This window comes from Schistocerca cancellata, chromosome 2 (assembly GCF_023864275.1).
Source record: "Schistocerca cancellata isolate TAMUIC-IGC-003103 chromosome 2, iqSchCanc2.1, whole genome shotgun sequence".
NCBI lineage: Eukaryota > Metazoa > Arthropoda > Insecta > Orthoptera > Acrididae > Schistocerca > Schistocerca cancellata.
In genome coordinates this window covers 144,175,358-144,305,961 of record NC_064627.1, presented here as the reverse complement: position 1 = coordinate 144,305,961, position 130,604 = coordinate 144,175,358, and the positions used below count along the sequence as shown (strand labels likewise).

The 130,604-nt window shown below is 43.0% G+C and overlaps 1 protein-coding gene and 1 non-coding gene across 2 annotated transcripts; both read right to left on the bottom strand.

Moving 5' to 3' along the window:
* Positions 1-10,794: 10,794 nt before the first annotated feature.
* On the bottom strand, positions 10,795-89,094 carry LOC126151976 (dehydrogenase/reductase SDR family member 11-like). The gene is made up of 6 exons (XM_049915976.1): positions 88,948-89,094; positions 45,983-46,145; positions 39,160-39,289; positions 26,770-26,899; positions 22,295-22,336; positions 10,795-10,836 (listed from the first exon to the last, which is right to left on the bottom strand). Exons 1-6 carry the CDS (start codon positions 89,083-89,085, stop codon positions 10,795-10,797), a joined length of 645 nt encoding a protein of 214 aa, XP_049771933.1. The 5' UTR covers positions 89,086-89,094.
* Trnat-ugu (transfer RNA threonine (anticodon UGU)) lies at positions 37,171-37,245 on the bottom strand. The gene has a single exon. It is a non-coding gene; the product is annotated as a tRNA-Thr (tRNA).
* Positions 89,095-130,604: the final 41,510 nt, after the last annotated feature.

The window sequence follows — 130,604 nt, the reverse complement described above, 5'->3', positions numbered from 1 at the left end:
ACGTTCCTGACACTCTTGGTTGTTCTCTGGTATCTAGAATAGGAATTGGTTCTTCAGGAGTTACTGTAGTTTTCTGCAAGAAACCGTACACCAGGATTTCAGTGTTTTCTGCCTCTTCCTTGGTGTAGCCTCCCGTAATCCAAAAAGCCGTACCACATTAATAACCGTATCGGCAATTACTCTTTCAAATTATTTGCAGAAATGTTCATGACTGGAACTGTCCATGAGAAGTTTGATTACGGAGTACTGACACTTACGAAGGTGATGTATTTCCAGAGCCTCATTAATTCCTTTCGGAGATAGAGAATTCTCAGTATTGTAGAACACTCAGTATAATGTAGTCTATTGAAACTGAACTACACTTCTCGAACAATCACTATATACACACAAAACAAATAACTTGTAGACGACCATTCATCAAGAGCGTCGGTGAGGTCTGTCGGAGCTGGTCCTACCTCGGCGAGAAACTGGCTGTACTGCTGCTGCGCTGGCCTTTTAAGCCGGCGGAGGCCGGCGGAGTACTCCAACTTTCCCTATATCTGTGAGGCGACATCTGCAGAAAAAGGTTCACATTAGTCTCTAGAAAGTTCTGTTTGTTTTGAAGAATTGTTTTCCTCTTGGTTGCGCCTGCAAGTGCTTTAATATGTTATATGGTACACAAGGGTGTCTTGAGTGTAGTCTGACTGGCAGGGACCGTCTGTGGCAGACGTAACAGGAGATGTATGTACCAATGATTCATCTTTCTCAAGTAATAAATCTATTGTTGATTTTTGAATCTTTCGGTATTGTAATGCACTGTTAACCCACATGTAATCAGCACCCCTCTACCTCACACTGTATTCTATCACCCTGATACATGCAATACCCAGAAAATTTGAGAGGTCAAAATAATTAAAAACGGGCTAGTATATTCCCCACTCACATTTCGTTTACGTGTCGTCTTTCTGATTCCAGACATGCCGGTTGAGAAGTCAATCTTTATCATCCGAGGTACCTGCTGCTCATAATAAATGTTGAAATTACGTTGATGTATGGGCTGTTTTTGGTATATGAAACGATATTAATGGCTGATAGCCATGCAGGTCGTTGCTGTTGACGGATACAGCCATGTAAGTCTGGATATTATCTCCTAATAACCGCATCCGAAGTGGGGTTATTATTATCGAAGTATTGGTAACTTCGATTGCACCAGTCTTTCAGCATTTGATGTGATGGTGATTTTGTTTTGGTCACACACCAGCTGTTAACCGATAGAGGAGGAGGAGGAGATTAGTGTTTAACGTCCCGTCGACAACGAGGTCATTAGAGACGGAGCGCAAGCTCGGGTGAGGGAAGGATGGGGAAGGAAATCGGCCGTGCCCTTTCAAAGGAACCATCCCGGCATTTGCCTCAAGCGATTTAGGGAAATCACGGAAAATCTAAATCAGGATGGCCGGAGACGGGATTGAACTGTCGTCCTCCCGAATGCGAGTCCAGTGTGCTAACCACTGCGCCACCCCGCTCGGTTTAACCGATAGTAATCAACTAATTGTGAAGATGGAAATCTGAATTAAGTGGTTTCATGTAGGTAGCATAAGATGTTAGGTACCTTCGTTCATTCATAAGTTAATTTGGTTTGTGTCGTTTAATTAATTGGGAGATGATTAGTATTCAGTGCAGTGTTGTCTAATTTTTTGGTTCATAGCATTAAGCCTGTATGAAATCAAGTAAGTTCTTGTAGCAATCAATTTTTTTATTTCAAAACAGTGAGAATTAGCTTGCATTGCTGACACTTGTCCACGACACCATTCATGTTATCTTTTTTATATTTCTGAGCATTATTTGAGTAGCTTCTTGATTTCATTTTGATTGGAAAAACTATTTCTCAGTGTAGTACAGCTACAATGGCAGGGCCTTTCCGTCCTTGAATGTCAGAAGTGTTGCTGACGAGTAAATTCTGTGCTCAGCATGCATTTCTTGCAAATATTACTAGCCGTTTGCCTGTGTGGGGCCATTCGAAGTTCTACTCTTTGATTGTATTAAATCTGGACTGTGGAGAAGGTAGGTGTTGATCCGATTATCCTAGGTATTCAGACACATGTAAATAATAGGTGATTGAGTGAATTTTTGTTTCCTGCTACAGTCATGTCAACGGCTGACGGGAGTGTTTAAAGATAGCGCCAACAGTCTGAGCTGCATCATTATAACAAACCTGAGTGATACCTAATAAGAAAGCAAATGTGTTGAGACAATTGTATTCCCACGTGGGGAAGAGTAGATGTATTGATAATGGTTTCAACGTTCACTGCCAACACGTAGCATAGTGGCATAGCTAGCAGAGCGCCAGCTGTGTCTACCCTTTAATAGGGAACGCTCACAGCCAGGTGGCTTGGTGTGATGCAGACGTGTGAAGCAAACAGGGAACCAAGTCACAGAGATACACTGGTGCTTCCTACAGATAACTAAACAAGTTCTAGAGGGGTCAGATTGTGGTCTTCCGGGTGGCGGGATGGTCCTTCCGGAGAATTGCCACACAAGCTTGACGTGTTGTGCCAATTGTGCAGTCACGCTGTTATTAGTGGTCACGTGAACATTCTGACTTCTGTAGGCAGTGTCGAGGACAGTCACACAGCACAGACGCCCACCATGATCATCGTATTGAAAGCACAGCAGTGGCAGATCGTACAGTCACCACAGTAAGAACTCTTGCGTACCAGTTATTAGCACTGGGATTACGGGCACGCACATCTCCGGCCCGTCTTCCACTCATGCCACAGCACTGAAGTGCACGACTCGACTGGTACTTTCAGAGGATCACATGGAAGATGGAATGGCGCGCCGTGGTTTTCGCTGCTGAAAGCAGATTCTGCCTGCATGTGAGTGATGTTCGTTTGAGCATACAACACAGACCGTGTGAACGCTGTCTCACTGACTGGATTCGGCCAACACACTGGCCGCACCCCAAAGTTTATGGTCTAGTCTGTGATAAGCTGTAACTTTGGTCTTTCTAGGTGGGACACTCACCTACCACTCAGCACGTGCAGAATTTTGCTAGATCCGTTCTTTTGCCGTTCTTGCGAAAAGAGAGTGGTGTGTTGTTCCAACAGGATAATGCTCACCCATATACGGCCCATGAACCTCTATGCGCTCTGCGAGACGTGCGTGAACTCCCCTGGCCAGGATGAACCCTGGACATGTCTCCAACCAAGCATGTATGGGGCACGATGGGACGAGCAGTGAGTAGTGCACTCGTCAGCCCACAACTATTGTAGAACTACGTGAACAGGTCGAGCAGGCATGAAATAATGTATCCCTGGACAGTGTTCGCCATCTGTACGATCGAATGGATGTCAGAGACAGCGCCTGCATTGTCGCCCATGGGGGCTACACTACGTACTAATAAGGGTATTTCAACAAGGGTCAATACCTGCTACATCAGAACCACTTGTGGTATTCATCTGTAAATATAATAATTTCATGTAATACCCATGCGCTGTTGCAACAGTAAATCTTGAGTGAATTGGAAACATCTGTAAGGATGTAACATTTTTTTCCGGCACTGTAGTACCAAAAATTGAATATCTTTCAGAGGATTGAACGCATCCACAAAGTAGCCCTTTCCAATATGTGGCATGTTGCACAAGCCCTACGCATTGATAGAAAACATGTAGCACAAATAAAAAATACGTAGGACAGTTCATTTGAACAGGCATGTTGTTTCATGGATCAGATGACGAAATCACCTGCAGAAGGTGGGCTAAATTTAATAGATTGTGAGACAAAATGTGTAGCCTTTGCCGTGAAGAATATAACAAATACGCTGAAACTGTCTGTAAGTCGGTCGGATTTACTAAAGACTGCACGGGGTATCACAGTAGAAAATACACTATATACACATGCTAGCAACTATATCTCAGACTCTACAAACCGCAGCGTATGTATTATTCCCAATGAAAGATAATTTATGAAAAAGCCAGTTACTTTAAACATTCAGAAAAAAACTCCTTGCCAGATTAAATATAAAGGTTGAAACTGGAAGACCTTATGGATAGAACTCGTCGACAAATACATTGGCTCACACACACCCTTAGTGGCGTAAATGTTTATAAATGATCTAACCTGAGATCATTACGTCGCCACAAAATGAAACTGGCAAGTCACCCTAGCGCCAGCACTGCAGTATGGTTAACACACCCATACACAAAGCAGTAAATTGCCACAAAGTTACGTACCTGTGTGAGTGAGTAAAGATTAAATCAGCGAGATTACTGTCAGAAATTAACACAAAACATGTAATGTGTAAGGACCTCAAAGCATTTCCAGAATTCAAGACAAGAACGTGGTTTATACTGTAATATTAAGTCTCAAAAGAAGAAATTAACGTTTTTAAGCTGGTGATATTAAACTCGTTGTTAGTGAACTAGTGTGTGTAGTGTCTCTGTTTGTATGTCTGTGAAGGACAACATTAATTTCCAAAACGGCGTCAGCTACCCCCACAGCGTACGTAATTTCGTACACGTACAAAAGTAAATTTCGTCGTGTAGAAGCTGCTGCCGACTCCAACGGTTGCCCTTAAAATTCTTGAAGTGGAAGAGAAAGAAAACTTCTGTAGGATCTTCTCGAACTGGGGGAATGCCATTCGCATTTGGTCATTCGATGATTGTCTGCGAGTGAAATGAGTTCGTTTTAGCAGAGAAAACTTTCTCTACGCTTTCGACCGTGTTATTGAAGCAGGTTCTACAGCAAACATCGACCACCAAATGTTCGAAGTCCTATACAAGCTTGTCGTACATTATAGCTCATCAAAGAATCTTTTGATCAAAAATAAATACTTGAAATTACCTTTGAAATGCTTCAGACTGTATTATGGCTGTTACTAAACTCCACATTAACGTTACTTATCGCTCGCGAATCTCAAACACAAATTATACAATATGACGGATAAAATGAATGTTTCATTGCACACACTTCATACACGTCCTCTAGTTATCCTGTCTCGCTACAAAGTCCGGTCACATACCGATTTTCTTAGTTTTTTTTCTCTCGCCATGGAGCAACGCTAAGTCAAGGAATAAATATTTCGCTCGCGCAGGCGAAGCGCGCCACCACGCGGTATACATTAACTTGGAAGCTCCAGCAATAGAGAAGTCATTAAAGCAATCAGCTAATCGATTTATTATAGCAAATCGCTCGTAGGGTACAAGGAATATCCTAATGAGTGGCTCACCACTGCCACGCGGAAATCAAACCAGTGATTTCACACGTGTACAATGAGTTTTAGAAAAGAACTAAAGACTGTTACCCTGATGGAAGAGTGCCTACTTGTGATGGAATGATTACAATAATCATTGAATTCAGGAAATGTTGTTGGGAATTAGATCTGTAATAAAAGTTATTATAGCAGTTAATGCACATCATCCTCTTTTGTTGATGGTATCTCTGACAGGATCAGTCTGTTGGCCTTACGGCAGCTAGAGGTGAGCCTAGTGATACGGCAGTTAGCCGCTTCAGTTGTAACAAAGAGAGGAAGTATTCTCCATCTCACTCCACTCGATCTATCAGCAGTGTAGGTGGTGTTCCACCATTTTTGGTGAGCAAGGTGCATGATTGCCCTGATTTTCCTGAATGCCATCTGTGGATTACCTGGTCTCTCTCTCTCTCTCTCTCTCTCTTCCCCCAATCTCTCTCTTTCTCTATCTGTGTATCTGTCCACAGTAAACTGTGATTCCCCAACCATAAGCAGTTACCATATACACTCCTGGAAATGGAAAAAAGAACACATTGACACCGGTGTGTCAGACCCACCATACTTGCTCCGGACACTCCGAGAGGGCTGTACAAGCAATGATCACACGCACGGCACAGCGGACACACCAGGAACCGCGGTGTTGGCCGTCGAATGGCGCTAGCTGCGCAGCATTTGTGCACCGCCGCCGTCAGTGTCAGCCAGTTTGCCGTGGCATACGGAGCTCCATCGCAGTCTTTATCACTGGTAGCATGCCGCGACAGCGTGGACGTGAACCGTATGTGCAGTTGACGGACTTTGAGCGAGGGCGTATAGTGGGCATGCGGGAGGCCGGGTGGCCGTACCGCCGAATTGCTCAACACGTGGGGCGTGAGGTCTCCACAGTACATCGATGTTGTCGCCAGTGGTCGGCGGAAGGTGCACGTCCCCGTCGACCTGGGACCGGACCGCAGCGACGCACGGATGCACGCCAAGACCGTAGGATCCTACGCAGTGCCGTAGGGGACCGCACCGCCACTTCCCAGCAAATTAGGGACACTGTTGCTCCTGGGGTATCGGCGAGGACCATTCGCAACCGTCTCCATGAAGCTGGGCTACGGTCCCGCACACCGTTAGGCCGTCTTCCGCTCACGCCCCAACATCGTGCAGCCCGCCTCCAGTGGTGTCGCGACAGGCGTGAATGGAGGGACGAATGGAGACGTGTCGTCTTCAGCGATGAGAGTCGCTTCTGCCTTGGTGCCAATGATGGTCGTATGCGTGTTTGGCGCCGTGCAGGTGAGCGCCACAATCAGGACTGCATACGACCGAGGCACACAGGGCCAACACCCGGCATCATGGTGTGGGGAGCGATCTCCTACACTGGCCGTACACCACTGGTGATCGTCGAGGGGACACTGAATAGTGCACGGTACATCCAAACCGTCATCGAACCCATCGTTCTACCATTCCTAGACCGGCAAGGGAACTTGCTGTTCCAACAGGACAATGCACGTCCGCATTTATCCCGTGCCACCCAACGTGCTCTAGAAGGTGTAAGTCAACTACCCTGGCCAGCAAGATCTCCGGATCTGTCCCCCATTGAGCATGTTTGGGACTGGATGAAGCGTCGTCTCACGCGGTCTGCACGTCCAGCACGAACGCTGATCCAATTGAGGCGCCAGCTGGAAATGGCATGGCAAGCCGCTCCACAGGACTACATCCAGCATCTCTACGATCGTCTCCATGGGAGAATAGCAGCCTGCATTGCTGCGAAAGGTGGATATACACTGTACTAGTGCCGACATTGTGCATGCTCTGTTGCCTGTGTCTATGTGCCTGTGGTTCTGTCAGTGTGATCATGTGATGTATCTGACCCCAGGAATGTGTCAATAAAGTTTCCCCTTCCTGGGACAATGAATTCACGGTGTTCTTATTTCAATTTCCAGGAGTGTATACAGGGTGAGTCACCTAACGTTACCGCTGGATATATTTCGTAAACCACATCAAATACTGACGAACCGATTCCACAGACCGAACGTGTGGAGAGGGGCTAGTGTAATTGTTTAATACAAACCATACAAAAATGCACGGAAGTATGTTTTTTAAAACAAACCTACTTTTTTTTAAATGGAACCCCGTTAGCTTTTTGTTAGCACATCTGAACATATAAACAAATACGTAATCAGTGCCGTTTGTTGCATTATAAAATGCTAATTACATCCGGAGATATTGTAAGCTAAAGTTGACGCTTGAAACCTCCGACGTTCAGTTGCGTGTTGTAACAAACGGGCCATAGTCGGTGAGCAGCATCTGCAGGGACATGTTTACGATGGCGACCGTGTTTACGAGTGTGGCTGTAGTGCACTGTTGTGGTTTAGTCTATCTGTCGCAGTGTCCGCATGTAGCGCTTGCTGCTATTGTTATTCTGCATTCGTCTCCGCACGCAGACCAACTGTAGTACACCGTGTTACCAGACGTCTGTGATAGTGTAGTGTTGTAGGAACTGTGACATGGTGTATTCGAACTCTGTAAAGGCGGAGATGATACTCATCTATGGCGAGTGTCGACGAAATGCAGCTGAAGCCTGCAGGGTGTATGCAGAACGGTATCTGGACAAGAGAGCATCCAACGTGCCGCACATTGCAAAACATCTATCGCCAACTGTATGCAACAGGTATGGTCGTAGCACGCAAACGGGTCCGTAACAGGCCCGTCATACGAGAAGCGGGTGCAGTTGGTGTGTTAGCTGCTGTTGCCATGAACCCACACATGAGTACACGGGACACTGCGAGAGCCGGTGGACTGAGTCGAAGTAGTGTCATGCGCATACTGCATCGTCACCGCTTTCACCCGTTTCATGTGTCGCTACATCAGCAATTACATGGTGATGACTTTAATCATCGAGTGCAATTCTGTCAATGGACATTAACAGAGAATGCGTTGCAGTTCTACCCGTTTACCGATGAAGCGGGTTTCACAAACCACGGGGCAGTGAATCTACGGAACATGCATTACTGGTCCGTGGACAATCCTCGCTGGCTCACACAGGTAGAGCGACAGCGACCGTGGACTGTAAATGTATGGTGCGGAATCATTGGCGACCACCTCATTGGTCCTCACTTCATTGCAGGGGTCCAAACAGCTGCAACATACATCGCGTTTCTACAGAATGATCTGCCAACGTTGCTCGAAAATGTCACACTGGAAACGCGTCGACGTATGTGGTATCAGTATGATGGTGCACCTGCACATTCTGCAATTAACACTAGGCTGACCCTTGACAGGATGTTCGACGGGCGTTTCATAGGACGTGGAGGACGCATAAATTGGCCAGCCCGTTCTCCTGATCTTACACCTCTGGACTTCTTTCTGTGGAGCACGTTAAAGGAGAATGTGTACCGTGATGTGCCTACAACCCCAGAGGATATGAAACGACGTATTGTGGCAGCCTGCGGCGACATTACACCAGATGTACTGCGGCGTGTACGACATTCATTACCCCAGAGATTGCAATTGTGTGCAGCAAATGATGGCCACCACATTGAACATCTATTGGCCTGACATGTCGGGACACACTCTATTCCACTCCGTAATTGAAAACGGAAACCACGTGTGTACGTGTACCTCACCCCTCATGGTAATGTACATGTGCGTCAGTGAAAAAGACCAATAAAAATGTGTTAGCATGTGGACGTAATGTGCTGTTCCAGTCTCTTCTGTACCTAAGGTCCATCACCGTTCCCTTTGGATCCCTACGTAATTTGGTGCTCTCCGATACACACGATCGAACACCGGAGGAGTGGTACTCAAGCGTCAACTTTAGGTTACAATATCTCCGGATGTAATTAACATTTTACAATGCAACAAACGGCACTGATTACGTATTTGTTTATATGTTCAGCTGTGCTAACAAAACTAACGGGGTTCCATTCAAAGAAACGTAGGTTTGTGTTAAAAAACATACTTCCGTGCATTTTTTTATGGTTTGTGTTAACCAATTATACTACCCCTCTCCTTACGTTCGGACTGTGGAATCGATTCGTCAGTATTTGATGTGGTTTACGAAATACATCCAGCGGTAATGTTAGGTGACTCACCCTGTATACGTGAGGTGTCTGGTGGTGAGAGACTGGCGACGATATTCTATACCCGGTTTGCTGCCCTTCATTGTAAGCCATCCTGGGCTTACATTTCAGCAAGATAATGCCTGCCCGCACGGCGTGAGTTTCTACTGCTTGTCATCGTTCTTTCCAAACCTTACTTGGCCATCAAGGTGGCCAGATAACTCCCAGTTGAGGACGTTGGGAGCAATGTGGGCAGAGCACTCCAACCAGCTCATAATTTTGATGGTATAACGTGCCAGCTGGGCAGAATATGGAACTATATCCATCAGGAGAATATCTAAAAACTTTGTCAATCAATGCTAAGCAGTGTATTTGGTTGCATAAGGACCAGTTGTGGAACAATGCGTTATTGACTTCTCTTGAATAAATCTTTCAATTTTTCTGAAGTTGTAATCATGTGTTTGTCTGTACATGTACATTACATCTACTGATTTCTTCCCATTCGGATAATTCTTTCGTTGTGTGTTTCTTTTTTATCTGTAGAATGTAGAAGCTTTTAAATTGTGATACAGAAGAATGTTGAAGATGGGATGGGTGAATCCACTGACTAATGAAGAATTACTGATCGAAATGCGCAGAAAACAAATTTACGGAGCATATTGACTGAAAGAAGGGATCAGTTCGGAGATATTCCGAGGCATCAAAGAATTGTCAGTTTGGTACTGGTGCGGTTTGAGAATAGTACAAAAAAGGAGACAAAGGCTTGAGTACCATATGTCAGTTGAAATGAATGCAGGCTGCAGTAGTCACGCAGAGATGAGTAGGCTCCCACAGGTTAGGCTAACGTGCAGAAAACAGTCTTTGTGCTAAGTACAATAACAACAGGAAATGTAACACGAAAATATGCTGACCCCAGAGCGTGTTCAATATATGTGTACGTGTCAGTAATTTGTGCATTTTATCTGCATTTGCAGGAGACGTTCCATCTCAGATAGTAGCCACGTTTTGGCACGTTATGCAAAATATTAGCTGTGAATTGTTACCCTACCGACACTGACGTGAACCCAGCTAATCATCGGAAACTAGAACCAGCTGTTCAAAAATCTGATCTGTCGTCTTACAAATAATCCAACAATTAACGTTTTTAGGGTTGTTGGTGAACAAGCTGTCAGCCCTATCGTAGGCCTTACCTCAGAAAGGAAGAAAGTCCAGTAGATTGTATTCGACGGATGAAATAAATTCATCGATTACCTGCGAAATTTTTCCTTGGAAGAAGACTAAATTTTGTACGTTACCTCTTACAGCATTCAAAATCCATACCATAAACGATGATCCAGAAATGTAGTATTATTTTGAATGCTTAACTGAAAGTTTGGTTGTGTACAAAAAGATGACGCACACTATTTAACAAAAGGATGTTTATTCTTTAAAGCATTTCCGCTAATACAACTGTAACATAGCATTATAATTCTCACCCTAGCACAGCTACACAAACGTTATCAGATGGCAGCAGGACCTTGCTTTATCTTAGAACGGAGTGCCAGTTGGTAATACAATTATATCGTGCACCTGCAACAGGAATTGAGAATGGTGTTAAGAGCTTGCAGATGATTAATAATTACACCTTTCTATTCGTTTACAGAACAGATTGCCCTTCTGACATGAGGCGTCGCCTCACTGCCAGTCTCACAAAATGCGAACATAACACAGAAGTTATTAGGAAACATTGCATGACAGTCATAGTTTTTTTTAATTTTTCTCTCTGTCAGTAAAATCCACTCACGAAGACATTTTTCCCCCCACGTGTTTTCTCGTAATCGGGTGTATTCACAATCCCACGCTCTTAGTAGCCCTTCGTCCATAGAAAATTACTTACCTTACAGACGAATCATTGTACGAACAATGCATAGCCACAAGCAGAAATGTTGTTGCATAGAGTATGGACGACAGAGAGTTTTCGAAGACTATTACAATCAAACAGAAAGGACAAAAATTTGTCTGGTACCGCCGAGTATTACAGTGGCTAAGTAGTCGGCTACCAGGTCATCATGCCGAATAGATGGTTTCCAACATACACCACGATATTTGGTAATAGTTTTCCGTCCTATGCACCTCCATATTCACAAAGATATTACTCTAATTGCGACTAACGCCTAACAACGCTCCAAGGAAGAGCGGTTCGGCTGTCTTAAGGCACGAGACAATTTCAGACATTGAAGGTCTCACAAAAGACAGACACAGAAATGAGATTTTTCACAATGGTAGTCTACGATTTGCAGATGCAGACACTTGTACGAATTCCGTTATGCTGTAACACATTAAGTTCATCCTCTTTCTCTAGTTTTCCGTGTGGCGGTGATACTATCTTCTGGGAGCGATGGAACAGATAGATATGCACGGAGAGCATTTTGAAAGCTGAAGAAGCCTCTAAAACCCCCTGAACCGAAAGAATGTGGTATGCGAGAGTGGGCTGTCTTCATTCCCTAAGACTACCTCGAAATATTTAAGCACAGCGGATAAGAACTTAGTCCCCCCCAGGCAGGGGGACCAACATTTGATCACGGTTTTAAGGGAGATGACTAACATCTGAACACGATTTTAAGGGAGGTTCAAGCGAGATTTAGTGGCAATAAATTTCATCTGCATAGCTGCACCACATTTTCTTGGAACCGGTGACAATCGAGATCTAAATATTTAAAAACTGAAACACTTCGCTTGTATTTACTGTGTTGTGTCATACAGTATCATATTTTGGAGTAATTCCACAAACAAAGAGAAAGTCTTTAGAGGACAAAACTGTGTAACAATACTCTTGGTGTAAGTTCAAGAACAGTATCTATTCAAAGAACTGGATATAGTCACTACTGCTTCTGAGTATATTTATTCCTTAACGACGTTTGCTGTAAGTAATATGTTCGTTTTTCCAACCAACAGCTCAGCACACAGTAACAGTACTAGGAATAAAAACAATCGACATAATGACTTGACATAACTTATTTTGATCCCAAAAGGGGTCCAATATTCAGGAACACATACTTTTAGATGTTGCCAGCCCCTATTAACAGCTTAGTTTGAGACAAACCAATTTTTGATCACAGTTTGGAAATATTTTTTTGGTGGCCATCTCCTTCCACCCCACAGAAGAATTACCTAACAGAAACTGTTAGACCAATTTAGGTAAACATTCCCATTAGATTTAGTTAATTTTTACATTATTTGGTTCCTATAGTCGACTTTTTTGGTAGTTTTGTGAATGACCAATATATTAAAAGTGCATATTTATCTTTCCTTCTGACGTTGTATTAATTCTGTAAACATTATAAGTTTCAATTTTAACCTACGGTGCGTATCTTGACAGCTTCCTGACTAAAGATCAGTAAAATGAGTATTACACTCAAGTATTTTAAATATGTTTGTTATATTTTCTGACATATTGCACACCAAGCAGAATCCTCCCATTTTCGGATCTATGGAATGAAAAATCAGTCTAACGTAAACGAAAGCCTTACTTTTTGATAGCGTATAAATACACAAATACAATCACAATAAAAACTTTTAATGCACTTGTATATTATGTACACACCACAAGTACTTATTTCCAGAACATGTCTTATTTACACAGCAGCTGCTGATCGTTGAGAGAGGATCGCATTCCTGGATTGGCAGTTCTGACTCAGAAACAAGACGATGAAAGTATTTGCGCTGGGATCCAGTTACTCTAGTTAGAACCCTTCCTACGCCTTAACTATTATACAATTTCTACCTCCCAGCATTATCAAATTTTCATTCTGCTTCACGTGTTCAATCAGTTTCTTCATTTACTAAAGCTTTCCCCCGTATCGTTAGCTTGTATTGTGATCATGCATACTTGAACAGTGCGACTGTGCATCAACTTCCTTTCAATCTGGAGACGGGTAATAATGTCGTCACTCGGTTTCTTGAAGTATCTTGCTTCGTTACCTAACTTCCTGTTCATTTATTGATGCTGTTGTTGCTATCACATAAACACCTGACCTGAATTCTCTGTCTTCCATTCATTTTTTAAATTTCTACTGAATTTAATCCCATTTTCTCAATCACACTTCAGTTTTTGCAGTTTTCCAGCAATATTCAGACCTCTAAAAAACCAGTATTAGGTTCGCAGAACATTACCCACACCCGTTCTTCTCTTGGTAATGCCGTCTAAAACAGTTCCCACTAAGAAATTGAGCGGGAGAATAATTTACCCACTTTTTTTTGGCAAAATACACTCCTGGAAATTGAAATAAGAACACCTTGAATTCATTGTCCCAGGAAGGGGAAACTTTGTTGACACATTCCTGGGGTCAGATACATCACATGATCACACTGACAGAACCACAGGTACATAGACACAGGCAACAGAGCATGCACAATGTCGGCACTAGTACAGTGTATAACCACCTTTCGCAGCAATGCAGGCTGCTATTCTCCCATGGAGACGATCGTAGAGATGCTGGATCTCCACACTGGCCTTCCACACTGTTCATCACATTTTCCTCCAGTTCTGGTGTCTAAGCATTTCGGGTACGTCCTTCACGATTTCCTGCTTCCTGAAACAACGCTCTCTCAGACAAACGGCGAAAAACTGTTGCAAATATTGAATGCTGTGGTTGTTGTCGGAGGGGATAGGTCCCCTGATACAACCTTTCTGTCCGCCGCCCGTTGTCATTTGCCTTTCCGTAAGTAAAGACCATGTCGGCAAGCTCTCTATTCGAATACGGTACCACTGCGTACAACGCTGTATCACATCCACTACAAGGTGAGTCAGCAAAAGAAGTGAATCTGACACAATATTACCGATTATTATGGGAGGAGAAGGCGCTAGGGCACGACGTATGAGGAACAATACAGTCCTCTAGGAGGAAACCATACGTACTGTAACTGTGGCTGCATGGTACAGCGTGTTTTAGACCGCAGTCTCTGTAACAAACTATGACTGAGTAAAGTACGTTCATTAGACCTTTTTTGTTCCGTAACCTCTCATCGATCAATCCCTAGAGTTTTTACATGGAGTAAATAATCACCATGTTCAGGTAAATGATCTAACCGACACCTTGACCAGCTATATGTGGCTGTTTTCTGATGATGCTATGGTGTAGGGGTAACCTGTGGTCATTGGATGAATGGAGAAAAAACACACGATCACTTAGACATAATTTCTAGGTCGTGTGATGAATGGCAACTTGCTCTAAATTTAGAAAAATGGAAATGAATGCAGATGAGTAGGGAAATCACCTTCGTGATGTTCGGAAACAACATCGGTAGCGTGCTGCTTTTCACAGCCACGTAGATTATGTACATAGGTGTACCACTGGAACGCTATTTGAAAACGGAACGAGCAATACGGGTGGGAGTAGGGAAGGCGAATGGTCTGCTTTGGTTTGTTGGGGGCGGTTTAGAAAAGTGTGGTTCATCTGTAAAGGACACCGCGTATAGAACACTAATGCGGCCCATTCTTTTGTGCTATTGGAGTGTTTGGGCTTATTATTCGGTCGGATTAAAGGAAGACATCGAAGCACTTCAGGGACGAGCCGCTAGATTAGACCAACATGCGAGTATTCCGAAAAAGCCTCGTGAACACAAATAGGAACCCCTGGAAAGAAGACGAAGTTCTTTTCGCGAAACATTATCGAGAAAATTCAGAGAACCGGCATCTGAAGCTGAATGCTGAACGATTCTACTGCTACCAACGTATATTTCGCACAAGGACCACAGAGATAAGAGAAATTTATTTATTTCTTTGTTGCTTGTTTAGCCTGATCATATGAAGGCTTTAAGTCCATCTCTTACGTCTGCCCAGAAAAAACACATACCGAAGACTTCACAGAGAAGTTCACAATGATAATAGATATAATAATATTAACAATGATAATAGTAATAATAGCAGTAGTTGACACAAATAATAATAATAACAAAAATAATAATGATAATACTGAATGAGATAAGGAATTATATAAGTTATTTTAGTACATTTGACTCTATGATTAAAGTTATCACGAGAGAAAAGGATGTAGATGAAGGATAAGATTGAAAGTGACGTTAGACGATAGGGAACAATAAAATACAAATAGAGAATGCTGTGAAGAGGGGGAGGGGAGGGAGTTGTTGGGTAGAGGAAATTTGCGAGACTGAAGCTGCGGATGTGAGTATGGGATAGATGGCCATAGTGATAGAAGGTGAGCCATTAGCTGTCTTTTGAAGATTGGAAAGGATTTGGTATGTCTGATATTTTGTGGAAGATTGTTCCGGAGTCGGGTTCCTGATAAGCAGATAGTAGTCTAAAAGTTGACGGTAAATAAGAGAGAGTGCAGTGATATAGAAGACGATGGAGTAAGCATATGCTATGATATTCTTTATGCTTATTGGCACGTAGCCATGATAACTGTTTGTAGACAGGGGTGATAAGGCCGAAAAAGTGAATGTTACAAATGTATTGCACACAAGCATTCATCTCTACCTCTAACCTGTGTGAGCTTTTGTATGAACGTTCTTGAGAATAACATCAACGTAGTCGAGTATAAGGAGTATAAATGACTCCACAAGCTTACTTTTAAGCCAGAAAAGAAACACTTTTTTATGTTTTGTAGTGAGTGACGTGACGCTGGTACCTTACAGACTGCAATTGTGTGTTCTGTCCAGTCTAGGTAATGGTCCAGAATTATTCCCAAGTTCCATGCAAAAGAAGAAAATATTTCTTTGCCATTTATGATTAGTGGTCAAAGAGATTCTCTGTATTGAGATGTAATGAGTCTTTTATGAGTTACTAAGATTCCTGTGTTTTAGATGGATTAGTTTCAAACATAATTTCTGCGCCCAATCTGACAAGGCAAGTAAATCAGCATTTACATGCTGGCTAGCTGTGTAGAAGTCTGTTCGATTTTCACTAGCTATAGCTGGAGATTATCAGTGTTAAAGCGATATTTACAGCGGAAGAGAACAGTTGAGATGTCATTAAGGTATAACGAAAATAACAGTGACCCTAAACCTGATCCTTGAGGGGCTCCTGATACTACATTCCTCCATTGTGACACTTCTGTTCTAATAATTATTCATTGCCGGAGGGATGTCAGGTATGAGTGGAGCCATTCTACAGCACTTGAAGAAAGGTTTAGGTTTTTGAGTTTAGCAGGTAAAATGCCAAACTTTGCTGAAATCTAAAAAGCTCATAATAGGCGTCTGCTCTTGCTGAGGCATAAAGATACTCGTTTTTCCCTCGCTCTACTTGCGAAGGGAACAGGAAAAGAAATGGCTGTTAGTGGTACATGGTAGCCTACGCCATGCACCATACAGTGGCTTGTAGAGTATGTATGTAGATGTAGGTAAGCTAGCAGCTTAATGGGATCTTTTCTCTGCTCTGCGTTCTAAAGATCCTGGCGCGTGGAAACTTCACAAATCATCGTTCCCTAAAACGGAACTAGGCCCGGCATTGGCCACATTGGCCAGAACAACTTTAGGTTGTGCAAGAACGAGGGGACGTTCAGAGTTTTTCAGGCTCACTTCCTTCGTGAAGGACCAACTACGGAAGCAGATGCTTGTAAATGGTATTAAAAATGACTGTTTGGTTCAGTGACCGTTTATAGATTGAAGTTGAACTAAATAAGCCCTCGGTCACAATTTTTAGTCTTTTTTACCAGGTGTCAACACTTCTAAGAGTGTCTTCATCAGAATTTAAATATTTAAAGTGGCCTATACCATAATTACAAATTTTATGGGAAAAGAAAATTTTCATATAAAAGTGTAAGTACTGACTAACAGTACAAGAAAGAGACAGTAGTTATATATCAAGTATAAAATAAATAACAAGCCAGAAGGGCTTTAGTTACAATTTTTTTTTTAAAAGAATGCATCAAAGGCGAGCCACTGTGGGCTGGTCATACCTACAAAGCCACAGGTAGCAACAGACTGTGGTGCCCGCGTAGGCAAGTGCGGGCAGGTGAATATTACACCAAGGGTGTCATCTAGTAGCTGTAAATATATGTAGGCTACTTAACATTTAAAATACAGACAGCTGAATGTTAAAATGAAAAGTGTTTAGTACATGAACTCACAGGCATTGTTTTATATGAGAACAGCAGACATGGTAACTTTTTGCTTATGTAAAAGCATAGAAACACAGTTTGAAACTGATTAACAGTACAAAAAGAAGCTGTGCTTACACGTCATGCACAAAATAAATATTAAGCGAAAAAGTTTTAGTCACAATTTTAAAGTAAAATGCGTGGAAAGCGAGCCACTACAGGCTGCTCGCATATTTCGAGCTACAGGTAGCATCAGCCCCCAAAACGTCGGTCTCGATTTAAAATTCACAAACCTAACCATCCGATACGGCCGATATCTAATACACTCCTGGAAATTTAAATAAGAACACCGTGAATTCATTGTCCCAGGAAGGGGAAACTTTATTGACACATTCCTGGGGTCAGATACATCACATGATCACACTGACAGAACCACAGGCACATAGACACAGGCAACAGAGCATGCACAATGTCGGCACTAGTACAGTGTATATCCACCTTTCGCAGCAATGCAGGCTGCTATTCTCCCATGGAGACGATCGTAGAGATGCTGGATGTAGTCCTGTGGAACGGCTTGCCATGCCACTTCCACCTGGCGCCTCAGTTGGACCAGCGTTCGTGCTGGACGTGCAGACCGCGTGAGACGACGCTTCATCCAGTCCCAAACATGCTCAATGGGGGACAGATCCGGAGATCTTGCTGGCCAGGGTAGTTGACTTACACCTTCTAGAGCACGTTGGGTGGCACGGGATACATGCGTACGTGCATTGTCCTGTTGGAACAGCAAGTTCCCTTGCCGGTCTAGGAATGGTAGAACGATGGGTTCGATGACGGTTTGGATGTACCGTGCACTATTCAGTGTCCCCTCGACGATCACCAGTGGTGTACGGCCAGTGTAGGAGATCGCTCCCCACACCATGATGCCGGGTGTTGGCCCTGTGTGCCTCGGTCGTATGCAGTCCTGATTGTGGCGCTCACCTGCACGGCGCCAAACACGCATACGACCATCATTGGCACCAAGGCAGAAGCGACTCTCATCGCTGAAGACGACACGTCTCCATTCGGCCCTCCATTCACGCCTGTCGCGACACCACTGGAGGCGGGCTGCACGATGTTGGGGCGTGAGCGGAAGACGGCCTAACGGTGTGCGGGACCGTAGCCCAGCTTCATGGAGACGGTTGCGAATGGTCCTCGCCGATACCCCAGGAGCAACAGTGTCCCTAATTTGCTGGGAAGTGGCGGTGCGGTCCCCTACGGCACTGCGTAGGATCCTACGGTCTTGGCGTGCATCCGTGCGTCGCTGCGGTCCGGTCCCAGGTCGACGGGCACGTGCACCTTCCGCCGACCACTGGCGACAACATCGATGTACTGTGGAGACCTCACGCCCCACGTGTTGAGCAATTCGGCGGTACGTCCACCCGGCCTCCCGCATGCCCACTATACGCCCTCGCTCAAAGTCCGTCAACTGCACATACGGTTCACGTCCACGCTGTCGCGGCATGCTACCAGTGTTAAAGACTGCGATGGAGCTCCGTATGCCACGGCAAACTGGCTGACACTGACGGCGGCGGTGCACAAATGCTGCGCAGCTAGCGCCATTCGACGGCCAACACCGCGGTTCCTGGTGTGTCCGCTGTGCCGTGCGTGTGATCATTGCTTGTACAGCCCTCTCGCAGTGTCCGGAGCAAGTATGGTGGTTCTGACACACCGGTGTCAATGTGTTCTTTTTTCCATTTCCAGGAGTGTATTATGAATAGCGCGTACCATGATTTGGCCAAATTTCTGCATGGAAATCTGAAAAAATTATTATTTTTCGAGAACAATTATTCCATTCCCAATAGTCATGCCTTAGTCCATAAAATAAAAGATTTATAAAGCAGTTCAGACACCATGTTGTTTTCATTAGACATCAAAAATCTTAGTGTAACGTCCCTGTACAAGAAACGCTTACAATCGTGGAAAAAATTTAAGTCATTTCAAAAAAGATGTTTCAGATGAACAAATCACTGACTTCACTAATCCCATCACAGTTGTAGTCAAATACAACTATTTTGAATTTAATGAACAATTGTACCAGCAACCCGACGATCTCGCTATGGGGAATCCCTTAGCTAGTATTCTTGCCGATATTTTCATCAACCAACTCTCTAGAAGAAAAGTTTTTCAACTGTTTTTCAGCTACAGCACAAGGCGTTCTCTCCTATTTAAGATACGTTGATGATATTTTAGTCATCTACAAGGGACCTGCTGATGGCATTGACCGAATTTTCAATCTGTTCAATGAACTTCATGAGGAAAACGAGGCACACCAATTAAACTTTCTTGACTTGACGCTTACAGTGGAAGAAAATAAAATGTCATTCAGTATTTTTCATAAAGAAACATACACTGATCAGATCATACCTGCGTCTTCTATACATACACAGTCTCATAAAACCGTTTTCTTTTACTCTGCTACTCACGGAGCTACTTCTATTCCACTTTCGAAACCAAAATGCAATGATGAAATCAATTTACTCAAAACGATAGCAGTTAATAACGAATACGAACCCGGAATAGTAGATGACATTCTTAAAAAGAAAACTGTTAAAGGAGTTACTACGCTCGGCACTTCTATCATTGAATGTAACCCAAAAAAATATTTTTCTATTCCTTTCTTGAGACCCATCTCCTATCAGATTCAACGCCTTCTTTGTAATAAATACAACTACAATGTTGCCTTTTCTACCAATAAAAATCTGAAAAAAATCTTCATTCATAATTTAAAATCGACTCGTTCCCCTTTGGAAAGTTCTGGTGTCTATAAGATTTTCTGCGACACCTGCTCTTCATACTACATAGGACAAACAGGACGTGCCTTTACAGTCAGATACAAAGAACATCTTTTAATAAAAACTGCCACTAGCACCGAAAACCCGTCTTTTGCCGACCACCTTATGACTACAGGTCACGCGTTTAAAGCTATTCACGTCAACATTTTGCACACGAAGAAGAAAGGGCGTAGGCTAGATATTCTCCAAGAATTAGAAATTTTTAAACACCTTTCTCGAAATGATAGCCTCATTCTCAATGAACGTCTGCGGTTATGTAATAAAAATTTATTCAACGGTATAAGGCCGTTACTTGACATTTAATTCAGGGGTTCCTCGTGCAGTTACCGAAATGTTTTTTCCATCTATGTCAACTCATAATTTTTCATTTATTAAATGGTTTATTGGATGTATTTTGTACAGTTTTCTACAGGCTGTGTCATTCAGCCCTTTTTGTACTTTCTATAATGATTTCATACTTTAAACTGTACTTCTAAGCGCTGGTGTAGACAAAATGTTACTGTATCTGCCGCTGTTAAACAAAATATTGCCTTTTACAAAAATCTGAAGAAAATCTTCATTCATAATTTAAAATCGACTCGTTCCCCTTTGGAAAGTTCTGATGTCTATAATATAAGATTTTCTGCGACACCTGCTCTTCATAATACATAGGACAAACAGGACGTGCTTTTACAGTCAGATACAAAGAACATCTTTTAAGAAAAACTGCCATTAGCACCGAAAACTCGTCTTTTGCCGACCACCTTATGACTACAGGTCGCACGTTTAAAGCTATTCACGTCAACATTTTGCACACGGAGAAGAATGGGCGTAGACTATATATTCTCGATGAATTAGAAATTTTTAAACATCTTTCCGAAATGATAGCCTCATTCTCAATGAACGTCTGCGGCTATGTAATAAAAATTTATTCAACGGTATAAGGCCGTTACTTGACATTTAATTCAGGGGTTCCTCGTGCAGTTACCGAAATGTTTTTCTATCTATGTCAACTCATAATTTTTCATTTATTAAATGGTTTATTGGATGTATTTTGTACAGTTTTCTACGGGCTGTGTCATTCAGCCCTTTTTGTACTTTCTATAATGATTTCATACTTTAAACTGTACTTCTAAGCGCTGGTGTAGACAAAATGTTACTTTATCTGCCGCTGTTAAACAAAATATTGCCTTTTACATCATGTACTGAATAATGTTCATCATAATATTCGTCTGTCTATATTGGAATGTTAAGTAGCCTACTTATATTTACGGCTACTAGATGACACCCTTGGTGTAATATTCACCTGCCCGCACTTGCCTATGCGGGCACCACAGCCTGTTGCTACCTGTGGCGTTATTGGTATGAGCAGCCCACAGTGTCTCGCCTTTCATGCATTATTTTTTTTTTAAATTTGTGACTAAAGCCGTTCTGGCTTGTTATTTATTTTATACGTGACATGTAAGTACTGTGTCTTTCTTGTACTGTTAGTCAGTACTTACAGTTTTTTATAAAAAACTTTTCTTTTTCCCATAAATTTGTAATTATGTTATTGGCCACTTTAAATATTTAAATTCTGATTAAGATACGCTTAGGAGTGTTGAAACCTAATCAAAAAGACTACAAATTGCGACCGAGGGCTTATTTACTTCAACTTTGTAAATAGTCATCTATGGTACAGTATGTGGTTGGAAACATGTGAATCACCTTCGCTGCATAATGTGATTGTTTGCTAGCTCACTACCTACAGCGAGTGCAACTACGGTTATGTTGCTTGGTTTATACTCGAGTGTGTTGTACGAGGGAGGAAACGTGAATCCTCAGACCGACAGAATAAACCCACAATTCCCGCCGTTAAAATATTTCATGTTCCGCCTACTGCTTTGATGAGCCCTGTCTCCTAAGTCGTACCAAGTGATACCACATTCATGTAGGGTGTGGGACTAATTTAGAGTAGCCGAGTTGCTAGGAAAATTATTTTAGAGTAAAATTGTCAGTTTACACGGAATGAACCCAAAATTCCACTCTATCGACTCTATAGCGCATGTTACACACCTGAACGCGAGGATGCTGGGACAACATATACAGAACAGCTCCTGCTACGTCTTCTGATTCCAAGGAAGGTATATCGTTCAATTTGGAGAAAAAATCGTTTCCCTTTGGAGCAGCAGCCGCTACGTTTGTTATTCCCTCAGTTAGCACTAAACCTGGAGAAACTTCCTGTAAGAAAACATGTGTTGCAATAAAAAGTAAGTAGAATCACAGAAATGAAATTTTGGAAAATACGCACGCAAGCAAGTACACACATACACCCACACACGCACGCACACACACACACACACACACACACACACACACACACACACACACACACACACACACAGACATGCCTGTGCTCATACATGTTTATACACAGAAAGAGTAACACTACAAACTAACTCATCAGTACGTTGACAGTTCAAAGTAATCACAATCATCATTCTCTCTGTATCCAATCAGCTATCAGTGAGTGTAGTTACTACTGAGCGTGTAATAAGGTAGTGTATGTGGGGAAGCAAATGAGGCTTCCTCACAGCTACCATCTGTTTACACACAACTGACTACTCTGTCAGCCGTCCATGCCGAGATTCTAGCAATGACATCACAGCCCATTTTATATTCATTTTAGAGGCGCTAAATAAAGCTTGTGCAGTAAATACAACGGGGTCATTGCACGAAGCGCACCAAGAAAGCAGTTTTCGCCAAGTTTCTTCAAAACTGAGCATGTACTTTTCGAGATATTGGTGTTTTTATCGATATGTCCATGGCTGCTAGAAAACAGCGTTATAAAGCAGTAATTCAAGAGCAATGTATATGTCACATACAGCAAGCATTCCCCATGCCAACTTAGAAATATTCACAATTCCTTAATTAATGACGCAACTAAGTATAGCACAACTTGTTCAGATTAACTGCCCTCCATTTTAAGTCCTCCATGTGGTGTCACCGCCAGACACCACACTTGCTAGGTGGTAGCCTTTAAATCGGCCGCGGTCCGTTAGTATACGTCGGACGGACCCGCGTGTCGCCACTATCAGTGATTGCAGACCGAGCGCCGCCACACGGCAGGTCTAGAGAGACTTCTTAGCACTCGCCCCAGTTGTACAGCCGACTTTGCTAGCGATGGTTCACTGACAAAATACGCTCTCATTTGCCGAGACGATAGTTAGCATAGCCTTCAGCTACGTCATTTGCTACGACCTAGCAAGGCGCCATTACCAGTTACTATTGATACTGAATCATGTACAGTCAAGAGCGACGCTCATCATTAATGGATTAAAGTTAAGTATTCCACCAGCTACGTCCGTTTTTCTAAAGTCTAATTTCCTTGTCCTGTTCCAGACCTCACGCCAGCCTGCGTGAGCTAAAACGCGTGCCTTTCGGCTTCCTCTAGTACCAGTTGTTGGCTCTCCTGCCAACCCACAACACTCAGTGTATACAGGCTGTTGCAATATGATACCGATAAAATTTTTGGGGTTGTACAGGGTGTTGTGAGGAACAAATTGAGGATAGAAACCCGTGCCCAGAAACGTCTTCCAACGAACGTACAGAGTGTTGAGGTTATAGGCGTTGGCGCCTGCCACTAGACTACGCCTTCAGCAGCAAACGCTTACGGACGATAGGCGGAACGTCTCGTAATACCACGATCGGAGTGGAGAAGATGGAACTAACTGCTGCGTACACGGGTGTTGTCTCCTACGAATACGGTGCTCCGTTGCCTGACTGGTTGTGGTGGCATCCAGTTTTGTGGGTGGGAGGGGGCATGGAGTTTGTGCTGTTAAACAGAATTTTTGTGGTACTTCTGATTTACTGCCTACCCGACTGGTCGCGTTAGTGCAGGTATGGCACCTTAATCATGGGACACATGCGTCGGCAAAATTGGGATAGGCAGCCACACTCTGAGGTCTGCTGTGGCAAAACGACATGACTTGAAAGTAGCATGAACCAGAAGCCATCTCTGGATCCTGTCAGCAGTGGCAGCAGATGATGTGTGTTATCAGGCTGTGCAGGACATGCCATTGGGTCCTGTTTACATCATGGAGTTATTGGCTGTGAGAGATAGCCACCAAAAAGTGGAACCTGGACAGACTGCACAGGCAGGTGATAGCAGGTGGATATAGTGGTAGCCATAAGGAGTGGAAGCTGCCACAGCAACTTGAGAGAGTACTGGGTGGGTGGGGGGAGGGGGGCTGTGGCCAGACGATAAGCCTTCAGTTCCATGCCAGGCCTAACAAGGCGGATCTGCTATGCTCATCTTTGTCATTAGCATAGCTGGCCAAAGGGTTGGCCATAGTCGTCAGATGAGGGCACTGCAGTGGTGGAGTGGCAGTGAATTTACGACAGCAAACAAGACGGACCCTGGAGAAATAGGCAGTACAGTGGAGTAAGAAAGACTGGTGGAAGAAGGAGAGCAGTGGGACTGCAGAGGTTAACAGGCGATGTGGCCAGCTGTCATTTTGACATTTGGCTGGGGTAGCAAACGGTGTTCCCTCTGTACATTCAGAAAATACTGAAGGTGGTACTCAGGGATGAACTGCAGAAGAGAGGTCCCATTACGACGATTGTAAAGCAGTGCACCCCTTGAGTGTGCCCACAATTGTATGTGTGCTGTAATTAATGTGTGACGAGGATTTGAACTGCCAAGACACAGTGATGTCATGTTGCTCCTACGTTGACAGAACAGCCTTAGACGGTGGTACTTGAATTGAGAAGCTACATCGAAGCTCTGGTGTACTCTGATTGTGCTGCAATTGTAATTAAATCGAAAAGGCACGGAGAGACTATGGTGTATCTAATTGTGGGCACCGCAGGGGAGTGGAGTGACAGTGAATTTACACTAGCAAACGAGACGGATCCTGGAGAAACAGGCAGTGCGGTGGAGTCAGAGAGACTGGTGGAAGAAGGATAGCATTGGGACTGCAGCAGATAACACTCGATTTGGCCAGCTGTTATTTTGACACTTGGCAAACGGAGTTTCTATCACCATTTTAAGTTTGATTGTACGTTAGCTTATTCTGTCGGTGTACACTGTCCTATTCATCTGTGTCGTCGCCCTGTGTGTGAGGAATGCAGTTGGGTGTTGTTGTAACTTTTGCTAAACTAGCGTTGTTGTGCAATAATATTTCCGTTGCCCCTACACAGCTACTTTCTGTTGGCTGGAGCTGTATTTCTTATGAATGATATGCATACATGTATCTTAACTACTGCTGTATATATTTAGTACCCCTTTTAAACTGTTATTATTTTATCACTTTAGGGAAATTACATTCCGTAAGTATTGTGTCATTTGAAGCTATTGATTCGTAGATGGGGTGCTAATATCAACTTTCTTATTTATGCATGTACTCTGGCGTCGTAAATTGTCATTATCAAAACAAAACATTTATTCAGAAACCCATGGTAACATAACATTCAGCCAAACACAACTCCCACGAAAATCCTGTACTGCACAATAAATTCATCACATGATGTGAAAACCTTAATCGCACTATCCAGTCTCATAGAACAACTTTGGAATGGTCATGCAGAGGTTACCTTTGTAAGACGGATGGCATTCACGTCGCATGGAGCACACAGCGATGATAAATGGCACCATAGTTCGTTGTATGTGTAGTTCATTTGCTGAAGGTTACAAAAAATCCGCAAGAGTGATATTTTACTTCTAGTAAACTTATCTAGAATGTTTTTTACGTAAGGTGCTCGGCAGCTTGTAGAAAGTTTAAATAAGTCATATTAATCATTAATTGTTTGACATAAGTTGTTTGTTGGTAGTAGTTTATTTAACAGAACTAGTTTCTTTAATGATAACACACGTCTATGTTCTTCTAACACAGCTAATACAAATCCTGTAATGTATAACAAAATAATTTTCGCATTTGCAGCAGTTAGCAACGGTAACTGTGTAAATATTAGTAAAAATATCCTTATGCTGATTACACATATTTACATATAAATCCCAAAATACATTATTACATGAATTCTACTAAATACTGTCATTGGCATACGCTAGAGAGCATTAGTATACTGGAAATCGCTTTACAAAGAACTGAAAAATCACATGTGCATGAAACACTACTATGTAAACTATAAGTAACACATTATTAGAAATATGTGTCTTTTGTCTAGTAGAGACACCGTTGATGGTGGGCAACGCCTGAAACTACTCCTGTTAAACAAACTACTACCTACAAGCAGCTTATGTCAAAAAATTAACAGTTAATATTACGTATTTGAAACAAATTGATCTAGTTTTTATATGGTTAACATAAACAGCATACAATCACTGATTCTTCATGCAGAACTGTGTTCCCTTGTACAATTAACCATGTGTCATGTGTCTTATACTTTCGCAAGGTACGTTCTATACCACATTTTCGTTTTTTGATAGTAGTTTGAGTTTTTCTTTGTTTTATGAGAACCAGCGTACTTTTAGGAGATAGGTATATGCTACATTGCTAAGGATAGCTGGAGTGTGAGTAGGTGAAAAAAATTTGTGTCACGAAAACTGAAAAAGACAAAAGTACTCCTAACAATAGTGATATGGAAATATAATTGACATGAGAACGATTGACATACACCTGCTAGCCATGTACCACATATAATGGATAACTTACCCCAACTCGTATCTTGCTACCCTTGCTCACGAGATCCTTTCTCAGCCCTTCGAGCAGGACTTTTACGGCGTGCTTGCTGGCAGCATACATCGCCTTACCATCTGTAAGCTGCAGTGTGTGTCCTGCAACACTGAAAATTAGGAAACAGATTGCAACATTAGATACTGGTTGCAACTTCGCAGGTGAATAGGAAGTCAGTATGTGCAGCATTACTTTGGATGATTAATCTCAACAAATAGTTTAACAGTGAAACACAAATGTGATATTTTTCTGCCTATTTTTATAGTGTGCTACTTCTTCATATATCTTCCCCATCTTTCTTGCTGTTCCTTTGATTTTCCTACTGTTCCTTTGATTTTCCTACTTTCCTCAAACTGAAGAAGCACATCATTCAGTGGTGGTGATTTGCGAAACTGTGTTTAGATTTATCTAGGCAATGTCAATAAACTCCACAGTCATAGTAATTCATACGACTGACCGGGAAAAATTACGTGAACTTAGCTTCAATGTTTGCCACACATTTCAACAAACACTCTCGTACGCAACCTTGCACCATACTCTGAATGATCATGTAACGATGTAACATTGTTGTTGTTGTGGTCTTCAGTCCTGAGACTCGTTTGATGCAGCTCTCCATGCTACTCTATCCTGTGCAAGCCTCTTCATCTCCCAGTACCTACTGCAACCTACATCCTTCTGAATCTGCTTAGTGTATTCATCTCTTGGTCTCCCCCTACGATTTTTACCCTCCCCGCTGCCCTTCAATACTAAATTGGTGATCCCTTGATGCCTCAGAACATGTCCTACCAGCCGATCCCTTCTTCTGGTCAAGTTGTGCCACAAACTTCTCTTCTCCCCAATCCTATTCAATACTTCATTAGTTATGTGATCTACCCATATAATCTTCAGCATTCTTCTGTAGCACCACATTTCGAAAGCTTCTATTCTCCTCTTGTCCAAACTATTTACCGTCCATGTTTCACTTCCATACATGGCTACACTCCATACAAATACTTTCAGAAATGACTTCCTGACACTTAAATTTATTCTCGATGTTAACAAATTTTTCTTCTTCAGAAACGCTTTCCTTGCCATTGCCAGTCTACATTTTATATCCTCTCTACTTCGACCATCATCAGTTATTTTGCTCCCCAAATAGCAAAACTCCTTTACTACTTTAAGTGTCTCATTTCCTAATCTAATACTCTCAACATCACCCGACTTAATTCGACTACATTCCATTACCATCGTTTTGCTTTTGTTGATGTTCATCTTATATCCTCCCTTCAAGACACTGTCCATTCCGTTCAACTGCTCTTCCAAGTCCTTTGCTGTCTCTGACAGAATTACAATGTCATCGGCGAACCACAAAGTTTTTATTTCTTCTTCATGGATTTTAATACCTACTCCGAATTTTTCTTTTGTTTCCTTTACTGCTTGCTCAATATACAGATTGAATAACATCGGGGAGAGGCTACAACCCTGTCTTACTCCCTTCCCAACCACTGCTTCCCTTTCATGTCCCTCGACTCTTATAACTGCCATCTGGTTTCTGTACAAATTGTAAATAGCCTTTCGCTCCCTGTATTTTACCCCTGCCACCTTTAGAATTTGAAAGAGAGTGTTCCAATCAACATTGTCAAAAGCTTTCTCTAAGTCTACAAATGCTAGAAACGTAGGTTTGCCTTTCCTTAATCTTTCTTCTAAGATAAGTCGTAAGGTCAGTATTGCCTCACGTGTTCCAGTATTTCTACGGAATCCAAACTGATCTTCCCCGAGGTCGGCTTCTACTAGTTTTTCCATTCGTCTGTAAAGAATTCGTGTTAGTTTTTTGCAGCTGTGGCTTATTAAACTGATTGTTCGGTAATTTTCACATCTGTCAACACCTGCTTTCTTTGGGATTGGGATTATTATATTCTTCTTGAAGTCTGAGGGTATCTCGCCTGTTTCATACATCTTGCTCACCAGATGGTAGAGTTTTGTCAGGACTGGCTCTCCCAAGGCCGTCAGTAGTTCCAATAGAATGTTGTCTACTCCGGGGGCCTTGTTTCGACTCAGGTCTTTCAGTGCTCTGTCAAACTCTTCACGCAGGTAACATTAGCTTTGCTTATTGTTGGGCCAAATGTTTCAACAGGAGTAAATACGACACAGTGTTAGTACTGGAGCAAAGTTTCCTGTAATGTTATATTCGTGAAAGATGTGCTCGGTCTTCTTGCGGCATTAAATTAGAGCAGAAAATTGAGCTTTCTGTTATTACCTGTATCACCTTCATCAGGAGTAACAGGCTACTGACGTGCCAAGAAGACTGACAGCATTCCTTCTCAAGATTGTCGCACAGATGACAAAATGGTAGATATCGAAATAGACGACAGAGGGATAGAGAAACAATTAAAATCGCTCAAAAGAGGAAAGGCCTCTGGACCTGATGGGATACCAGTTCGATTTTACACAGAGTACGCGAAGGAACTTGCCCCCCTTCTTGCAGCGGTGTACCGTAGGTCTCTAGAAGAGCGTAGCGTTCCAAAGGATTGGAAAGGGCACAGGTCATCCCCGTTTTCAAGAAGGGACGTCGAACAGATGTGCAGAATTATAGACCTATATCTCTAACGTCGATCAGTTGTAGAATTTTGGAACACGTATTGTGTTCGAGTATAATGACTTTTCTGGAGACTAGAAATCTACTCTGTAGGAATCAGCATGGGTTTCGAAAGAGACGGTCATGTGAAACCCAGCTCGCGCTATTCGTCCACGAGACTCAGAGGGCCATAGACACGGGTTCACAGGTAGATGCCGTGTTTCTTGACTTCCGCAAGGCGTTCGATATAGTTCCCCACAGTCGTTTAATGAACAAAGTAAGAGCATATGGACTATCAGACCAATTGTGTGATTGGATTGAGGAGTTCCTATATAACAGGATGCAGCATGTCATTCTCAATGGAGAGAAGTCTTCCGAAGTAAGAGTGTTTTCAGGTGTGCCGCAGGGGAGTGTCATAGGACCGTTGCTATTCACAATATACATAAATGACCTGGTGGATGACATCGGAAGTTCACTGAGGCTTTTTGCAGATGATGCTGTGGTGTATCGAGAGGTTGTAACAATGGAAAATTATACTGAAATGCAGGAGGATCTGATCGAATTGACGCATGGTGCAGGGAATGGCAACTGAATCTCAATGTAGACAAGTGTAATGTGTTGCGAATACATAGAAAGATAGATCCTTTATCATTTAGCTACAAAATAGCAGGTCAGCAACTGGAAGGAGTTAATACCATAAATTATCTGGGAGTACGCATTAGGAGTGATTTAAGATGGAATGATCATATTATGTTGATCGTCGGTAAAGCAGATGCCAGACAGATTCATTGGAAGAATCCTAAGGAAATGCAATCCGAAAACAAAGGAAGTAGGTTACAGTACGCTTGTTCGCCCACTGCTTGAATACTGCTCAGCAGTGTGGGATCCGTACCAGATAGGGTTGATAGAAGATATACAGAAGATCCAACGGAGAGCAGCGCGCTTCGTTACAGGATCATTTAGTAATCGCGAAAGCGTTACGGAGATGATAGATAAACTCCAGTGGAAGACTCTGCAGGAGAGACGCTCAGTAGCTCAGTACGGGCTTTTGTTAAAGTTTCGAGAACATACCTTCATCGAAGAGTCAAGCAGTATATTGCTCCCTCCTACGTATATCTCGCGAAGAGACCATGAGGATAAAATCAGAGAGATTAGAGCCCACACAGAGGCATACCGACAATCCTTCTTTCCACGAACAATACGAGACTGGAATAGAAGGGAGAACCGATAGAGGTACTCAAGGTACCCTCCGCCACACATCGTCAGGTGGCTTGCGGAGTATGGATGTAGATGTAGATGTAGATTTTCTCACAGCATAGTTACCACTATTACTGGTATGGTTACTCCCTCTCTCATTCAGCATGCTGATCGGAGGACATGTGAGGGGTATCTCTACTGCTATTACTGGACTTGGTGGTATCGTCCCTACTAAGAATCCACACAACACTGATTATAACAAATCCACATATTCTACATTAGTATTTATAACTAGTAGTGATTCAGATTTTTTTTCTGTGCTACTGGAGAATTGGCTGCGTAGACGATACACGATAAAGTGCATCACATAGTTAATATTAATGGTTTTCCACACTGATAATTGTTTAAATCCCTTAGGACCAATAACAAAAAAACGTGTGGTGGAGAAGTGATTCAGGATCTTAAGGAAAGGAAAGCGATGGGTTGTAATTAAATTCCGTCTGAGGCTCGAAGATCTCAGGAAATGCTATAATTGTAATTACAAACCTGATCAACAAAATACATAACATCGGTATCGGACTCTAAGATCTCCTTAAGACCACAGTGGTTCCCTTACCAAAGAAAAGCAACACCAGTCAATGTAAAGATTATAGGATAATTAATGTTATATGCCACTTTACCAAGGTTGTGACCAGAATAGTGCTGAGACGAATAGAAAACAAGCTAGAGGAGAATATAGGAGGAGATCAGTTAGAATTTGCACAGTTCCGTCACATTAATGTGACTGCTGCCTATATTCGATGTCAACGTGCAATAATCACTCACATGACTTAAATGGCAGCACCAATAGTGGGGGAGGGGGGGGATACATAAATCATGTTCAGGGGATGTGGAAAGGAGTGCAGTCATTCTCGTAATGTGGAAACGGAGCGATTTATCCGACGATCAAAAGGGCGTAATCACTGGCTTTTGGGCGAAGAGTGGAAATACTTCCGAAAAAGTCTGTAAACCGTTCGCGACCGCCGTGATTAAAGTATATTCAAGCTCATAAATTAAGGTAATGCTGATACATTGTGAAACAACGCTCTGGTGGGCGGTTTGGGGGTTTCAATCACCTCGGTGTATGGCCATTAGGTGCATTTGACCTGCGGTCGTCGCACGGTGGCGCAGGAGCAGGCCACATACGCAGAGGTGTGTTGGTGCATGTCAGAGTACTGAGCAGCGAGTAAGTGTGCAGACGATTTGAGACGTGCTGATGGTGACTGTGTGTTGAAAATGGCTCAAAGAACAAATATTGATGACGTTATGAGGGGCAGAATACTAGGGCGACTGGTGGTTGATCACAGCAGGTCGTAGCACGGGCCCTCTGTGTGCCAGAAAGTGTGATCTCAAGAATATGACAACGATTCCAACAGACAGGAAACGTGTCCAGGCGCTACAGTACGGGACGTGCACAGTGTACAACACCACAAGAAGACCGATATGTCACTATCAGTGCCTGCAGACGGCCACAGCGTACTGAAGGTAGCCTTGCTCGTGACCTTACCACAGCCACTGGAACAGTTGCCTCCAGACACAGTCTACAGACGACTGAATAGACATGCTTTAGTCGCCCGGAAACCTGCAAGGTGCATTCCACCCACCCCTGGTCGCAGAAGAGCCCGTCACGCCTGGTGTCAAGAACACAGTACATGGTCATTGTAACAGTGGACGAGTTCAGGTATAGTCCGAACAGTGATTCTCGCCGGATTTTCATCTGGCGTGAACCAGGAAACAGATACCAACCCCTTAATGTCCTTGAAAGGGACCTGTATGGAGAACGTCGTTTGATGTTGTGGGGTGGAATTATGATAGCTGCACGTACACCCCTGCATGTCTTTGACAGAAGAACCGTAACAGGTCAGGTGTATCGGGACGTCATTTTGCACCAGTATGTCCGCCTTTTCAGGGGTTCAGTTGGGCCCACCTGCCTCCTGATGGATGATAACACGCGGCCCCACCGAGCTGCCATCGTGGAGGAGTACCTTGAAACAGAAGATATCAGGCGAATGGAGTGGCCAGCCTGTTCTCCAGACCTAAAACCCATCGAGCTCGTCTGGAATGCTCTCGGTCGACGTATCCCTGCACGTCTTCACACCTCTAGGACACTGCAGGAGCTCCGACAGGCACTGGTGCAAGAATGGGAAGCTATACCCCAGCAGATGCTCGACCACCTGATCCAGAGTATGGCAACTAGTTGTGGGGCCTGTGTACGTGTGCATGGTGATCATATCCCAGACTGATGTCGGGGTACATGCGCAGGAAACACTGGCGTTTTGTAGCACATGTGTTTCGGGACGGTTTTCTCAACTTGTGACCAATACCGTGGACTTACAGATCTGTGTCGTGTGTGTTCCCTATGTGGCTATGCTATTAGCGCCTTTTGTGTAGTGTCACGTTGTGTGGCACCACATTCTGCAATTATCCTTAATTTATGAGCATGAGTGTATATCGTGCATAGCATAATGCACTACCTTAAAACGGTGCCGAGCCAACTGTGATGTACCGCGGGCCATAAATGACAGGGGTGAACAACAGCTGTGCAGAAGTGTACGAACGAGTGCTGAGTAACTGACGAGCCAGATGAAACTGGAGGCTACCATCAGCGTCACCTCAATGACCGCACGGTGAACGTCGCTGCGTATGGGCCTCCACAGCGGGTTCCTGGCTTATGCACCCCTGCTGACTGCTGTTCATCCGCGACAAAGGATGGAATTTTCACGCCAATACGGCAATTGGGCGTCTACTTAGTGGCGACTGGCGGCCTTTTCAGACGAATCATCTACAGGGCTATTACAAATGATTGAAGCGATTTCATAAATTCACTGTAGCTCCATTCATTGACATATGGTCACGACACACTACAGATACGTAGAAAAACTCATAAAGTTTTGTTCGGCTGAAGCCGCACTCCAGGTTTCTGCCGCCAGAGCGCTCGAGAGCGCAGTGAGACAAAATGGCGACAGGAGCCGAGAAAGCGTATGTCGTGCTTGAAATGCACTCCCATCAGTCATAACAGTGCAACGACACTTCAGGACGAAGTTCAACAAAGATCCACCAAGTGACACCCGATGACAGTCAAACGCTTTGAATTTTCGGCGCGGTTGCAACAGCTCATGGAAGAGGATGTGTTCAGTGCGAAACTTGTTTTCAGTGATGAAGCAACAGTGATGAAGTGAACAGACACAATGTGCGAATCTGGGCGGTAGAGAATCCTCACGCATTCGTGCAGCAAATTTGCAATTCACCAAAAGTTAACGTGTTTTGTGCAATCTCACGGTTTAAAGTTTACGGCCCCTTTTTCTTCTGCGAAAAAAACGTTACAGGACACGTGTATCTGGACATGCTGGAAAATTAGCTCATGCCACAACTGGAGACCGACAGTGCCGACTTCATCTTTCAACAGGATGGTGCTCCACCGCACTTCCATCATGATGTTCGGCATTTCTTAAACAGGAGATTGGAAAACCGATGGATCGGTCGTGGTGGAGATCATGATCAGCAATTCATGTCATGGCCTCCACGCTCTCCCGACTTAACCCCATGCGATTTCTTTCTGTGGGGTTATGTGAAAGATTCAGTGTTTAAACCTCCTCTACCAAGAAACGTGCCAGAACTGCGAGCTCGCATCAACGATGCTTTCGAACTCATTGATGGGGACATGCTGCGCCGAGTGTGGGAGGAATTTGATTATCGGCTTTATGTCTGCCGAATCACTTAAGGGGCACATATCGAACATTTGTGAGTGCCTAAAAAAACTTTTTGAGTTTTAGTATGTGTGTGCAAAGCATTGTGAAAATATCTCAAATAATAAAGTTATTGTAGAGCTGTGAAATCGCTTCAGTCATTTGTAATAACCCTGTATTATGTTCCACTCGAACGAAACTTATGAACGCAAAGATCCTGCAACAATCGTCGGAAGGGACAGGCCGGAGGAGGGAGCGTTTGGTCTGGAGAATGTTTTCGTGGTGTTCCCTGGGTAATCTTGTCATTCTGGAGGGCACGATGGGTCAACACACATATGCATCTATCCTTGGGAACCATGTACACCCGTACAAGCAGTGTGTTTTTCTTCGGCACAATGGCATCTACCAGCAGGACAATGCAACATGTCACACGGCTCACAGTGTATGAACGTGGTTCGAAGAGCAGTAGGATGAGTTTACCACGCTCCGCTGGCCACCCAATTCTCAGGGATTAAGCCATGCGAGAATCTGTGGGCTCGAGAATATGTGGGACCACCCTGTTCGTGCTGTTCGCACCATGGACCCTCAATTGAGAAATATAGGCAACTGGTCACGGCACTGCAGTCGGTATGCCGCCACGTCCCTGTCGGTACCTTCCAGAGCCTCACCGATCTCTTCCTTCATCTACATCTACATCATACTACTCAAGCCACCTAATGGCGTGTGGCGGAGGGTACTTTCGGTACCACTATCTGATCCCTCCATCCGTTATCCACTCGCGAATAGTGCGTGGGAAGAATGGTTGTCGGTAAGCCTCTGTATTGGCTCTCATTTCTCGAATTTTCTCCTCGTCGTCAATACGCAAGATGTATGTGGGGGGGAAGTAATATGTTTGTTTGTACGGCCATCCTGCGCAGCAAGCATATAAATACTTGTTTCCTAATTAAAACTGCCTTTTCCTGCTGCTAGTTGCTTTATTTAGCGAAGACGCCAGTACACTTCGTGGTTTTTTTTTTTTGTAAAAAAAAGTAATTACTGACAATTTGCTGATCTGTGTTTCCTCACATCTGGTCTGGAGGTCACACTACCACTTTTATCGCTGCCATATAATCATATCTTTGTGTTCTCGCCTTCCACACACTATTCATCATGTTTGTCATTCTGTTTTGTTGTGGACAAATGTTCTTTTGAAACTTCCTGGCAGATTAAAACTGTGTGCCGGATTGAGACTCGAACTCGGGACCTTTGCCTTTCGCGGGCAAGTGCTCTGCCACTGAACTACCCAAGCACGACTCACGCCCCGTCCTCACAGCTTTACTTCCTCCAGTACCTCGTCACCTACTTTCCAAACTTCACAGAAGCTCTTCTGCGAAACTTGCAGAACTAGCACTCCTGAAAGAAAGGATATTGCGGAGACATGGCTTAGCCACAGCCTCGGGGATGTTTCGAGAATGAGATTTTCACTCTGCAGCGGAGTGTGCGCTGATACGAAACTTCCTGGCAGATTAAAACTGTGTGCCGGACCGAGACTCGAACTCGGGACCTTTGCCTTTCGCGGGCAAGTGCTCTTTTGTCACTCGATACAACTATTTCGTTGTACATTGTTTTTCACTCATGCATGAACCCCTCCACAGAAACCTCCACAGAATACTGAAAAGTCAAATCAGCTGTCACCAAAGTTTCCAACGACTCGCTAACAGCAAGTACACCCTTCCCCCTCCCCCCCCCCCTCCCAAAAAAAATACAAACAAACAAACTCGTCGGCTCTATCCCCCTCTCTCTCTCACTCATGCACACATACGGTATAAACATCATAAATATAAGTTAGCCTCGAACATATACTTCGGTAGGTTGGCAACAAATAGGTAAACATACCAAAATAGATTAAACACGTAATGGAGTCGCAATATTTACGTTGTGAAAAACAGTGTACGACGAAATAGTTGTATCGAGTGCCAAAAGAACAATAGTCCACCACAAAAAAGAGTGAGAAACATGATGAACAGTGTGTGAAAGGCGAGAGCACAAAGATGTGATTATATGGCAATGATAAAAGTGGTAGTGCGACCTCCAGACCAGGTGTGAGAAAACGCAGATCAGCAAATTGTAAGTAATTGTTTTTTTTACAAACAGATCGTGAAGTGAATTGTTTAATAATCTGAAACTAATAAAACTGTATCGTTACAGATCCCACTGATGATGCCTTGGAAAAGGAGAAGACAGTTTTATTTACAAAACGAGTAATATGTAGTTTGACTCCTCCTGAAAAGTGATGTCCCGAAATTTCAATAGTAAATCTCTCAGTGGTGCACAACGTCTCTCTTGTAACGTCTGCCAGTAGAGTTTGTTTGGTATCTCTGTCGCCAGCTAAACGATCCCGTGACGAAACACACCGCTCTTCATTGGATCTTCTCTATCTCCTCTATCAGCCCTATCAGATAGAGATCCCAGATAGATGAACAAGACTCAAGAATCGGGCGAACAAGCGCCTTAGAAGCCACTTCTTTCGTGGATGAGTTACAGTTCCTTAAGATTCTTCCGATGAATCTGAGTCTTGTGTCTGCTTTTCCCACTATCTATTTCATACGGTCATTCCACTTAAGGTCGCTCTGGATAGTTACGCCTAGATACTTCACTGCACACGCTGTCTCCAGCTGTTTGTCATCAATAGTGTAGCTGTACAGTAGTGGATTTCTGTTCCTGTGTATGCGCAATATGTTGCATTTATTTACGTTCAGGGTCAACTGTCAGAGTCTGAACCATTCATCAATTCTCTTCAGGTCATTATGCAAATTTTTACTATCTTCTGGCGCTGCTACTATGGTATATGAAATGTTAATTAAATGGACACCCTAGCTGCAGACAGGTGCTGATGTACCTCATCGGGGACATGTTGAAAATGTGTGCCCCGACCGGGACTCGAACCCGGGATCTCCTGCTTACATGGCAGACGCTCTATCCATCTGAGCCACCGAGGGCTAGCACGCTCCCCGTGAGACGCACATTCCCAAAATGTCCACACCACTAAATTCGTAATGCGCCTAATAGATGTTTGCCCATCATTACTCGTGGCAAATTAATCTACCAACTCCCGTGCGAGTTCCCGACCATTGACCTTCTGCGAACGCACACGCTATGCCCGGGTGATACGCCAGTATGGCGATGACGAATACACGCTTCCAATGGGCGTTCACCGCGATGTCGCCAAAGACGGATGCGACCATCATGATGCTGTAAACAGAACCAGGATTCATCCGAAAAAATTACGTTTTGCCATTCATGCACCCAGGTTCGTCGTTGAGTACACCATCGCAGGCGCTCCTGTCTGTGATGCAGCGTCGAGGGTAACCGCAGCCGTGGTCTCCAAGCTGATAGTCCATGCTGGTGCAAACGTCGTCCTACTGTTCGTGCAGATGGTTGTTGTCTTGCAAACGTCCCCATCTGTTGATTAGGGATCGAGACGTGGCTGCACGATCCGTTACAGCCATGCGGATAGGATGATAGGATGCCTGTCATCTCGACTGCTAGTGAAACGAGGCCGTTGGGATCCAGCACGGCGTTCCGTAATACCCTCCTGAACCGACCGATTCCATATTCTGTTAACAGTCATCGGATCTCGACCAACGCGAGCAGCAATGCTGCGATACGATAAACCGCAATCGCGATGGGCTACAATCCGGCCTTTATCAAAGTCGGAAACGGGATGGTACGCATTTCTCCTCCTTACACGAGGCATCACAACAACGTTTCACCAGGCAACGCCGGTCAACTGCTGTTTGTGTATGAGAAATCCGTTGGAAACTTTCCTCATGTCAGCAAGTTGTAGATGTCGCCAACGGCGCCAACTTTCTGTGAATGCTCTGAATAGCTAATCATTTGCATATCACAGCATCTTCTTCCTGTCGGTTAAATTTCACGTCTGTAGCACGTCATCTTCGTGGTGTAGCAATTTTAATGGCCAGAAGTGTACAGTGTTACGTGTTAAGTGTTGTCGTTGGCTAGCTGAGAAATGCGGATAAACAACTAGATTTCGACGTCTCCTGACAGAAACTATTATCACCTCAAGACAGACGAAACTCGAAATCTAAAGAAATGGTAGTGTACGCGTAACAGTACACGGTCTTAGTAAAGTTCAAATACATTCATTAGTCGTAACGAAATTATCTGCGCTGGGTGAAATAACACCACTAACAGAGCCGTTGTCCATCTATCTAGGAATTAACTGTTTTTGAAATTGCATTAAAGGTAATAGATCAGATTGAAACCATTTGCTCAGAAATAGCCAACAGAGTACTGCATTACGTTCTTTGCTTTATTCCGATGACAATGAGCGCATTCACTCCGAGTACAACAGTAAACTGCCCTCACTGCTCCTGCACCTTACATTGACCGATAAAAGACCGAGTTACAGTATCCGGACAAGACTTATACGGCTAGTATTGGGCAGCTTTGGTTGATTTTGCTAGCGTATTTTTTTCAACCGTAATTTTTTTTAAACTTCCTTAAGAATTGCTAACCAGAAAATTAAATAGTTATGTACTGGTGACCCTGTCCAGTTTACTTTTTCTCCATTCTGGGGTCTTTTCGTGCATGGATTACTTAGTACTTTTTGTGTGTTAAAATGCCTGTATTCTTTACGTGCTGAAATTCAAGAGTTTCACCTGAGCTTGTACGTGATACAACCTTTTAGCACGGACTATAATTGCTGGTGCTACCTTGCGCCTCTTGCAACAGGTGTTCACTAGGTGTGAGGAACACTTTCAGACTTTCTTCTCACAGTCGAAAAGCTGTACTAGAAACATGTTACACAAGACTGCAAGCTTATTTAACTACATGAAATATTACTGAATAAAAGTGAGTATGAGGCTGACACAGGAAGTGCCACAGACCCACCTGTTGATGTGGATGATGAAGCCGTCGTCGACGCCCCTGCTCAGCATGTCCTGCACGGCCTCCCTGGTGCAGATGCTCAGACCCAGCACGTTCACGTCCAGGATGCTCTTCCAGTCTTTCGTCTTGCCAGCTGGTCACGAGAAAAAAAAAGAAATTCTACTCCACTTCTGGAAACATTTATACAGTATCAACTACGTCATCCAGCTGTAATAGCAGACACTATTAGAGAGGCTACCTTTTAAAATACAGAGAGAATAGTTCAAAAAATAGTCAAACAAGGTATTATTTCTTCCGTCAGAAATCTTGTGCAATGTTTATGGGGAAAAGTTCCGCCTAATATGGGAGCCCACTGACGTTTGTTCCCGTGCAGCATTTCCAGATGGAACTTGATAAAGGAGAAAGTGTAATGGTGCCCAAACTACCCTTCACCGCACATCGTAAGGTGGCTTGTGGAGAGTAGATGTGTATCGAAGCGTAGCACAAGTCAGCGGCCTGGATCGAGATGTCCACAGACCAGTGTGGCCGACTAACTCATAGATGGAGCGTCACTGTAATGTGGTCCATGTGAGCAAACGGACTTTGGCCTCCCTCAACACATCAGGTACCGCGGTAGTAAGGCAGGATAACAGTGTGGTCGTCGTAATGTGAGGAAGTTCCTTCTGCTTTAGTATTTTACACCAAACCAGTAATGTGTTTCTTAAATAGTATTGACATCATTGTTCTTGAACTACTCTTTTTTTCCTGCGTTGGCAACGCTTAATGTTCGTCCAGAAAGTGTTTCAACAGATTTAGATGATCTCCAGACACTTCCTAGAACATCGCCATGCATATTAGTGGCGATAACTTCTTTTTCTGCTCTGTTCTCTGCTGTTATCAACCTCTCGCACGACCATCGAGTTAGTTTCTTACTATTCTTATCACTCACTAACAATTTCTAACACACCTTTTGCTCCAATAAGGAACGAACATGTAGGTATATGCAATTATCAGTTATAACATTGATAATAAACCTCCAGATATGACTACAGATTCCATTTGAAAATTACTCTAGTAGCATATGGAAAACAAACACTTCTAAGACGATAAATAGTCTTTACAGAATAGGGTCACTGTTATATCCAGACTGCCAGTTATTTTACCGAAGACTGTATTGTGATATATGCGTCGCTAGTCCTCTTGATTCTTGATAGTAGATTGTCACAGTGACTATTTGGTGATGGGCGTACCGTAGACCAACGCTTAGCTGCGAGTTATTTGGGTGGTCTGAGCTGAGCCTCAGAGTTGTCTTAGTGTTCTGCAGTTACTGTATAAGCTATATTTTTATTCTTGACACCCGTCTTTGGCCAGTGACCACAAAATGTAATTGTTATCGTTGTTTCCCGATTGCATGTGTTGGGGCCAAGTTGGTTTCATTGCTTCATTGAATTATGTTTCGTTGTGTTGAAGGCACTTTTAACTGTTATATTCCTGTTTGAGACCTATTGTCAAGGAGGAAGTGGGCTGCACTAAGTTCTGTTTAACTTTGATTGTTCAGTTTTCAATAAGATTTTACGTTTAATAAAATTATACTGAGATACTCCCGCACTTCTACCACCCGAAACCCCACTCCACCCAAATCCCACATTACAGTGTGTACATGCGAGACACAATTTCAGAATCGAAGACGATTTTCGGTGTACAGAGTTCACTGGAGATGCTGCAGATGGGTGAGTCGAAAGTTGTAGTTCCTGGACAGCTTTAATTGTTTGACGACATTCTAATAATTTCACAGACTGCTCCTGACTGGCAGAGCAGGTTGCTCTTAAGAAAGGAAGTGCAGGCTATTTTCGGCTGTCCTGCTGAATATCTGTGTTAATCTGGAGTCCTATGTCTGTCTCTTGTCCGCGAAGGTTGCAAAGTGATGCACTGGGAGGCGATGTCAACTTCTCCGTTATCCACTTTTGATACCTTCTTCTACTGCACCAGCCACTCTGTGCGTGTCTTGCACTGGCAGGACCATTGTTTTGATATCATGGTAACAAAATGATGCTACGCGCATTGCAATGGCCTCCTCCGACTACAGGAAAGTATAAGGCAGCGACACGGGTCCAAACATGGGTATCATTGTCGTCAGGAAATGTGGCCTCCAATGATTCAGTCTTTACGTAAATTGATGATGAATGGGGAAGATGGGAAAGGGAAGGATCTCATGATGTTAGCTGCATCGGTACTGGCGCCGAGTGAAAATGTGTGCCGGATTGAGATTCGAACCCGGGATCTCCCGCTTACTAGGCACTTGCGTCAGCCCCAACGCCAACCGGACATAGTGTTTATCGCAGTTGTGCGGAATATCTCGGTACAACCCTCAACCGACCCACATTCCCACCTAGAGCCACCTTTCGGACATGTCCGAAAGAACAGGTACCGCACAATCATATAATGTTCCAGTGTCTGTTGACGGAGCGATGGAAAACAATCGAGAGTATTAGAAAACTCATCCTTTTGTCATTCTCACAAGGTCACGGAGATGGGCTCCCAGCCGGACAATGGTAACGCATACGCCTCTCCCATAAATAAATTCGATCGTCAGTATGTGTGATATCTTTCCCAGCCAACGCAGTCACCATAACTTCCTCCATTTGAATATGAGAGGAGGATGATAGATATTTCCAGTAACAGGCACAGAGTGGTTGCGACAGCAGGTGGAAGTATCATGGAACACTGTCCCCCAACATGACATCTGACACCACTAAGTCCATCTTTATGCATGATTACTGATGTAACTGCAGGAGGCTGTGCGATGTAGTGAAAGTGTTGTCCAAGACAATGCAACTACACTGGTGTCCAAAACTAAAGCAACAAACCACAATTTCCCCGTCCTGTGTCTAATCCACAATATAATTATACAAACTGTCAACAGATGTCCATAGGATCTAGTTCTGCACGGAAGATGGCATTTCGGTCAACGGAAAGTCAACGGAAACTCATGCGAGCGATGACGTCAGGCCTCCTATCAAACGGACTAGTGTTTGCTGGATAGTCCCAGATCCACAGTCGCTGTATACACAGTCACAGACGGTGCAGTACGGCACAGAGAAGAAGCCTGGAGTGCCGTAGGACGAATGAAACGGGACAGTCGCAAACTGTGGCCTGTTCGCTTAATGTGAATCGTTCTGTCGTTTCTCGGAGGTGGCGAAGAGACAAAACTGTATCCCGAAGACCAGACCAGGACTGACCACGTGACCTCAGAAAGAGACGACCGTTATTTGAATACTAGGGCATGACAGTACCGCCTTAGTACTGCATGGCAACTAACATCTGACCTCGCAACATCGGCTAGATGTGTGTATCGAGGCAAACGGTGTACAGAAGACTTCGGAAGAGTGGTTCAAATGGTTCTGAGCACTATGGGACTTAACATCTGAGGTCATCAGTCCCATAGAACTTAGAACTACTTAAACCTAACTAACCTAAGGACATCACACACATCCATGCCGGAGGCAGGATTCGAACCTGCGACCGTAGCGGTCGCGCGGTCCCGGACTGAGCGCCTAGAACCGCTAGACCACCTCGGGCGGCTCGGCAGAGTGGTGTTTACTGTCGAAGGCCTGCTGTATGAATACGTCTGAAGCGTCTTCACAGAAGGGAACGTATAGTGCGGAGTCGTCAACATGCCACCTGGACAGTCGAACAATGGGCCAACGTTCATCCACAGATGAGTCCCGATTTCACCTGGAGAATCATTCTCGAAGGATACGCACTTGAGGGAACGTGGGGCACGATTTCAGGACCCAAACATTCTGGAAACCAACCGATATCGAGGAGGATCCCTAATGATATGGGCACGGATAATGTTGACGACTTCAACACATCTTAATCGAATTTTACGGGTGAACTGGCAAGGTTTAACTACTGTCAGGTATCATGACGAGGTCTTGAAACCTCAAGTACGGTTGTTGCGAGGTGCTGTGAGCCCAGACTTCGTATTGAAGGATGACAGTGGTTGACCTCATACAGAACGAGTGGCTGATGTTTTCTCGGAAACGGAAGATACTGCACGCATGGCGTGGCCTACTCGCTGTCCCGATCTGAATCCCTTAGAGCAAGTCTGGGATGCACGAGGGAGACGGGCTGCATCACGTCGGCATTCCACCAACCATCTCCAGCACTTGCGAACAGCTCTCCAGGAAGAATAAGTTCAAAATGGTTCAAATGGCTCTGAGCACTATGGGACTTAACATCTGAGGTCATCAGTCCCCTAGAACTTAGAACTACTTAAACCTAACTAACCTAGGGACATCACACATCCATCCATCCCCGAGGCAGGATTCGAACCTGCGACCGTAGCAGTCGCGCGGTTCCAGACTGACGCGCCTAGAACCGCTTGGCCACCGCGGCCGGCAGGAAGAATAAGTATTACTGCCTCAACATGAGATATATCACGTCATCTACAGCAAGGCCGTCTTTGTGAGGCCTGTATTGCTGCCAGAGATGGTCACACCCCATACTGAGCGCATCAACCAGTTGTCGGAATATGTGTGCAAATCTGTTAAGTTGGAAGAAACGAAGAACATTTCTGTCTGCCGTTATGGATGTTGCAGTTGTTTGCGTTCTGAATTCTGTAAAGTTTTTCTACTTCTCTATCCCGTTTTTATACTGTTTTGTGGCAAAATAAAAGCGGCCTTGCAAAATTTCTGTTTGTCCTGTAATTTTGGACACTTGTGTATGTACGTGCATTGTGACAGTTTGTAGTGCACACTGTCTTTCCTAGGTAAATAAAACTTTACTAATTTGGACTCATTGTTTTGGAGTGATATTTTCTATTTTTGTATTTGCCATTGACATGTGATGGTTTCGAGGGCAGCGGTATTTCTATAAGCGTATTTTATTGTCAGAGAGGTCCCATGTTTCATGGCAGAGTATTTAGACGTTCTCACGTCTTTGGTGATTTTTGAGCTCGCTGAAAGTAAAGTCACACTGTAGATCTTCAGCACAACATCTCACAAATAAGTAGAATATATTTTTTACGATGGATTTACGAAATTTTCGCAACAGTTGAAATGCAATCGTAATGCATAAAAAGAGTAACTCGGCCATGTAAGAAGTGTAGATGCTCTCATTTCAACTGGAGTACAGATGTGTACAGTTATCAAAAGTGCGTTTGTGACAAGTAAAACAGGGTGTTACAAAAAGGTACGGCCAAACTTTCAGGAAACATTCCTCACACACAAAGAAAGAAAATATGTTATGTGGACATGTGTCCGGAAACGCTTACTTTCCATGTTAGAGCTCATTTTATTACTTCTCTTCAAATCACATTAATCATGGAATGGAAACACACAGCAACAGAACGTACCAGCGTGACTTCAAACACTTTGTTACAGGAAATGTTCAAAATGTCCTCCGTTAGCGAGGATACATGCATCCACCCTCCGTCGCATGGAATCCCTGATGCGCTGATGCAGCGCTGGAGAATGGCGTATTGTATCACAGCCGTCCACAATACGAGCACGAAGAGTCTCTACATTTGGTACCGGGCTTGCGCAGACAAGAGCTTTCAAATGCCTCCATAAATGAAAGTCAAGAGGGTTGAAGTCAGGAGAGCGTGGAGGCCATGGAATTGATCCGCCTCTACTAATCCATCGGTCACAGAATCTGTTGTTGAGAAGCGTACGAACACTTCGACTGAAATGTGCAGGAGCTCCATCGTGTATGAACCACATGTTGTGTCTTACTTGAAAAGGCACATGTTCTAGCAGCACAGGTAGAGTATCCCGTATAAAATCATGATAACGTGCGTAGGTGGAAGAAACTAAAATGAGCTCTAAAATGGAAATTAAGCGTTTCCGGACACATGTCCACATAACATCTTTTCTTTATTTGTGTGTGAGGAATGTTTCCTGAAAGTTTGGCCGTACCTTTTTGTAACACCCTGTATAAACACTGATTCTGTGTTACTTAAGTCAATATCTAGGCTACTATGTATAAAACAACAAAAACAAGAAGACTTTTTGCCCAGTGCAAAATTAAAAATTAGTGGCTAATTTCAATACAGTATGCGGCAATCTGACGGTGTATATGAACACATACTTATGTAAGGTGTGTATGTGTGTACTTTCATGGCCAGTGAAGGTAAGTGCCTGACATTTAAGCTGTTACGACTTCTTCCCACCCCAGAGCTCAGGGGTTGTAATAAACCACGACGGCCGAGAGGTTTGTCTGGGAGAGAGGGGGTGACTCACGCCGAAGCGTGCAGAGGAGCACAGGCAGGTGTGCCATTGACTTCATTGCATTGAAGATACACAGCCGGCCTTGTGCTGAACTCTGGGATGGCGCTGCGCAGCGTGCGTGGGTCAGCGCCAATGCGACTGCTTGAATCTGCAGCGTTTGTATCCGGTTGCCCAGCCTTGCGGACGTAACAATCCTAATCACCCTCAACAAACTCCTGAAGATAGACGTCGACTGTGGATGTTGTATCAGAGACACAGTCCCTTTGACTCAGACCTCAGTTTGTTAAGGTCTTGGTCGTGGAATGCGATCTTGATCGTTGTCCGGCGGTAAGACTGTGCCATGGCTCGCTCGTGGGAGGGTCTCAGTACACGAAACCGCGGCGAGAAGTAAACAACGCGCGCTCGAGCTCCGTAACAGGCGGGACGCAGCAGACGTCCACGCCTCAAGGCTGCGGGAGCCGAACTAAAAGTTAGGCTATCCGAGGATGACTCACGGCCACATCCAAACTCTCATACACCGTCATATGCAATATCTTACTAATCTTTAAATTTTTTAGAATTTCTCAAATGCCCTTATGTAAGTCGTATAAGATAATGGAAGGCGTTGCTCTTACCCGTAAGACTAGTAATAGGAAATACACCAGCGTTGTTGATGAGGATGTCGACGCCACCTAGTTTGTCCTTGACCCACTTGAAGGCAGCCAGGATGCTGGCTTCGTCGCTCAAATCCCCGGCAATCGCGTGCAGCTTCCCTGGGGTGTCCGTGAGTGCCAGCTCCTGTTATGAGGCAGAAACACCTTACTGTATAAAACTCATCATTAATATTTTGCCCCGCATGTGATTTGGAACATTCATTACATAAGATTACTGGAACACACCTTTTCCCTAATACTTGTACATCGTGGAACTGACGTGATAAGGTCTGTATTCATACCAACTGGACATGTCTAAAGCTGTGTTTCCACTAAGCGATAGTTCCCATACAAAACAGTTATACGAGGCTGCTTCGCGAGATTGTTTCGCTCCGTCATTTATAGAGAGCGAAATCTCTCATGAAGTAAGCTGGAAAAGGATGGGCCCTCACGGCGACATAACCATTTCGGCGTGCTCTGCCGTATCTCCAGTTACTGAGACTGCGTCCGGCACACATATGTAAAAAAGAGAAAGGAAACGGGTGACTTTAGGAGTTACTCTGTGGGCGATACTAATAGGGAGACCAGCTTATGACGAAAATGGCATCAAAGTAGAAGATTTTTAATATCTTGCATCACTAATCATGCAAAAATCGAAAAAAAATGAAAAGGAATCTGCGACAAACAGTAAGCATCCGAAAAGGGCCGATCTGTGACACTGTGATTCATTCGACAGGTGATTTATACATAGTTTTTCAGTACGATATCAGGGATTACCCCAACAGTTTCTAATGTATTAATTAAAACACCATTTTTTTGGTCAATGATCAATTGACTAGTTTAATGCAACCCCTCCCCCCCCCCCCCCGACTTACCCCCTGTCCCGCCCTCTTCATTTCAGAGTGACACTTACACGCAACGACCTTAGTTATCCGTTAAATATGTAAGAAGCCTGCCGGCCGGTGTGGCCGAGCGGTTGTGGGAGCTTCAGTCTGGAACCGCGCGACCGCTACAGGTCGGAGGTTCGAATCCTGCCTCGGGCATGGATGTGTGTAATGTACGTAGGTTAGTTAGGTTTAAGTAGTTCTAAGTTCTAGGGCAACTGATGACCTCAGATGTTAAGTCACATAGTGCTCAGAGCCGAACCATTTTTGTAAGTAGCCTGTTTGTATGTTGGCAGCGCTACAGACTGTGTTAATATCGCAGATAGCGCTCTGCGCCCTCGGAAAGAGGTTCTGTGGTCGGACGGAGTAGCAGTTAGCGAGTGGATAGGAAAGTGTTTGGACATGATATTCTTAGTGTAGCCTCCGTGTTGGTAGGAGATGCATTATAAAGTGATATGGAATGAAGTGTTTATAAGAAAATACCCAAGGAAATATTCCAGAAGGATGGACATACAAAAAAAGTTGTTGAAGGCGTGCATCTCTTCCCACACAGACTTCAAACCCACCAGCCATTAAGCCCCAGGGCTATGGAATAGCATTTGTGTGGTGTCACCGCCAGACACCACACTTGCTAGTTGGTAGCCTTTAAATCGCCGCGGTCCGCTAGTATACGACGGACCCGCGTGTCGCCACTGTCAGTGATTGCAGACCGAGCGCCGCCACACGGCAGGTCTAGTGACACTTCCTAGCACTCGCCCCAGTTGTACAGCCGACTTTTGCTAGCGAAGCTACACTGACAAATACGATCTCATTTGCCGAGACGATAGTTAGCATAGCCTTCAGCTACGTCATTTGCTACGACCTAGCAAGGCGCCATTACCAGTGTATATTGAGATTGCACTTATGTATCATCAAGAGCAATGTACTACAATTATGGATTAAAGTTAAGTATTCCAGAAGCTATGTACTATTTTTGGCTACTATAATTCCTTGTCATTTTCCAGACCTCACGCCAGCCTGCGTAAGCTTTAACGCGTGCATTTCGACCTCCTCTAGCTATACGGTGTTGGCTCTTCTGCCAACACATCGGTTTGTGTTTCGCCAACACTATTATCCACAGAACTCACGAACAGGACTTGGATGTGAATATGGTTTGGGTAAGTGACGAAGCGCACTTTCATTTGTATGGGTTCGTCAATAAGCAAAATTGGCCCATTTGAGGGACTGAAAATCCGCATTTTGAGATCGAGAAGCCTCTTCCCCCCCAACGGGTGACTGTGTGATGTGCAATGTCCAGCCACCGAATAATCGGTGCGATATTCGGTGACTACCGAACGGTACGTGAAGGTTTTGGTAGATCCCCATTATCCAAAGTGACCCTGATTTCGAGAAGATGTGGTTCATGCAAGAGAGAGCTCGACCCCATCGAAGCAGCAGAGTGTTTGATGACCTGGAGGAGCACTTTGGGGACCGCATTCTGGCTCTGGGGTACCCAGAGCTCACTGGCATGGGCCTCGGTTGGCACCATACTCTCTAGACTTCTTTTTATGGGTCTATATTAAAGACAAAGTGTACAGCAACAACCCTAAAACCACTGCTGAGCTGAAAACTGCCATTCAGGAGGTCATAGACAGCATCGATGTCCTGACACTTCAGCGGGTTATACAAAATTAATCTACTCATCTGCGTTACGTCATCGCCAATGATGGCAGGCATATCGAATATGTCACAAACTAAATCCGGATACCTGTAGTGACGTTTACATGTTGAATAAAGTGTGTATACGCTGTAGTTTGCAAATAATTTACTTTTTTTTCATACAATTCAATAATTGTCACCCTGTACATATTAGTAGAATATATACGTTAACTCAACTGAATATTCATCCCATTTCCGGTTTCAAACTGCAAATGATTAAAGTGTGGTGTCTAATGTCAGTTTGCGTATCCACACTCTCGAAGTTGGATTGACTATTCTGAAGAAATGTACCTCACAGATGGATTTCAAGACAGAAATTCGTTTGTTATTTCATTTGAGTCTGTGTCCTATAGTGTAAAAACATGTTTAGAAAGATATTCATTTCTGATTATGTCCTACTTCCTTACAGTAATAACAGAAATGTGAGGCATTAACACTATTGTATGTGCAGATTGTAAATACACAGTAAGAGATAGAGGGGTTGTAGTAGAGTATTACACTGTGATTATGTAGAGGAATTGTTGTCAACAATCGTACGCTCTGTTTGCCACGGAATCAAACCATCGTAATTGAAAGCGATATGTGGTACGCTGCAAGTAGTTGCTGTATCATTTAAATTTGGCGAACTGTCTGCCACTTATCTGTTACTGCAAGTTTAAGCTAAGCGCGCTGATCTGTGAGACGAGGTAAAGCAGGCACGAGTCAAATCCGCATACCGAATGACGACCGCTGTTGTGGTACACCGCCGAGTCTCAATGTGGGTTTTGTAACAGGATGTACCGAATGGTCATAATTAAAGTGCAGCTACTCACAAGAGGTCATCGTATGGAAGTGAAACTTGGTAGCTATTATAATGCATAAATGCAGAATCCATTATCCTGGAAAAAAAGTAGTTCCAATTTTGGCCACTTGTTTCAAACGAGGCGCTGTGAATGCAAGGAAGAATGTGTAGAAATGTTTCCATATGTAATGGGACAGACATAATGTTGATTTTATTATTAACCGTCACTTACGCAGTTTGTCCAGTATGACTACCAGAGACATCTAAGAGGTGCTGCATCCGCATATCGACGTGATCAACGGTTGCTGGCAGCAGTTCCGGTGGAATGTGTTGCTGAATACTGGCCTTCAGATCAGGTTGAGACCGAACGTGTCCCTGGTAAACGCGTTATTTTAGATGTCCCCAGAGCCAAAGTCACATGAACTCATATCAGAAAACGTCTGGAAAACCTGTGGAGATAAACATTAAGCAGATCTTTCACTAGGTTAGCGACAGAAAGGAAGGAAGAATGGGTTGAACGTCCCGTCGACATCGAGGCCATTATACACTCCTGGAAATGGAAAAAAGAACACATTGACACCGGTGTGTCAGACCCACCATACTTGCTCCGGACACTGCGAGAGGACTGTACAAGCAATGATCACACGCACGGCACAGCGGACACACCAGGAACCGCGGTGTTGGCCGTCGAATGGCGCTAGCTGCGCAGCATTTGTGCACCGCCGCCGTCAGTGTCAGCCAGTTTGCCGTGGCATACGGAGCTCCATCGCAGTCTTTAACACTGGTAGCATGCCGCGACAGCGTGGACGTGAACCGTATGTGCAGTTGACGGATTTTGAGCGAGGGCGTATAGTGGGCATGCGGGAGGCCGGGTGGACGTACCGCCGAATTGCTCAACACGTGGGGCGTGAGGTCTCCACAGTACATCGATGTTGTCGCCAGTGGTCGGCGGAAGGTGCACGTGCCCGTCGACCTGGGACCGGACCGCAGCGACGCACGGATGCACGCCAAGACCGTAGGATCCTACGCAGTGCCGTAGGGGACCGCACCGCCACTTCCCAGCAAATTAGGGACACTGTTGCTCCTGGGGTATCGGCGAGGGCCATTCGCAACCGTCTCTATGAAGCTGGGCTACGGTCCCGCACACCGTTAGGCCGTCTTCCGTTCACGCCCCAACATCGTGCAGCCCGCCTCCAGTGGTGTCGCGACAGGCGTGAATGGAGTGACGAATGGAGACGTGTCGTCTTCAGCGATGAGAGTCGCTTCTGCCTTGGTGCCAATGATGGTCGTATGCGTGTTTGGCGCCGTGCAGGTGAGCGCCACAATCAGGACTGCATACGACCGAGGCACACAGGGCCAACACCCGGCATCATGGTGTGGGGAGCGATCTCCTACACTGGCCGTACACCACTGGTGATCGTCGAGGGGACACTGAATAGTGCACGGTACATCCAAACCGTCATCGAACCCATCGTTCTACCATTCCTAGACCGGCAAGGGAACTTGCTGTTCCAACAGAACAATGCACGTCCGCATGTATCCTGTGCCACCCAACGTGCTCTAGAAGGTGTAAGTCAACTACCCTGGCCAGCAAGATCTCCGGATCTGTCCCCCATTGAGCATGTTTGGGACTGGATGAAGCGTCGTCTCACGCGGTCTGCACGTCCAGCACGAACGCTGGTCCAACTGAGGCGCCAGGTGGAAATGGCATGGCAAGCCGTTCCACAGGACTACATCCAGCATCTCTACGATCGTCTCCATGGGAGAATAGCAGCCTGCATTGCTGCGAAAGGTGGATATACACTGTACTAGTGCCGACATTGTGCATGCTCTGTTGCCTGTGTCTATGTGCCTGTGGTTCTGTCAGTGTGATCATGTGATGTATCTGACCCCAGGAATGTGTCAATAAAGTTTCCCCTTCCTGAGACAATGAATTCACGGTGTTCTTATTTCAATTTCCAGGAGTGTAGATGGAGAACGAGCTCCGATTAAGTCAAGGTTGGGGAAGGAACCGTCCCAGCATTTGCCTGGAGGAGCGATTTAGGGAAATCGAGGAAAACCTAAATCTGGATGGCTGACCGCGGTTTTGAACCGTCGTACTGCCCAATGCGAGTCCAGTGTGCTAACCGCTGCGCCACCTCACTCGGTGCGAGCGACAGAGGCAATGCCCTATTTTGCATGAGACCTGTGGTTTCCATACAGTTGCGCTCTCCCAAAACAGGAATCATTTTCTGTTCAAGGAGGTCTCCATAACGTGCAGACGTCACAATACACCTGGCAGGCCCTCACGTGCATTCCCTTCAAAGATGAACGGACGAAGAATGAAAGTTATAACTGGAAGGAAAATCAGCATTGTCCGTATTTTGTTGTTTTATTGCCAGAAAAATAGATTTTCAGTCACTTAGTGACCATCTTCAGTGCTCTAATATACAATTGAAACTGGTAGGCACTGGTATCAAGTTATAACCACAAGCGTCGAGCGATCACATAAACTGTTGGAAGTACATCGCGGAAGTGATCGCTCGACGCTTGTGGTTATAGCTTGATACCAGTGCCTACCAATTTCAGTTGTATATTAAAGCAGTGAGGATGGTCACTAAGTGACTGAAAATCGATTTTGTCGACTGGCGACGCCCCAGGTCAATAGCAGCTTCAAGACTAGCGACTTGGCTAGAAGCGTCAACTCTAATTACTTCCTGTGTAATCTCTATGTAGCTTGGATTTATATATACTGAAGAAGCTTGTTTATTTCGTATGTCGATCTTTGCTTGCGACACTTCTGTATAACTATCGAAGATAAGTATTGTCTCTCTTCATTTTGTAATACAACTTACGACAGGAAAATAAATAGAAGATCAAGTTATGGGAGAAAGACTAATTGAGTTCTACAAAAAAATTCAGTTAATACTTGTAATAGCAAATACACTAATCAAAAAGCACAACATGAGGTGATATGCTTTGAAAAGACCCAAAGACACAGGGGGATTCCAGCTGAATTACATCAACATCAGAGATTCCGAGATCAGATATTGAACTTGAAGGCCTAAACAGGATAGGATATAGATAATCCGAAGTTTTAGAGAATCGTCTGGAAGAATTAGTGTGGAAGGAAGTGGCTGGAGTACTGAGGAATGGTGGCGTGTGTTTGAAGTTCTGAAGGCTGTTGGTACTGCGATAATGCATAACGCAGTAGGCGGTTCAGCTGGAGAGGAATGGCCACCCCTAAAAGAGCAATCACAGACGTTCGCGAAGAAACTTGTGTAAAAGAAGAAATATTTCAACTGACCGCCGAAAAAAGGAGGTACAAAAAGGTTTAGGAAAAGACAGAAGTACAGCTGTATAGGTCACTTAGGAATGAGATTAACAGGAAGCGAGAGGAATCCAAAGCGAAATGGTAGCAGGAACAATCGAAAAAGGAGAGGTAGTCTGGATACAGATTCACGACATAGGAAGTCAAAACAACCTTCGGTGAAACTAAAAAAAAGCACGGGCGTCAACATTAAGACCAATGGGGATTCTATAGTTGTTGTAGGAGAGTGGAAAGGAGTAAACAGTACGTTCGAGGCCTCTACAAGACGGGGACTAATGTAAAAACTTTGTAAAAGAAGAAATAGGAGTCGAGGTAGAAGACACAGGGGATTCGGTATTTAAGGGAAATTTGCAATACCTGCTATCAGATAAGGAGAAGGGATAAACAACATACTTTCGGAATTTCAAGAAATGTTAGGGGAAGTGGCAACCAAATGATAATTCAAGTTGGTGTGTACTGGCTATGAGACTGGAGACATAATATCAACTTCCAGATAAATATCATCCACACAATGCCAAAGATAGCATGGACAGATAAATTTAAGAACTATCCCACTATGACCTTGACGTCTAGTGCATCCAGTTGGCTGACAAGAATGTGTAAAGAAGAATGGGAAAGACAATCGAGGAGCTGTTAGGTGATGACCGGTAGAGGTTTCGGAATGGTAATGGTACAGACGTGGCAGTTCCGGCGTTGAACTTGACAGTGAATGCAATACGTAACAAAAATCAAGGCAAGCTCATTGAATACGCAGACCTAGAGGAAGCGTTCAACAATGTAAAACTGAGCAAGATTAGCCAAGAAAATTCTGCTAACATTAAGTATAGGCCTCAACACGAGGAATAATTTTCTGAGAATGTACGTCTGGAGCGCTACATTGCATGGCAACGAGTCCCCATTGAATATGAATTCGTAGATAATGTCGCTTTCCTTCAGAGGCACTTTTGCGCTCTCTAAAAAATACTTTCCTTGTCCAAGTTCACATGCCTGTACTTTGGAAGCATTCCCTGTCTTACTTTCCTTCAAATTCTGTTTTCGAGCCCACAATTCCCATACTTGCCCACTGCCCTGCTCTCTAGTCCTGCACTGCTTGCGTGCCCCGTCCCCACTCTTCAAGGCCGACCGCTTCTCCACCCTGACGAAGGTTGCCTGAACTCTCCATCAGCTGTGTTACGTGGTCAGCCAGTGGACCATTTGTCCCCAGGTATGCCTGCTTCACACTCTCAATGTCAGCTGGGGCATACCAATTTCACACTTCCAAGTCCTTGCAAAATGTGTAATATTCACTGCAAAAATTCCTCCAAATGTTGAGATCTCGGGCCTTACTGTCTCTGATGCCCCCTCTCAGTGGCACCAATTTGGTCACACACTGCTTGAGCCTGACCTAATGCTGCAACTACGCTTAAGGCGCAACTGCCTACCACCACCTTGCCGTGGCTGGTCATTGTTGTTCCCGCCGCCTAACGTATGTAACCGCTACATCCGTCCCATTCGTTACACACCAGTAAGGTTCCTTTCAGGGTATGCTGATACAGTAGCTCCATACTTAGCAATCATATACAAGCGCTCGCTTTTATGAAGATCCGTACCCAGAGACTGGAAAGTTGCACAGATCGTACCAATATCCAAAAAAGGAAATGGCAGTATCATCAGGTTGAGTTGCACATCTATCTTCATTCATCTCTCTTCATTCAGAAGAACCCCCAGCTACCTGTAGACAGCGATATCTTAATAGCAGAACATCAGCGTCTGAAGTCAAGAAAACCACCTTGGCGAACTGTACAACGTCTTGAAGCCTCCGACTTTAACATAAAACGAAGTATGGAGAAGTCAGTGGGAAGAAACGTCAGTGTTCAACGGTCATCTGGTTGAAAAACCTTCCATGCGAGTTCCAGGTTTCACACTCCGCAGACACCAGTTGAGGACCATCAACCGCATCCGAACAGGACAAGGGAACTGCGGAGATCTAATCACAAATGAGGCTGGGAAACATCTCCAGATTGTGAATGTGGAGCTGCCCTGCAAACAATAAATCACATTCCAGAATGATATTTTCACTCTGCAGCGGAGTGTGCGCTGATATGAAACTTCCTGGCAGATTAAAACTGTGTGCCGGACCGAGGCTCGAACTCGAGACCATTGCCTTTCGCGGACCAGTGCTCTACCATCTGAAATACCCAAGCACGACTCACTACCAGTCCCCACAGCTTTAATTCTGCTAGTACCTCGTCTGCAACTTTCCAAACTTCACAGAAGCGCTTCCGCGAACCTTGCAGAAATAGCACTCCTGGAAGAAAGGTAGAGCACTTGCCCGCGAAAGGCAAAGGTCGCGAGTTCGAGTCTCGGTCGGGCACACAGTTTTAATCTGCCAGGAAGATTCATATCAGTGCACACTCCGCTGCAGAGTGAAAACTATCATTCTGGAATCATCCCACAGGCTGTGGGTAAGCCATGTCTCCGCAATATTCTTTCTTCCAGGAGTGCTAGTTCTGCAAGGTTCGCGGAAGAGCTTCTGTGAAGTTTGGAAAGTAGGAGACGAGATACTGGCAGAATTGAAGCTGTGGGGACGGGTCGTGAGTCGTGCTTGGTTTGCTCAGATGGTAGAGCACTTGCCCGCGAAAGGCAAAGGTCTCGAGTTCGAGTCTCGGTCCGGAACATAGTTTTAATCTGCCAGGAAGTTTAATAAATCACATTGTTGACGAATGCCCGAAACGAGCCTTCGGGATCAATAAATGACATCCACCATGCATCACCTGAAGGGCTCAACTGGATCAACAGATTGGACATAGAAATCTAAGAACTTGTGTAATGTGTACATTACTTAGTATATACTTTGAACATTTGATTCTGTTCCTGTATTTTGCTTGTCATTTCTTACTCTGCATACTCTTAAAATTATGTATTTGATCCAAGCTCTGTATCATCATAAGATAAATAAAAATAAACAGGCCCGTACCACTAACATCGATTTGCAGTAGGATTCTGAAACATGTCATGTGCTCGAATATTATGACTCATCACAAAAAATGATTTATTGACAAATAGCCAGCACAGATTCAAAAAACATCGTTCTTATGAAACACAACTAGCTGTTTATTTCCAGGAAGTAATGAGTGCTATCGTCAGAAGACGCCAAATTAATTTGACGCTGTTGCCGGCCAGGGTGGCCGAGCGGTCCTAGGTGCTTCAGTCTGGAACCGCGCGATCGCTACGGTCGCAGGTTCGAATCTTGCCTTGGGCATTGATGTGTTTGATGTCCTTAGGTTAGTTAGCTTTAAGTAGTCCTAACCTCAGATGTTAAGTCCCATAGTGCTCAGAGCCATTTGAACCATTTTGACAGTGTTATCACAAGTGAGTTCCAATTTAATTTGCGTGCCTATAGAGTACCGTCTCAGTTGTGTGACTGGATTCGTGATTTCCTGTCAAAAATGTCCCATTTCGTAACAACTGATTTGCAATCATTAAGTAAAACAGAAGTAACGTCTGGAATGCCCCATGTTATAGGCCCTCTGTCATTCCTGATCTACATAAACGATTTCGGAAACAATCTGAGGAATCTTCTTGGAGTGTTTGCAGATGATACTGTCATTTACTCTCATGTAATGTCATCAGATGATCAGAATAAATTGCAAAATGATTTAGACAAGATATCTGTATGGTGTAAAAAGTGGAAATTGACTCTAAATCATGAGAAGTGTGACGTCGCCACATGAGTACTAAAAGGAATCCGCTAAATTTAAGTTACACAAAAAATCACGAAAGTCTAAAGACTGTAAACTCAGTTAAATGCTTAGGGATTACATTTTAGAATACCTTAAATTACAACGATGACATAGATAATGTTGTGGACAAATAGCAAACCATAGACTGCGATTTATTGGCAGAACACTTAGAAAGTGTAACAGGTTTACTAAAGAGATTGCCTGCACTACGCTTGTCCCCTCTTCTGGAGTATTGCTGTGCTTTGTGCGATCTGTGTCAGATAGGATTGACAGAGGACGTCGAAAATATTCACAGAAGGACAGCTCGTTTTTTATTATCGCGAAATATGAGTGCCGAGGATATGTTATACGAATTGGGGTGCCAGTGATTAAAAAAAGGGGTATTTGGCTCAAATGGGTCTGAGCACTATGAGGTCATCAGTCCCCTAGAACTTAGAACTACTTAAACCTAACTAACCTATGGACGTCACACACATCCATACCCGAGGCAGGATTCGAACCTGCGACCGTAGCAGTCGCGCGGTTCCAGACTGAAGTTCCTAGAACCGCTCGTCCACCGCGGCCGCCAAAAGGGGTATTTCGCTACGGCAGGACTTTCTCATGAAATTTCAGTTACCAGCTTTCTCCTCAATATGTGAAACTATTTTGTTGGCGCTCAGGTACATAGGGAGAAATGATCATCAAAATAAGAATGTTCATTTTTCGTGTGCGCTTTTCGAGAATGGAACGGTAGAGAAGTAGCTTAAAGATGGTTCGATGAATCCTCTGTCAGGAACTTAATCGTAAATTGCCAAATAATCATGTAGATGTACGTAATCTTTGGAAAACCCCACAGAAAAAAATTAATATTCAATGGGATTCGTTGCCATACAATGTAGCGCTGTAGAAGGATGCGGGCTGGTCCCGGCGGAGGTTCGAATCCTCTCTCGGGCATGGGTGTGTGTGTTTGTCCTTTGGATGATTTAGGTTAAGTAGTGTGTAAGCTTAGGGACTGATGAGCTTAGCAGTTAAGTCCCATAAGATTTCACACACATCTGAACATTTGTAGAAGGATGTTGAAAGATAGGTAGACTGATAAAGTAAGGCATCTCTAAAGTACTGGGGGACTAGAAAATGATATCTTAGTTCCAGACTCGATGAAAGGCTATTCCTGATGTCTATATCACCGTGGTAGAGATGGGGCAACGTTTGTGACAAACGGCTAACGAGCACAGGGACCGAATGATTCCCGGTACAAGGAATCGCATTGTGCCAAGTACCAACGGCCACTTTGGTAGTCGGATAAGCTGTTGGAGACCTAGGCCACCATCTAGCCCTTAGAAGGAGAAATCCCTCCTAAAGATGGAAGATACCCTCACGGCATAGGATGTGGAAGGCAAGAGTAAACCACCACATTAAAGATCCGGAGGGATTCCAAGAAAGAGCAGTTCTGTTTGACTTAAGAAATGAATGTGAAGCCTTCTTTTGTAAACGATCCTGGAATAGTCCCACATTCGAATCTCCGGGAGAGGATTGCTTCCAATAAAATAAAGATTATGAAGAATACAAGAAAACACATCGCAACATGGAATGTCTGGACATTTCTGAGGTGCGGCAAGTTAGAGAAACTTTAGCTGGAAATGATAAGAATGAGGCTTGACATACTACGAGTGAGCGAGATGAGATGGCCAGATGGTGGAAACTACTGAGTTACACACACTGGCTGCATACAGGAACGACCAGGAGAAGGAGGGGTAGGTGTGGTTCTTTGCAAGGAGCTCACACGCAGAATAGCCAGGTACCACTTACTACTTGTACAATTGGACAAAAACCCAAACAAGACAGTGACAATCCAAGTATATGTGCTGACATCAAACTATGATGAAGAAGAAGAAGTGGAAACAGTGTACAGTGAGATAAAAGGTGCTGCAAACATTGTTGAAGGACAACACAACCTTATCATCCGGGAGACTGGAATGCATCAGTTGGAGAAAGCTGAGATGGCACTATAGTGTGACCTCTTGGGCTTGGAGACGCAAATGAAGGGGCAGATAGGTTAGTAGAAATCTGTACAGAATATCAGCTACTAATATGTAAAACTTGGTTTTAACATCATTCACGGAGAAGGTGTACATGGAAAGCCCCCGGAATAGGAAGATATAACAGATCGAGTTTATTCTAGTTAGGCAAAGATTTCGGAATAAAATAAGAGACTAGAAGCAACCCAGGGCCGGACATCGATTGTGTCCATACCATAGTGATGCGAGGATGTGATCTGAAATTTGAAAAACTTAAGAAAAGAACGTGTGAGAAATAGGGTCTGAAGAGACTAAAATATGGTATGATTCGGTCGACATACGAGGAACAAACAAACATGGCTACAGTCATGAACAACACCAGAAATTTTGAAGAAACATGGGAGTCCTTGAAAAGCGGTATCCTACCTGCAGCAAACGAAATAGTTGCAATACAGAAGGCAAAGCATAATAAAGAATGGATTATGGGAAGCATAGCAACAAAAATAAATTTAATTCGTAACCTGATACAAGCCATCACTGAGGAAGGTCAAAGGCAATATAGTGGATCGAGGAACGCAATCAACCATGAGTCAAAAAAAGGTTATACCATTTTTCTTGAAGGAACAATGCAAATACGTGAATGAAATGAACAAGGTAGGAAGACTGATATCTGCCTTTACATCAATTAAACAGTTCCTTGAAAGCAGACAAATAAAATGCATTGAAATCCATGCTGAAGATGGAATAGTATTAGATGATCAGAAAAACGTAGTGGAAAGGGGAAACAATACCTTGAAAAACGTTATGCAGAAAATAATGGAGACCTGGAACTGAGGGAATCGATCCGGAAGACGAGGGATTACATCTTGCGCAATAAGTTCAACCTTGCAGTCAGACAGCTAAAACCTGCGAATGCCACTGGGTGATGGTATATGGCAGAAATCATCGAGGCTGCTAGACGAAGAACTGTTCCATCTCATATGTTATATATGAAACTGAGGAGCTCCCAACAGACCTTAAAAATGTATCACAGAGCCAACACCAAAGAAAGCAACTGCAAATAGATATGAACAATATAGAACCCTCAATCTGGTAACACACGCAACGACTTTTTTGACCCCTATCTTGTCAGAAGGATAGAAGGCAGGATAGATGCAATGATCACAGACGACCATTTTGGCTTTAGTAGAGGTGTAGGAACACGAGAAGCTATACTCGGCTTACGATTAATTCTTGAGAAAAGGCTAAAGAATGGTCAAGAAACATATATTGCCTTCATCGACTTAGAAAATGCAGTCGACAGAGTAGACTGGCGACAGCTTTTTAAGTTGCTGAGAGTGTCCTTATGGACACAAGAGTAATGCAGAGATTGTTTAGAGAAGAAGTGGCTTTGACAAGGTGTGTGGAACAAAATAGCTCAAATGGCTCTAAGCACTATGGGACTTAACGTCTGAGGTCATCATTCCCCTTAGACTTAGAATTACTTAAATTAACTAACCTAAGGACATCACACACATCCATGCCCGAGGCAGGATTCGAACCTGCGGCTGTAGCAGCAGCGCGGTTCCGAACTGAAGCACCTAGAACCGTTCGGCCGCAGCTGCCGGCTATGTAGAACAGCAAGTTGAAGCTAATATTAGACAGGGCTCATTCGATACATTCAGAGGGGAACAGATGAAGCTAGGAAGAAACTAGGAGACGTAGGAGAAATTAAAGTTGTTGGACAGAAAATAGACACGCCGAGATTTACTGATGAGATCGCAATGTTAAGTGAAGATGCAGCACGATTAGAAGCTTTGCTGTCCCAAATGGAAAACATCATCAGCTCTTCCTATAATACGAAAATTAATAAAGCTAAAACAGAAATCTTAGTGGTGAGCAGACAAAACACCGCTACCCAACGTTCACTTAACAATGAGCAACTGGACACTGTTGAACACTTCGCCTAGCTAGGGAGTAACATTACATCAGACGGAAGGTCAAGGAAGGATACTGGAAGCCGAATCCACCAGGAAAAAGCTGCTTTCAACAAGAGAAGAAACCTTTTCACATCCAGCAGTATAGACAAACATCTCAGCAAAAACCTCATACAGATGTTAGTTTGGAGTGTGCTGCTGTACGGAAGTGAAACAGGCACACTTGGAGAAGGAAAAAAAAACATAAAATAACGGCGTTCGAGTAATGGTGCCACCGCAGAATGCTTAAGATTTTCTGGGTAGATAAGATATAAAACGAAGAGATGCTACTTAGAATGGAAGAAGAGAAGCCTTGTCACCTGAAGGTAATTTTACACAGGAGGGACAGATGGATCGGCCATTAAAAGTATCGTTGAAGGGGCAGTGGGAGAAAAAACTCTAAGAGACAGACCCAGACTAAACACAACAGATAATGAAAGATACCACATACCGCTCTCAAGATGAAGGCCGAAGACAGAAATAATGGCGTACTGCTGCTAACCAACCTAATGGTTGAAGACGTAAGAAGCAGAATACAAAGTAGAGGGTGATGAATTTGCGAAGAAAGGGACAAAGAGAATACACAGACAAGAGGAAGGGACAGGATGATACGACATTTATTAAGACTTCAGGGAATAACTTCCTTGGCACTAAAGGAAGCTGTTGAGAATAGCAGCTGCAGGGGAAGACCGAGATTGGAATAAATCCACCAAATAATTAATGATGTAAGGAGCAAGAGATACTCATAGATGAGGAGGATGGCACCGAATCAAACGAATCAGAAAAATGTATTGGCGAACTAGGTAGGTGCTTGAATCTGGAGAGCACAAAATTTTAATAGCGAGTACAGAAAATTTCAAGAATGTGACCTTTTTGTACGTTTCCGTTGTTTTGCCTCCTGACGAGCGTAATACAAAAGTATTACAGCTTCACGTCACACAAATGATATCATTACCCGTTTACGTTGTTACCTGGTCATCATCAGATCATTGATTAGTTTGCGTTATAAATTTACAAGTGAGCAGGTTCTGAGAAACGCTGACAATGTAATACAAGAGCGGCTTCTGAGCTGGTGAGTTTCTATGTAGGACATTCTGTCACCAGATGATGACTTGGTAACATGGCTAAACCGGTGATGATGTTCATTTTACAACGGCAGAACGCAGAACTAAGCGTTGTTTATAGTATATTCACAAGGCCGAATGCGTCCGACAATACTCGACAGTACATGAAGCACGCACGTGGCTAGGCATTGAACAGTCACGATGTTGTCATTGGGCTTTACTAATACTGTATTGTCTTAGCGTCTGCTGAAATGGACGGTGATCGCGCAAATATACATTATCGAAGAGTAAGCTCAGACGGAAAAGTCGTGATTAATAACGCAGTTCAGTTCTGTCGAGAACAAAAACTGAAAGGTTTGGTAGTATCATTATTAAAAGGGCTGAAGAGAGTAGCAGCCGCAGTGGGAAAGAGTGTAAGGAGAGTGCGTAAGTGCGTAATGCTGTGAACGATGTTATGAAAGCCAGACGTAGAGGTCAGTAAATTGTGACACCAAGGAAGAAGAGACTGAGGATCAAAACGAAGTGTCTCGGCGATTTTGATGAGCGTTTAATGAAAAGAAAGTTCTTGGCATATTACGATGTTAAAAGAGAAATACCCACTCTTCGAATGCTTTACAGTTGGGTGAAGGAGGATACAGGCATTACTTTCACGGTGAAACGTAGCATTTTCTGGAAAGCTTCGAAGGATGTGGGGTTTCGTTTTAAAAATGTAAAAACAGACCAACATTTCCGGTTGATAAGGAGGACATTGTAGCATGGCGTACACGCTTCCCTAGAACTTTGAGAGAAAACGAGTAAGGTGCGAAGATACCCGGTCGTGTATACTGATGACGGATGGGTGCATACACACTGTACTGTCGGTAAATGTGGGCAGCATAGTGACGTATCATGTGTGAGGAAAAATGAAAGTTCTCGACAAAGAGCAGTAGAGGTTCATGCGGGAAGAGAAATGGGATTCATTGAGGGTGCAGGGGTCATCTCTGATTCGAGATCAACATCGGAAGATTATCATAACGAAATGGAGAATGAAAATTATATACAATGGTTGCTAGAGTGTGTAATACCAAATATTCCAGCTGGAAGTATTGTTGCGGTAGACAACGCACCCTACCATTGTGTTCACGCAAATAAAGCACCTAGCAAATCTTCTCGTAAAGTAAATATACAATCATGGCTGTCTAAGCATAAAATCCCGTTCGTTGCGGATTTAACACGCAACGAGCTCTTGTAAGATGTGAAACGTTACAAACCCAAGCCAGAATATATAGTAGATAGTGTACTAAAAAAATTCGGGGAAGGAGTTACAGTCTTACGCCTTCCACCGTACAACTGTGATCTCAACCCCATCGAACTTATCTGTAATTTAATGAAGCAGAAAGTAGCATCGAACAACGTCAACAGCGTTACCCTTTCCCAACTTAAATAAGCGACTACGGGTTCAATACAGAGCATTGCGAAAGACGACTGGAAGAAGGCGTGTGGACGAATACTGGCATAGAGACGCACTGATGGACGAAGCTATTGAGAGCTTAATTATTCAACTTCAACCAGGCAGTGACATGAAATTTCATCGCGTGGTTTGGAGGATATATCTGACGCGGCACATCCACACTCGGCGGAGACACCTGCTTCGGACATCAGCAACAGCTCTACCGAGTCAGCAGATGAGGCAGCCCTTACATACGAATTAAAAGATGTTGAAAACATTATATTAACGTTTTTCACTAGGTCACATTATTTGCTCCTGTCTTTGTTTTTTCATTTTTATTTATCCGTCATAATATTCACGCGTTTGAAAATGCTGATGTATTGATTAAAAAACAAAAGTAGAATAATCTGTTTCTATTAATTGTGCAATGCGGTCAAATTATTTTTTTTTCGCCGCAAGATTTAACAATGTAGTGATCATAGTCATTTCGATAAAGATATGAAAATAAAAAATGTTACAGCATCTGAAAAAATTTGAATCCACAACCTCTTGTAGTACAGTAAAATGAAATGTCGTGTGACGAGGGCCTCCCGTCGGGTAGACCGTTCGCCTGGTGCAAGTCTTTCGATTTGACGCCACTTCGGCGACTTGCGCGTCGATGAGGATGAAATGATAGTGATTAGGACAACACCCAGTACCTGAACGGAGAAAATCTCCGACCCAGCCGGGAATCGAACCTGGGCCCTTTGGATTGACAGTCTGCCGCGCTGCCCACTTCTTTTTTTTTTTTTTTTTTTTTTTTTTTTTTTTTTTTTTTTTTTCTCATCATCTGCTCGGGGCGGACGTCGTAAGACATCCGTTTAAGTTCGTTGTTTATTGATTAGCTCAGTTTTTTTTTATTACAGAGGGCTGCTAATCAGCTACCGGGGGCAGACAGTACAGTAAGCAGACGTGTTGTCCACTGCACTAGTTCAGCTGACGGTAATAGTTTTTTATTTCAATGGTATAGATTGTAATGAATGTTTTTGTGTGTCCATTACTTGCAAACGGTGGCCCACTAGGGTGAATCGCTCCAGGAGGTTATTACCCACACCAACGTACAGTCGGTATCAAAAGTCGACCCCCCACAGACGAAAGCTCTATTTGTTAGTTATTAGACCGTACACAAGAATTTCTATTTCATTTTCGTTTCTTATGCTCTCCTATAATGAATTAAGAGCGAATGTGTTTTTAACTGCTGCACGCCCAACTCAAGTTACTAGATCCAAAAACGTCTTCATTTGAATTTCCCACGGTTCTCTGTTCAAGAATGTGTTACTAGCAAATGTATTACTCTTTCGCCTCAGTTATTAGATCGTAACACAACAGTTTTTTTCATTTCTTACGTCTGCCTGTAGAAGAACATATTAAAAGTGAATGAACCGTTGTCTCCTAAACGAATGCACAGTTGTATTGTTCGACCGTAAAACAAAAGTTTTATATTAGTCTTCATTTCGATTGTTTTTCTGTGAAAGAATGTGTTAACAAAATGTATATTTGTTTTACCTGCTGCACGTATACCAAGTACAGTTCACGAGCTGTGTTACATTTTCATTGAGCCCTGTTATACCGTACTTGCGTCATCCAAAACATCCAGTAGCAGCACTCGTCAATGATGCGCAGCGAGTCTAGCTAAAACGGCAATTGTAAACTGAAAGGGTAATACGATTCCTGCGACCTGAGCTTCTTATAAATAATAATAATAATAATAATAATAAATTATAAGTCGATCACTGTTACGCTAACAGTACGCCCAGTCCATTCATTACATTGCTGTTGGAACCACGCAAGCATCAACAATATATATTTCTGTTCCACGATGACACACATGGGTCAAAGTCTACATCTACATCTACGTCTACATATACATGGATACTCGGCAAATCACATTTAAGTGACTGGGAGAGGGTTCAACGAACCACCTTTACAGTTCTCTATTACTGTAATCTCGTACAGCGCGCGGAAAGAATGAACACCTATACCTTTCCGTACGAGCTCCGCTTTCCCTCATTTTATCGTGGTGATCGTTTCTATCTATGTAGATCGGTGTCAACAGAATATTTTCGCATTCTGAGAGCACGTTGAAGATTGGAATTTCTTGAGAAGATTCCGTCGTGGCGAAAAACGCCTTTCTTTTAATGATGTCCAGCCCAAATCCTGTATCATTTCTGTGACACTCTCTCCCATATTTCGCGATAATACAAAACGTGCTGCCCTTCTGTGAACTTTTTTCGATGTACTCCGTCAGTTCATCTGCTAAGGATCTCACACAGCGCAACAGTATTCTAGAAGAGGACGGACAAGAGTAGTGTAGGCATCCTTAGTAGATCTGTTAGATTTTCTGAGTGTCCTGCCAATAAAACGCAGTCTTTGATTAGCCTTCCACACAACATTTCCTATTTGTTGCTACCAATTTAAGTTGTTCGTAATTGTTATATCTAGGTATTTAGTTGAATTTACGGCTTTTAGATTAGACTGATTTATTGTGTAACCGAAATTTAACGAATTCCCTTTAGCACTCATGTGGATGACCTCACACTTTTCGTTATTTAGGGCCAACTGCCAATTTTTGCACCATTCAGATATCTTTTCTAAATCTTTTTTGCATTTGTTTTGATCTTCTGATGACTTTATTAGTCGATAAACGACAGCGTCATCTCCAAACAACCTAAGATGGCTGCTCAGATTGTCTCCGAAATCGTTTATTTAGATAAGGAACATCAAAGGGCCTATAACACTATATTGGGGAACGCCAGAAATCACTTCTGTTTTACTCGATGACTTTCCGTCAATTACTAGGAACTGTGACCTCTCTGACAGGATTTCACAAATCCAGTCACATAACTGAGACGATATCCCACAAGCACGCTAAATTTCACTACAAGCCGCTTGTGTGGCACAGTGTCAAAAGCCTTCCGGAAATCCAGAAATACGGAATCGATCTGAAATCTCTTGTCAGTAGCACTCAACACTTCATGTGAATAAAGAGCTAGTTGTGTTTCACAGGAACGATGTTATTTAAACCCATGTTTGTGGTGTCATCGCCAGACACCACACTTGCTAGGTGGTAGCCTTTAAATCGGCCGCGGTCCGTTAGTATACGTCGGACACGCGTGTCGCCACTGTCAGTGATTGCAGACCGAGCGCCGCCACACGGCAGGTCTAGAGACAGATCCTAGCACTCGCCCAAGTTGTACAGCCGACTTTGCTAGCGAAGCTACACTGACAAATACGCTCTCATTTGCCGAGACGATAGTTAGCATAGCCTTCAGCTACGTCATTTGCTGCGACCTAGCAAGGCGCCATTACCAGTTAATATTGAGATTGTAAAACCTGTACCGTAAAGAGCGATGTACACCAATTATGGATTAAAGTTAAGTATTCCAGAAGCTACGTACTATTTTTGGCTACTAAAATTCCTTGTCATTTTCCAGACCTGCTTGAGCTTTAACGCGTGCATTTCGGCCTCTTCTAGCTATACGGTGTTGGCTCTTCTGCCAACACATCAATGTTCACTGTGTGTCAATAGACAGTTTTCGTCGAGTTAATTCATAATGTTTAAATACAATATATGTTCCAAAATCCTGCTGCATGTCGACGTTAACGATATGGGCCTGAAATTTAGTGGATTACTCCTACTACCTTTCTCGAATATTGATGTGACCTGTGCAACTTTCCAGTCTTTGAGTACGGTTCTTTCGTCTAGTAAACGGTTGTATATGATTGGCTAATACATCAGCATTCTACGAATGGAACCTAATTGGTATACAGTCTGGACCAAAAGACTTGCTTTTATTAAGTAATTTAAGTTGTTTCACTACTGCGAGGATAGTTACTTCTACGTTACTCATTTTGGCAGCTGTTCTCGATTCGAATTCTAGAATATTTACTTCGTCTTCTTTTCTGAAGGCATTTCGGAAGGTTGTGTTTAGTAACTATGCGGCCGGCCGCTGTGGTCGAGCGGTTCTAGGAGCTTCAGTCCGGAACCACGCTGCAGATACGGGCGCAGGTTCGAATCCTGCCTCGGGCGTGGATGTGTGTGATGTCCTTAGGTTAGTTAGGTTTAAGTAGTTCTAAGTCTAGGGGACTGATGACCTCAGATGTCAAGTCACACAGTGCTTGAAGCTATTTGAACCATTTGAAGTAACTCTGCTTTGGCAGCACTGTGTTCGATAGTCAACAGACTTCCGCTCCGCTCTGCACTGAAGTGAGGGCAACACGCAAAGGAGGAGGAAAACAAGTGATAAACTGTATCCTGATTAAAACTAGTTGTTGCTTGAAGTTTGTCACGTACCGCAACAGCGTATGCCGTATCGGCTGTTAAGTGACGCGCGTTTATGGGCAACACACGTGCAGCGGGTCATTTCAAAACTGCTGGTTCTCACGTCTCCCGAAACAATGCTATTATCGGTAACTGATTTTAAGTACCCAATAGAGAACAGCACGCACACGACGTATTCTGTTGCAATTAATCAGGCTAAAGTCGCATCCTAACCTTAACACAAACTCGCGTTGTGCATTTAGTCGAGCAAAATGCCAATTGGCAACCAGCGGCAGCTAGCGTTGGACTATTAAACACATCCGCTGCGTGGAAAATGCTTAGGTTCTCGTGTGCCGAGCTAATCACAGCCTTGCCGCGTGCTACGTACTACAGAAAACGCAAAATGTGTCATCGAAAATAACGTCTTTGGCTTCTTGTAAAAATTTGCCATCGGCATACAGCTACGCCTGCTCACTTTATTAATATTGTAAGGCCTCAAATAATGTTCTGTTTGAAACAGAGACTCTTGGGAACGAGTCACAGCGAGAATTATACTTTCGGACACACATAATATGAGAAGAAGTGTTCCTGAAGTAGAATACGTCCTGTCTACATTACTAAACTACTATCACAGAACTCGGTACCAGTTGCAGGTTAGCTATCTAACAGCTGCTTGGGGCAACAAAAATTTCATTTTCATTATTTCGTGTAATTATTGACTGAATTCAAAAATTTAAAATTGTATCGAAATCTAGTAAACTATACAGAGTGACATTGAAGTACACGAAATAAATATGGAGATAGTAACTGTTCTCGAAAGAACCGATACCATTTATGATCGTGCAGCTTCTCTAGAATAAATGATAATTGAAATCCTCAGCTGCCGACAGGTGTTCTTGATATACCACGATGGGGACAGCTTAAAATGTGTGCCCCGACCGGGACTCGAACCCGGGATCTCCTGCTTAAATGGCAGACGCTTTACCCATCTTTTTTTTTAATCTCGTTTTGTTCTATACTGTTCGTTGAACTGTTTCGTGGAGGACGTCTGATGACACCCATACAGGTGGGCAAATATCTATTAGGAGCATTACGTATGTAGATTGTGGACAGTTGGGCATGTGGGTCTCACGCCGAGCGTGCAAGGGATAAGTCCCTGCAGTCGCACTATTCTCTTTGACGTCCGTGGCTCAGATGGATAGAGCGTCTGCCATGTAAGCGGGAGATCCCGGGTTCGAGTCCCGGTCGAGACACACATTTTCAGCTGTCCCCATCGAGGTATATTAACAACACCTGTCGGCAGCTGAAAGTTTCAATTAAATATCATTTATACGAAATAAAATAGTCATAACTTCTGAATGGATTGCGGCAACACGTTCAGAGTGCGCTGTAGGTCGCGGGATATGATAGGAATTGCTATGCGCATTGTTGTATAATTTAGCAACGAAGTCCACTTTCATTTGGATGGGTTCGTCAATAAGCAAAAATGGCGCACTTTGGGGACTTAGAAATCCCATTTGGAGATCGAGAAGTCTCTTCACCCTCAGCAGGTGACTGTGTGGTGTGCAGTGTACAGTCACGGAAAAATCGGTGCGGTATTGCTTGATGGCACGGTGACTGCCGAACGTTACGTGAAGGGTTTGGAAGATGATTTCACCCCCATTATTCAAAGTGACACTGATCTCGACAAGATGCAGTTCATGCAAGACGGAGCTCGACCCCATTGAAACAGGAGAGTGATGTCCTGGAGGAGCACTTCGGGGTCCGCGTCGTGGCTCTGGGGTACCCAGAATCCACTGGCATTGGCCTCGATTGGCCACCATATTCTCCGGATCTCAACACACGCGATTCCTTTTTGCGGGGCCATATTAAAGAGAAAGTGTGCAACAATAACCGTAAAACCATCACTTGAGCTGAAGACAGCCATTCAGGAGGTCAACGACAGCATCGATATTCCTACACTTAAGCGGTTCATGCAGGATGTCGCTATTCGTCTGTGCCACTTCATCACCAGTGATGGGATGCATAGCGAACATGTCATAACCTAAATACGAATGTCTGTAGTGACGTTTAGATGTTGAATAAAGTGTGTGCACGCCGTAGTTTGTAACTAATTTACATATTTTTTCATATAGATCAATAATTGTCACCCTGAAAGTATGATATTATGTTAAAAGTGTAACACAATAAGACAGTATGAGAGTTATAAACTGTGTATTTGTCTTGAGGCAGCTCAACTGACTACCGCAGATATCCAGTATCTGTGAATGAGAGCACTTAGAGAATTTCGAAAAACCTTACACACAATATCTAATCTTTATGAAACTTGTCCTCGTGCTGACACCCCCACAAAATAACGAAACGAAAAAACTTTGTGACTTACTGCATTTTCGCTGTTCATGCAGTCGAACTTCAGCATCAGTTATGACGTTTTAATTTATTACTTCCTTATCACCAAGTATTTCCGTAACACACTTCGCAGACAGTGAAATGATCGTACGGCATTGTTGGCCGGGAGACCCCATGCGGGGTGTTCGGCCGCCGAAAGTGCAAGTCTTTTTTTTTTTTAGCTGACGCCACTTCGGTGACTTGCGAGTCAGTGATGATGAAATGATGGTGAAAGACACACAACACCCAGTCATCTCGAGGCATAGAAAGTCCCTGACCCCGCCCGGAATCGAACCCGAAACCCCGTGCGCGGGAAGCGAGAACGCTACCGCAAAACCACGAGCTGCAGATATTCGCAGACAGTATTTGCATATATCACTAAATATGCCTGCAAATTACAACGTTGTGTACGGCACCGAGTTCCGGAGATATAACGTCATAACACTGAGATGCGTGAGAAACTAGCTTTTACTTGAAATAGGCCTCTAATTACCCAGGCCATGTTCATTCAGCGTTTCATAATCGGAGCACTTAGCGTCTTCCAATAAAATTGAAACGTAATTTAAAACCTGTTGTAAACTTTTTCTCGCTTACGTGGTTAAAGTTAAATTAACTCATTTGTAAAGTAACCAAAAGTTTGGAGCTGTCGTATGCATGGGAGCTCGATTCTTTCAACAATCGGGGGGTTACTGGTGATTATCAAAGTATGATAACAGCGTACCTAACGTTGAATCTTGAGACGTGAGGAATGATCCAGGTTTGTTGTTCTGTTCCTACCTGTAGCCGGCCGCGTTGGCCGTGCAGTTCTAGGCGCTCCAGTCCGGAGCCGCGCTGTTGCTACGGTCGCAGGTTCGAATCCTGCCTCGGGCATGGGTGTATTTTGATGTCCTTAGGTTAGTTAGGTTTAAGTAGTTCTAAGTTCTAGGGGACTGATGACCGCAGCAGTTGAGTCCCATAGTGCTCAGAGCCATTTGAACCATTTGAACCTACCTGTAGTTTCAGAACATGACGTTTGCTCACTGCCTTTCTATCCGTATTTTTGATTATGAAGTCGACTGACAATCATCACACTATACCAAACCGTGGCTGCAGTTCATAAGAATACTTTGGAAATAGCACAGATTGAGACTATTATCCTTTTATAACACTTTCTTTTTTCGTTTGACTCCCGTGCCCTGGGTCTGTTTCTTCGTATTTCAACATACAGCATAATCACACCGAAAACAGCAACAGAAATAAATGATATGGATACAACACATAAATGACGGAACTCGTTTGCTTCACAATATCCCAGGTCTCAAGTACTGATCGTGACTTTATCCTGGCCCCTCTGTGGAGTGTTGCCAGGTTCTTCCATTTCTCTGTAGCCAACTGTTGAACAAAAAGGTAGCCAAAATATCGGTATCTTCTTATCAATAAAAATAAACTGTCGCCATTTTTAATCAGTTAACTTAGTTCGACTGGAAAAACCGACAAACCTTCTTCAAAAAACCATTTCTCGAGTCCGGTCTGGAACTAAACCCCGTGATACTACCAACTGAGCTATGAAGCCAGTCAAAATACTGTCATATTATGCAATAGTGAGAAACTGGAAAGTACAATAGTTATTAAATTCAGATACAGTTAAATTTAATTACCATATTTATTACTTTAAGAACTTATAACATTCATGACATGAAATGGTTCATGAATCGTTATACCACCTTGTGCGAGGGATATTCTCACGCATAGCTTAGATTACAAAACAGACACTTTCATCTTCTTCAATATTGCTGTTTACAGCTGTTGAATAAACTGAGTTATTCAGTCGTTCAAACATTTCTTTGGTTCACACAAAGATGGTACAACCCTTAGGGCTGAGATGGACTTTAATTCGTAACAATGCACTTAGTATTTCTGCTTTCAGCCTATTTCTGACTTTTGTTTTCGTTGCTTTCATAATGCTGAACATTCCACTGCAGCATTAGAAATAGGTAGTGATACCAGCAATAACACAAATGCAGATAACTCTCTGAAAATTAATGAGCCTCCAGCATCTCTAGGGTATAAAACTGTTGACCAAAATTTGTACTAACTCTTCAAAACGTCGCATCCACAAAAACTCAACCCAGTTAACTTGATCAGTGAAGTTAAACTGATTCTCAGTAACATCCGTATCATTTGTTTGGCAACTATTTAGGAGTGGCAAATCTTTGAAATTCGCCTTTGATGCTTTTGACAGGCATATCTTAGGAGTGAGGTAATGGAGTTTCTTAAAATGATTGAAGCTTGTGGGCAACCTTTTTAGGACCTCACATAAATACAGATATATATGTCCCCCAAATATGTGCTCTCGTCAGTAATTAACGAGTACGGTTCATTACGTCACGCAATAAAGCATCAAGTAATCATGATGCAGTAACATTTTTGATGAGAGCATAGCATTTGGTTCTGTGAATTATTTCTTAAGTCATCTTATTTATCAAAACTCTTAGATGATCAACGGTTTTTATCGAAGAGTGCATGCTACGTAAACAGATACAAATAGCTACTTTTCCTTGCACTTCATCAACGACTTGTACAAAACTATTTAATCTCTGCTGTTGCTTTTGAGGGTACCGACTTTTCATTTTTTGAGACACGGTTTCTGCATGATTCTGCAGATACGTCTTGTGGGCGCATACATTTGCAATAGCTGTCTTCGAAAATGCCGGCATCTTTTGAACTGTCAGTGATCCAGCTACAATACAGTAGTATGTATTGTAGTCTAAATTAATGTTGAGTAGTATAATTGTTTAGTTTAAGTATAAATATGTAAGGACGCACCACAATTGAACAATTAATAATATATGTAGGTACTACATTCCTTTCACCCAGTCCTTTGCTTCCCATTCTCGGCGATATTTTTTAAGGCTCATTGTTGCACGGATTCGAGAGTGCGCTAGTGAAAACCCACAGTCAACAAATTCTTCTCTACATGAGCACGTACAACTGTTAAAAGTGGTGGGTCAGTTCAATATCAATAGGCGAGATCTGGGTTTGAAAGTTACTGCACCGTGAAGCGCAGGTAAGAAGGGAGTACCGTTGTTTTGGTAGCAGAGTGTCTGGTTTTCTTAGGTCATGACATAATACAAAATCACCCATACGAACGACAGAGAAATTATCGTATGTTTAGCCGGTACAGTTAACAGTCATGGCCCAAGTGAGATGTTTTACATTTAATTTTATTTGTATTCAAGGAAAATAAATAGCCATTAAGACATCAGGTAATTCCTTTACTCACCAAATTTAATCGCCAGTCGTCAGAAAGTTACACTGGCTACTATTCTAACAAAAAGATACCAGACCGACTTCGTGCCGCTCCAGAATGTTTATGCTCGTTGCCAACCTTAGGCTTAGGACAGTATTGTGCGCCGTAACAGTAAGGAGCCCTTGTAAATATATTGTTGATCCGTGTGACCATCATTGTTTATATATTTTAGAAATATGAGATAAGAGGCAGTAACTGGTCCTTCTACCGACTTGCCATCAATCTTCTGTGGAGCATCAACTCATAGGGTTGCCAGGTTTCAAACTAAAAATACAGGAGATTTTTGAAATGATGGCCAAAATGGTCCCATCGTGGCATTATCAGCATGTTTTACCATTACGTAAATGTTACATACAACTGCACACAAATAATTAGTGTACCAAGTAATAAATTATTACTTTACCTGCAGTCGAAACGTGGTGCAGACAATCTCTTGCTCAACCATGTACTATGCTGAATTCAATTCTGCGTAAAAAACATAGAAATTTATGCTCGCTTTTTTTACTGATCCTACCCAAATTAAGTTTTTTCCAGTGGGGTAAATACACGCACACAAACAGGGTGCACCGCTCAAATCCCGACAAATTTCAATTTGAATTTCCATCCATTTCGACGTTCCGATGGAGGTCGTTATTGGCGTTCTTGAAAGTCGTAGGCCTTTGGCAGTGGAGGATACACAGGGGGGCGCCCCCCCCCTCCCCCTTGCCGCCCGCGCAACCCACGCCAGTCATCCCGCACGCTATTCGGTATTTTTTTTTCAGTCGAGTAGTTGTACTTTCCTGTATAGGATGCGCGTCCGCGTCATCGTATTTGACGATTAATTAATCAATTTGCCAAAAAGAATAGGCGGGAGACCCTCACCGCCGTACTAGGCAGGTCCTAGCGGAGGTGGTATGGCATTGCCTTCCTCCAACCGTAGTGAGGATGAATGATGACGGAAACGACACAACACCCAGTCATCTCGTGGCACGAAAAATCCCTGACCCACCGAGAATCGAACCCGGGACTCCGTGCGCGTGAACTGAGAACGCTACCGCAAGACCACGAGCTGCGGACTCATTTAAGGGTGAGAACCACAATTGTAACTTTTTTATATCATAAGAAGGGGTTATCTTGTATATGTGTATAATCAGTTTAAATACAACTTTTTCAACTTTGCATGTGACTTGATTACTTTTTACTACGGAAAAGTAAAAGTAGCCCAAGATATATTTAGCAGCCCCTCCTTGAGGTTTTTCTGTATCCGCCACTGGCATCTAGTAAACAGTCAGAACCTCAAGTGCGCAGTACACCCCGAGAGTCGCGATTATCGAAAGTGTTCGTGCTCGTCGTTCACCCACGGAAATAGTTCTAATGTTCGCGTACCCGAGATCAACTTTTTACATTATTGCGGCCAAGTATAGTGCCTCGGAGAAGTCTGGGGTAGGTTCCGATAACCCGGTGAGGAAACCTCATTCGAGGAGACGCGTGACACGAACTGCGGCAGTCATCGAAAAGGCTCAGTCACTGATTTAGGAGGACCCGGGGCAATCGCTGAGAAAATTGGCGTCAGTATTGAATGTCAGCGAGCGAACAGTGCGTCAGATGGCAGAGGAGGACCTCATACGAGCCGTTTCTTCCACAACTGGGTCTCGGATAACGCTTAGAGCGTAGTCGAAAGAGTTACAAAAGAAACGAAGCACCGCTTTCAAAGAAGCAGTCACGAATATGGACAGCGCGGTTTTAAAGAGCGCGTGCCATCGTTTCAGGACAAGACTGGCGGTCATTGTGGCTGAAGGGGGCTGCACCGAGCCATGTTAGTCTTGAATAGTACCACTACTTACATGTAAAAGGATTTTCAATTGTAGTTTGTTTTAATAAATTTGCTTTTAAAAAAAGTTTGATTTGTCCGGATTTAAGTGCCGCACCCTGTAACTGAACATCTTCTTTGGTCGTGTCTTCGAGTGATCATCGTCCTCCCTCCCTATCCATAGTTAAACAGATGTAGTAAATACAGTAGCCGGCCGTTGTGGCCGAGCGGTTCTAGGTACTTCAGTCCGGAACCGCGCTGCTGCTACGGTCGCAGGTTCGAATACTGCCTCGGGAATGGATATGTGTGATGTCCTTAGGTTAGTTAAGTTTAAGTAGTTATAAGTCTAGGGGACTGATGACCTCAGATGTTAAGTCCCACAGTGCTTAGAGCCATTTGAACCATTTGAACAAAATACAGTACAAACTGCACACTGAAATAAGACCGAGCTGCACTTCCACATGCTATCGAAGCACAAGACGAAAGTTTCGTCACGGAAGCTTCAAGGTTCAAGCTGACCAACATGACAAAGAGATAATTCAGAAATGTTAACTTGGAATATAGATTGTTGTTTTGGCAACGATAATCCTCGAATGATGCGAAATGTTAGCATACACGGTGTCCTATTTATCTTGACCACCGTAAATAACTGCTTGCCCTGATGCAAATTACTAAATGTTTCAAGCAAATATTCTTTGGCCGTCTGAGAGACATCAATCAGCATGACTGCCTTCGTTGTAGCTTTGTTTTTTTACAAAGATATGAACAGCGGTATGACTTTTTTGAATGGCGCCCTGTATTTTTCATTCGGTAATTAATTTCCTCCCCTAAAGACCTATTCAAAACTGTATCGCAGTGTACCATTCACTGAAACTCAACGTTATTAATCACATAACACAACATTGACGTTGACGCTCCCAGCGCTTGGAACAGGTACTCGGGATAATGGAACACATCCACTTACTGACGTTGACAGATGACAAATGTCAACATAAGTAGAATGCACAGCCGTCATTCGGTCAACCATCGTCAGTTGAAGAGTTGTGTGAGTAGAATGTACACCAACGAAGAGAAGGTAGAAATGCTACTCACCTATGGGGAATGTAAGTAAGCAGAACAGTAACTGCAATACTGTTTTCTTGTGTACGGGTACATTCAGTAAGTAGTTTAGTCCTCTTAAATACTGTTGTGTATAGCAGGCATACAGTAAAGGCTGTCCTTCCTTCGAACTGCATCGACATGACGTTTCTTTTATTGTTGTTGTTGTTGTTGTTGTTGTTGACGGTAGGCGAAACGCTACGCAGGCAGCGGAACTGTACAGAGAGCGATACCCTGACAAGAGTCCACCTTCCCGACAGATGTTTTCTCGTCTTGTTGCGACGCTTCAGAAAACGGGAAGTTTGAACCCACGACAAAGCAGTCGGTGTAGCATTCGCACAGACGAAGCTGCCGAAGTTACTGTTCTCGATTCCATTGCTGTGAATCCACCCGTGAGCACACGACAGCTTGAACACGAGCCGGCCGGTGTGGCGCTTCAGTTAGGAACCGCGCGACCACTACGGTCGCAGGTTCGAATCCTGCCTCGGGCATGGATGTGTGTGCTGTCCTTAGGTTATTTAGGTTTAAGTAGTTCTAAGTTCTATGGGACTGATGACCTCAGATGCTGAGTCCCATAGTGCCCAGAGACATTTGAACAATTTTGAACACGAGATTGGCATTCCTAAAACCAGGGTGCATCGTATTCTTACACGTCACCGGTTCCATCCTTACCATGTACACCTACATCAAGAACTGCATGGGAATGATTTCCAGAATCGTGTACAGTTCTGCCAGTGGGCACAGCAGCAAATCCTCGCCAACCCGAACTTCTTCTCCAATGTTCTATTTACCGATGAATGTTCCTTCTCAAACGAAGGACAGGTAAATACAAGGAACATGATTATTGGTGCAGCGACAACCCACGATGGCTTAGACATATGGAACATCAGCGTCGGTGGAGGGTTAACGTCTGGTGTGGAATGCTTGGTACTGCAATTATTGGCCCTTATTTCATCAATGGGAGTCTAACCGACACAGCGTACGCCAACTTCGTCAGACCAATACTTCCTCCTCTTCAGGATGAAGTGCCGCTCAGAACCAGAATGCTTATGTGGTATCAACACGATGGATGTCCAGCACACAATGCCTTGCATGCACGTTGTGTTCTGAACCGAAGCTATCCTGCCAGATGTACTGGTCGAGGAGGGCCAGTTACTTGGCCTGGTGGCTATCCTGATTTAAATCCTCTGGACTTTTCTCTTTGGGGATGCATTAAAGACGTTGCCTATTACGATATTCCAACAACTCCAGAGGACATGCAGGAACTTATCGTGCTTGCTTGTAATTATCTTCAGCAGGCAACACTGGAAGCAGTAAATACTTGTTTCTTTCAACGAGTGCACCATTGTATCGGTGTCCAGGGTCACCACTTCAAGCACCTTTAAGTGTTCTACTCCTGGGCAGTGGTACAGGAGAGTCAAAGTCAAGTTTGTGTCATGTTTTTACTTGGTTTTCATTTGTTTTCTGACAACTCTAGCAACAGGACGAGTTTGTGATCCCGGGCTCAAAGTCGATGTTGTATTATGTATTTAATAACGCTGTGTTTCAGTGAGTGGTACACTGTGATACATTTTTGAATTGGTCTTTAGGAGAGGAAATTAATTACCGAATAAAAAAATACAGGATACCATTTAAAAAAGTCATACCGCTGTTCATATCTTCGTAAGAAACAAAGATACAACGAAGGCAATCATGCTGATTGATGTCCCCCTGACGGCTAAAGAGCATTTGCTTGAAACATTTTGTAATTTGCATTTGGACAAATAGTTATTTAGGGTGGTCAAGATAAATGGGACACTCTGCATATAAATAAATAAAACTGGGTTGACAACCCTTTACATGTTCGTTTTTTTTTTAACTATGAGCTGGCTGCTCTGGAAGAAGGGTCCACCTTCAGGCAAAATAATGTGAACGGTGCTAGTAATGGGATGGTTGTGTTTGGCGGTCAACAACGCAGGTAAGGCACGTGACGCGCTGAACTGTTGTGTGTTCAGTACGGATTAGACATCAGCGCAGGTTGTTTACGAGCAGTGAATATTTTGTATTTGCATTCAGAGGCCGAGGTAGATGTGCAATGAAAGACCTAACAGAGCTCCAAAGAGGGCATATTGTGGAGGCCTGTTTTGCTGGAGCATCAGTAACCAACTTATTGAATGTTTCAAGAGCAACTGTTTTAACATTCATGATAGCCTACACAAAACATGGAAAGACATCGTTTAAACGTAATATTGGGCGCAAATCAAAACTGAGTGACAGAGATACTCGTACGCTAACACGAATTGTATCAAACCAACACAAAACTACGGCGGTTAAAGTGACTGCAGAGCTCAATAGCCATCTTCGAGACCCAGCGTCTGTTGACACTGTCAGCCTAGAACTCCATAAAGCGAATATTCATGGACGAGCTGCTGTACCAAAACCATTAGTGACGACAACCAACGCAAAGAAGCGTAAAGCGTGGTGTCAGGAGCATAAATCCTGAACGGCTGATCAATGGAAACACGTCATTTGGTTCGACGAGTCAACGTTTTCGTTATTTCCATCATCGGACCGGGTTTAAGTCTGGAGAACGCCAAAAGAAGCCCACAATCCTGATTGCTTGAGTCCAACGGTTAAACATGGAGGTGGAAGTGTGATGGTGTGGGCAGCCATATCATGGTATTGTGCTGGTCCCATCATTACTTTCAATGGCTGTATTACAATATCAACGATTAGGTGAACATTTTAGGTGATCCGGTGCACCCTATGATTCAAATATTGCTCCCTAACAATGATGCCACACTTCAGGACTACAATGCACCCATTCACACAGCCAGGGTAGTACAATCGTGGTATGAGGAGCACGCGACCGAACTGCAGCGTATTCCCTGGTCAGTACAATCCCCGAACTTGAACATTATCGAATCCTTGTGGCCAGCATTGGAGCGCAGACTCCGGAGCAGATTTCCGCCTCCTTCGTCATTACAGGAGATAGAAGAGGTTCTGATCGAAGAGTGGAATAACATTCCACTTTAGACTATACAATCATTATATGCCAGTATTCCAAGAAGAATCGCAGCTGTATGACGGGCGATCTAACCCCTTATTAATAAGTCATTCCCAAGTTAGTACAGGTGTTCACAATATTTTCCCTATTCTGTGTACTTAGCTGAGTAGTAATTTGCTTGCCTACCATAAAGCGGACCCGGGTTCGATTCCCGGCTGGGTTGATTTTCTCCACCCGTGAACTGGGTGTTGTGCCCATCATCATCGACTCGCAAGTCGCCCGATGTGGCGTCACCTGGAATAAGACCTGCACCCAGCGGCCGAACTTCCCCGGACGGGGCTTCACGGCCAACAGTGCCTCACGATCATATTATTTCTGGGAAAAGGATGCGAGGCTCGTCTCAGCAGTCAATGTGGTACAAGCCGATCGCAAGCTTCCGCTCCCAGCATCCTCCGATCAGGCCACAGGAGCCAAGTAAGTGCATGGGTCCCGTAAGGCAACCCCTTTTGTGCCAAAAACGGCCACAAGTGGAGAGTTGCCACAAGACATTGAGAGCTCTGACTGTGGGAAGGCGAGAAATGTCAAGTAGCAAGTAATTTTGCTCAGACAAAAATTGTGCGAAAACGCGTTTTTCGTATCCTCTCTAGATCCTCCTCCTTTAATGGCATATTTGGGCGGCCAAGCACTGTTCGTCTGGTGACATGTCTGAACATTTGCTGCCCAGACAGAGATTTTTATGGAGTTTTATTGGCACAAAATATAGTTTTACGTCATTGTTATACTTCATTCATTTAATAATTAATTTCACATTTGAAACTGACAGTTTTCTCTAATCGACAGGGTGACAGTTATTGAACCACATAAAAGAAATGTAAATTAGTTACAAAGTACGACGTGCAGAGGCTTTATTCAACATCTAGAAGTCACTACACATATTCGAATTAGGTTATGACATGTTCAATAAGCCTGCCATCGTCGGAGATGATCCGGTGTAGACGAATAGCGAAACTCCGCATGACCTGCTGAAGTGTCGGAACATCGATGCTGTCGATGAAATCCTGAATGGGTGTTTTCGGCTCAGCAACGGTTTTGGGGCTACTGCTGTACACTTTGTCTCTAGAACAGCACAACAAAAAGGATTCGCATGTGTTCGTAACCGGAAAATATGGCGGCCAATCGTGGGCCATGCCAGTGGCCTCTGGGTACCTCAGAGCCACAACGCGATCCCCAAAGTGCTACTCCAGGACATGAAACACTGTCCTGCTTCGCTGGGATCAAGCTCCGTCTTGCAAGAACCATGTATTGACGAAATCGGGCTCACTATGGATAATGATGATGAAATCATTTTCCAAAACCTTCAGGTACCGTTCGGTAGTCACCGTGCCATCAAGGAATATCGCACAGATTATTCCGTGACTGGATATTGCACACCACACTGTCACCCGTTGATGATGAAGAGACTTCTCGATCGCGAAATGCAGTGTCTCAGTCCCCCAAATGCGTCAATTTTGCTTACTGACGCACCCATCCGAGTGAAAGTGATCTTCGTCGCCAAAGAAAACCATATTCACATCAGAACCCTGTTCGTCAATTCTGTGGGCAATAGTGTTGGCGAAACACAACCGCTGTTCCACGGCCCTGGGGCCTCATGGCTGATGGGTTTGAATTTTGCAGGGAAGAGTTGCAGGTCTCCCAATTGATTCCCACCTGTTGTGCAGCTCCTCCGATCGATTTCCTGGGATTGGTCTGATACACAGCGCATGTCTTCTCGATGTTTTCAGGCGCTTTAGTCCTTTTTGGACGACTGACTTTGCCAGCACTATATCACGAACACTACCCGTTCTCTCAAACCTACGAATCAAATTGTTAATTGTTAGAACACATGGACCGGTTGCCTTCAGCTTGAAGTCGGTTGCAAACTTCCTTTGAGCCGCAGTTGGGCTATTATTGCTCACATAGTAGGCCTTCACAAACGCTATGAGCTCAGGCACGCTGTACCGTGACATTCTCACGTGCAAATGGCCAAGAACAACACGGCCCATGCGCATGCACTTACTAATTCCCATCATGCCCCGCGTCCAGCCGTGCATTGTGAACGTCCTAATGCAAATTGTTCAGAAGCTTCGACGATTTTATTTCATGTAGTTCAATAATTGTCACCCTGTATTAAGGCACATGAGCGTAATAACTGATAACACTTCTGTGCTTGTCAGCTTCCTCTTACTTGCCTCTTCCCGTCGGATTTGTCGTACGGGTTTCGGCACTGTAGGTGGTGGTGGCGGAATGCCCTTTCTGAAGCGACTACGCTCCCGCGACAGAATTTGTGTATCTCAAGCGGGACGTGGTAACCAGCCCAGCATTTACCTGGCTGGATGTGGGAAACCTCTCAGAAACCAAATGCAGGCTGGCCGGCTCACCAGCCCTAGACGCCTATCCGCGAGGTGCATTCGATCTGGGGCAGTCTCAACTTCCCAACCCCCCGAAGCGGCGCGTTAAAGCGCTCGACTATCCGTGCAGGTCAGTACTGTTCAGTTCGAGGCTCATGTTGATGGCTAGGCCATACCCTTTAGTATTAGCAAAATATTCACAGTTATTTGCGGATAAATCAGAAGCACATTGCAAATGCATCTAAACATTGCTTCTGCTATTTATACTTTTTAAGCTAGAGAAAATCTCACATGGTAAATTAAAATTTCAAACTGGGAAAATCATCAATAGGCGACTTCCTCAACTGCATTTTATGGAACATGTATTAAAACCGTCCGTTTATGTATGTGTGACTGTACGAAGGAAGCACGAATGCTTGAGAATAGTTCAAACAACTACTCTCTTCAGAACTGCATGGGAGTACGCTGCCAAGCTTACTTGTTAACAAACCCGAGATTTTTAAAGACGCAAAAACACAAAGGAGGTTGTAATGTATAGGGAAACAGCCTCTCAAAAGAACCTTAGCGCTATCTTTAGTGCACCCCCAGGGCAGTCTAACCCTCACCAACCCTAACTAGTCTCGCTTATTGGAGCACCGGGTTTCTGACTTCCATCCGACCTTCCAGATTTTGTTTTTCCATGGTTTCATTGAACGTATTAACAGAAAAGAACATTGCTGATTTGTTTCCCAAATGCTGCCCTATACGACCTCGCACTCCGTTCCTAATGACCTCATATACGACAGTATGTTAAACAGCTATCTTTCTTACTTTTTCTCGTATTTCGTGTAGAGATTAGTGCTATCGGAGTAAACACTGTAAATGGTAACCAAAGGTCAGGCAGCATTATTTCATTTATTGTTCATTGACTTTACTTAGTTCTGGCACTGTGCTACTTTGGTAATGTTAGTTTGTTTTCCTTTTGTTTAATCAAATCGCACGCTAAACCACATAATGGCGCATTATAATTTGTAGTATACAACTGATCAACACGCTATTAAAATATAAATATGTTTTCGTATGATTGAGCCAGGTGAGATTTTTTTCTTTTTTTGTTTTTTGGGAGGGGAAGAGGTGGGTCCGTACCAAATGCACTACATGCATAGAGTATATTATTACTTAGCGCAGACACTCTCAATGTATAGGTGTTCCAAATAACCATCGTTTCAGAGTACCTCTTCCACCTGTAATCCTACGTAGGACAGAAATAACTTCTACTCACTCTTCAAAGAACCTGGGGACAGTTCTACACCATCACTTAGAATAGAATGGACAAACAGTTGCAGTCTGTAACAAGATATCCGCATCACTTCATTCACTACTACAGATACATCAACAAGCATTTCCTGCCGATCTTAGTTAGACATTCGTAGAATGATTAATACTTTTCGTACTTCGTTATTCTGTTCCTAGTTTTCAAGTACATTCGTATTAAAATTCGTGACGACTGGAACTGGCGTTGGATGGTTGTGTGCGATACCTTTGTGACTTTTGGTGTTTCGACCCTGTCACTCCTCGCTACGAACAATTTAAGCATTGGCATGGGAAAAGTAGTGACTGGCGAAAAGAAAACTTCTCAGACGAAAAACAATTTTATGAATTTGTTTTTACCAACGTTATTACACAAACTGCGCCGGCCGGTGTGGCCAAGAGGTTCTAAGCGCTTCAGTCTGGAACCGCGCGACCGCTACGGACGCAGGTTCGAATCCTGCTTCAGGCATGGATGTGTGTGATGTCCTTAGGTTAGTTAGCTTTAAGTAGTTCTAAGTTCTAGGGGGCTGATGACCTCAGATGTTAGGTCCCATAGTGCTAAAAGCCATTTGAACCATGCTTGAAATGGAAAACGTACACTCATGCATTGTATTACATATGACATCTGAAAAATTTGGCGTGTTTTTGTCTATGAAATCCCAGTTTCTGTAAATGAAATACACAAAATCACTCCTTATCCAAAATCAGAACGGTCGTCTTTGTACGTGTTGTAAGCACTGCAGACTACTGATTGACCTGAATTACTGTCTTTTTTTTAAAGACTTCTGTGCTGTGTCCACATTTCTATGTCATTCGCTGACAGTGTTTTTTTATGATGGGAAAATTAATGCAGCTGAGACAACCGATCTTAAATGAGCTGAGTCCAAAAACTTATCACATTCTGCAGAAAAATCAATGAAGTTCTCATCCTTCAACATTATTACACTCCTGGAAATTGAAATAAGAACACCGTGAATTCATTGTCCCAGGATGGGGAAACTTTATTGACACATTCCTGGGGTCAGATACATCACATGATCACACTGACAGAACCACAGGCACATAGACACAGGCAACAGAGCATGCACAATGTCGGCACTAGTACAGTGTATATCCACCTTTCGCAGCAATGCAGGCTGCTATTCTCCCATGGAGACGATCGTAGAGATGCTGGATGTAGTCCTGTGGAACGGCTTGCCATGCCATTTCCACCTGGCGCCTCAGTTGGACCAGCGTTCGTGCTGGACGTGCAGACCGCGTGAGACGACGCTTCATCCAGTCCCAAACGTGCTCAATGGGGGACAGATCCGGAGATCTTGCTGGCCAGGGTAGTTGACTTACACCTTCTAGAGCACATTGAGTGGCACGGGATACATGTGGACGCGTATTGTCCTGTTGGAACAGCAAGTTCCCTTGCCTGTCTAGGAATGGTAGAACGATGGGTTCGATGACGGTTTGGATGTACCGTGCACTATTCAGTGTCCCCTCGACGATCACCAGTGGTGTACGGCCAGTGTAGGAGATCGCTCCCCACACCATGATGCCGGGTGTTGGCCCTGTGTGCCTCGGTCGTATGCAGTCCTGATTGTGGCGCTCACTTGCACGGCGCCAAACACGCATACGACCATCATTGGCACCAAGGCAGAAGCGACTCTCATCGCTGAAGACGACACGTCTCCATTCGTCCCTCCATTCACGCCTGTCGCGACACCACTGGAGGCGGACTGCACGATGTTGGGGCGTGAGCGGAAGACGGCCTAACGGTGTGCGGGACCGTAGCCCAGCTTCATGGAGACGGTTGCGAATGGTCCTCGCCGATACCCCAGGAGCAACACTGTCCCTAATTTGCTGGGAAGTGGCGGTGTGGTCCCCTACGGCACTGCGTAGGATCCTACGGTCTTGGCGTGCATCCGTGCGTCGCTGCGGTCCGGTCCCAGGTCGACGGGCACGTGCACCTTCCGCCGACCACTGGCGACAACATCGATGTACTGTGGAGACCTCACGCCCCACGTGTTGAGCAATTCGGCTGTACGTCCACCCGGCCTCCCGCATGCCCACTATACGCCCTCGCTCAAAGTCCGTCAACTGCACATACGGTTCACGTCCACGCTGTCGCGGCATGCTACCAGTGTTAAAGACTGCGATGGAGCTCCGTATGCCACGGCAAACTGGCTGACACTGACGGCGGCGGTGCACAAATGCTGCGCAGCTAGCGCCATTCGACGGCCAACACCGCGGTTCCTGGTGTGTCCGCTGTGCCGTGCGTGTGATCATTGCTTGTACAGCCCTCTCACAGTGTCCGGAGCAAGTATGGTGGGTCTGACACACCGGTGTCAATGTGTTCTTTTTTCCATTTCCAGGAGTGTACATTATTACCTTACATCTTGAGCACTTAGAATCATTTCCGCTACCTCTTCTGGAATCATGCTCTTGCATTTCTTTTTCTTTTCTCATTGCTGAAAAATTCCCTATCACAAGACACATAGGAATTTCCGGAAACTAGAAATTTCAAATCCACAGAATCAAAACAGTTCTTTCAATAAGTTAAATTAGGGCCATTATAATCACACGCTTCTTATTTTGCCCTACAAAGTTCTTTGTCCATATTTTTAAATGTCGTTCGATGGTGCTGAAAGACGACAGTACTTTCAGAACACAGGATTCGACCTAATTTCCACCATGACCAACAATTCCCTCGTTCCACAAGCATTAAAAACTTTGTGGTATGTCATCAACATACAGGCACAGACTGTAATTTGGTAATTGCCTCCTATAACATATATTTGGATTAATGAAGGGGAGGGGGGGATGTAATCAGTACAAACTGTACATGAGGGCATACGTCACACCCTCTTAACGTTGTTGAGAGTGGTGGATCATGGTATTTTCCATCAGGCCTTCTCTGAATACTCATGATGTTAATTAGGCCCATCAGATATGTTCCTTGTACATTATCTGTATGTTTCCAAAACTCTGTATGAAGTTTTCGTATAGCATCATGAGAGGGGATTCAAGACACTTATAAAAGCACTTACATGTTGCCTAGGAAGGAATTTTGTGTATAAACGAATTTGGTTACACACACACGAAGCAGTGACGTAAGAGCAAAGGCACTCCGTCGTCAGGCCATAAGCGGCCCATAGGGATCCTCCGACTGCCGTGTCATCCTCAGCTGAGGATGTGGATAGGAGGGGCGTGTGGTCAGCACACCGCTCTCCCGGTCGTTATGATGGTTTTCTTTGACCGTAGCCGCTACTATTCGGTCGAGTAGCTCCTCAGTTGCATCACGAGGCTGAGTGCACCCCGAAAAATGGCAACAGCGCATGGCGGCCCGGATGGTCACCCATGCAAGTGCCGGCCACACCCATCAGCGCTTAGCTTCGGTTATCTGACGGGAACCGGTGTATCCACTGCCGCAAGGCCGTTGCCGAGGTCAGAGCAAAACGTCAGTAATTTCAACTTACCATTCTAAATGAGAGAGGTAGTGATTATATCAACATAGATTTGTATCACAACGTAGATCTGTATCACAACAACAAACACTACTACTTGTTTGCAGCACGTCTACACGCGCTCTGTTTTAAAAGCTCTGTACATACAACTTTCGCTATCCAGCGACTAAATTTTCAGCTATGTGTGGTTATACCTAGACATACTACCTTCTCTATGCCAATGGCACGACCACATGCTAGCAGGGACACATACTATCTTCTCGGTTCAAAACCTCAAAATTGAATTTTTTGGCAGTTATGACCTTTCCTATGTTAGTGCCTCAATTATCGTGGCTACTAGCTGATAAGCGATTGTTGGCTCTTCAATGTATATTACTGATTCTAAGCTCTTGGCTTTTCAGCACTAACATATCCTGTGTTTACTCGATCGTCTTCTGAATCATTGCAGTCTCTCTTATTTATCTTCAACCATTATACTGCAATCGAAACAGCACCACAGAAATACTTCCTCTCAACGAAGCAAAATCTTGTGTATAAAACGACATAACACAGCCATTTCCTCCAAATCATTTCCTGCATCAGCCTTCAAAACTTCAAAATGCATTTAATGGACCACCTTATATCACAATAACCTTGCCTCCTACACGTCTGTAGCTCACTCTCACACATCCCCCCCCCCCTCATCATTTTTCCCTGCCCATTGTTACAGAATCCTCTATCTCTTGTTTCTTAACAGCTACAGCTACAGTCATTTCAGTCTTCTCCTCTTAGCCCTTCTGTTCCTAACGTCACTAAACACGAGTTCAAAATAAACTGATCAATATTATTGTTACTCTTAATGCAGTTTATTATTATTAATGTCTTTCTGTTATTTTATAATAATGGTATCCTCCAGGTAATAATAATTTTCACTATAGGTGATACACAGTACACATCCGGAAAGAATTCACCGAACTGTATTGATATTTAAAAAATCATAAATCGTTTATTTTTCAGTCCCAGCTGCACAATTTTTTACAGTGCGACTAGTTTAGCTCTCCCTGGATGACCATCAGATGTATGTGATTGTGTCACCAACCAGTCATGTTTTTATCTGATACAGACACGACGTGTTGCTTATTCTACTACCTAGATCTGAAAATTATCCAGGGAGCTGTAAACTAGACATACTGGAGAAAAATGAACAGCTGGGAATGAAAAATAATATACATTCATTTAGTAATGAATGGGCCGAGAATGTTTCTTTAATTGCGATGTAAGACCGGGATTTGAGGCCCTTTTCTGGTCAGGCCAATTCTGGAACATGACCGTCTTATAAATACTTTGTAGATCACCTGCCAGAAGTACAGCGGGCAGTGAGTGCAGGCTACAGGGCATGTCGTGTACTGTACACTTTCCAGAGAGGCCTGCTCGATGACAGGTAAACACGTGGCACACTGGCTGGCCTCTGTCACTGTGCATCTGCCAGGTGGTCGACGGAGTGCTTCTATGATCGCAATCTTCCAGAATTTGTCGTTAACGTTATGAAGGATAACTAAGACTTCGTAAATCACGATGATGGCGCAACTCAGTGAGAATTTCTTATGAAAACTTTTGACTGTGCCCGTTGCATATAGAATATAAATGTAGCGTTTATTCGAATTTTTGTTTTGTTGTGCAGGTAACCCATTGATGTTCTTTTGAACGTAACTATTCATAACATAATAAATGTATATCAATACATTTGTGATGTCTTCTGACTAAAAACGAGCCAGCCGCCGATTTCAAGATGATCAAGATTGTTTCATTGTACTGTGGTACAGACGATGCTGTTCAAATGTATACGGGGTTTTTGTATACTCTGTTCGTGAGTTTCTTAACAATATGCATTCGATTATTGGAATGAACTTCGCTTACAGCTTCGAGCAGATAAACGCAACGCCATTTCACCTTTTTGCAACAACTGACAGTTTTTTCTTTGTTCTAGGAAAAGTAGGAGTAACTGCCGTTATTTTTTAGGCTTTGTATTGCACTTTAATGCATTACGAAGTCTCTATTCTAAATAATTATTTGACATGGCTTCCTAGTCAAAGAATAAATGTCCCGAAAAACATCGATTTGGGGCTACGGCACGCAGGACATTAGTGATTTGTTACAGTTTTTGTCAGATTTTAAAAAGGGAAAAATTTTGTCCAAAACATATTTCCATCTTTTAAACCTTCGTTCATTCTTGGGAACGCTTAAATATTAAGCGGACGTAATCATTCGCTTCGTATAATATACAAGAAATACAGCTCCTATTCTGACAACCTTAAAATAACCATAATAGTTTGGAGATCCGTATAATCCAGAGGAAATGACTCTCTTATATATACGTTAGCTACAAGAGAACATACAGTGGGGTGAGATATAGCACGCTGCCACACTATCCAATTTATCTGGCACTTCAGTAGTAAGTGTAAGACCATGCAGTATCATTAATCGTAATTACGTATTGTCTCGCTACATTTTCAACATATAAAGCGCCTTTCACTAGCGTGTTAGCCGTGATTATACCTTTGTGGTACGTATAATTATTCTCTATTCCTATTGTTAATAATAATATGTATGTAAAACAGGGAAAAATCTAGTAATAGTTTTCGGTCTTACTGAAGAATGTAAAAAAACAGCGTTTCACGAAAGTCACGTAGTTACGCTAGTTTGATGTTGGTGACATGCGCAGTGCACTAAACTCACATCATAGATACTACTATTCTGCATTGCTCGTACGCGACATCACCTGAAGATCTAAAACAGCCGTCCTGCACAGAAGACACCCTAAAAATTTCAAAAATGTCGATAGTTGCACTCTGCACGAAAGATTATGAAAAGAGAAACCTCTGCTCAAAGTTCGTCATGGGCGAATGCTTCCGTTTTGTGAACTCGCTACATGCCTTTCTTACATCCCGACTCTCTTATCACAGCACTGTTCGTCCAATCCTTTTATGAGATATGTAAATACTGCAGCTAATATTACTGCTAAAGAACCTTGGATCTAATTACCTACTATGAATTAGCAGTGGCCTCAGTGTAGTGTATTGTGCGTTTAAATGCTTTCTTGATAACAGGCGTGTTATCCCGAATACATTACAGTGCTGGAGAGTCCTTACCTTAACTTTTTCGACCCTCCTGGCCATTCCCACGACGGTGAGTCCATGCTTCAGCAGCGCCTGCACTATGGCAGCACCGATGCCCGCGCTGGCGCCAGTAACCAGTGCGACGCGTCCCTCGTATTTCTCGATGCCCATCGCTGCGTGAACTGACCACCTGCCACAACTGAGTGACTAGCTAGACTAGTCCGCGGAGGCTGCAAACATTTCTGCAGGTACCGGTGGTTTACGTTTTGTAACGCTAAGCGTATTGCGTCATGCCTCAAGCGCACTAGTTCGCTTATCTCTGCCACACCGTGTAGCCAACAAAACGACTATCCACTAGTTAAACGCTTAGGCAGACAAAAGATTTAGTCAGATCCTAATAATTGTTTTAATTGACACATCACCAGCTTACTTTGGTGGTAAAAAGACGTATAAACTTTTTGATGGATAACAGCATATACGAATCGCGTTTATAGCTTTTCATCTCAGTATACTCTATTGCTTATTATTAGAAACCTGATTATATGAATTTGCATGCTATATATTCATTTGCATATTTGGCTCCTTTTCACAGGTTATTGTATATTTTAACTAAAAACTAGTGACGATGCAAATTTTCGCACTATGTTTATAATTTAGATGGGCGGTCTCTAGCCCGATCTAGTTTGCATGTCTCACAGATTCACCGCGACCTAGGAACTGCGTACAGTCGCTAATCGAGAGGCCACTGCCTAGACAAATCATTACAAAAGAGGAACAGGAACAGGCAGACACGGTCAATGCTCATGCGCTCGCGCCCCCTGTCAGTCTTCTCCGACCGTAACGCGTCGTCAACAATTAAATTAAACTACACAAGCTTTTAGTCGCACATCTATTGTTTCAGGTCAGCTTTCTATTCACTTGTACACAGTTGAACGTGTTTAAGACGTGTAGTGTGTAACGTGTTGGGCGCTATGTCGCCCTGAAAAAGAAACGTCGTTTCGTGGATACCTGACCACCCGGAACATTTACATACGATGGAATTGTTTTATATTGTCGAGTTTGAGAGAAAAACGTTTCGCGTAAAAAAAGGTTTAAAATAGACAGTATTTCAAGACAAGTCTTCATATCGGAGCAATGCAGAAGGAAGGACCACAACAAGCTCGTGAAGCTAACGTTTTAGACCTCATAGCAACAAATAGACCGGAACTTTTCGACTCCGTGAATGTAGAAGAGGGTATCAGTGATCATAAGTCAGTGGTTGCATCAATAACTACAAGTGTAATAAGAAATGCCAAGAAAGGAAGGAAAATATATTTGCTTAACAAGAGTGATAGGGCACAAATCGCAGAATATCTGAGTGACCACCATCAAACGTTCATTTCTGAGGAAGAGGATGTGGAACAAAAATGGAAAAAATTCAGAAACATCGTCCAGTACGCCTTAGATAAGTTCGTACCGACTAAGGTCCAAAGCGAGGGGAAAGATCCACCGTGGTATAACAATCATGTACGAAAGGTACTACGGAAACAAAGAAAGCTTCATCATAGGTTTAAGAGTAGTCGAATCATAGCTGATAAGGAAAAGCTGAACGAAGCGAAAAAGAGCGTAAAGAGAGCAATGAGAGAAGCATTCAACGAATTCGAACATAAAACATTGGCAAACAATCTAAACAAGAACCCTAAAAAGTTTTGGTCATATGTAAAATCGGTAAGCGGATCTAAATCCCCTATTCAGTCACTCGTTGACCACGATGGCACCGAAACAGAGGACGACCGAAGAAAGGCAGACATACTGAATTCAGTGTTCCGAAACTGTTTCACTGCGGAAAATCGTAACACGGTCCCTGACTTCAGCCGTCGCACGGACGCCAAAATGGAAAATATTGAAATAAACGATATCGGAATTGAAAAACAACTGCTATCACTTAGTAGCGGAAAAGCATCCGGACCAGACGAGATACCCTTAAGATTCTACAGTGATCATGCTAAAGAACTTGCCCCCTTTCTATCAGCAATTTATCGTAGATCGCTGGAAGAACGTAAAGTACCTAGCGACTGGAAGAAAGCGCAGGTCGTTCCCATTTTCAAGAAGGGTCATAAATCAGATGCGAATAATTATAGGCCTATTTCGCTTACGTCAATCTGTTGTAGAATAATGGAACATGTTTTGTGTTCTCGTATTATGACGTTCTTAGATAATACAAATCTCCTTCTTCATAACCAACATGGATTCCGCAAACAGAGATCATGTGAAACTCAGCTCGCCCTATTTGCCCAAGAAATTCACAGTGCCGTAGACACTGGCGAGCAGATTGATGCCGTATTCCTGGACTTCAGGAAGGCATTTGATACGGTTCCGCACTTACGTTTAGTGAAAAAAATACGAGCTTACGGAATATCGGACCAGGTTTGTGATTGGATTCAGGATTTCCTAGAAGAAAGAACACAACATGTCATTCTTAACGGTTCAAAATCTGCAGATGTAGAGGTAATTTCGGGAGTACCGCAAGGAAGCGTGATAGGACCTTTATTGTTTACAATATACATAAATGACTTAGTTGACAACATCGGTAGCTCCGTGAGGCTATTTGCAGATGACACGGTTGTCTACAAGAAGGTAGCAACATCAGAAGACTCGTACGTACTCCAGGAGGACCTGCAGAGGATTAATGCATGGTGCGACAGCTGGCAGCTTTCCCTAAACGTAGATAAATGTAATATAATGCGCATACATAGGGGCAGAAATCCATTCCAGTACGATTATGCCATAGGTGGTAAATCATTGGAAGCGGTAACGACCGTAAAATACTTAGGAGTTACTATCCGGAGCGATCTGAAGTGGAATGATCACATAAAACAAATAGTGGGAAAAGCAGGCGCCAGGTTGAGATTCATAGGAAGAATTCTAAGAAAATGTGACTCATCGACGAAAGAAGTAGCTTACAAAACGCTTGTTCGTCCGATTCTTGAGTATTGCTCATCAGTATGGGACCCTTACCAGGTTGGATTAATAGAAGAGATAGACATGATCCAGCGAAAAGCAGCGCGATTCGTCATGGGGACATTTAGTCAGCGCGAGAGCGTTACGGAGATGCTGAACAAGCTCCAGTGGCGGACACTTCAAGAAAGGCGTTACGCAATACGGAGAGGTTTATTATCGAAATTACGAGAGAGCACATTCCGGGAAGAGATGGGCAACATATTACTACCGCCCACATATATCTCGCGTAATGATCACAACGAAAAGATCCGAGAAATTAGAGCAAATACGGAGACTTACAAGCAGTCGTTCTTCCCACGCACAATTCGTGAATGGAACAGGGAAGGGGGGATCAGATAGTGGTACAATAAGTACCCTCCGCCACACACCGTAAGGCGGCTCGCGGAATGTAGATGTAGATGTAGAACAACTTCTGACAACAGCAAGTTGCAGTGGCAGGGATTTGCCCAAATGTAACCAAAAAAAAAATTGGTTTAACATGAACCTATGTGAAGCATTCATTGCAATCGAACTTACAAGCCCCCTCCTCAAGGGCTTCCTGTGCAAATATTGCTTAAATCAAAATATACTCGATGAATCAACGTTGCGTAAAAACTACATACCGACAATTTACGTAAGAAATACGCAGTGAACTCAAGGCGAGCATTATCTGGATTTCAGCCGACGAAACTGCAGACACTTGTGGCCGTTACATTGCAAATTTAATCGTTGGTGCTTTAAAAGAAGAGTATTCTTTTTCCTATTTAGCGGCCTGCAAAGAACATGAAAAAGTAAATCATTCTACGATCGAAAGATTTGTGAATGAGGATATCAGAAAAATATTTTCAGAATCTTCTGCAGATGAAAGGGTGTGTATGTTTATTGCTGAAGTTGCTCCCTATATGATCAAAACAGGAAAAGCTCTCCGAGTATTTTATCCCAATTTGATTCATTTGACGTGCTTTAAACTGATTTCCCACATAAAGAACGTGCTTCTAAAGACTCCTGCTCGCATCAAGACCTGCAAAGGAAAACTGCCAAACGTGCCTTTACCTCCCGAACCAGCGGTAACTCGTTGGGATACGTAGGTCGTAGTTGTATTGTTTTACAATGAACGTTTCGAGGCCGTTAGAGGGGTAGTAAACGACTTACATATTTCAGAGGCTTTGGCAGTTTGCCAGTGCAAGGAAGCTTTTAATGATTCCGATATTAAAAAGAAATTTCTGTGATTTGCAAGCATTTTTCCCCATATACTTGCAAGTATTACAAAACTTGAAACTCAAGGTTTGGCGCTGAATGAATCTATTCATTAACGAACAAAATTATTCTAGTGAACTCTTCCTTGCCGCAGGTATTTCCAAGAAAATTTAAAGAAAAGTTTGAAAACATTTTAAACAATAACCCAGGCTTTGAATCCTTGTGCCAAATTGATAGCTTTATTAATGGGACGGGTGAACTTTTACCAGAAACCATAAGTGCCAACATAGCACCCAAATTCAGATACTACCCAGTTACCTCAGTTGATGTAGAACGGTCCTTTTCTGCTAATAAAAATGTTTTGCGTGATCGAAGACACAATCTTACTACCGGTCATTTGGAACAGTATATGGTCGTTTATGTTTACAATAGTAGAAAAATGTAAAATAAATTGTAAATGACGTGACGTTTTGGCACTAATTAACAGTTAATGCTGCTCAAAAAAATTCATGATAGTATGTTTTTTAAATAAAATATTACGGACTTTTTGAACGGGCCCCTCTGCGTGCGATATATCTCGAAGTTGGTCCTGTACATGTCGACTGTTTCGCCATGACTCACTCGCATCGCATCTGCTTCTTGCCGACAACAACAGCAGAGAAGGAACAATTCTTGAAACACGGTACGCGTCCCCATTTTGCGAATTTTTAGAAAATAATCCCAGAAAGGCCCCATTCCTAACCACTACCAGAAAGTATTCAGAAAATGATATCAGCGTTCTAAATGTACCGATTTTTCGCGTGGCCGGCGCTCTTCCTCGTAATTGATATGCACAGGTTCGAGTTTGACATACTGTACATAGTAACTACCACGTTCTTCTTCTTCTTCTTCTTCTTCGCGGATGGACCACTTAGGACCACGCGTAATCAACATTGGTTGGCCTTCCTTTTCGCCCAGTATTCCTTCACACGCAACGAATGGGCTAGTTTTCGTTGCCCAGACCACGTTTGTCGGTTAGTTTTTCTCTCTACTTCCTCAAACCCCGTGCGTTTGTGATTTTTCTGATTTCATTTCTTTCATGTAGATTTAGAGACCCTAATTCTCTCAGGTCTTTTTCCGTCTGTTTCTACCAGTTCGGTCTTATAGTTTTGTTCTTTAAAAAATGAATTTTGTGCGTTAACCTGTTTGAGTCCACTCTTTCTAAATGCCCCATGATTTTGATTCTTCTCATGCGCATTGTGTCTGTTATTTTGGAGATATTTTTATATATTTCTGCATTGGGTTTCGGATAATGCACACCATCTTTAGTTCTTTGTCCTAGGAATTTCCTCATTATGTTCTTTTATTATTTGGTCCTGCATATTTCGACACTTTTCATACATTTTTAAGCATTTTTCATGCATGTTTACAGGCATATTTTAAGATTCTTATGATGTATATAATCCGGTCTCTGCTTATTAGTAACGTTTACTGTTCTGGTGATTTAATCGTTCCTATATTCCTACACCCGTTTCAGTAAGGAACACATGTGAGATTTCACTCAAGTGAGGTTTTAGGCGCTTTAAGAACTGTAACGCAGGACTTCATACTTTACGCAAAGCCTTTTGTTTCACTACAGTATCCTTTTTTGAAATACATAATTCTGAAAGTACACTGGTAAGGATTTATCTGAACTGAGAAATTAGTCTTACTTTAACAACTTTTAATATTCATATGAATATTCTCTTCCCATATGACTTGTTTCCGTAATCCTTATCCAGCCACATGAGTTGTCATTTCCGTCCTTGTTGGTCCTGCGTTCGATTAAAATAATATTTTTGGTAATATATTACCCCAGTGGTCATAAGTCGCCAAACTTTTCATCTCACAGGAGCAATTACATCTAAAGTCTTTAATTATTTGTTAGATATATTCGTATTTCTGCCCTCTTCTCAAGTTATTACGCTCTACTGCTGGAAATTATTCCCTGATTTCTTGATAGATGTCCTATCGTCCTGCATCTTTTTCTAGCCAACTTATTCCTTTCCTCGTTTATTTTGTGTATAACCTCCACGATTTCTACATTTTAGGTCCTCCAAATTTTCAACTTTCCACATCTCAAACACTTCTTTTGTTTCCCGGTATACTCTCACCCTCAATTTTAGTCTCGTTCCTGAACATTGCTGTTATTTCCGTCATTGCTTCTTCGGGGTTTAGATTGAACACAAGGGGCGAAAGAATACATCCCTGTTTAATATCTTTAACAATTGGGGCACTTCGTTCTTGGTGTTCCATTCTTGTTGTTTCCTTTCGGTTCTTTTAATCTATTATATGCTAACAATAAATCTGTAAAACTGTCGTGTGCGCCTGTCTGTTTGAACACGCTTCTCCAATACTACTAGACAACATTTCATGCGGTTCACGCAGATAACTTGAGCATAGCTTGGGCTACCGTATAGGCTTCATTTCATCTAAATCATATCACGTAAGTAAGATATTGTGATTTTAGGTTTTATCCAAAACCGTCTATCTGCCTGTTTTTTCTGTTTTAACCAAATAAAATGGTTCAAATGGCTCTGAGCACTATGGGACTCAACTGCTGTGGTCATAAGTCCCCTAGAACTTAGAACTACTTAAACCTAACTAACCTAAGGACATCACACACATCCATGCCCGAGGCAGGATTCGAACCTGCGACCGTAGCGGTCGTGCGTTTCCAGACTCTGTTTTAACACTCTAATCTCCAAACTACTAGAGGAACTTTATATAGTTTGCAGAGGTAATATGAGAATAGCTTGGGGCAACGAATAGGCTTCATTTCATCAAAATCGGATCAGGGGAAAAAACTCTCGTGATTTAAAGATTTATCTAAAATCGTTGTATCTATCTGTTTCCCTGTTTTAACACGCTGATCTCCAAAACCACCAGACGAATTTTCAAGGTGACTTGGGGCAGGGTATTATTTTATCAAAATCGGATCACAAAGAGAAAACGATATCTAGATTAAAATTTTATTCGAACCAGTCGTATGTGCTTGTTTGAGCAAGCTAACCTTTTTCATGGGGTTTTCACAGATATTTTATTCATAACTTGGGGCACCGTAAGGGATTTATTGCATCAAAATCGCATCACCAAAAAAAGGGATGTCGTAATTGCAAGTTTTATCCGTAGTACTGTCATAAAAGCGAAAGTAGCGCTGTCTGTTGCTTGAACTCAGGAAGAACATGGGCTCCTTTAGAAAGTATCTGGGAGCAGATACTGATTGATTTGAAGAATATTAAACGAATCAGAGAAAAATATTTACTCTTTGAAGAAGCTGTTTACTCTTTGACTTTAGACCTTTATCGTATCTGTGAAAGTACTTTCATTGGGTGATGCGAGCTAAGTGATACGACTGAAAGTAATGAATACAGTGTTGACTTAAAACATCCAAAGATCAACACTATTGGTTGAATAATGTACACAGTTTATAATGTATAGCTATTTCAGTGCCACGATACATAGATGCGTTCTCCTGCCCATGCTCCTCTGTACGCACTGTTCAGCAGGGACATGGCACAAGCCGATGCATCATGCGTTGGGACAGCTTGGGACGAGAGAAAGCAAGTCGCGTATCAGTAGCTTTGAAGCGCGCTGTGCACATCACGATCTACAGTTACCCAAATCGACAGACACGTGAGGGCAGCTGATGTTATTGCATGTACGGTAACTTACTTACCATCACAACAAAACTTATAATAGGCAAGTGCATCTGTTGGTAACATTACCTGACTTTCCCTATAGCTTTCGATTTAAAAAAAGTACGTTGCAATACTTGCTAAAGAAAACGTTTCCTTATTTGGAAAATATAGTTATTACTACTAAATGACTCAACAGATGTTAACTATCCAAAGATAACTTATCAATACAGGAGACAGATATTAATTTGTTTACAGCATTTTGCTCAAGACGCTGTATTACAGATGATACATTAGCCTGTAGCTAAGATAGAATTCTTGATAGTCTAATATTTCTAGCATAGCCTAACTCTTCGCAGATGCATAACATCGATATGTCGTCCAGGAGCACTACATATTGCACTGTGTGCGCAAAGTCTTCTGTTATGTATTATATGGCATTTTAATGATAGTTGCAGGAAGAGATAACACATTACTTGGCCGATTTTTCTTCAAAAAGGGCGCATCCAATTTCTTCCCCCTGCCTAACTTTTTCACATATTTCCAAAAAATTCAATATCAGAGGCTCATTTAAACATCTAATCTTCGCCACTTTAGAAATGCGTTTAAGAATATCACATATATACAGGATGACAAAAAATTCACGCCCTCGGACTTCGCAGCGCGATTCCTCACATCTGGCCATATAAAACTGTCCCTCACAAAACTTCGCCCTGCGCCTATTTCGGGCAGTCAATGGACGTTAAAGATTAGCAATCTGGCAACACTGTAATCACATGTACGGTAACTACTTCTGTCAGCAAACAGAGCACTGACGTGCAATGGATAGTGTTTTGGGTTGGCATACTGGAAGTCGTTGGTTCGATTCTGAGTTGAAGCATATTTTTTGTTTCTGTTTGCTAAAAGTAGTGTGCTTGGTACGGTATCTGGTCTTAACAGTCATTCAGCGATTACAGTGCCCCTTACAAAACATCTGCAGTTACGTACTACGGACACAAAAATGGAAGTACAATTATTTTCATTGGTCAACTTGTAATGTAGCCTTTTGCACGTCGTGGAGGCAAACTGTTTCGCGCAACTGCACCTACTAGATCCCAAATCTGTTTTCTAAGTACCCTCCGCCAAATTGCGCCACCGAAATTATTTGCAAAGCACGTTGCTAGCCCTACTGGTGACATAAGGTCCTAACGGTGTTAATGGACCTGAACGTGGCAAGAATAATAGTTGGTACTAATCGATGGGACCACAGGATGGAGGTACACACAAAACAAGTTCGGAATCTAGTAGATGCAGTGGTGCGAAACAATTTGCGTCCACGACACGCAAAAGGTTTCTTTAAAAGCTGACAAATGAAAACGATTGTATTCCGATTTCTATGTTCGTAATACGTAACTGCATATGTTTTGTAGAAGACCTACTGTAATCGCTGTAGGACGACTAAGACCGCAGATACCGTACCACAGAGACTACTTTCAGCAAATAAAAACAAATAATGTACGACCCAGAATCGAAGCCTCGATCTGCTGCATGCTAACCCAAAAGTCTACCGCGTCAACTGCACAGCACTATTACTATCCCCTGACAGAGATAGTTACAGTACACGTGATTACAATGTTGCCTGATTGGCGATCCTTAAGTCCATTTACTGCCCGAAATACGCGCAGGACGAAATTGTGAGACTTTTTGTACTGTATGTGAGGAATCACGGTGCGCGAATTTTTCCTCACCCTGTATATTATGCGTAAATTTCCTGACACAGAAAGTGAGGCAGCCAGAAGGGGACGAGGAAATGTAATGAGACTTCATTGGTTGAGAGAGTATGTGATGTTATTTCAGTGATTACAAAGTCATGTCAGATTTACAAAGAACTTGGCAGTGTGAGCCCATTCATCAGCGTGACGTTGCACAACGTCTGATCTGGATGCATCCAGTGCTTCGGTTGGGGAGGGTGTCATGAAGCTGTTGTATCTTCTCCTGACGCAAGCTGGCATGTAAATGTTACTAGTCAATGAATCATGGATTATTGCCACTCTTAACTGTACCGTAAAACTGAATGCCACAATGTGATCCTCTCTCCAATATCGCCGCAAAGCAGTCCACTGCTAGGACCAAAACTATTTCTGTCGCAACAGGTTCCATCCAACTGCGTTCTAAATAAAAAGTTATTATATCTCAGAGACTCCCGGCGAGGTTCAGCTAGATATGGCGACCCTGTCCTTCGACTAAGGAAATATGATATACAAAAAATCTTCACAAAGACGAAAAGATGATACGCAAGAAATATTCATAAATAATTCCATTTACTTAAAATGAATAAATATTTTATTCATGTTCTGTAAACTATATCTTGCAGAAGAAAAGATACACTCGCAGAAGAATGACAGTACTCGCGTCGGTTGAGACGTGCAATAATGGTATTTTATTGTGAAACAATAGTATCAGCAACGATACGCATAACTGAAGAAAGATCGAAATACACGAAATGAACGCTCTACTGCAGTGCTCGTTAAACCGTATTACGTGTTTGTGCAGCCGGGGTTCTCAGCCTATTTTATAACAATTTGATTCTCGTATCTAACAAAAACGACAACTAACGTTAACAGGTTCTGAAGAGCGTATTTTTCTTGTTCAGTAACAAACAAATATACCTACAGAGACGGTAATATTGTAAGATGTGCCTAATTTTAATTGACGCAGGGGCTGTGTGGCTTGGACTGGGCGGTTTTTTAGGTCAGACAGTCTTGGGAAAAATCAAAAAGGGCTCCAGTCTCAAAAGGTACAGGGAAAAGAAACGACGAGAATCGACCAAGCAACAGACGGTATTGTAAATTGTCGTAGCTGTGTACCAGAGCTTCAAGCGCTGATAGAAAGCACTGAAGCCGAAATAGTTATAGGAACAGAAAGCTGGCTAAAGCTGGAAATAAATTCTGCCGAAATTTTTACAGAGGCGCTAACCGTGTTCAGAAAGGATAGATTAAATAAAGTAGATGGTGGGGTGTTTTTCCCTGTTGGTAGTAGTTTATCTTGTAGTGAAGTTGAAATAGGTAGTTCCTGCGAATTACTATGGGTAAAGGTTATACTCAACAGCAGTACTAAAATAAAAATTGAGTCCTTCTACCGACTCCCCGACTCACATGATATAATAGCTGAACGCTTCAAAGAAAAATTGAATCTCATTACAAATAAGAACCCCATTCATACAGTTATAATTGGTGGAGACTTCAATCTACCCTCGATTTGTTGGCGAAAATACATGTTCAAAGCCCTGGTAAACAGAAAACATCTTCCGAAATTGCACTAAATGCTTTCTCTGAGAATTAATTTGAACATTTAGTTCATGAGCTCACAAAATTGTAACTGGTTGCGAAAACACACTTGACCTCTTAGCCACAAATAATCCCGTGGAGCGAGGTTCAAAAACATATCAACCAACCCCACTAAAAATAAACGCAAAATTTATCTATTTAAAACAGCAGATAAAAATTCGCTTGATGCCTTCCTAAGAGAGAGTCTCCATTCCTTTCAAGCTAATTATGTGAAGTGTAGGCCAGATATGGCTCAAATTCAAATATACAGTATCGACAGTAATAGATAGATTCATACCGCATAAGTTAATAAGCGACGGGACTGATCCACCATGGTCCACAAAACACGTCAGAACACTGTTGCAGAAACAACGAAAAAAGCACGCCAAATTCAGAAGAACGTAAAATCCCCAAGACTGGCTAAGTTTCACGAAACTCGAAATTTAGTGCCGACGTCAATGCGAGATGCTTTTAATAGTTTCCACAATGAAACATTGTCTCAAAATATGGTAGAAAACCCCAAGAGATTCTGGTCGTATGTAAAGTACACCAGTGGCAAAAAACAGTCAATACCGTCACTGCGCGATAGCAACGGAAATTTTACCGATGATGGTGCCACTAAAGCGGAGTTACTAAATAAAGTTTTCCGTAATTCCTTCACGAAAGAAGACGAAGTAAATATTCCAGAATTCGAAACCAGAAAAGCTGTTAACATTAGTGTCATAAAAGTAGATAGGTGTTGCGAAACAACTCAAATCACTTAAGACAGGCAAATCTTCCGGTCCAGATGGTATACCAATCTGGTTCCTCTCAGAGTATGCAGACACAATAACGCCTTTCTTAGCAATCATATACAGCCGCTCACATGACGAAACGTCTGTTCCTAAAGAATGGAAAGTAGCACAGGTCACACTAATATTCAAGAAGGGAAATAGGAGTAACCCATTGAATTACAGACCCATATCACTGTCCTCAATTTGCATTAGGATTTTGGAGCATATACTGTACTCGAACATTATGAATCACCTTGAAGAAAAGACTTATTGATACATAACCAACACGGATTCAGAAAAAATCGTTCTTGTGCAACGCAGCTATCTCTTCATTCCCATGAAGTAATGAGTGCTGTCGACAAGGGATCTCTGATCGATTCCATGTCTTTAGATTTCCAGAAGGCTTTTGATACCGTTCCTCACAAGCGACTATTGATCAAATTGCGTGCATATGGAGTATCCTCTCAGTTGTGTGACTGGATTCGTGATTTCCTCTCAGAGAGGTCACAGTTCATAGTGCTGGACGGTAAATCATCGAATAGAACAGAAGCGATATCTGGCGTTCCGCAAGTTTGTGTCATAGGCCCTCCGCTGTTCCTGACTTATATAAATGATCTGACAGCCCTGTTAGATTGTTTGCAGATGACGCTGTAATTTACCGTCTAGTAAAATCATCAGACGATTAATTCCAATTACAAAATGATCTAGAGAGAATTTCTGTATGGTGCGAGGAGTGGCAATTAGCACTAAACAAAGAAAAGTGCGAGGTCATCCTCATGGGTACTAAAGAAATCCGATAAACTTTGGGAGTACGATAAATCGCACAAATCTAGGGGCTGTCAATTCGACTACATACCTAGGAATTATAATTACGAGTAACTTAAATTGGAATAACCACATAGATAATATTGTGGGGAAGGCGAAACAAAGACTGCCCTTTGTTGACAGAATACTTTGAAGATGCGACAAACCCACTAAAGAGACAGCCTACATTACACTTCTCCGTCCTCTGCTGGAATATTGGTGCGCGGTGTGGGATCCTTACCAGGTAGGATTGACGGAGGACATCGAAAAAGTGCAAAGAAGGGCGGCTCGTTAGGAAAAGTGGCCAAGTTAGTTATCAAAATAACAGTTAGTTACTTCCAACAACACACTTGCAATAGACGAAACTGACTTCTAAATCCTTTTATACGTATTTTGTTGACACCCATCTACGTAGGGATTCGTGACAATTACGAATTAATTTTCTTCTGTTATTTAAACCCGCCTGTGTTCTGTTATTTTCGGCCTAATACAGAAGTTCGTTTGAATACGATCTGCTGCAACCGCTTGGTAGCCTTTCAGATACTGGGAACTGAAGATGCCTGGAAAGTGTACCTGGAAGTCAACAAACATGCGATCTTGTTGCAATGGCACTGGCTACATTGTTCGCTTATGGGCGGAAAATTGTTCACTATGTAATACTTAAAAAATGTGTCTGGTTCCTATACGTTATTTTTATTTTACTTAAAATATATTTGGTGTGGTACCTTAGATTCAGAGTGTGTAAGTGGTAAGCTTCCATTGGCACCCACAGTTTGGTGAAAATGCAATTTTCTTTGAGCGGCCCCTTTAGCCCCATCTCTCTTCCGCACCCCCCCCCCCCCCCCCACCTCCAATGCTTACACGGCTGAAGATGTCCCCCCACAATATCAGTATGAACAATAATGGTTGATGGCTGTGTGCAGAATGTTGACTGTGAGTAAACCGAAGATAGACGAAAAGATGAGAAGTTACAGCGATAAGATTACCGATGAAATTAAAATCAAAGTCGGAGACCTGAAGTGATGAAAGAATTATGCTACCACAGCCAGAGAGGGCTTTCCTGGCTAAATTAAGTCTACCAGCATCAAACATTGGTCTTAATCTAAGAAAGAAATTTCTGAGATGTACGTCTAGAGCATAGCACTATATGCAAACGGACTGTGGGGGAGCACAGAAGAAGACTCAAAGTGTTTGACAGATGGTACTATAGAAGCATACTGAAAATCAGTGGACTGTTAAGATAAGCAATGGCCAACGGCCTTGCCGTGATGAATCACCGAAGTTAAGCGCTGTCGGGCGTGGGCGGCACTTGGATGGGTGACCATCCGGGCCACCATGCGCTGTTGCCATTTTTCAGGGTGCACTCATCCTCGTGATGATAATTGAGGAGCTACTCGAGCGAATAGTAGCGCCTCCGGTCAAAGAAAACCACCGTAACGACCGGGAGAAAGGTGTGCTGACCACACGCCCCTCCTATCCGCATCCTCGTCTGAGGATGACACAGCGGTCGGATGGTCCCGATGGACCGTTTGTGGCCTGAAGACGGAGTGCTTTTGCTTTTTAAAGATAAGCAATGAGGAGTTTCTGCACAGAATCGGTGAGAACAGAAATTTGGGGAAAACATTAACAAGAAGAAGGAACAGGATGACAACACGGGTTCAACATCAGTAAATACCTAGCGTGGTACCAGAGAGAGCTGTAGAGGGTAATAACTTTGGGGCGTGACCGAGATTACAATATATCCAACATGTAATCGTAGACATTGTGTGTAACTGCTACTCTGAGATGGAGAGGCTGGCAAACGAGAAGAACACATGGCAGGCTGCATCAGTCAGACAAGTGAAGGCAAAAAAAAAAAATAATAATAGGAATAATAATAATAATGAGAAGCGAATATCGGTAGCGTTCTTTTCGAAGAAACCATTCCAGCATTTGCCTTAAGTGATTAAGAGAAAGCACGAAAACCTTACATGTGTATGACCAGACAGGGAACAGAATTACTGCCATCCCGAATGTGATTTCAATGTCATAAGCACAACAGTACCCTGTTCGGTGTTATTTCCAGAGGGGATTAATAAAGGCTGATAGACACCAAGGAGAAAAATTGAACAGATGAGTAGATGGATTTAGGAACTGCTGAGAGAGACAGGAAAATAATAATAGTGGTCAACGAACGGTAGGGATGGAAAACGTAGTCACGATTGTAACTGAAAATTAAAAGAATATTTCTGTAGTCATAACGCTTTTATTATCATCTGGTAGGATTGACCAGGGAGGATTGACGAAGGACATCGAAAAAGTGTAAAGAAGGGCAGCCCATTTCGTGTTATCGCGCAATAGTGGTGAGAGTGTCACTGATATGATACGCGAGTTGGGGTGGCATTCACTGAAACAAAGGCGGTTTTCTAAGCGGCAAGATCTATTTACGAAATCTCAATAACCAACTTTCTCTTCCGAATGCGAAAATATTTTGTTGAGACCCACCTACGTAGGGAGAAATGATCATCATAGTAAAATAAGAGAAATCAGAGTGGAATGGTAGAGAAGTAGTATGAAAATGGTTCCATGAACCCTCTGCCAGGCACTCAAGTGTGAATTGCAGAGTAACCATGTAGATGTAGATGTAAAAATAAACTTGCATAATTACTTTCTAACTTATTTGTAACATTCGCCAGTGCAAAATATACCGGTGTCTAATGGTGCACTGCACCTTCACATGAGTAAAAAAAATGGTTCAAATGGCTCTGAGCATATGGGACTTAACTTCTGAGGTCATCAGGCCCCTGGAACTTAGAACTACTTAAACCTAACCTAACCTAAGAACATCACACACATTCATGCCCAAGGCAGGATTCGAACCTGCGACCGTAGCGGTCGCGCGGTATCAGACTGTAGCACCTAGAACCGCTCGGCCACCCCGACCGGCACACATGAGTAAACCTGAACTGCGCGTTGTGAATACAAAGGTGAAACAAGGAGCTACTGGTTATACAAAAACTAATTTCTACGGCGTTTAAAATGCAGACGACAAATAGTTGTGTTCCTGAGGATATAGATGTATTACGACTGTTCAACATGGCTTAATACACGAAACATGTATCGGCACAAATAGTCACATTGAAAGAAGAAGCTAAATAGGGTATTTGTTGAAGGAGCTGATCCATCACTAGCACGAGTTGCAAGAGAAGAGTGCTGTCTGTTATACTGGTACATTGATATAGCCTGGCATACCTACGGACGCTAAGGGCCCCATTTTGTGATGATCACAGCCGTTTTATTATCTGTTGCTGATAATGAGCGTTCGCAGTCGCTAAATAATCATGCACCTAGACGTGAATGTGTATTAATCCTGTCTGAGGTGGTAAAATTTTGAATGTATGAAGTTAAATTTAGTCTGCGTAGTTTCTCGAACAGCTCCGTTGAAGAAATCTGAGGGACAGACTCGAATAAGAAAATGCTGCAAGACTACTGGTATTGAAATAAAAGGCTATAAAATTCGTGTCACAGCAGAACTCTGTGTGCCTCTGTCCAGGATGAAATTACTGTTATGTGAGGAAACAAATTTGTAAGCTAACTCTCCCAGTCCTGAAGCCCGAAGAGATCCTACGCTGATAAAGAAAGCGTGAGAGATAAGACCATGAGGCCGCTTCGCACTTCTGCTTAGTCACACATCTTGAGCTGTATGCGGCTAAAAAGACGTAGTCATCCACTCTTCCAAAGTAAAGACACACTCCGTATAAGGAATGGAAATAAAAAGCTACATTTAAATCAATTAATTAAATAAAAACAATGATCAAAGTCTTTTCGATAACATAAATACTGCACTGGACCTGGCAAGATTCAAACCCACAATATATTCTTTTTTTGTGGATCTCATTTTATTCGTGCAGATTCATCGTTGATTCGTTCACTCAGTAATTTTTTTTTATTACAGAGGGCAGCTAATGCTCTGACCGAACACGCTGAGCTACCGTGCCGGCAATCCATTACATCACTCAACGAGACTGTTTGATGCAATGTTTTTTACGCTTTTGCGGGTCATACAAAATTCCGAATTTTTTCCCCTCAATTATTCGCTAATGAGCGCCCACCATGGTGAATGACTGCAGTGTGTGATACCTGGGATGTTAGCCTACGTAACCGTATAAGTGCTTTCAAACGGTCGATCGCACCAGTGAAGACCTCTCCTTTTTACATCTAAAGTGTGTAAGAGGTATGCTATCAATACTCACGGATTGGTGAATATGCAATTTTCGTTTGTGGCCTCTTTATACCCATCTCTCTTCCCCCCTTTCCCCTCCACCTCCTCCCCATCAATTGCTTACTCTGCCAGAGATGTCGCCCCACAATATAAGTATAGACTTCGGAACGAAAAAGATTGACGACCACTCTTGTATTTTGAACAGAACGTGGACTGAGAGTAAACCGAAGACAGACGAAAATGATGAGAAGTAACTGAGAATAATGATGAAGTTAACATAAAAATTGGAGACCTCAAGTAGCGAAGGAATTATGCTATCATGGAAGCATAATATCCTGTGACGAACAAAGCAAGAAGGATATAAAAAACTAGCACAACCAGAGAGGACATTCCTGACCAAACTAAGTGTACTAGTATCAACATCGGTCTTAATCTGAGGAAGAAATTTCTGAGAAGGTACTTCTGGAGCATATCACTAAATGCAAGCGTACTGTAGGGGAAGCGAAGAAAAAGAGACTCGAAGTGTTTGAGAGATGGTACTATAGAAGGAGACTGAAAGTTAGGTGGGCTGTTAAGATAAGCAATGAGGAGGTTCTCCACAGAATCCGGTGAGAATAGAAACTTGTAGAAAACATTGACAAGAGGAAGGAACGGGAAGGTACGACGGGTTAAGACATCAGTAAATACCTTGCGTGGTACCAGAGAGACCTGTAAAGGGTAATAACTCTTGAGTATATATCCAAAACATAATCGTAAATGTTGTGTGTAACTGCTACTCTGGCAAAGGAGAACAACATGTGACAGGCCGCATCAGTCACATAACTGGAGGTTAAAAATAAGTAATGATAATAGGAATAATAATAATAATGAGGGGCGAAAATCGGTAATGTCCTTTTCGAAGGTACCACCCTAGCATATGCCTTAAGTGATTAATAGAGAGCAGTTAAATCTTATATGTGGATGACCAGACAGGGATTTGAATTATTGCCGTCCCGATTGTGATTTCAGTGTCAAAAGCACAACAGCAACCTGTTCGCTGTTATTTTCGGAGGGGCTTAATATAAGCTGATCATCACCAAAGGGAACAATTGAATAAACGAAGACATGGATTTAGGAACCGCTGGGAGTGACAGGGAAATAATAACAGTGGTCAGGAAACGGTGTGGAGGGAAGCTGATGTTATGACTGTAATTGAAAATTACAAGAATTTTTCTATACTCATAACGCTTTAATTATCTTCTGAAAAAATAAACTTGCATGATTATCTTTTTGTTTATTTGCAATATTCACTAATGTTCAATATTCCAGTGTCTAATGGTGCACTGCATCAATGCATCAGTAAATCTCGAAGTGTGTGTTGCGAGTACAAATGTGAGACAAGGAGCTACCAGTTACAGAATAACTGATTGCTGCAAAGTTTAAAATGCAGCCGACTTTAAGTTGTACTCAAAAATGGCTCTGAGCACTATGGGTCTTAACATCTGAGGTCATCAGTCCCCTAGACTTAGAACTACTTAAACCTAACTAAGGACATCACACACACCCATGCCCGAGGCAGGATTCGAACCTGCGACCGTAGCAGCAGCGCGATTCCAGACTGAAGCGCCTAGATCCGCTCTTCCACAGCGGCCGGGCCAAGTTGTACACCTAAGAATATAGATGTATTACGGCTGTTGAACATAGGTGAAAACACGAAACGTGTCTTGGCTTAAAGTCAAACAGAGAGAGAGCTAGTTACGGGATTTGTTCAGTTGTCATTCATATCCACGGAGCTGAGCCGCCACTTCGAATTACTTACTGTTATACTATGATGTAGGCACGCATACCTTCAGGCACTAAGGACTTCCATTTCGTGGTCATCACAGCTGTTTTTGTTGTGTTGGCAGAAGAGCCAACACCGTGTTACGAGTGGAGGCCGAAATGCACGCGTTGTAGCTCACGCAGGCTGGCGTGAGGAGGGAAGAACTATACTGACGTGAGGTCTGGAACATGACAAGGAATTAGAATTCAAAAAGCGGACGTAATTAGTTTGATACTTAACTTTAATCCATTAATTATGAACGTAGCTCTTGACGGTACATGATTCACAATATTATCAGTTCAGAATACATTCTTGAAAAATATGGCGCCTTGCTAGGTCGTAGCAAATGACGTAGCTGAAGGCTATGCTAAACTGTCGTCTCTGCAAATGAGAGCGTATGTAGACAGTGAACCATCGCTAGCAAAGTCGGCTGTACAACTGGGGCGAGTGCTAGGTTGTCAGAGACAGACTTGAATAAGATAATGCCACAAGTCTGTTGGTATTGAACTTGCTTAACAATAAGGGGCTATAAAATTCGTGTCACAGGAGAGGTTGTGTGTGTCTCTGTTCAGGATTAAAGTACTGTTAGTTGAGAAAACAAATTTCTAAGTTAACGTTCGCTTTCCGTACCCGAAGAGATCCTACGCTGATAAAGACAGCGTGAGAGATAAGGCCATGTCGCTGCTACGTACTTTGGCTGAGTCACACTTCTTGACCCGGTCTGCGGTTAAAAAGACTTAGTCATCCAACGTTGCAAGAAAAGTCAGCCTTCACAGCAACTGGCCTTGCATACGAGTATGGTGTAACTCAGTGCAACTCGTCTAGTTTCCAAAGTTCCATGCGTTATTGGAAATACTAACTTTCAAAGATTGTACCTAAGATCGGGTACTTCGTTTGCAGTGACAGTCACTGGAGATCTAAGTAATACTCGTTGTACGTGTGTACAAGTATTCTATTGCTCACGTGTGCACTATATCATGGACAGTTATGCTTTCCTACGTTTTACACATTACGATGGCGTCTTAAAAACTCAAAACTAGTTGAACGAAAAAACAGAAACTACCTCCATTCTCTAACTTTCGTTTATCAAACCTTACTGCACTTCGCCTCCGTCTTAATAATAGATGTGTACGTCCGACACAAGATATTTAAAATCTTCGAAACAGCCTGATACAGAAAGTATGTGTTAACTGTAGATTTACTGCCCTATTTAACTAGTCACTTCTAAGACAGTTAGACTTCACATACTGATATGCAGACATAATGTCAAAAATAAGTATTATTACCTTCAGGCACTCACTTTAAAGACTATACGTTGTTAAGTTGGTGATGTGTAAGGAACAGGAAAGAATAAAAGTACTCTATTGAAAATGAAAGTGAAAGCACAGAAAAACAGAAAAAATAACTATTTCGAATATTAACAATCTGTATTTGCAGCTCTTTAGAACAAAAAGGATTATTTTATTTTAAAAATACATGAAATGCGGACTGTTAGTAGAGCAAGATTAAGTTTCAATGGCGTTTGGGTTAGGTTCAAGGTTATGAATAATATAATACTACTGGCGGCAAGTTATCGTTGAAACGTGTTTCAACGAGAAGAAGAGATTGATTGAGTGCATAGCGGGTGAACAGTCAAATAGTTGGTTAAAGCTTTTCTGGAGATATTAATGTATACCTAGAACAAAAAAATATACCATCTGGAAACGTGCAATACATCACGACGTGGTAAATAACCTTCCGCAGCTTCAAAGAAACAGAAATTCCGAAAACACCTGCAAGACTGTGAACGACCGGTGCAATTTCATTCGCGGCGCTAGCAACGATTTATTTCGATATATCAATGATGTTTCGAACGATACAGGGACTTTAGAAATAAGACTAGAGAAGCTACGCACTTCCAGCCTATCATACCCTACTCATTTTCAGTTATTATTAGTTTATAATCGACGCCTTCTACGTTTGCAATTTGACATGTAAATGAGTACGATTAATGCAAGACAAAAGGACACAAACTGTAAGGTCGACAACTAGCTCTGAAATTTCAAAGTCTGTGAAGTCTCGAGTCACTGAAATATAACTAAATTTTTCTGCCCACTGCAAAAGCATCTACGGGGTGTTCAAAAAGTCTCTCCGCAGTGCCGTATGATTGTTAGCAGCGCGTGCCGTATGATTGTCCACCTGCCTGGGTTTTTCGGCGAAACAATAAACACACAACGACTCTGCAGTGATATTCTGTACCCATTCATAGGAGAACTTGTGTTAAGTGAAATACTGAGCGGTTATTTTTCACAAGATGGTGCAACCGCGCATACAGCTCGCGTTTCAATGTCATTGCTTGCTGATGTTTTTGGTGATCGCATAATTTCACAGGGGCTTTGGCCTCCACGATCGCCTGACCCAACACCACCTGAATTTTTCTTCTGGGGTGCAGCGAAAGCAACTGTGTATAAAAACCATCCAAAATCTATCGATGAATTGAAAACTGCAATATCCACTTTCACTGCTTCTGTTAGAGAAGAAATGTTACAGCTTGTATTTGGAAACATGATTAGACGAATTTAATTGTGTATTCAACAGCAGGGGGGGGGGGGGCACTTTCAACATTTAATATGAAAATTTGTAAGTAAAAATGAGTATTCAATAAATTAATAACTTGTATTTCAGTGAGTTTCATTTCGGTATATTCACTGCGGCATACAGAAAAAATTAACTATTTCGAATATTAACAATCTGTATTTGCAACCTTTTAGAACAAAAAGGATTATTTTATTTTAAAAATACATGAAACAGTGGAGCAAGATTAAGTTTCAATGGCGTTGGGATTAGGTTCAAGGTTATGAATAATATAATACTACTGGTGGCAAGTCATCGCTGAAACGTGTTTGAACGAGGAGAAGAGATTGATTGAGTGCATAGCACGGCTAACAATCATATGGCACTTCGGAGAGACTTTTTGAACACCCTGTATAACGAACATCTGTAGTTCTTGCACGTTTGAACGTATCCATATTTTGGTCAATTGCAAAAGATTTCTCAGGTCTCAAAAGGAGAATCTAAAATCCAAAATTTTGAGAATACTCATTGTTGGCCAAATCTGTATTGGCAGTCCTTGAGAAATTAGTCGCTGATTCAAATAATGTCATTGTCAGTGTAGTGAAGAATACACACGTCGACACACAGCTTTCGTCACAACTCATCACGACAGAGGGAGATTTAAAACTGGAACAAGAGTCTGGCAAAGAGTTTTCGTACCATCGAAACTAATGTGAGCAGCGGTAGAGGAAGTTACAAATCCTGTAACTACGGGAACGAAGAAGGAATGCATGCTAATGGGGAACGTCTGGGGAACGTCTGAAACACATTCTTGACATTGTACTCTGAATTAATTTTCACTCTGCATTTGACTGAGTGCTTATCTGATACGTCCTGCCAGATTAAAAGTATGTCGGGCCGGTACTCGAACTAGGGCAAATACTATTGCCGCTTCATGCCTGCCGACACGACTCACAACCCGCCACGCAGCTGTGGAAGGTGGGAACGGATGTAAGATGGTAGAAGTAAAGCTGTGAATCTGCTCATGAGTCATACCTGGATAGCTCATTCGGTAAGAGCGTTTCCCCGAAAAAGCCTAATGCCCGAGCTGAGATTTCGATGTAGTACACATTTCTCATTGAAATTAAATAGCAAACAGTTTGGATAACTTCATTTCTCATTTAGTTGCTCTCATACTGTTTAGCTGAGGAAATAGTAGTAATGGCTCTTTGTTACACGTAGCCCGGCGAGAAATACAAAATTTTTTAAAAGTTATCCTAATTGGAAAAAAACAATAATATATTGGCTGCGCCAGGTTCGCCTAGTCTTGTGAAAGAAAGTATTAGTAATTGTTGGGCCGATACGAGCGCTGCTGGAAAGAAGAATGTTAGTTCAATTTTGCCGCTTAATACCGGCGCTGCTACATTGTTTTGCCGTCAGCCTTCTATAAATGCTGAAATAATGCTGCTGAAATAACACAGATATTTGAAACATTGCACACAATACTACGGAATAGAGGCATGAAATAATGAGTTTCAAACAATTAACCTACTTTAACAGTTAACTGATTACACATACTGTTACAGACCTGTTATCACAGCTACGAAAACAAGAGAGACGAAGAACAAGAAAAGGGGAACGTACATTGTGTAACAAGAGAAGGGGAGCGTACATTGACTCCTCTATACATAGAAAAATCTTAGATAATAATTCTCACTAATACACAGTGATATTCTATACAATACAAATCGTCTGCGATTCAGTACATAAATTCTACAAAATTCATTATTTTTTGGTAATAGATTTGTCCTTACGTCTACATGACGTGTTCTGCTAATTTCTTGCAATCTCACATATATTTCTTCGAATTGCATTTATAGGGACGCCATATCTAGTTAAACATAGGTGCAACAAGACCCACTAAGAGCTCATGTATCTGGAATTGTAATGCAGACACTTGTCCTTCTCTTTCAAAAATTTTAATTATTCTATTTCCGAATGATCTTTAAAATCTCCTGAATTAAAAGTAACTCCAGTATTCAGATAATTCCCTACCACTGTTCTGCAGCATTCTAATTCTGGACAAAGAAACATACAGCAGTAAAATAAAAAAGTTTTATAGAAAATATGTAGCTCTTCCTTACAATTCTTATGGGGCCTAAAGTTTTACCTCTGTGCTCTACTGAATCGGGTCAGAAAGTTTGTAACGATAGAATCATCTGAACGGAAAATGTTACTAATGGCGATGTTACACTACAAAATTTTCTTTTACAAAGAAATCTGATTATATATTCTCCATATTTCTTCGACAAATATCCTTGACGTGGCTCAGAACGGAATTTTACACTCCCCTCAAATATTTCGTCATAGTTTCTACACTGCGCATGCGCCAGCATCACGTGTGTTCGCGGAATTTGCAGCCATGGTGCATGGGGGCTAAATTAAAATTAAATATGAATGCAAATATTTTTAGTAGCTGTATGTCCGATTACGCAAGTCTCGTAAACGGCTGGCCCTGACAACTAATTGTTACGCTATCTGACTGCATAGAATGACAACAAAGAATGTAAGAAAATTTCTGTTAACACAATTAACTAATTAAGTCCCCAGCACTTATAAAATCTACGAATCCAACAAAGCACAAGTGTAGCTGTTCTGTATGTGGTAGTATGACTCAACACACATCTGGCACGGTTCTTCTTCAACAAGACAAGAATTTTTAAATATCATTTACACTGACGTGATAAAAAGAAAATTAGAAATACTATAATTGTGCAAGAAACCCAGAATTACACTCTAATACAAGAACACAAGCCAGATGCTTTGTTGACTGAACCTGTAATGACACATTATTCAGGACACACAAATAAATAGACAACATAATATTTATTACCTTCATATATATTGACGAAAAGCACTCTGACCATTACAATATCTCCATTGGAATAACATCTGCTATCTCTCCCATCACATAGCTGCATAAAACATCGAACAAACACTCACTACTACCCCATCTCATTCCAACTTCAGCTACAAGCGGTGTCCACCACAACTTCTCAGCAAGAACTGCCTGTCGCTGCGTCTCAATAATCACTGCCAGTGGAGGCGGCGGAACAATACTCTCTGGCGCGATTTTTGGCGCTGTGGCTCAGTGTAGCCACTTTTCATATGCCCTTCCTCCACGGGCTAGAATTTGATGGTATTTTTGCCAGCATTGGTGGTGAAAATACCACCAAATTCGTCAAAAAAAATACAGACAAAAATAAAAGATAATATTAATACGTAAATATCATATAACTAGATAAAATTTTGGCTTTGCACTGACCTTTCAATAGCCTAATATACAAAATACATGAAGCAATACAAATTCTTTCATACATGTGACTTTACATAATAGTTTACACAAGTATTCGGTAATTAATTTCCTCCCCTAAAGACCTATTCAAAACTGTATCGCAGTGTACCATTCACTGAAACTCAACGTTATTAATCACATAACACAACATTGACGTTGACGCTCCCAGCGCTTGGAACAGGTACTCGGGATAATGGAACACATCCACTTAGTGACGTTGACAGATGACAGATGTCAACGTAAGTAGAACGCACAGCCGTCATTCGGTCAACCATCGTCAGTTGAAGAGTTGTGTGAGTAGAATGTACACCAACGAAGAGAAGGTAGAAATGCTACTCATCTATGGGGAATGTAAGTAAGCAGAACAGTAACTGCAATACTGTTTTCTTCTGTACGGGTACATTCAGTAAGTAGTTTAGTCCTTTTAAATACTGTTGTGTACAGCAGGCATACAGTAAAGGCTGTCCTTCCTTCAAACTGCATCGACATAACGTTTCTTTTATTGTTGTTGTTGTTGTTATTATTATTATTTTTATTATTATTATTATTATTATTGACCGTAGGCGAAATGCTACGCAGGCAGCGGAACTGTACAGAGAGCGATATCCTGACAAGAACCCACCTTCCCGACAGATGTTTTCTCGTCTTGTTGCGTTGCTTCAGGAAACGGGAAGTTTGAACCCACGACAAAGCAGTCGGTGTAGCACTCGCACAGACGAAGCTGCCGAAGTTACTGTTCTCGATTCCATTGCTGTCAATCCACCCGTGAGCACACGACAGCTTGAACACGAGCCGGCCGGTGTGGCCGAGCGGTTCTAGGCGCCTCAGTTTGGAATCGCGCGACCACTACGGTCGCAGGTTCGAATCCTGCCTCGGGCATGGATGTATGTGCTGTCCTTAGGTTAGTTAGGTTTAAGTAACAAGTTCTATGGACTGATGACCTCAGATGCTGAGTCCCATAGTGCTCAGAGCCATTTGAACAATTTTGAACACGAGATTGGCATTCCTAAAACCAGGGTACATCGTATTCATACACGTCACCGGTTCCATCCTTACCATGTACACCTACATCAAGAACTGCATCGTGTACAGTTCTGCCAGTGGGCACAGCAGCAAATCCTCGCCAACCCGAACTTCTTCTCCAATGTTCTATTTACCGATGAATGTTCCTTCTCAAACAAAGGACAGGTAAATACAAGGAACATGATTATTGGTGCAGCGACAACCCACGATGGCTTAGACATATGGAACATTAGCGTCAATGGAGGGTTAACGTCTGGTGTGGTATGCTTGGTACTGCAATTATTGGCCCTTATTTCATCAATGGGAGTCTAACCGACACAGCGTATGCCAACTTCGTCAGACGAATACTTCCTTCTCTTCTGGATGAAGTGCCGTAAGAACCAGAACGCTTATGTGGTATCAACACGATGGATGTCCAGCACACAATGCCTTGCGTGCACGTCGTGTTCTGAACCGAAGCTATCCTGCCAGATGTACTGGTCGAGGAGGACCAGTTACTTGGCCTGGTGGCTATCCTGATTTAAATCCTCTGGACTTTTTTCTTTGTGGATGCATTAAAGACGTTGTCCATCGCGATACTGCAACAACTCCAGAGGACATGCAGGAACGTATCGTGCTTGCTTGTAATTATCTTCAGCAGGCAACACTGGAAGCAGTAAATACTTGTTTCTTTCAACGAGTGCACCATTGTATCGGTGTCCAGGGTCACCACATCAAGCACCTTTGAGTGTTCTACTCCTGGGCAGTGGTACAGGAGAGTCAAAGTCAAGTTTGTGTCATGTTTTTAATTGGTTTTCATTTGTTTTCTAACAACTCTAGCAACAGGACGAGTTTGTGATCCCGGGCTCAAAGTCGATGTTGTATTATGTATTTAATAACTCTGTGTTTCAGTGGATGGTACACTGTGAAACATTTCTGAATAGGTCTTTAGGAGAGGAAATTAATTACCGAATAAAAAAATACAGGTTACCATTTAAAAAAGTCATACCGCTGCTCATATCTTGGTAAAAAACAAAGATACAACGAAGGCAATCATGCTGATTGATGTCCCCCTGAGGGCTAAAGAGCATTTGCTTGAAACATTTTGTAATTTGCATTTGGACAAATAGTTATTTAGGGTGGTCAAGATAAATGGGACACTCTGCATATAAATAAATAAAACTGGGTTGACAACCCTTTACATGTTCGGTTTTTTTTGTTTTTTTTTTTTTGTAAACTATGAGCTGGCTGCTCTGGGAGAAGGGTCCACCTTCAGGCAAAATAATGTGAACGGTGCTAGTAATGGGATGGTTGAGTTTGGCGGTCAACAACGCAGGTAAGGCACGTGACGCGCTGAACTGTTGTGTGTTGAGTACGGATTACACATCAGTGCAGGTTGTTTACGAGCAGTGAACATTTCGTATTTGCATTCAGAGGCCGAGGTAGATGTGCAATGAAAGTTCCAAAGAGGGCATATTGTGGGGGCCTGTTTTGCTGGAGCATCAGTAACCAACTTTTTGAATGTTTCAAGAGCAACTGTTTTAACATTCATGATAGCTTACACAAAACATGGAAAGACATCATCGTTTAAACGTAATATTGGGCGCAAATCAAAACTGAGTGAAAGAGATACTCGTACGCTAACACGGATTGTATCAATCCAACACAAAACTACGGCGGTTAAAGTGACTGCAGAGCTCAATAGCCATCTTCGAGACCCAGCGTCTGTTGACACTGTCCGCCTAGAACTCCATAAAGCGAATATTCATGGACGAGCTGCTGTACCAAAACCATTAGTGACGACAACCAACGCAAAGAAGCGTAAAGCGTGGTGTCAGGAGCATAAATCCTGAACGGCTGATCAATGGAAACACTTCATTTGGCTCGACGAGTCAACGTTTTCGTTATTTCCATAATCGGACCGGTTTTAAGTCTGGAGAACGCCAAAAGAAGCCCACAATCCTGATTGCTTGAGTCCAACGGTTAAACATGGAGGTGGAAGTGTGATGGTGTGGGCAGCCATATCATGGTATTGTGCTGGTCCCATCATTACTTTCAATGGCTGTGTTACAAACAACGATTATGTGAACAATTTAGGTGATCCGGTGCACCATATGACTCAAATATTGCTCCCTAACAATGATGCCACACTTCAGGACTACAATGCACCCATTCACACAGCCAGGGTAGTACAATCGTGGTACGAGGAGCACGCGACCGAACTGCAGCGTATTCCCTGGTCAGTACAGTCCCCGTACTTGAACATTATCGAATCCTTGTCGCCAGCATTAGAGCGCAGACTCCGGAGCAGATTTCCGCCTCCTTCGTCATTACAGGAGATAAAAGAGGTTCTGATCAAAGAGTGGAATGACATTCCACTTTAGACTATACAATCATTATATGCCAGTATTCCAAGAAGAATCGCAGCTGTATGACGGGCGATCCAAACCCTTATTAATAAGCCATTCCCAAGTTAGTACAGGTGTTCACAATATTTTCCCTATTCTCTGTACTTAGCTGAGTAGTAATTTGCTTGCCTACCATACAGCGGACCCGGATTCAATTCCCGGCTGGGTTGATTTTCTCCACCCGTGAACTGGGTGTTGTGCCCATCATCATCGACTCGCAAGTCGCCCGATGTGGCGTCACCTGGAATAAGACCTGCACCCAGCGGCCGAACTTCCCCGGACGGGGCTTCACGGCCAACAATGCCACACGATCATTTTATTTCTGGGAAAAGGATGCGAGGCTCGTCTCAGCAGTCAATGTGGTACAAGCCGATCGCAAGCTTCCGCTCCCAGCATCCTCCGATCAGGCCACAGGATCCAAGTAAATGCATGGGTCCCGTAAGGCAACCCCTTTTGTGCCAAAAACGGCCACAAGTGGAGAGTTGCCACAAGACATTGAGAGCTCTGATTGTGGGAAGGCGAGAAATGTCAAGTAGCAAGTAATTTTGCTCAGACAAAAAGTGTGCGAAAACGCGTTATTCGTATCCTCTCTAGTGCCTCCTCCTTTAATGGCATATTTGGGCGGCCAAGCACTGTTCGTCTGGTGACATGTCTGAACATTTGCTGCCCAGACAGAGATTTTTATGCAGTTTTATTGGCACAAAATAGAGTTTTACGTCATTGTTATACCTAATTCATTTAATAATTAATTTCACATTTGAAACTGACAGTTTTCTCTAATCGACAGGGTGACAATTATTGAACCACATAAAAGAAATATAAATTAGTTACAAAGTACGACGTGCAGAGGCTTTATTCAACATCTAGAAGTCACTACACATATTAGAATTAGGTTATGACATGTTCAATAAGCCTGCCATCGTCGGAGATGATCTGGTGTAGACGAATAGCGAAACTCCATATGACCTGCTGAAGTGTCGGAACATCGATGCTGTCGATGAAATCCTGAATGGCTGTTTTCGGCCTAGCAACGGTTTTGTTCTCTAGAACAGCCCAACAAAAAGGATTCGCATGTGTTCGTAACCGGAAAATATGGCGGCCAATCGTGGGCATGCCAGTGGCCTCTGGGTACCTCAGAGCCACAACGCGATCCCCAAAGTGCTACTCCAGGACGTGAAACACTGTCCTGCTTCGCTGGGATCAAGCTCCGTCTTGCAAGAACCATGTATTGACGAAATCAGGCTCACTATGGATAATGATGATGAAATCATTTTCCAAAACCTTCAGGTACCGTTCGGTAGTCACCGTGCCATCAAGGAATATCGCACCGATTATTCCGTGACTGGATATTGCACACCACACAGTCACCCGTTGATGGTGAAGAGACTTCTCGATCGCGAAATGCAGTTTCTCAGTCCCCCAAATGCGTCAATTTTGCTTACTGACGCACCCATCCGAGTGAAAGTGATCTTCGTCGCCAAAGAAAACCATATTCACACCAGAACCCTGTTCGTCAATTCTGTGGGCAATAGTGTTGGCGAAACACAACCGCTGTTCCACGGCCCTGGGGCCTCATGGCTGATGGGTTTGAATTTTGCAGGGAAGAGTTGCAGGTCTCCCAATTGATTCCCACCTGTTGTGCAGCTCGTCCGATCGATTTCCTGGGATTGATCTGAAACACAGCGCGTGTCTTCTCGAGGTTTTCAGGCGTTTTAGTCCTTTTTGGACGACTGACTTTGCCAGCACTTTATCACGAACACTACCCGTTCTCTCAAACCTACGAATCAAATTGTTAATTGTTAGTACACATGGACCGGTTGCCTTCAGCTTGAAGTCGCTTGCAAACTTCCTTTGAGCCACAGTTGGGCTATTATTGCTCACATAGTAGGCCTTCACAAACGCTTTGAGCTCAGGCACGCTGTACCGTGACATTCTCACGTGCAAATGGCCAAGAACAAAACGGCCCATGCGCATGCACTTACTAATTCCCATCATGCCCCGCGTCCAGCCGAGCATTGTGAACGACCTAATGCAAATTGTTCAGAAGCTTTGACGATTGTATTTCTTGTAGTTCAATAATTGTCACCCAGTATTAAGGCACATGAGCGTAATAACTAATAACACTTCTGTGCTTGTCAGCTTCCTCTTACTTGCCTCTTCCCGTCGGATTTGTCATACGGGTTTCGGCACTGTAGGTGGTGGTGGCGGAATGCCCTTTCTGAAGCGACTACGCTCCCGCGACAGAATTTGTGTATCTCAAGCGGGACGTGGTAACCAGCCCAGCATTTACCTGGCTGGATGTGGGAAACCTCTCAGAAACCAAATGCAGAAACCCAACCCCCCGTGCAGGTCAGTACTGTTAAGTTCGAGACTCATGTTGATGGCTAGGCCATACCCTTTAGTATTAGCAAAATATTCACAGTTGTTTGCGGATAAATCAGAAGCACATTGCAAATGCATCTAACCATTGCTTCTGCTATTTATACTTTCCCCCCATGAACCATGGACCTTGCCGCTGGTGGGGAGGCTTGCGTGCCTCAGCGATACAGATGGCCGTACCGTAGGTGCAACCACAACGGAGGGGTATCTGTTGAGAGGCCAGACAAACGTGTGGTTCCTGAAGAGGGGCAGCAGCCTTTTCAGTAGTTGCAGGGGCAACAGTCTGGATGATTGACTGATCTGGCCTTGTAACATTAACCAAAACGGCCTTGCTGTGCTGGTACTGCGAACGGCTGAAAGCAAGGGGAAACTACAGCCATAATTTTTCCCGAGGACATGCAGCTCTACTGTATGATTAAATGATGATGGCGTCCTCTTGGGTAAAATATTCCGGAGGTAAAATAGTCCCCCATTCGGATCTCCGGGTGGGGACTACTCAGGAGGACGTCGTTATCAGGAGAAAGAAAACTGTCGTTCTACGGATCGGAGCGTGGAATGTCAGATCCCTTAATCGGGCAGGTAGGTTAGAAAATTTAAAAAGGGAAATGGATAGGTTAAAGTTAGATATAGTGGGAATTAGTGAAGTTCGGTGGCAGGAGGAACAAGACTTTTGGTCAGGTGATTACAGGGTTATAAATTCAAAATCAAATAGGGGTAATGCAGGAGTAGGTTTAATAATGAATAAAAAAATAGGAGTGCGGGTTAGCTACTACAAACAGCATAGTGAACGCATTATTGTGGCCAAGATAGACACAAAGCCCATGCCTACTACAGTAGTACAAGTTTATATGCCAACTACCTCAGCAGATGATGACGAAATAGATGAAATGTATGACGAGATAACAGAATTTATTCAGGTAGTGAAGGGAGACGAAAATTTAATAGTCATGGGTGACTGGAATTCGTCAGTAGGAAAAGGGAGAGAAGGAAACATAGCAGGTGAATATGGATTGGGGGAAGGAATGAAAGAGGAAGCCGCCTTGTAGAATTTTGCACAGAGCATAACTTAATCATAGCCAACACTTGGTTCAAGAATCATAAAAGAAGGTTGTATGCCTGGAAGAATCCTGGAGATACTAAAAGGTATCAGATAGATTATATAATGGTAAGACAGAGATTTAGGAACCAGGTTTTAAATTGTAAGACATTTCCTGGGGCAGATGTGGATTCTGACCACAATCTATTGGTTATGCACTGCAGATTGAAACTGAAGAAACTGCAAAAAGGTGGGAATTTAAGGAGATGGGACCTGGATAAACTGACTAAACCAGAGGTTGTACAGAGTTTCAGGGAGAGCATAAGGGAACAATTGACAGGAATGGGGGAAAGAAATACAGTAGAAGAAGAATGGGTAGCTCTGAGGGATGAAGTAGTGAAGGCAGCAGAGAATCAAGTAGGTAAAAAGATGAGGGCTAGTAGAAATCCTTGGGTAACAGAAATATTGAATTTAATTGATGAAAGGAGAAAATTTAAAAATGCAGTAAATGAAGCAGGCAAAAAGGAATACAAACGTCTCAAAAATGATATCGACAGGAAGTGCAAAATGGCTAAGCAGGGATGGCTAGAGGACAAATGTAAGGATGTAGAGGCTTGTCTCACTAGGGGTAAGATAGATACTGCCTACAGGAAAATTAAAGAGACCTTTGGAGATAAGAGAACCACTTGTATGTATATCAAGAGCTCAGATGGCAACCCAGTTCTAAGCAAAGAAGGGAAGGCAGAAAGGTGGAAGGAGTATATAGAGGGTTTATACAAGGGCGATGTACTTGAGGACAATATTATGGAAATGGAAGAGGATGTAGATGAAGACGAAATGGGAGATAAGATACTGCGTGAAGAGTTTGACAGAGCACTGAAAGACCTGAGTCGAAACCCCCGGGAGTAGACAACATTCCATTTAAACTACTGATGGCCTCGGGAGAGCCAGTCATGACAAAACTCTACCATCTGGTGAGCACGATGTTTGAGACAGGCGAAATACCCTCAGACTTCAAGAAGAATATAATAATTCCAATCCCAAAGAAAGCAGGTGTTGACAGATGTGAAAATTACCGAACTATCAGTTTAATAAGTCACAGCTGCAAAATACTAACGCGAATTCTTTACAGACGAATGGAAAAACTGGTAGAAGCCGACCTCGGGGAAGATCAGTTTGGATTCCGTAGAAATGTTGGAACACGTGAGGCAATACTGACCTTCCGACTTATCTTAGAAGAAAGATTAAGAAAAGGCAAACCTACGTTTCTAGCATTTGTAGACTTAGAGAAAGCTTTTGACAATGTTAACTGGAATACTCTCTTTCAAATTCTGAAGGTGGCAGGGGTAAAATACAGGGAGCGAAAGGCTATTTAAAATTTGTACAGAAACCAGCTGGCAGTTATAAGAGTTGAGGGGCATGAAAGGGAAGCAGTGGTTGGGAAAGGAGTAAGACAGGGTTGTAGCCTCTCCCCGATGTTATTCAATCTGTATATTGAGCAAGCAGTAAAGGAAACAAAAGAAAAATTCGGAGTAGGTATTAAAATTCATGGAGAAGAAGTAAAAACTTTGAGGTTCGCCGATGACATTGTAATTCTGTCAGAGACAGCAAAGGACTTGGAAGAGCAGTTGAACGGAATGGACAGTGTCTTGAAAGGAGGATATAAGATGGACATCAACAAAAGCAAAACGAGGATAATGGAATGTAGTCAAATTAAGTCGGGTGATGCTGAGGGAATTAGATTAGGAAATGAGACACTTAAAGTAGTAAAGGAGTTTTGCTATTTAGGGAGTAAAATAACCGATGATGGTCGAAGTAGAGAGGATATAAAATGTAGACTGGCAATGGCAAGGAAAGCGTTTCTCAAGAAGAGGAATTTGTTAACATCGAGTATAGATTTAAGTGTCAGGAAGTCGTTTCTGAAAGTATTTGTATGGAGTGTAGCCATGTATGGAAGTGAAACATGGACGATAACTAGTTTGGACAAGAAGAGAATAGAAGCTTTCGAAATGTGGTGCTACAGAAGAATGCTAAAGATAAGGTGGGTAGATCACGTAACTAATGAGGAGGTATTGAATAGGATTGGGGAGAAGAGAAGTTTGTGGCACAACTTGACTAGAAGATGGGATCGGTTGGTAGGACATGTTTTGAGACATCAAGGGATCACAAATTTAGCATTGGAGGGCAGTGTGGAGGGTAAAAATCGTAGAGGGAGACCAAGAGATGAATACACTAAGCAGATTCAGAAGGATGTAGGTTGCAGTAGATACTGGGAGATGAAGAAGCTTGCACAGGATAGAGTAGCATGGAGAGCTGCATCAAACCAGTCTCAGGACTGAAGACCACAACAACAACAACATTTATACTTTTCAAGCTAGACAAAATCTCACATTGTAAATTAAAATTTCAAACTGGGAAAATCATCAATAGGCGATTTCCTCAACTGCATTTTATGGAACATGTATTAAAACCGACCGTTTATGTATGTGTGACTGTACGAAGGAAGCACGAATTCTTGAGAATAGTTCAAACTACTACTCTCTTCAGAGCGGCATGGGAGTACGCTGCCAGCTTACTTGTTAACAGACCCGAGATTTTTTCAGACTCAAAAATACAAAGGAGTTTGTAATGTATAGGGAAACAGCCTCTCAAAAGAACCTTAGCGCTATCTTTAGTGCACCCCCAGGGCAGTCTAACCCTCACCAACCCTAACTAGTCTCGCTTATTGGAGCACCGGGTTTCGAATTTCCATCCGGCCTTCCAGATTTTGTTTTTCCATGGTTTCATTGAACTTATTAACAGAAAAGAACATTGCTGATTTATTTCCCAAATGCTGCCCTATACGACCTCGCACTCCGTTCCTAATGACCTCATATACGACGGTATGTTAAACAGCTATCTTTCTTACTTTTTCTTGTATTTCGTGCAGAGATTAGTGCTATCGGAGTAAACACTCTAAATGGTAACCAAAGGTCACGCAGCATTATTTCATTTATTGTTCATTGACTTTACTTAGTTCTGGCACTGTGCTACTTTGGTAATGTTAGTCTGTTTTCCTTTTGTTCAGTCAAATCACACGCTAAACCACATAATGGCACATTATAATTTGTAGTATACAACTGATCAACACGCTATTAAAATTTAAATATGTTTTCGTATGACTGAGCCAGGTGAGATTTTTTTTCTTTTTTTTTTTTTTTGGGAGGGGAAGAGGTGGGTCCGTACCAAATGCACTACAGGTATAGAGTATATTATTACTTAGCGCAGACACTCTCAGTGTATAGGTGTTCCAAATAACCATCGTTTCAGAGTACCTCTTCCACCTGTAATCCTACGTAGGACGGAAATAACTTCTAGTCACTCTTCAAAGAACCTGGGGACAGTTCTAGACCATCACTTAGAATAGAATGGACACTCAGTTGCAGTCTGTAACAAGATATCCGCATCACTTCATTCACTACTACAGATACATCAACAAGCATTTCCTGCCGATCTGAGATAGACATTCGTAGAATGATTAATACTTTTCGTACTCCGTTATTCTGTTCCTAGTTTTCAAGTACATTCGTATCAAAATTCGTGCCGACTGGAACTGGCGTTGGATGGTTGTGTGCGATACCTTTGTGACTTTTGGTGTTTCGACCCTGTCACTCCTCGCTACGAACAATTTAAGCATTGGCATGGGAAAAGTACTGACTAGCGAAAAGAAAACTTCTCAGACGAAAAACAAATTTATGAATTTGTTTTTACCAACGTTATTACACAAACTGCGCCGGCCGGTGTGGTCAAGCGGTTCTAGGCGCTTCAGTCTGGAACCACGCGACCGCTACGCTCACAGGTTCGAATCCTGCTTCGGGCATCGATGTGTGTGATGTCCTTAAGTTAGTTAGCTTTAAGTAGTTCTCAGTTCTAGGGGACTGATGACCTCAGATGTTAAGTCCCTTAGTGCTCAGAGCCATTTGAACCATGCTTGAAATGGAAAACGTACACTCATGCATTGTATTACATATGACATCTGAAAAATTTGGCGTGTTTTTGTCTATGAAATCCCAGTTTCTGTAAATGAAATACACAAAATATCTCCTTATCCAAAATCAGAACGGTCGTCTTTGTACGTGTTGCAAGCACTGCAGACTACTGATTGACCTGAATTACTGTCTTTTTTTTAAAAAACTTCTGAGCTGTGTCCACATTTCTATGTCATTTACTGACAGTATTTTTTATGATGGGAAAATTAATGCAGCTGAGTCAACTGATTTTAAATGAGATGAGTCCAAAAACTTATCACATTCTGCAGAAAAATCAATGAAGTTCTCATCCTTCACCATTATTACATTATTACCTTACATCTTTAGCACTTACAATCATATCCGCTACCTCTTCTGGAATCATGCTCTTGCATTTCTTTTTCTTTTCTCATTGCTGAAAAATTCCCTATCACAAGACACATAGGAATTTCCTGAAACTAGAAATTTCAAATCCACAGAATCAAAACAGTTCTTTCAATAAGTTAAATTAGGACCATTATAATCACACGCTTCTTATTTTGCCCTACAAAGTTCTTTGTCCATATTTTTAAATGTCGTTCGATGGTGCTGAAAGACGACAGTACTTTCAGGACACAGGATTCGACCTAATTTTCACCATGACCATCAATTCCCTCGCTCCACAAGCATAAAAAAACTTTGTGGTATGTCATCAACATACGGGCACAGACTGTAATTTGGTAATTGCCTCCTATAACATATATTTGGATTAATGAAGGGGAGGGGAGGGGGGGATTAATCAGTACAAACTGTACATGAGGGCATACGTCACACCCTCTTAACATTGTTGAGACTGGTGGATCATGGTATTTTCCATCAGGCCTTCTCTGAATACTCATGATGTTAATTAGACCCATCAGATATGTTCCTTGTACGTTATCTGTCTGTTTCCCAAACTCTGTATGAAGTTTTCGTGTAGCATCATGAGAGGGGATTCAAGACACTTATAAAAGCACTTACATGTTGCCTAGAAAGGAATTTTGTGTATAAACGAATTTGGTTACACACACGCGAAGCAATGACGTAAGAGCAAAGGCACTCCGTCGTCAGGCCACAAGTGGCCCATCGGGATCCTCCGACTGCCGTGTCATCCTCAGCTGACGACGTGGATAGGAGGGGCGTGTGGTCAGCGCACCACTCTCCCGGTCGTTATGATGGTTTTCTTTGACCGTAGCCGCTACTATTCGGTCGAGTAGCTCCTCAGTTGGCTTCACGAGGCTGACTGCACCCCGAAAAATGGCAACAGCGCATGGCGGCCCGGATGGTCACCCATCCAAGTGCCGGCCACACCCATCAGCGCTTAGCTTCGGTGATCTGACGGGAACCGGTTTATCCACTGCCGCAAGGCCGTTGCCGAAGTAAGAGCAAAATGTCAGTAATTTCATCTTACCATTCTAAATGAGAGAGGTAGTGATTATATCAACATATATCTGTATCACAATGTAGATCTGTATCACAACAAACACTACTATTTGTTTGCAGCACGTCTACAAGCGCTCTGTTATAAAAGCTCTATACATACAACTTTCACTATCCAGCGGCTAAATTTTCAGCTAAGTTTGGTTATATCCAGACATACTACCTCCTCTATGCCAATGGCACGGCCACATGCTAGCAGGGACACATACTATCTTCTCGATTCAAAACCTCAAAATTGAATTTTTTGGCAGTTATGACCTTTCCCATGCTAGTGCCTCAATTATCGTGGCTACTAGCTGATAAGCGATTGTTGGCTCTTCAATGTATATTACTGATTCTAAGCTCTTGGCTTTTCAGCAGTAACATATCCTCTGTTTAGTCGATCGTCTTCTGAATCATTGCAGTCTCTCTTATTTATCTTCAACCATTATACTGCAATCGAAACAGCACCACAGAAATACTTCGTCTCAACGAAGCAAAATCTTGTATATAAAACGACATAAAACAGCCATTTCCTCCAAATCATTTCCTGCATCAGCCTTCAAAACTTCAAAATGCATTTAATGGTCCACCTTATATAACAATAACCTTGCCTCCTACACGTCTGTAGCTCCCTCTCACACATACCCCCTCCTCATCATTTTGCCCTGCCCATTGTTACAGAATCATCTATCTCTCGTTTCTTAACAGCTACAGCTACAGTCATTTCAGTCTTCTCCTCTTAGCCCTTCTGTTTCTAACGTCACTAAACACGAGTTCAAAATAAACTGATCAATATTATTGTTACTCTTAATGCAGTTTATTATTATTAATGTCTTTCTGTTATTTTATAATAATGGTAATCCTCCAGGTAGTAATAATTTTCACTATAGGTGATACACAGTACACATCCGGAAAGAATTCACCGAACTGTATTGATATTTAAAAAATCATAAATCGTTTATTTTTCAGTCCCAGCTGCACAATTTTTTACAGTGCGAATAGTTTAGCTCTCCCTGGATGACCATCAGATGTATGTGATTGTGTCACCAACCAGTCATGTTTTTATCTGATAAAGACACGACGTGTTGCTTATTCTACTACCTAGATCTGAAAATTATCCAGGGAGCTGTAAACTAGACATACTGGAGAAAAATGAACAGCTGGGAATGAAAAATAATATACATTAATTTAGTAATGAATGGGCCGAGAATGTTTCGTTGTGTGTTGTTCTTAGTGCGATGTAAGACCGGGACTTGAGGCCCTTTTCTGGTCAGGCCAATTCTGGAACATGACCGTCTTATGAATACTTTGTAGATCACCTGCCAGAAGTACAGCGAGCAGTGAGTGCAGACTACAGGGCATGTTGTGTACTGTACGCTTTCCAGAGAGGCCTGCTCGATGACAGGTAAACACGTAGACACACTGGCTGGCCTCTGTCGCTGTGCATCTGCCAGGTGGTCGACCGAGTGTTTCTATGATCGCAATCTTCCAGAATTTGCCGTTAACGTTATGAAGGATAACTAAGACTTCGTAAATCACGATGATGGCGCAACTCAGTGAGAATTTCTTATGAAAACTCTTGGCTGTGCCCGTTGCATATAGAATATAAATGTAACGTTTATTCGAATTTTTGTTTTGTTGTGCAGGTAACCTATTGATGTTCTTTTGAACGTAACTATTCATAACATAATAAATGTATATCAATACATTTGTGATGTTTTCTGACTAAAAACGAGCCAGCCGGCGATTTCAAGATGATCAAGATTGTTTCATTGTACGTGGTACAGACGATGCTGTTCAAATGTATACGGGGTTTTTGTACACACTGTTCGTGACAATATGCATTCGATTATTGGAATGAACTTCGCTTACAGCTTAGAGCAGATAAACGCAACGCCATTTCACCTTTTTGCAACAATTTTGACAGTTTCTTCTTTGTTCTAGGGAAAGTAGGAGTAACTGCCGCTATTTTTTAGGCTTTGTATTGCACTTTAATGCATTACGAAGGCACTATTCTAAATAATTATTTGACATGGCTTCCTAGTCAAAGAATAAATGTCCCGAAAAACATCGATTTGGGGCTACGGCACGCAGGACATTAGTGATTTGTTACAGTTTTTGTCAGATTTTAAAAAGGGAAAAATTTTGTCCAAAAAATATTTCCATCTTTTAAACCTTCGTTTATTCTTGGGAACGCTTAAATATTAATCGGACGTAATCATTCGCTTCGTAAAATATACAAGAAATACAGCTCCTATTGTGACAACCTTAAAATAACCATAACAGTTTGGAGATCCGTATAATCCAGAGGAAATGACTCTCTTATACATACGTTAGCTACAAGAGAACATTCAGTGGGGTGAGATATAGCACGCTGCCACACTATCCAATTTATCTGGCACTTCAGTAGTAAGTATAAGACCATGCAGTATCATTAATCGTAATTACGTGTTGTCTCGCTACATCTTCAACATATAAAGCGCCTTTCACTAGCGTGATAGCCGTGATTATACCTTTGTGGTACATATAATTATTCACTATTCCTATTATTAATAATATGTATGTAAAACAGGGAAAAATCTAGTAATAGTAAGTTTTCGGTCTTACTGAAGAATGTAAAAAAACAGCGTTTTACGAAAGTCACGTAAGTTTGATGTTGGTGACATGTGCAGTGCACTAAACTCACATCATAGATACTACTATTCTGCATTGCTCGTACGCGACATCACCTGAAGATCTAAAACTGCCGTGCTGCACAGAAGACACCCTAAAAATTTCAAAAATGTCGATAGTTGCACTCTGCACGAAAGATTATGAAAAGAGAAACCTCTGCTCAAAGTTCGTCATGGGCGAATGCTTCCGTTTTGTGAACTCGCTACATGCCTTTCTTACACCCCGACTCTCTTATCACAGCACTGTTCGTCCAATCCTTTTATGAGATATGTAAATACTGCAGCTAATATTACTGCTAAAGAACCTTGGATCTTCTAATTACCTACTATGAATTAGCAGTGGCCTCAGTGTAGTGTATTGCGCGTTTAAATGCTTTCTTGATAACAGGCGTGTTATCCCGAATACATTACAGTGCTGGAGAGTTCTTACCTTAACTTTTTCGACCCTCCTGGCCATTCCCACGACGGTGAGTCCATGCTTCAGCAGCGCCTGCACTATGGCAGCACCGATGCCCGCGCTGGCGCCAGTAACCAGTGCGACGCGTCCCTCGTATTTCTCAATGCCCATCGCTGCGTGAGCTGACCACCTGCCACAACTAAGTGACTAGCTAGACTAGTCCGCGGAGGCTGCAAACATTTCCGCTGGTACCGGCGGTTTATGTTTGTAACGCTAAGCGTATTGCGTCATGCCTCAAGCGCACTAGTTAGCTTATCTCTGCCACACCGTGTAGCCAACAAAACGACTATCCACTAGTTAAACGCTTAGGCAGACAAAATATTTAGTCAGCTCCTAATAATTGTTTTAATTGACACATCACCAGCTACTTTGGTGGTAAAAAGACGTATAAACTTTTTGATGGATAACAGCATATACGAATCGCGTTTATAGCTTTTCATCTCAGTATACTCTATTGCTTATTGTTAGAAACCTGATTATATGAATTTGCATGCTGTATATTCATTTGCATATTTGACTCATTTTCACAGGTTATTGCATATTTTAACTAAAAACTAGTGACGATGCAAATTTTCGCACTAAGTTTATAATTTAGACGGGCGGTCTCTAGCACAGCGGACACACCAGGAACCGCGGTGTTGGCCGTCGAATGGCGCTAGCTGCGCAGCATTTGTGCACCGCCGCCGTCAGTATCAGCCAGTTAGCTGTGGCATACGGAGCTCCATCGCAGTCTTTAACACTGGTAGCATGCCGCGACAGCGTGGACGTGAACCGTATGTGCAGTTGACGGACTTTGAGCGAGGGCGTATAGTGGGCATGCGGGAGGCCGGGTGGACGTACCGCCGAATTGCTCAACACGTGGGGCGTGAGGTCTCCCCAGTACATCGATGTTGTCGCCAGTGGTCGGCGGAAGGTGCACGTGCCCGTCGACCCGGGACCGGACCGCAGCGACGCACGGATGCACGCCAAGACCGTAGGATCCTACGCAGTGCCGTAGGGGACCGCACCGCCACTTCCCAGCAAATTAGGGACACTGTTGCTCCTGGGGTATCGGCGAGGACCATTCGCAACCGTCTCCGTGAAGCTGGTCTACAGTCCCGCACACCGTTAAGCCGTCTTCCGCTCACGCCCCAACATCGTGCAGACCGCCTCCAGTGGTGTAGCGACAGGCGTGAATGGAGGGAGGAATGGAGACGTGTCGTCTTCAGCGATGAGAGTCGCTTCTGCCTTGGTGCCAATGATGGTCGTATGCGTGTTTGGTGCCGTGCAGGTGAGCGCCACAATCAGGACTGCATACGTCCGAGGCACACAGGGCCAACATCCGGCATCATGGTGTGGGGAGCGACCTCCTACAATGGCCGTACACCACTGGTGATAGTCGAGGGGACGCTGAATAGTGCACGGTACATCCAAACCGTCATCGAACCCATCGTTCTACCATTCCTAGACCGGCAAGGGAACTTGCTGTTCCAACAGGACAACGCACGTCCGCATGTATCCCGTGCCACCCAACGTGCTCTAGAAGGTGTAAGTCAACTACCCTGGCCAGCAAGATCTCCGGATCTGTCCCCCATTGAGCATGTTTGGGACTGGATGAAGCGTCGTCTCACGCGGTCTGCACGTCCAGCACGAACGCTGGTCCAACTGAGGCGCCAGGTGGAAATGGCATGGCAAGCCGTTCCACAG

What these genes read in the sequence shown, in the direction of transcription:
- LOC126151976 (XM_049915976.1), bottom strand. Translation starts at nt 89,085, where the DNA reads ATGGGCATCGAGAAATACGAGGGACGCGTCGCACTGGTTACTGGCGCC. An exon ending in TTCATCATCCACATCAACAG is followed by an intron (nt 26,900 to 39,159) that starts GTGGGTCTGTGG and finishes CCTAATTTTCAG; the next exon opens with TGTTGCAGGACACACACTGC. An exon ending in TAACTGAGGGAATAACAAAC is followed by an intron (nt 10,837 to 22,294) that starts GTAGCGGCTGCT and finishes TTCCTGTTGCAG; the next exon opens with GTGCACGATATAATTGTATT.